Source organism: Homo sapiens, chromosome 17 (genome assembly GCF_000001405.40).
Source record: "Homo sapiens chromosome 17, GRCh38.p14 Primary Assembly".
Lineage (NCBI taxonomy): Eukaryota > Metazoa > Chordata > Mammalia > Primates > Hominidae > Homo > Homo sapiens.
The window spans coordinates 49,286,879-49,395,438 of record NC_000017.11 but is presented as its reverse complement, the minus strand read 5'-3'; the positions used below and the strand labels follow the sequence as shown (position 1 = coordinate 49,395,438).

Below are 108,560 nucleotides of genomic sequence, written 5' to 3'. Positions count from 1 at the left end.
TGGGAGGCCGAGGCAGGTAGATCACTTGAGGTCAGGAGTTCAAGACCAGCCTGGCCAACATGGCGAAACCCTACCTCTAAAAAAATAAATACATAAAATAAACTTTAAAAGAAGTAAGGGTTCCATGGCTGTGGAAGTTTGAAATCCACTCTCCTAGAAGCGTTCCTCAAAAATTCTTTTCATCTCTTCAGTCTCAGACTGAGCCAGGCAAGGCCGTGGCCCCTCTTCTCCACCAGATGGCAGCAACCTGCCTGTTACTAGCCGTGCCAGCCTGTGTCAACCAGCACAAGATGTTCAGAAAAATATCCCGGGGAAAGACTAGGAGAATGTTAGCGCCAGTACTGAAGACAAGTAAACAGGTTGAAGTGACTCTCTGCAGACGACTTCCTGATACAGAACCCCTTGGGCATCTGTGGCTGTAAATATACCAACTGTTCTGCACCAGCCACCAGCCAAACTAGTGCTACCCATCTCTCTGCCAGGTGGGAGACCCACCACCCAGTTCTGTTTTAACTCCTTCTTAAACCAAGAAGGCTCTCAGGGCGCTACATACACAGCCTTTGGTAGCCTAAGGTCAGTTTGGGCAGCTTACCCAGTTGTTAATGAATTAATATGGCACAGAGCAGGGCCAGGCGCGGTCGCTCAGGCCTATAATCACTTTGGGAGGCTGAGGCGGGTGGATCACTTGAGGTCTGGAGTTCGAGACCAGCCTGACCAACATAGTGAAACCCTGTCTCTCCTAAAGATACAAAAATTAGCCAGGCATGGTGGCGGACGCCTGTAATCCCAGCTACTCGGGAGGCTGAGGCAGGAGAATCGCTTGAACCTGGGAGGCAGAGGTTGCAGTGAGCTGAGATCGCGCCACTGCACTCCAGCCTGGGTGACACAGCGAGACTCCGTCTCAAAAAAAAAAAAAAAGAACCACAGAGGGGACATCAGATTCTCTTTCAGAGGCCCCAGGAGTTTCCTTCCAATTTCCCAAAACACTCATGAGGAGGGGCAACGTTAAATCTGTTAGGCTAAGTACTTGGGGAGGCTTGACCTTCTATCTTGTGGGTGCTTTTATCAAAGAACAGACTTGAAAAAGGACAAGTGCTGTGTACACAGTTGCTCCATTCACTCATCCAACAGGTATTATTGAGTACCTACTGTGTGCAGTCCTAGGCTACATGCTTCAGGGGATTCAAAGGTGAATTCGATTCAGGTCTTTCTTAAAGAGGTTAATATAACTTAGTCCAAATAACAGGTCATTGGGCCATGGGTATTGAAGTGCTGTACATTGAGTTTTTGTTTCTTCTTTTTCTTCCTCCAGATTTCTGTTCCTTATTGTTTGGCTCAGGCCAAAAATTAAATGATGAGGCCATGAAATGGGGAAGAAACAGGGAAAGGAAGTGGTTGGAAGGAAGCCAGAGAAGGCTCAAACGTTTGCCACAGGACTCCATGAAGTTGGTGGAGGCTCAGCCCAGAAGGGTTCTCGGCTTTGCCCAGGAAAGAATTCAAGGGTGAGCTGGTGGTGTTAGACAGCAACTTTTATTGAAGTGGCAGTGTCCAGCAGCAGCAAAGGTACTACTTTTTGCAGAGCAGGACTTCTCCATAGGCAGTGTGTCCAGAGTAGCAGCTCAGAGGCAGGGCTGCAGTCATAGTTATACCCACTCTTAATTATATGCAAAATAAGGGGCAGATTCTGTAGACATTTCTAGAAAAGGGGTATCCGGTCATTGCCATGGGAAGGGGCGGTAACTTCCAGGTGTTGCCATGGCATCAGTAAACTGACATGGCATGCTAGTGGGCATGTCTTATGGGGAGGTGTTTTCGCCCTGTCCCTGTTTTAGCTAGTCCTCAATTAGGCCCCGTGTCTGAGCTCCACCTCCAGACGTGAGCTGAGTCCTGCCTCCTACCTCAAAGAGAAGTGTAGAATCAGGGACACTGTTATTGATGTGTACAGATCTTAAAGCAAAGCATTTCTCCCATCATCTCCCATTGATTTTCCCAGAGAATTAGTGACCCTAGCTCTGACCTGTCTGATCTTGCAAATGCAGACTGCCTGATTCTTTAAATTGTCTTAAAAATAATACTTATCAGTTTAATGCATTTTGTTTTAAAAGATACAGACTGGGCCAGGTGCGGTGGCTCACGCCTGTAATCCCAGCACTTTGGGAGGCTAAGGCAGGTGGATCACCTGAGGTCAGGAGTTTGAGACCAGCCTGACCAACATGGTGAAACCCCGTCTCTACTAAAAATACAAAAAATTAGCCAGGTGTGGTGGCGGGCACCTCTAATCCCAGTTACTCGGGAGGCTGGGGCAGGAGAATCTCTTGAACCCGGGAGGCGGAGGTTGCAGTGAGCCGAGATTGCACTCCAGCCTGGGCGAGAAGAGTGAGACTCTGTCTAAAAAAAAAAAAAAAAGATACAGACCACGGCTGGGCACGGTGGCTCACACCTGTAATCCCAGCACTTTGGGAGGCCGTCTTAATAAATAAATAAATAAACAAATATATAAATAAATAAATGATACAGACCTTGAGGTCTCCTCTCTCGGCTTTGGAGCCCCCTCCCTCTGTCTCTGTACAGGGGAGCGTCTTCCTTCTTTCTTCTCCCTTCTTTCTTGCCTATTAAACTCTCCACTCCTAAAAAAAAAAAAAAAAAAAAAAGAAAAAGAAAGAAAGAAAAGAAAAAGAGAAAAAGATACAGATCTTGCCAGGTACAGTGGCTCACGTTTATAAATCCCAGCACTTTGGGAGGCTGAGATGGGCGGATCACCTGAGGTCAGGAGTTTGAGACCAGCCTGGCCAAGATGGCAAAACCCTGTCTCTACTAAAAATACAAAAATTAGCTGGGTATGGGGGTGGGCACTTGTAATCCCAGTCACTCTGGAGGCTGAGGCACGAGAATCGCTTGAACCCATGAGGCAGAGGTTGTGGTGAGCCAAGATCACACCACTGCACTCCAGCCTGGGTGACAGAGTGAGACACCATCTCAAAAAACAAGACACACACAAAAAAGATACAAACCTAGGCTGGGCACAGTGGCTCACACCTGTAATCCCAGCACTTTCGGAGGCCAAGGCAGGTAGATCACCTGAGGTCAGGGGTTTGAGACCAGCCTGGCCAACATGGTGAAACCCCATCTCTACTAAAAATACAAAAATCAGGGCCGGTTGCAGTCGCTCACGCCTGTAATCCCAGCACTTTGGGAGGCCAAAGTGGGCAGATCACAAGGTCAAGAGATCGAGACCATCCTGGCTAACCCAGTGAAACCCCGTCTCTACTAAAAATACAAAAAATTAGCTGGGCATGGTGGCACGCACCTGTAGTCCCAGCTACTCGGGAGGCTGAAGCAAGAGAATCGCTTGAACTGGGGAGGTGGAAGTTGCCTTGAGCCGAGATCGCGCCACTGCATTCCAGCCTGGGCAACAGAGCGAGACTCTGTCTCAAAAAAATAAATAAATAAATACAAAAATTAGCCGGGCATAGTGGCGGGCGCCTGTAATCCCAGCTACTCAGGAGGCTGAGGCAAGAGAATCGCTTGAACCTGGGAGACGGAGGTTGCAGTGAGTCTAAATTGCACCACTGCATTCCAGCCTGGGCAGTAGAGTAAGACTCTGTCTCAGAAAACAAAAAAACATACAGACCAGTCTGGGCAACATAGTGAGGCCTTCATCTCTACAAAAAAATTAAAAATTAGCTGGTCATGGTGGCACACGCCTGTAGTACCAGCTGCTTGGGAGGCTGAGGTGGGAGGATCGCTTGAGCCCAGCAGGTTGAGGCTGCAGTAAGCCAGGATCACGCCACTGCACTCTAGCCTGGGGGACAGAGCAAGACCCTGTCGCAAAAAAACAAAAAACAAAAAAACAAAAAATGAAATGTAAAGAATAAAACAGAATGAACCATAACTTCATTGTCCACAGGTAACATTTCCTAAATATATATACCTCACTATGCAATGTGAGAAAGATGAATAATGAAAAGAGAAAGCCCTCCCACCACTTTTCTCTCAAAATATTTCTAAAATAACCAGTTAGATTGTTTAAATTTCCTTCCAGAAAAAAAAAAAGTCATGCATTCAGCAGCTCATATATCTCTAAGCCTGTACATACTTATCCTCTGCTATTGTAATTATTTGCACAAAAGATCACACTGTACGTACTGTTCTGTTCTGCACCTTGTTTTCATTTATGGAAGTATCTTGGACATCTTGCCCTGTAGCACAGACTAATCCACCCCATTCTTTTAAATGGCTACATTGTTTTCCCTCATGTGGCTCTGGGATGTGTTGTCACCAGTCAGCTTTTGCTGTTGGAAACAAAACTGCCTGGTTCTTAAAAGGCCCAGCTATTTCTGCACACGATTTTCCCACAGGCCCCACAGTTGTGCCCAGAGTCTTAGGAAATAACCTTTGGGGTGAAGGGAAAGCCAATGCTTGGGCCCCTGGAGCTGCCCAGTGGCTTCATATTACGAATGTGTGGCTTTGACCTCTTTGGGGAAGTTGTCACTCCTCTACCTCCTGTTCCTGACAATCTGGCATGGCTGCTCCCAGGCTGGCCCTCCGGACCATGGGCTGCCCTGGGATGGAGTCCTTGCATCTCCCAGCTGGGTGAGGGCTTGCTGGGTCAGCAGACGGGCTCCCTGGGGCTCTTGGCTTGGGCTGGGATTGCTGTGCTTGGTTGGTGTTCACGGCTGCACGGTGCTGCTCTGAGATTCATAAATAAACAGGAAGCCAGTCCACTTCCTCCTTGCTGGGGTTGGTCCCCAGTCCTTATCAGCCAGTTAGCCCAAAGGGGGAGGAGCAGTCCAGGATTCAGAAGGCTACTTCCTGGTAGAGGTGATGAGGGATTCTGGCCTCACTGCCAGCATAGCCTCCCCATCTCCGTGCACCTATCTACCCAGCACGGATAGCCTTCCTGACAATCAAAGTTAGGCTCAAATTCTCCCCTTTGGGAATATTTTTCTGATAAACCCTGACCTTATTTCTTCGGTTCCGAGGTCAAGTTCTTTTGAACTTGTAGGAAGCAACTGTCTAGGTGTTTGTGTGTGTTTTCTCCCTGAAGGCAGCACTGACACATTTTCTTCTGCTTCTTCCCAGTCCCCACCCAGCATGGCTCTCTATTCATGGGGGATGCTCCACAGAGGTTTGAAGACTGAATGACCAATTATAAAAGCGGTGCCAGACAGGGCTGCAGCCTCAGCTCACAATGGGGCTGGAAAGCATTGCTTCTTGGGACCATGGGGCAGCTGAACAGGAGGGAGTGGTGAGGACAGTTACCAGAGTGTGAAGCTGAGGTGTGGCTGGGTGAGGCTGGCGATGAGAGCTGCAGATATTCTGTCTAGTCAACAAGTCCTGAAAGCCACTAGACCACATGGAAAATCAGTTCCCTAATTAAAGAGTCACTACGTACATTATACCGGGGGTGCCCATTTTAAAGGAATTAGAATTTTAAAAATACAGTCAAACATAAACACAATGCGGAACATATTTAATCTTTTGCAGTGAGACTCAAAGCGCACATCGGGATACCACTGTGCCTCAGGCAGTCATTATGACTATCAATTACTTTACAGAACATTAAACTTAGGCCTGCCGGCCTGGAGCAAGTGAGTCACTGTCAGTTGCTTTTTTTTTTCTTTTTTTTTTTTTTTTTTGAGATGGAGTCTCACTCTGTTGCCAGGCTAGAGAGCAGTGGCACGATCTTGGCTCACTGCAACCTCTGCCTCCCAAGCTCAAGTGATTCTCCTGCCTCAGCCTCCTGAGTAGCTGGGATTACAGGTACGCGCCACCACACCCAGCTAATTTTTGTAGTTTTAGTAGAGATAGGGTTTCACCATGTTGGCCAGGCTGGTCTTGAACTCCTGACCTCAAGTGATCCGCCCACCTCAGCCTCCCAAAGTTCTGGGATTACAGGCATGAGTCACTGCACTGGGCTTGTCAGTTGCTTTTTAAAAAATCTCTGAAATCACCCTGTTCAGTGGCCACCATTTTCTTTTTTTAAGAAAGCTGGTACAGAAACCAAACTAAAAAACAAACACCACAACCAAAACCCCCAATTATCTCCACTTTGCAGCTGTACGGACTTCAAATAAAAGTTTCTCTATTAAGCACCTGGAGTGCAGAGAAGCGTGGGACACATGAGGGTTGGAGACCCACAGGTGAGGACGGAGTGGAGAGTGATGGGTGGGCCTGGCTGGGGGCTTAGGTAGGAGGACATTGAAGCAGAGACCTTCAGGGATGTGCAAGAGGGGCCAGGGTGTGAGGGCAGAGCTCTCTGAGCTGCACCTCAAGGCTGAGGCAGATGAAAGAGCAGCTCTGAAGGCCCATAATCCCTCAGAAAGGCATCCATGTTTATAATGTGGATCATGAAAGTGGACTGAGGGATGATCCTGGTGGCTGTTCCAGGGACGTGTGAAATTCAAGGTGTTTTTTGTTTGTTTGTTTTGAGACAAGGTCTTCTCTGTCACCCAGACTGAAATGCAGTGGCTCAATCACGCCAGCTTTTTTTGTTTTTGTTTTTGTAGAGATAGGTGTCTCACTGTGTTGCCCAGGCTGTTCTCCAACTCCTGTGCTCAAGCGATCCTGCTACCTCAGCCTCCCAAGTGCTGGAATTACAGGGTAAGCCACTGCACCTGGCCTCAAAGTGCTCTTCATCTTCACCTAGCGGCAGCATCCTGGGAGTAGGAGTGGGCATGGGGAGTGCGTGGAGGGGAGGGTGGGAAGTTCAGCTCCTTCCATGCCCTGCACAGTTTCCAAAGCTTCAACCCAAGGCCAGTTTAAGGTTATACTCCAGAAGTAGAGGAGGGGAGCTCCATAGCTCCACAAAGATGGGTAGAGTCGGGGCAAAGTCTGGGCCTAGAGTGTCGGATGCGGACTGTAGCCTCTGAGGCTAGCAAAATACTCCTAGCCCTTCCAGCACACTGGCACCCCTGCCCAGCCCAGTCCCAATCAGACAAGAAGAGATAAGTGGAAACCTCAGGTTAAAAATACCCAGTCTTGTAAAGAGAAATAAGAACAGGAAGGAAGTGTGGGGAGGCAAGGCGGAATAGAGAAAAAGCCCCAGAGAAGGAGATGTTCTGAGTGGCCAGAAGCTGATCAGGTGAAGTAGGTGTGGACACCCTCCAGGTGCCTGCCGGGTTGGTAGGCATAGCATGGGGTCGAGATGGGCTTTGCCTTCCTGGGCATAGTTCAGGCAGGTCCTCCCAGAGAAATGGTTTCGACTCACTAATACCAGGATTCAGATCCCCTCAAAGAGTTTCAGGCCAGGAGATGAGTGGATGAGCAGAGGGCCTCCTCCAAGCATGGTGGGGCATTCGTGACAGGAGGGGAGCCTGTCATATCTGTTACTTTCTCTGAGGGGGAAGGGGCCAGCTAAGCCACCAGACCCTCAGCATTGGGCAGGGTGGAAAGAGAGTTTAGTTGGCCTTGGGAACAGCAGCCACTCTTGTCAGAGGAAGCGGGGACAGTGAGAAGGCTGAGTGAGGCGTCACAGTGTTGTCTGTATGCCCAGAGGCTAATACTAGGGCTCTGGATCTAGGGTGGCTGTGTTCGACTCCTGAGTCTGTCACCTAGCTGCATGACCTGGGACTAACACGTAATTTGCTGTGTTTCAGTTTCCTCATCTGTAAAACGGGGCTAACAATAGGTGACCTCATGGCAGTGTAGTGAGGGTAAGTGAGCTGATAAGCCCACGGCTGCTAGAACAGTATCTGGGCCCTAGTAATAGCTAACACTATTGGGGTTGGGGTTGAGGGCAGTGCAGCAGTGGATAGAAAAGTCGTACCTAACACCTTATACCAGTGGAACAGTCCTTCACAGACAGGCTGACACCACAGCAAGCCAGGAGGGGGCTGGGAACAGGAGGCTGTAGAGATCAGTAGAATACAGGCCCGAGTGCTCAGGAACTGATATCTTATGGAGGATACAAACAACTAAGCGACCACATTTGAGCATAACACAAGAGAGTTTCATACAAGTGCTAGGGTGCCGAGACACAGGGCAACTTTGTCTGCCGTCAGTGTTTGGAAGAGGCCAGGCAAGCTGGTCTTGGACGTTAAGGAGGCCGAGAAGAAAGGACATGAAAAGATAGTCTAAGAAACAGGGAATACAGTGTACAAGGTGGCAGCTCCTGGGTGGTTGGCTGGGGCTTGAAAGTGAGTGGTGTGGCTGGGGGTGACCAGTTTGCAGCGGCCAGCAGGGACTGGTCTTGCAAAGCTCTGCCAAGAGTTTGCACTTTATCCTGTGGCAGGAGGCAAATGGAAAGACTAGGAAGTGGGGAAACCAATCAGATTTGTGCACTTGAAAGATTTCTCGGCCAGGCATGATGGCTCATGCCTGTAATCCCACCACTTTGGGAAGCTGAGGTGGGTGGATCGCTTGAGGTCAGGAGTTCGAGACCAGCCTGACCAGCATGGAGAAACCCTGTCTCTACTAAAAATACAGAAATTAGCTGGGTGTGGTGGTGGGTGCCTGCAATCCCAGCTACTCGGCAGGCTGAGGCAGGAGAATCACTTGAACCCAGGAGGCGGAGGTTGCAGTGAGCCGAGAGTGTGCCACTGCACTCCAGCCTTGGTGACACAGTGAGACTCCATCTCAAAAAAAAAAAAAGAGAGATTTATCTGACAGAAGCATGGAGGGTAAATAAGAGGGGAAGGGAGCAGTGGCAGGGAGGTCCACTGGTTAAGTGGTCCCAGCAGCGGTCAGGACAAGAGACAATGAGGGAGGGGTCTTAGAAAGTGGATTTGTCTGGAAGTATGACAAAGAGGAAGGGGTGGAGATCGGCAACTGGGCATTTAGTGATGTTCTTAATGGAGATCAGGAATATAGAGAGGGGAGTGGGGATCTCAACTCCCATCGCTCAGACTGGAATGCAGTGGCGCAATCTCGGCTCACTTCGGCCTCAACTTCGCGAGCTCAGGTGATCCTCCCACCTCAACCTTCTGAGTAGCTGGGACTACAGGCGTGGACCACCACACCCACCTAATTTTTGTATGTTTAGTAGAGACGGGGTTTCACCATGTTGCCCAGGCTGGTCTCAAACTCCTGGGCTCAAGAGATCCACCCACCTCAGTCTCCCAAAGTGCTGGGATTACAGGCACAGCCACCATGCCCGGCCTACAAAGAAGGTTTTAGAAAGGTAAGCTTGAGGTGGCTGAGACTGCCAGGAGGGCACAGGAGAGGACAGAAATGATGAGTACCGCCACGAGAAGGAGGTCCAGCAGGAGATGCCCTTCACAGTGAGTAGGGCAAGCTTTACCATGATGCAAATATACGGATGGACACTGAGTCACAGGCAGAGTGTAGCATGTGGGGTCTCCTGCAGGAGGTGTGGGAAGTGTATTGCAGGGGCTGAGAGGGCTCCCTCGCTCCAGATCATGGCCAGAAAATGGCAAAGGATCACAGCTTACATTGCCTGGTTAAATTACACAGTGGAGTGTATGATCTAACATAAACTAAATTAACCTTTACAGAATGAACAAGGGGTTTAAAAAGATTCCAGCAAAAACCCTGCAGATTAAAGATCACCCTAATTTAGCAAGCACAGGCACACAAGAAAACGGAAAAGCTGGCCCTGCTCCTCACAGGAACTCTGCCAGCCCTGTTATGAGGCTAAAACAGTGACAGTCTAATCAGGGCTCACAGGAAGATGGCCAAAAGTTTTTTTTATTTTTAATTTTTATGGGTATAGAATAGTTGTACCTATGTATGGGGTATGTGTGATACTGTAACACAAGCATACGGTGTGTAATGATCAAATCTGGGTAACTGGGATAGCCATCACCTCAAGCACTGATCATTTCTTTGTGTTGGGAACATTCCAAATATTCTCTTCTAGCTATTTTAAAAAATACAATAAATGATTGTTAACTATAGTTGCCCTATTGTATTATCCAACACTAGAACTTATTCCTTCTTTTTCGTAATTTGTAGTTATCAAGGTGACTATTTGAAATGTGGGCTTCACATCTACCATTGCTAAAAAAACGAACCTCACCGCAAATATATATTGTATCTTGAGGTCCTAATGAGAGTAGGTTGTGTATACAATGTATACATAATTGAACATATATTAAGGGTACATGCTCAAATGTTATGACTATGTGATATAACACCTCAGTTTGGGGGTTTTCATCTCATACAGAATTTGATTTGGGCAAAAATTCTTAAGTCATGGGTTTTGGGTCTCGGGAAATGAACTGGTTTCCTGCTTATCAGTTCCCCACATCTGAAATCCTATGTATTGCACTTACTTCTAAGAACAAAGGATGCTTGTATTCCAGAGTGTGGCTGCAATGGCTCATTTGTCCTTCATTACCTTGGTCCTCTCTTCCTTCTGGAGATGAGGGAAAGATTAGCTGAGCTCCCTAGAGAAAAGCCTTACGTAAACACAAAGTGTTGCTGAAGTTATTGTTACTATTTTCAACAACACTAAGAGGGAGCAATGGTGTATGGTGCTCCGAGGAGTTCTAATCAGGATCCAGGAGTGGAGCGGTTCTAACCTCTTAATACCATGTGAATCCAGGGGTCCTTCTGGCATATGAGTCCTATGGGGCCTGGAGGCTGCTGGGGCTTAGAAAAGATGACCCATGTGCAACACTTGCAGGGAATTAAAAAATAAAATAAAATAAAAAATAGAAAAGATGAAGCCCCCAAAGGGTGAGATTATCATTCTCTAACAAGGGAAGAACCCACCTCGTACTAGACAGAGTCTGAGATGGAACTGGACCAGCCACTGGTCAAGGAAAGGGTTCCTAGTGTCAGCCTAGGAGCCAAAGCCAGAGAGCTGATGTCTTCATGGAGACTTGGGTACCTGCATCCTACCTACAGAGGAGGCTGGGGTGGGGGTAAGGGGCCTTCCTGGCCTTTGTACTCTTTATTTCTCTCTCAAGCCAATAATACACACTCAGGAAATGTTATATTAAATAAACATTTTGGAGCTAGGGAGACAGGGTCTTGCTCTGTCACTCAGGCTGGAGTGCAGTGGTATGATCTTGGCTCACTGCAACCTTTGCCTCCCCAGCTCAGTCAATCCTCCCACCTCAGCCTCCTGAGTAGCTGGGACAACAGGCATGTGCAACCATGCCTGGCTAATTTTATTTTTTGTAGAGATAGGGTCCCACTATGTTGCCCAAGCTGGTCTGAAACTCCTGGGCTCAAGCGATCCTCCTGCCTTGGCCTCCCAAAGTGCTGGGATTACAGATGTGAGCCATCACACCTGGCCTAAAATAATTATTTTTATTTTTTGGAGCACAATTGTGGGAGGATTTAATAGAGTGAGGATGATTATTCTCCACAATGTATGTCTGGAACTTATGTATTGATTCCTTGCCCTGTGTGCAAGGTGCTGTACTAGCCGCCATGGAGACACAGAGATGAACGAGACATCAGGATGCTGATGATTAAGATATGCACACACCCACAGCACAATGTGAGTACTGGGGCTTGAAAGGGTCTGAGGAAAAGGAAGCAGGGTTCCAAGGTGGATGAGGGTCAGGCATAATCATGGAGGAGATGGCCCCTGGCCTGGGCCTTGAAGGCTAGGAGGGTCTTGCCAGGTGGAGGTAGAGGTGGAAGGAATGACATTCCCAAAGAAGGAGCAAAATCCCCAAATGGAAAAGCATGGGATGTGCATGACCAACGGTGAGTACTTCCTTCTGGCTGGCATCCCAAAGGTGAAGGAGACGAGTGGATTTGGAAAGGTGTTTTAGAACGAGATTTCAAATGGCCACGTACTAGACCTCTAGATCCAGAGTTTATCTTCACTGAGCCATGGGGATCCTTGAAAAGCTTTTGGGCAAGAGAGCGAGTGAACCCAAAAAAGTTAAAAAATGAAACCAAACCTGTCTAGGGTCCCGTGGTGAGTTAGTTTAAGGCCAGACCAGACTTGAATCCAGATTTGGATTGACACAAGCAAGGTACCTGGCCCTCACATTGACCAGACATAGATGGGTCTATGGGAAAGCGTTCCAGGCCAGGGGTGGGCAGACTGCTTCTCCCAGAAGCCATGGAGCACGAGTTTCCAAGTAGCTGGGCGTCTTACCCTGCTGCTGGCTTAGGTCTTGGAGCTGAATATTCCCATGGAAACTGGGTGGTGGATGAGCCGGTGGCTGGACTGCAGTTCTTGGGAATCCAGATGGGTTGGGCTGGGAATGGCAGTGTGGGATCACTGCAATAAAATAAAGGGAGAGGAGCCCTTGCGATGTCCTGGGGTGTGAGGCACACAGGGCGTGGAGCCTTGCATTCCTGGATGGTTGAGACGCCGCAGCTGATTATTATCATTATTATTCCTGTTTTGGCTTCTCCGAGCTTTCATCCTGCAGGACCCTGCCTTGCTAGGCCAGCATCACCAACTAGCAAGGGGCGGGGCAGGGCAGGCGTCTCCTGGCTGCAAGAGAACACAGCATGACTATGGGTTTCTCTCCCAGGGCTGAGCTCCTTCCTAACTCTGGAAGAATTTCTCAAGGGGAAACTGAGGCACAGAGGCAAGGAATGATTTCACCAAGTTTCTGTAGCAGAGATTCCTTCTCTTCCCCATCACCTCCCACTCACTAGGTCATCCCTGTCCTCCCTCAGTTGGGGCAAATCTCGCTGGCCTGGAGGGGAGCCAGAGAAGGTGTGGATTCTAGAAGAGAGAACTGGGCTGCAGCCAGGATAGCAGAACTGGTACCCTCTGTGCCAGATGCTGCGGGCACCATGAGGTCAGGCTCCTGGTTTCGCGTCTCTCTGGAAGGTTCTGCCATATGGGTGGATCCTCCCCAGCCCCCTGAGGGAAGGCAACACTGCAGACGTGCAAAATGCCCAGCTCCCTCCCGTCAGGGGCCAGATTCAGCATCCTTGGATAGGAAAAGCCTGGATCTCTGGATCTCGTAAAGATGGGCCAGGCCCAGGGGCAGAGGTTCAGACAATGGCTCAGAGACAGGGAAAGGTGTGTATGTGTGTGCTGTGTGCACATTTGCTAATGCCAGGCTTCCAGTGGTGGCATGTCCCTGCCTGCTGAGATGAGATGAAAGGGAGAGAGACTAGAAGGGAATGTGAGTGACACTCTGAGGAGTGGGTGCGAATAAGTGGAATATTCTACAAAATGCCTGGGTCCTGCCAGACAGTGGGTTCCCAGAGGAGGAGGGAGTTGCAAGCCGCAGGTGGAGACTGTTTCCTTCCTCAGTACCTGCTGTCCATGTGGAGAGTAGCAACCTTTGGGGACATCTTCTGGCTTCAAGGAGAGGTGGGACAACACAGAAGGGTAGACTGAGGAAGTTGGAGGAGAAAGGACAATAAACACTGCTTCAGTGGCCTCCCCAAGCTCTGGCATCATCCATGCCTCCCAGAGCCAGCGAGGCAGCCAAGCATTCGTGTGTCAATTTATTAAGCAGCTTCTCTGGGCAAGGAGCTCCGCTTGGAGCTGTGGGTGTAGATGGATAAGACATGTCCTCTGCCTTTAGGAGGCTCTCTCTGAAGAAAGACAGACCTTACTTTGGCTTCACTTCTACTCTCCACACCATCCAACACCAGACTCTGGGCTGAGACCCAGGGCATCTTCTTCCTCCCTGGCCATTTTTGGCCATGACTGCACTGGCCCCCGCCTCTGCCATCAAATTGCCTATCAGCTCTCTGAGGTCACACGGGAACAGTGCTCACCAGAATTCTTAATTCTTGCTGGGTTTCTTGTTTGTTTGTTTGTTTTTTGAGACAGGGTCTCACTCTGTCGCCCAGGCTGGAGTGCAGCAGCATGATCACAGCTCAGTGAAGCCTCAACCTCCCAGGCTCGAGTGATCCTCCCCACTTCAGCCTCTGAAGGAGCTAGAAGCACAGGCACACGCCACCACACTTGGCTAATTTTGTTATGTTTTTATTTTTGTAGAGACAGGGCTTCCTTATACTGCCCAGGCTGGTCTCAAACTCCTGGGCTTAAGGGATCCTCTGTCTCGGCCTCCCTAAGTGTTGGGATTACAGGCATGAGCCACCATGCCTGGAGTCTTGCTGGTTTCTTGACACCCACCCAGCTGAAACATTCAGCCCTCAGCCATAAAATTGTCTCTTGAGCTTGCCACTGTGATCAGGCTACTCCAAGACTCACTGTTTGTCTGTGATCCTACTATCTTCCAGATCAAATACACTTTTCAGCCTGGAAAGCCACCACCTGCTTGCCTACTGGTGACCTGAAGAACCTGCAGTAGCTCCCTGTTGCTTATCAGATACAATGTGAACTTTTTGGGCTATTTTCCAGGGCCCTCCCACATGTTTCAAGCACTTATTATTACCCAACAGTGTCCCTTCCTATCCCCAGCACACAAGTGTTTGTAATGTAACTCTCTACATCTGAACAAGAATGAAGACCTTTTTAAGGGAATCATTTTGATGTTTATAGTTGATTTATTCAACAAACATTTACTGAATAACTGCTATGTGCCAGGCACCGTGACAGGTACTAAGACAGTTTTGATGGTGACTAGGGCAAACATGCCTGCTCTGGGGGAGCCCATGAGCTAGCAGGGAGGACAGGCACTAATGATGAAAACAGAATGTGTTGGCCAGGTGCAGTGTCTCATGACTGTAATCCCAGAACTTTGGGAGGCTGAGGGGCGGGGGTGGATCACCTGAGGTCAGAAGTTTGAGACCAGCCTGGGCAACATGGCGAAACCCCATCTCTACTAAAAATACAAAAATTAGCTGGGTGTGGTGGCGCATGCCTGTAGTCTCAGCTACATGGGAGGCTGAGGCAGGAGAATCGCTTGAATCTGGGAGGCGTAGGCTGCGGTGAGCCTAGATCACGCCACTACACTCCAGCCTGGGTGACACAGTGAGACTCCATCTCAAAATAAATAAATAAATAAATAAATAGAATGTGGTGAGTTGTCAGATGGGACAATTTTGGGGTACCTGAGAGTCCTGCTGAGCTGCATTTCCACTGTGGCCTCATAGATTTTTTTTTTTTTCCCACCTGGGTTCTTCACAGAGCAGAGTGTGTCTTGCTGGGACAGAATGGAGACTGTTCCAGGAGGATGTTCACATGGCAAACCCAAAAGGGCGCCAGCCCCCAATCTGTTCTTCCCATCATTGGTGAGGTCTCCCTCTTCCCAAATTCAGTGTCCCGTGGAAGTGACACGGAAAGCAGGGACAGAATTAAGTGTCTAAGAATTCCAAAAGCAAACCCTTTGGATGATGAAATTATGAAGGGCTGCAAAAAGCACTTCACAATTTCACCGTGTTAGGAAATATTAGCTCCCGCCCTCTCCAGAAAGCAGCTTTTTCTGTCTTGTTGGGTGTGATCTATTCTCTTCTGTTCTGACTAAATTGCTCATGACAGGTGGTGCTCCCATGTTTTTGAAACTTGTCCACGAATGAAGGCTCTGACCCCTCATGCCGTTGTTTGATGTTGAGTCAGTGTTTAACCACTATAATTGGCAGAAAAGTCTTCCAACTGTCTCACCAAGATGAGATGCTGCAAATTCCACCCTCTTGCTTGTCTGCTACCCTCTGCAGAATGGAGAAAACAAGGAAAAGTTATAAAGTATTCTCTACTCTGAATGCTCCATAAAAACTCCTACAAAACTGATATAAGTAAAAAGCCATTGGATTTGATGACCCTCACTCTGTCAACATCCCCTATGGACAATTTTTAGAGGATGCGATAGGTGAAAGAAGAAGACGTAGGGTTTGGGCATGCTTGGGTGCTCTCCGAGGGCCCTCTCCTGAATGGGGTTTTCTCCCCACTTGGTGCCTTTGTCACCAAGGCACATTGGGCTGAGGGTAACATTCCTGGTCGTGGAACTGGAATGGATCCCAAGAAGGCTGGGGCAGAGGGAGGATGTACATATGCAGCACAGCGGTAAAGCGTTCCTTTTTAGGTGTGCCTGGGAAAAGTGAAAGTGACTCAATTTCTAAAGGGAGAAAGGCATTGGAGAAAGAGAATTTTCTTTTTTCTTTTTCTTTTGAGACGGAATCTTGCTCTGTCACCCAGGCTGGAGTGCAGTGGTGCAATCTCAGCTCACTGAAATCTCTGCCTCCCGGGTTCAAGCGATTCTCCTGCCTCAGCCTCCCAAGTAGCTGGGACTACAGGCTCATGCCACCAAACCCAGCTAATTTTTTTGTACTTAGTAGAGATGGGGTTTCACCATGTTGGCCAGCCTGGTCTCGAACTCCTGACCTCACGTGATCTGTCCCCCTTGGCCTCCCAAAGTGCTGGGATTACAGGCGTGAGCCATGGGGCCCAGCTGAGAATAAAATTTTCAAAGGCTGCTGCACAAAGTTTGTGGAAGTTTCCTAAATGAAAGGGCAAATCCTTTCCTCTCTCCCTCCCTCCCTTTCTTATTTCCTCCATCCCTCTCTTCTTTTCCTCTCGCTTTCTTGCTTTCCCTCAGAGTCTAAAACAGTGAGTCCCCGCAGAAGCATGTCTTTGTTCTTGCTGGAGTCCACAACCTGGAACACCCTTCCCCTTTTCTCTTCCAGGCGCAATCTTACCATCCTTTCAGCTAAAGTCTAAAGTCCTTTATGTCCCCTTCCCCATCCAGATAAGCTCTGGCTGAACTCTCATTTCTCCCAATTCCCATTTAATTCCACTAAACGATGTGGCTTGATATGATTACATAATGTCTCATGTTCTCCGGCTGTGTAACGCAGTACATGAGTCTTGTCTCCCCAACAAGGTTGTAGACATCTGGAGGGCAGAGCCCAGGCCTTCCATCTGGGAGTCCCTCAGAACACTGAGCACAGGGCTGGGTGTGTAACAGGCTTTTATTGAGACCTTCACTTGCATTTTGCTTCTCATTAAACATCAGAGAATTCATACTGGAGAAAACATTTATAAGTGTAATAAGTGTGCATAAGCCTTTATTTGAGTGGAGTAATCATATTCTACAACATCAGAGAATTCCTACTGGAAAGGAATCTTGTGTCTGGCTATGTCGTGGGAGAGCCCTCGGGGAATTTGGAGGCTTGGAAGGCACACTTTACTCAATACCATGGAACTCAATTACTTGAATGTAGTAACTGTGGGGAAACCTTCACTCAAGATGATATCCAACATCAGCAAGCACCTTAGAGAGGTGAAACTATGAATCTAAAGACTGTGAGACATCCGGGCACGGTGGTGCATGCCTGTAATCCCAACACTTCGGGAGGCCAAAGTGGGCAGATTACTTGAGCTCTCAGGAGTTCAAAACCAGCCTTGGCAACATAGTGGGACCCCATCTCTACAAAGAATTAAAAAAAAAAACAAATAGCTGTGCATGGTGGTGTGTGCCTGTGGTCCCAGCTAGTTGGGAGGCTGAGGTGGGAGGATCACTTGAGCCCAGGAGGTCAAGGGTCAAGGCTGCAGTGAGCCATGATCGCACCACTGCACTCCAGCCTGGGTGACACAACAAGACCCTGTCTCAAAAAGAATGCGAGAAAGCCTCCTCTAAGATCTTCACCAACTAACACCAGAGAATCCACCTGAGAGCAAAGAACAGTGCTAGATGCTGGGGATACAGTGGGGTGCAAAGTAGACACAGTTCCTGTCTTCATGAAGCTTGTCTCTAGATCCATTTCCCAAAGGGATTGATACTTGGAGAGGAAACATTATAGACCGTGGGTACAATTGAAATATTACAGGCCAGAGATGGTGGCTTATGCCTGTAGTCCTAGCACTTTGGGAGGCTGAGATGGGAGGATCGCTTAAGGCCAGGAGTTCTAGACCAGCCCGGGCAACATGGCAAGTCCAAGAAAAAAAGGGAAGGGGAAGGGAAGGGAGGGAAAGGGAAGGGAGGGGAGGGAGGGGGAGGAAAGGGAAGGAAAGGGAATATTACAAAACTTTGGCGAGGCACGGTGGCTCACACCTATAATCCCAGCACTTTGGGAGGCCAAGGTGGGCAGACTACTTGAGGTCAAGAGTTCAAGACCAGCCTGGCCAACATGGTGAAACTCCGTCTCTACTAAAAATACAAAAATTAGCCAGGCGTGGTGTTTCGGGTGGCTGAGGCACGAGAATCACTTGAACCTGGGAGGCAGAGGTTGCAGTGAGCTGAAATTGTGCAGCTGTGCTCCAGCCTGGGCAACAGAGGGAGACCCTGTCTCAAAAAAAATTTTTTGAGAAAATACTACAAAACTTTGATAAGCACCTTTTTCTTTTTTGAACCCGAAGCACTTCCATGTCTGATTTCCTTTGTCCCTGTCTCTTAACAGAGAAGAGAAGGGATGGCTGACCTAATGCATGTTACTGATGGAGAGGTGGAGCTGGAGGGGCTGCATCTCCAGTCCAGGGCATGCTGGCAGGCAGGGTAAGAACTCTTGTCCCTGGGGACCTTTATTTGATGAGCTGAGGACCATGCCAGGTACTAAGGGAGACCAAAGGTCAAATGGGAGGTCCTATCCCCTCACGTAGCTTACAGTCCAGTGAGGAAATGAACAGCTCCTTAAAGTACAGGAGCTGCTTTAAATGGAGTGGACGTAAAACACAGCGGAGGCACAGGAAAAGGAGGCCTAAGTCCCTTTGGGGGAAGTAGGAAAGGCTTCACAGAGGAGGTATTGTTTGAGCTGAGATGTAAAGGATGAGGAGTTTGCCAGATAAACAAGTAAAGAGAGGGTGTTCCAGGTGGAAGAAACAGCACAGACAAGGGCATGGATCGAAGAAAGGGCATGGCCTATTAAGGATGCTGGAGAAGTTCCATATGCAAACCCCTGGTGAGTGAGTGGGGAGACCAGGCTAGCCAGGCAGCTAGGCAAGGGCCAGATAGCAAAAGGCCCTCGAGTGCCTTGCAAAGCAGTTCAGACTTCCCTGTAAACAATGGGGAACCAAATTTATTTCCTACAGCTGCTATAACAAACTACCACAAATGTAGTGGCTTAAAACAACCCAAATCCATTACCTTACAGCTCTGGGCTTAAGTCAACCTGTCGGCAGGTTTGTGTTCCATCTAGGGCTACTTGCATTTCTTGACTCCTGTCCTTCTCCCACCTTCAAAGCCAGCAGTCACATCACTCTAATCTCTGCTTCCACAGTGACACACTCTGAAGCTCCTGCCTCCCTCTTCTAAGGACTCTTGTGGTTACATTGGTCCATCAGATAATCCAGGATAATTTCTGCATCTCAAGATCTTTAACTTAATCACATCTGCAAAGTCCCTTTTGTCATGTAAAGTAACATATTCACAGGTTCCAGAGATTAGGATATGGACATCCTTGGGGGCTATTGTTCTGCTCACTCCGGTAATCCCAGCAGTTTGGGGGGCAGGTGAATCACCTGAGGTCAGGAGTTTGAGACCACCCTGACCAACATGGTGAAACCGTGTCTCTAGTAAAAACACAAAATTTAGCTGGGCATGGTGGTGGGTGCCTGTAATCCCAGCTACTTGGGAGGCTGAGACAGGAGAATTGCTTGAACCTGGGTGGTTGAGGTTGCAGTGAGCCGAGGTTGCACCATTGCACTCCAGCCTAGGCAACAAGAGCAAAACTGTCTCAAAAAAAAAAAAAAAAAAAAAAAAAAGATGGAGTCTCACTTTGTCATCCATGCTAGAGCGCAGTGGTGTGATCACAGCTCACTACAGCCTCCATCTCCCAGGCTCAGGTGATCTCCACCTCACCCTCCAGAGTAGCTGGGACTACAGGTGCGTACTACCATGCTGGCTATTTTTTTTTTTTTTTTGTATTTTTTGTAGGGATGGGGTCTTGCTATGTTGCCCAGGCTATTCCCAAACTCCTGGACTCAAGCAATCTTCCTGCCTCAGCCTCCCAAAGTGCTAGGATTACAGGCATGAGCACTGTGCCCAGACCCTGCTTCCTCTCTGCTGGCATAGAGAAATGAGGTCTAGAAGCTGCCCATCTGTTCCCACTTTATGGTGGGATTCTGTCTGGGTGTTGGATAACATTAAAGAGTAGATGATATTTTGTTTTAGGCTTTCTTTCCTGAGATCTCTGAAACAACTGTTTAATTTGACATGGAGGCCAGTTAAAGACTTCGCAGCATCTTACCTGTGCACCCAGTGCTTCTCAGAGTCAGTGGGCACCTGGTTCTGAATCCCTTGCTTCCCTAATACATTATACCTCCTATCTCTCCATTTCCTAGTACTAATGAATCTGAAGCTAGCAGAGTATCTTTCTCCCGCCTGTTGATTTTTTCCTCTGGAGAACTCCCAAAGAGTAGATATGGATCTCCTAGCAGTGGACCGGACCTGCAAGAAAATGTAGTAGGCTGTTCTTTTTTAATTTTTTTTTTATTATTTTATTATTATTTTTTGAGACAGAGTCTCTCTGTTACCCAAGCTGGAGTGCAGTGGCATGATCTCGGTTCACTGCAATCTCCGCCTTCCGGGTTCAAGCAATTCTCGGGCCTCAGCCTTCTGAGTAAGCTGGGATTACAGGTGTGTGCCACCATGCCTGGCTAATTTTTTGTATTTGTAGTAGAGAGGGTTTCACCATGTTGGCCAGGCTGGTCTTGAACTCCTGACCTCAGGTGATCCACCCACCTCAGCCTCCCAAAGTGCTGGGATTACAGGCATGAGTCCCTGCGCCCAGCTGTAGGCTGTTCTTTTTTTTTTTTTTTTTTTTTTTGGGTTGGTTTGGTTTTGAGACAGAGTCTCGTTCTGTCATCCAGGCTGGAGTGCAATGGCACAATATTGGCTCACTGCAACCTCCACCTCCCAGGTTCAAGGGACCCTTCCACCTCAGCCTCCCAAGTAGCTTGGACTACAGGTGCATGCCAGCAGGCCTGGCTAATTTTTTTTTTTTTTTTTTTTTTTTTTTTTTTTTTGTAGAGACGGGGTCTTGTCATGTTGCCCAGACTGGTCTTGAACTTCTGGGCTCAAGCAATCCATTTGCCTCAGCCTCCCAAAGTGCTGGGATTGCAGGCATAAGCCACTGTGCCCAGCCATTAGGCTGTTCTTACATTGCTATAAAGAAATACCTGAGACTGGATAACGTATAAAGAAAAGAGTTTAATTGGTTCACAGTTCTGCAGGCTGTACAAGAAGCATGGCAACAGCATCTGCTCCTCTTCTAGGGAGGCCTCAGGAAGCTTTTACTCATTGTAGAAGGTGAAGTGGGAGCAGGCATGTCACATGGCAAAAGTAAGAGCAAGACAGTGAGTGATGGGGGTGGGGGTGGGGGCGGGGGGTGGCGCCACAACTTTGAAACAACCGGATTGAGAGAACACACTCACTGTGGTGAGAACAGCACGAAGCCATGAGGGATCTGCTCCCATGACCCCAATACCTCCCATCAGGCTCCACTTCCAATACTGGGGATTATATCTGAACATGAGATTTGGAGAGGACATCTAAGCTGTATCAGTAAGGTCTCCAGACAAAATACAGAACACCTTGTTAAATTTGAATTTCAGATAAACAGTGAATAATTTTAGTATAGGTTGAGTATCCCTTATCCAAATGCTTGGAACCAGAAGTGCTTTGGATTTCAGATTATTTTGTCAGGGATACTCAACCTGTATAAGTATATCCCAAATATTACTATACGTTGAGTGCTACTTTGTTAACCAGATTATTTGATTAACGAGAACACTCCATTCCCTAACTTCACCAAATAATACTTTACTGTATGTTCTCTAATGCAACCTATAAGGCAGATTGTTATTCAAGCCCTGAAAGTTCCAGTACCTTCTTACAGATGACTTTGTAGTAATACAGGTAAGAGAAGAAAGGCTATGATTCTAAAGGAATAGGGGAGGGGCCTAAGGTCAGAAGAGTGGGGACTGGTCCCTCTTATTTCATGACATAGATTCTTCTGCTGCCCAGCTCTGAGATTCAGATAGGCTTAGCTCCTGCTCTAGATTTCACCTGCCCTTTCATTAATGGACAGCATCATGACCCCACCCCATGACCTAAGGACCACCAGGAGACCCATTCTGTTTAAGTACATTGAGGTTTTGTTGTTGTTGTTGTTGTTTAAAACAAGGTGTTGCCCAGGTGCAGTGGCTCATGCCTGTAATCCCAATAATTTGGGAAGCCGAGGTGGGAGAATTGCTTGAGCCCAGGAGTTCAAGACAGCCTGGGGAACATAGTGAGACTGCCATTCCTACAGAAAATTTAAAAATTCACTTGAGGTCAGGAGTTCAAGACCAGCCTGGCCAACATGTGAAACCCCGACTCTACTAAAAAAAAATACGAAAATTAGCTGGTCACCATGGTGCACGCCTGTAGTCCCAGCTACTCGGCAGGCTGAGTCAGAAGAATTGCTTGAATCCGGGAGACGGAGGTTGCAGTGAGCCAAGATCACAACACTGTACTCCAGCCTGGGTGACAGAGCAAGACTCTGTCTCAGAAAGAAAAAAGAAGAGAGAGAGAGAGAGAGAAAAGAAAATTTAAAAATTACCTGGACATGGTGGCACAGGCCTGTAGTCCCAGCTACTCAGGAGGCTGCAGCAGGGGGATCACTTGAGCCTGGGAGGTCCAGGCTGCAGTGAACCGTGATTGTGTCACTGTACTCCAGCCCGAGTGACAGAGCAAGACTCTGTCTAAAATAAAATAAAAAATAAATAAATGTACTATACAATACACACTCTATATTGCTGCCTTTGATATTTGACTGGAATAATGATGATGACTTTCCCATCTACCAGATGTGAATACAAAGTCCGTCTTTGGATTGGAGCATATATAATAATTTGTAGTAATCGCTGCTATGTTTAACTCTGCAAGGCCAGCCACTATTGGCACTAAAGTTTGCTCAAGGCTTTTGGAGCAACCGCTATCCCATGTGATTCCCCCAATCTAAGAAAACTCCTTTTTTAACTTCCCTCAAGCCTTTGCTCTAAATTTCCCTTCTTGGTCCGCCGGGGCAGATACCTGAAGTCTTGCCCCATCTCTAGCAGAGACTCAGCCAATCGGGGCCTCACCATGCAGTATTGGGGCATTTCCAGGCCGTCCTCCACTGGAGCATGTTGTTCAGGCTGGTGCTCTTAGGTGGGGCTTGAGTTTGTTTCCTTCCTTTCTTTTCTTTTTCTTTTTCTTCCTTTTTTTTTTTTTTTTTTTTTTTTTTGACAGAGTCTTGCTCTGTCACCCAGGATAGAGTGCAGTGACGCGATCTTGGCTCACTGCAACCTCTGCCTTCCAGGTTCAAGTGATTCTCATGCCTCAGCCTACTAAGTAGCTGGGACTACGGGTGTGAACCACCACATCTGGCTAATTTTTGTATTTTTAGTAGAGATGGGGGTTTCATCATTTTGGCCAGGCTGGTCTCGAACTCCTGGCCTCAAGTGATCCACCCGCCTTGGCCTCTCAAAGTGCTGAGATTATAGGCATGAGCTACCGCTCCTGGCCGAGTTTTCAACATCAAAGTTGTGTTGGCATCTTATGGTGGTGATTTCTGACCTCACTTCATTTAAGCATCGTTTCAGAGACTTTAGATAATGCAAAAAATTATAACAGTTTACGATGCCCTAATCGAACTCTGGATATTATCCCCGTGTAAATGAACTAACCCAGTCAGCCAAGGGCAGCAAGCCTAGCAGACTGGCCACAGGACACCAGTTCAGTCCTCAGGTGCACAAGGATTGTTTGTGTCTGCTTGCACCAACATTTACTTTTTAGGAAAAGGTGGCCCTCAGGGGCCAGGGGAATTAATGACTTAATGCCTACAATCTCTAGGAACAACTTTCTCCAGATAAGGTCTCATTATCGTTAATTGTTATTATTACTGTTATTAACCCAACTCCTAGGAAAAGCTGCCACAGCATTGTTAACGACCTCAGGTAAGGGGTTTAATTAACACCTCCTCTGAGTGCTGAGGCCTCAGGCACCATGTTACCGCCCCCACACCCAGGCTCCACCTCCTCTGAGCTCCGCCCATAGGCCTCTCCACCCCCGGATCCTTCCATTCCCTACCGGAGCTGCTACACCGTTCTCACACCTGCGAACCCCTCCCCCTCCCATTCCAGCCCCCTGGCTTCCCCTCCCCCAAAATCTCGCCTGCCCCTCACATACTTCCATTTGAATTTCCCACCCCTTTTTCCCAGTTACCTAGTCCCCCCGAACAGTTCTCAAGAGCTAAGCCTTTGGGGGATCATGAAAGTGAAGAGTGGGTCCCTTGAGCCCCACCGTTCCCCCTTGCAAGCCCCTCTTCCCTGCACTGCTTCCCAGCACTTCCATCCCATCTCATCTCCATGAGAGCTGCAGGGATTGTTCCTCAGGTGGTGAGGCCAGTTGGGTTGGTTGGCTGGTTTAGGGTTACAGAGCTTGGCACCAACTACCAGGCCCGTGCAGCTGCCTTCTTTAATTAATTAATTCCAATTTTTTTAAAAAACCATCTCAATTGGACCTCAGTGCATGCCTCTGGGGCATATGTCACATCAATTACAGACAACAATTAAGCTTGCTGCTTAAAAAGATTTGTGAGTCTCTTTAAAGACTCAAACACAATTTGGGCCTCGCTCCCTTAGATCCTTAGATCATTCTACTGGAGACAAGAGCCTGAGGCAGAACCCCCAAAGGATGAATTGAGGGCTGCAACAGTCTGCTCTGAGATAGGAGGATAGGGAATTCTCCGGCTGCAGGTCTTTGCCCACACTACCTAACCCCAGGGTTCCTTTCTACCTTTGCTTAGGGATCCAGGAAGCCAAGCTATTGCAGGTGGGTGGTGGCCTCACTTCTCTGGGATAAGACCAATTTCTCTCAAATTCAGAAGTCCACCTCTTCATTGTCCTACCCGACTGCCCTGCATGGATAAGGACGAATCTCAGGCCGTCTAAAAATAGGATGGGTATTGAGTTGACGTGTCTTTTTTCCCAGCAGTAGAGATGGTATATACAGGATATACATTTTCATCCCAGTGGTTTGAATTAGGCGAATGGTTAAAGATGTTGCTCGAGGGCACAGATGACTTTTTTTCTTCTCTTTTCCTTCCTTTTTTTTGGGGGGGGTGGGGATAGAGTTTTGCTTTTGTTTCTCAGGCTGGAGTGCAATGGAGCAATCTCAGCTCACTGCAACCTCTGCCTCCTGGGTTCAAGCGATTCTTCTGCCTCAGCCTCCTGAGTAGCTGGGACTACAGGTACATGCCATCATATCCAGCTATTTTTTTTTTTTTTTTTTTTTTGTATTTTTAGTAGAGACAGGGTTTCACCATATTGGCCAGGCTGGCCTTGAACTCCCGAGCTCAGGTGATCCACCCGCCTCGGCCTCCCAAAGTGCTGGGATTATAGGCTTGAGCCACCGCGCATGGCACAGAGATGATTTCTTAATGGTCCTTCATTCCCACTTTGTGTTACACTTGGTAGCTGCTCAGGGAAAGTTTACAGATTGTTGAAGACGAGGAGGGGAAAGAGTTTGCATGCAGTTACAAATATTTTTCCAGGTGCAAAGCAAGTAGGCAAAAATGGGACTGGCCCAAAACCTTAGTCTTATTAACATTGCTCTCTACTCAACTGGAATTTAAAAAATATCAGTAGACCAGGTGAACATGCCTTTCCTTATCTATTTAACTCAGTTATTTATTGCGTATGTGAGTTGACACTAAATCACTTTGTCCTTTTATGTTTGCCAGAATTGTGGCTGTCCATTTGAGTCCAAACTTTCAGAGGGCAGAGAACACATCTGCTCAATTTGCTTTGTATGGTATCCAGCAAAGGGCTGCAGTAGGGTGTCATAGAGAAGTCCTGGACTTGGACCTTGGAGACCCAGGTTTTAGTTCTTGCTGCTGTGTGGCCCTTAAAATCCAGACTGCATTTTTATTTGCTGTAAAACAAACAAACAAAAACAAAACAAAACAAAAAAACAGCAAGGGGCCAGGCACAGTGGCTCACTCCTGCCTGTAATCCTAGCACTTTGGGAGGCTGAGGCAGACAGATCCCTTGAGCTCAGGAATTCGAGAACAGCCTGGGCAACATGGCAAAACTCTGTCTCTACTAAAATACAAAAAAAACTGAAGTGAGAGGATCACCTGAGCCTGGGGAGGTCGAGGCTGCAGTGAGCTGTGATCGTGTCACGGGACTCCAGTCTGGGCAACAGCCACCCATCTCATAAAAAACAAAAACAAAAACAAAAAACAAGGGCCAGATCTCCCAGCACTTTGGGAGGCTGAGGCAGGAGGATAGCTTCAGCTCAGGAGTTGGAGACCAGCCTGGTCACATAGTGAGACCTCGTCTATACTAAAAATAAAAAAGAATTAGCCAGATGTGGTGGTGTGTGCCTGTAGTCCCAGCTACTTGGGAGGCTGAGGTGGGATCACTTGAGCCCAAGAAGTCAAGGCTACAGTGAGCTATGATCATGCCACTGCATTCCAGCTTGAGTGACAGAGCAAGAGCCTGTCTCAAAGAAAAAAAAAGAAAGGAAACAAACCAAAACCAAACAGTGGAAAACAGTGGGAACAACATTTTCTGTCCTTTGCTCTCAGGATTGAGAGAAGGATTAAATGAAGTAATGCAGAAGAAAAATGTGTAGAAATTGCCACATAAATATGTTTTCTTTAACACTATAAAATGCATTTTGGTTTTTTGTGGGTTTTTTTGTTTGTTTGATTTTGGTTTTTTGAGATGGAAACTCGCTCTGTCGCCCAGGATGGAGTGCAGTGGCACGATCTCAGCTCACTGCAACCTCTACCTCCTGGCTTCAAGCAATTCTCCTGCTGAGGCCTCCTGAATAGCTGGGACTACAGGTGCCTGCCACCACGCCGGCTAATTTTTTGTATTTTTAATAGAGACAGGGTTTCACCATGTTGGCCAGGATGGTCTCGATCCCCTGACTTCGTGATCCGCCTGCCTTGGCCTCCCAAAGTGCTGCATTACAGGCGTGAGCCACCAGGCCCGGCCCATGAAATGCATTTTGATGTTAACACCAGAGTAGTCAAAATTCAAATTCTGAGATGTTTCAAATGGAGAAGCTGATGTAGAGACCAGAGCTTCTGGCTGCAGTCCAGGATTTGCTGCAATACCCGCTGTCAGGACATGGGGGCAGTATTAGGGTAGAAGAAAGCTCTAGCTAAAACCAAACTTTAGACCTATGTGACATTGGCTATCCCAATGGCCTCCTTATCACTACAGCTGCACTCATATATCTGGCCTCTTAGTACATACTCTTTTGTTCTTCTAGGCATCCTGGCATTTATTTATTTATTTATTTATTTATTTATTTATTTATTTATTTATCATTGAGGCGGAGTTTCACTCTTGTTGCCCAGGCTGAGTGCAGTGGCACAATCTCAGCTCACTGCAAGGGCCTCCCAGGTTCAAGCAATTCTCCTGTCTCAGACTCCTGAAGTAGCTGAGATTACAGGTGCCCGCCACCATGCCTGGCTAATTTTTTTGTATTTTTAGTAGAGATGGAGTTCCTTTTCTCTTCTTTTTCCTTCCTTCCTTCCTTCCTTCCTTCCTTCCTTCCTTCCTCCCTTCCTTCCTTCCCTCTTTCTTTCGAGATGGAGTCTTGCTCTGTCGCCTAGGCTGGAGTGCAGTTGTGCGATCTTGGCTCACTGCAACATCCGTCTCTCAGGTTCAAGTGATTCTCCTGCCTCAGCCACCCAAGTAGCTGGGATTACAGTTGTGTGCCACCAAACCCGGCTAATTTTTGTATTTTTAGTAGAGATAGGGTTTCACCATGTTGGCCAGGCTGGTCTCGAACTCCTGACCTCAGGTGATCCACCCACCTCAGCCTCCAAAAATGCTGGGGTTACAGGTGTGAGCCACTGTGCCTGGTCCTGGCATTTAATTACTATTTACTAAAATTCAAGTAGGGCTGGTGGGAGGTGGGGGGCCACAGAGTGAAGGTGCCCATGGCCCATATCCCTTTAAGAATGAACATATACATACATTTGTGCATGCATGCATGTACATATACAAGCCCTATGACGAAAAGCTAAAAATCCAGCTTTCTGAGCTGTCTCCGGATACTGTCACTTAGAGATATGAGAAAAAGTGAGGAAAAAACGGGAATCTAGGACAACTTTATTCATTCTGTAAAAGGGGCAGTTTCTTGTAGGAAGGGCTTAGGGATGATCTTTGGATAGTAATTCTTAGGAAAGGAATGAAATTGCCATGTATTAATGAACATAATCAAGTCTTTAGATTACAGTCCTGGGTATCAGATCTGGAGGACCCTAACAGTCATATAATTCCCCCATTTTATTTATTTATTTATTTGAGATGGAGTTTCACTGTGTCACCCAGGCTGGAGTACAGTGGCATGATCTCGGCTCACTGCAACCTCCGCCTCCCAGGTTCAAGCGATTCTCCTGCCTCAGCTGCCTCAGAGTAGCTGGGACTACAGGCATGTGCCACTATACCTGGCTAATTTTTGTATTTTTAGTAGAGACAGGGTTTCACCATGTTGGGTGGTCTCAAACTCCTGACCTCAGGTCATCCACCTCCCTCAGCCTCTCAAAGTGCTGGGATTACAGGCATGAGCCGCCGCGCCCGGCCAGTCTCCCCTTTTTATAAAGCCTAAATGGTGAAATGATTGAGTAAAAGTCAAGTGTGAGAACCTAGGAGGCCATGACCAGGGCTCTGGCTCTAAGTCTGGTACTGTATGTAGGATGTGATCTTAGTTAATGGGTGAGCAAGGAGCCATGGCCGCTGACCCTGTATATGTACAGGTGGTAAAAACTATTATTCACTGGAGGTACATCCCTAGGAATTTAGGAAGTGAGGAAATGCAGTGAGCAGGGAGCTTGTATCAAGCCATCCTGTTCACATTACCAGGAACCAGATATCTCTGCTGCTATTTAAATTAAATGTGTGAAGGTTTTAAGAATTCTCAAAATGTACAGAACTTTTAAATAAGAATTTTAAATTAAAAAACAGGTTCTGGGCTGGGCGCGGTGGCTCACGTCTGTAATCCCAGCACTTGGGGAGGCCGAGGCGGGCAGATCACCTGAGGTTGGGAGTTCGAGACCAGCCTGACCTACATGGTGAAATCCCATCTCTACTAAAAATACAAAATTAGCTGGGCGTGGTGGCGCATGCCTGTAATCCCAGCTGGTTGGGAGGCTGAGGCAGGAGAATTGTTTGAATCCAGGAGGCAGAGGTTGCGGTGAGCCGAGATCGCGCCATTGCATTCCAGCCTGGGCAACAAGAGCAAAACTCCGCCTCAAACAAACAAAACAAAAACAAACAAACAAAAAACAGGTTCTGGCCAGGCACAGTGGCTCACACCTGTAATCTCAGTACTTTGGGAGGCTGAGGCCAGCTGATTGCTTGAGTTCTAGAGTTCAAAACCAGCATGGGCAACATGGCAAAACCCCATCTCTACAAAAAAATACAAAAATTAGTTAGGCATAGTGGCATGCACCTGTGGTCCCTAGCTACTCAGGAGGCTGAGGTGGGAAGATTGCTTGAGCCCAGGAGGTCGAGGCTATAGTGAGTTATGACAGAACCTCTGCACTCCAGCATGGGTGACAGAGGGAGACCCTGTTTCAAAAAAAAACAAAACAACAACAACAACAACAACAAAAACCCCAAAAAAAGAAAAAACAGGGTTCTGCTGCTTTCTGCCCACTGCCTTAATGAATAAAAGTTAGTGAAGAACTATCCAAGGCCAGGAAACCAGGACGACAGAAGCCTGATCTTCCAATCAGGTCAGATGTAGGAGCTAAATATTGCCTTCAATGACTGCCAAGCTGCAGTGTCAGCAGCTGAACAAGGGAGGCACTGGAACCAGCCCTCTTGTGGTCTGTCAAGTGGTAACATTGGTTGGCAGCCCTCATCCCCATCCCTCAGACAGATGTGTGAGGAGAAAGAGGTAAAGGAGGGCGGGCAGAGGAACTGGAATCTCCAGAAAGGGACCTTGCTAGCCCTGAGGCCCAAGGCCCTCCAAAGCACCAGATCACAGAGGCAAGTCCCAGGCTTCTGGGGAGAGAAAGAAAGAAAGAAGAAGGAAAAAAACATTAAATAAAGGAGATAGAGAAGTAGAACTGAATGTTAGAATTATTCTCCATCACATGCTAAGGGCACCTGTTTTCACTACATGGCAATAAATGGCGGATTCTCAGAGCAGGCCTGTCAAAGCCTCTGAAAGACCAGCAGGCTGGGAGTCAGGGAGCCTGGGGCCTGCTTTGGCTCCGTTGTTTACTGAGCTGGGTGACTTTGCCTGAGCCATTAAACATTCCTTGGCCTGAATTTCCTTCATTGGGAATAATATCTATCCTGTCTGCCTTGCAGGGTTGTTGGAAGATCTGATGAGATAATGGACATAAGTCCGGATGCGATGGCTCACGCCTGTAACCCTAGCACTTTGGGAGGCTGATGCGGGCGGATTGCCTGAGGTCAGGAGTTTGAGACCAGCCTGGCCAACATGGCAAAACCCCGTCTCTACTAAAAATACAAAAATTAGCCGGGTGTGGTGGTGCGCATCTATAATCCCAGCTACTCAGGAGGCTGAGGCAGGAGAATCGCTTGAACCCAGGAGGTGGAGGTTTCAGTGAGCCGAGATAACGCTACTGCACTCCAGCCTGGACGACAAGAGCAAGACTTCGTCTCAAAAAAAAAAAAAAAAAAAAAAAAGAAAGAAAGAAAAAGAGATAAGGGACATAACCTCCCTGCAAAAACCATACTTAGTTACTAGGAATCCTTCAGAGAGTTGGCCTGTGGGTGGAGAGTCACAGACACTGGGAAAGTCACCTCATTCATTAGCCATCATTCTGCACACCCCTCTTCTAAGCTGGATAGCTCTGACTAGCAGAGGGTGGGGAACGGATCAAATGTCTAAAAAGGCAAAGCGAGACATTGACCTCACTGAGATGTCCCAGGCTCACCAGCTCCTATGGATACCATGGTCTTTCTCACATTGAATCTGTCTCTCCTTTTATTACTTCTGCTTATTTCCTCCTGTTCTACCTGAAGATTTTCTCTCTACCTGCTGAAATATGGTATTGTTTTTAGTGTTTATTCACTGAAAAAAACTCATTATTGAAAAACATGACCCAAAGTTGCCAAAATTATCCCTAGAGTCCAGAGACCAGATGTAATAAAAGTCAAGCATCTGTTTTTGGAAGGGGACAAGGACAGAGTCAGCTCTTGGACCCCTTTGCTTAGAAAGTTTCAATCTTTTCCCTAACCTTGTCCCAGACTCAGGTCATCTTACTCCCTGCAGGATTTTGGGTCACGGGAGTGGGGTGCTTGTTGGAGTCTATTTTGTGTTGCTGTAACAGAATACCACAGACTGGGTAATTTAAAAAGAATAGAAATTTATTTCTTACAGTTCTGGAGGCTGGGAAATCCAATATCAAGGCGCCCTCATCTGGTGTGGGTCTTCTTGCTGCATCATCCCCTAGCAGAAGGCAGGAGGGCAAGAGAGTACATGAGAGAGCAACAGAGCAAAGGGGTCCAAACTTGATTTTATAACAAGCCCACTTTTGAGATAACTAACCCACTGTTTATTTTTTAATTAATTAATTAATTTATTATTATTATTTTTTGAGACAGAGCCTCACTCTGTCACCCAAGCTGGAGTGCAATGGCGCGATCTCAGCTCACTGCAACCTCCGCCTCCCAGGTTCAAGTGGTTCTCATGCCTCAGCCTCCTGAGTAGCTAGAATAATAGGTGCATGCCACCACGCCCAGCTAATTTTTTTGTATTTTTAGTAGAGACGGGTTTCACCATGTTGGCCAGGCTGGTCTCAAACTCCTGGCCTCAAGTGATCTGCCTGCCTTGGCCTCCCAAACTGCTGGGATTACAGGCATGAGCCACTGCGCCCGGCCTGGAGATAACTAACGCACTGTTTATGATATGAATCCATTCATGAAGGCAGAGCCCTCATGACCTAATAAACTCTTATTAGGCCCCAGTTTCCAACACTTTTGCATTGGGATTATTAAGTTTCCAACATGTGAACTTTGGGGGACACATTCAAACCATAGCAGTGCTATTTTAGGGAAAAGTAGCTGCATGTGTATTGAAAATGTCAGCCAGGTACAGTGGCTCATACCTGTAATCCCATTACTTTGGGAGGCTGAGGTGGGAGGACTGCTTGAGCCCAAGAGTTTGAGACCAACCTGGGGAACATAGGGAGACCTTGTCTCTACAAAAATTTAAAAATTATCCAGGTGAGGCAGCACACTCCTGTAGTCCCAGCTACTCCACAGGCTGAGGTGGGAGGCTTATGTGAGCGTGGTAGGAGGAGGCGGCAGTGAGCCGTGATCATGCTACTGCGCTCCAGCCTGAGTGACAGAGTGAGACCATGTCTCAAATAAGAAAAAAAAAAAAAGAAAAAGAAAATGTTTATGTGCTATTGGGGTCAGCCTTAGTGCAAGAACATTAGTTAAGTGTGCTTTTAATAATGGAAGGAGTTCCAATTAAGGTAGGATTTGGACAACTTCAGGGAAGTTTGGTTTATGTTGGGAAAGGGAACCCTGACCTCGGATTTGCTGTCTTGGGTCTTTTCCATCCCAGGCCTTCACCTTGCCGGGTTCATTTCCTCTCCCTGTACCCTAAACACTTTCAATTATGGACACTCTCTTGTCTCTGAACTCGGATAAATGCTACCTTGTTAACTAATAGTACCACTGAGTATATTAATGATTAATAGCTAATTAGTCATAATACTGTAATACAATGGAGGCTTCCTTTACCGCAGCTGCTGTAGGTCTCAAACACACACATCCCCTTCCCTATTCCTGGCCACAGGACAGGCGAGGCTCTAAATCTGTTTTTCTGAGCACCCTGGCAATCTCGAAACTGTTCAGTTTTTAGCGGTCCCATTCATACGGCGAATGACCACTACTGCTTGCATGCTGCCGAGCTGATTTCTGCCCCCCGTCACTCCCACTGCCCTCCAAGGAGAACAAGGAGGTCAGCAGTCGTTAAGTTTTTATTCAAAGTCTCTTTTTACTTCCAAATCTCACGTCGACCCACTTTTCTGCTTTGGCCCGTTTCTTCACTTTACCTTCCCCATCCTAACCCGCGCCTATTTTGTGGAATCCCACAGCAGCGCCTGCTACAACCCCCTGCACTCTTCACTTTGGCTTCCTTTCGGCAACCACGCCCCCCGACTCACGGAGAGCGCCGCGCATGCGCAGCTCTCGTCTTTACCTGGGCTCCCGGCAGTGGGCGGAGTGGGAGAAGGCGGGGGCGGCGCGGGGAGCCGGCGGTTATCTGGGCGGCGGAGCGCTCACAATGTGGCAGGAGACAGAAAAGGTGCGCCCGGGCCGGCCCGAGGGCTGCGCATGCGCGCCGCCGCTCCCAGCGGCCGGGATGCTGAGGGGGCGGGCGGAGGGAGGTGTCGGGATCCCCGTTGGGCGGGGGGGCCAGCGAGGGAAGGGGCCGCGGGCGCGCGCGGGCGCGCGCGTCCTCGCCGCCGCTCGCCTCCCTCCCTGCCCCCTCCGGCACACACATCCACACACGCACACCCCCTCCCCTGCCGCCCGCCCCGCGCTGCCCGCCCCGCCGGCCCCGCTCGCCCTCGCGCGCTGGGAAGGGAGTCGCGAGACGTCGGAGCGGCGGCCACGTAGCGCTGCGGCGGCAGCGGCAGCGGCCGAGGCCGGGTCTGAGGAGCGGCCCTGAGGACAGACGTTGGGCAGGGGGGGAGGGGCTGGCCCAGCCGGCGGTTGTGACTCGAGCGCCGCGGCTGCAGGCCCCCGCCGCAGGGATGGACCGCCGAGGCGGCGGCCGGGGCGGCGGAGGCGGAGGCGGCCGGCCCGGGTGAGTAAGGGCCCCTTCCCCCACGCACTCGCCACCGCCGCGGCGGCGCCCCCGGCAGCCCTTCCTCTCCGCCGCCCGCGGGGCCGGCCCGGGCTCCGGGGGCCGGCGTAACCCTTCGCCGAGGCAGCTGCGTGCGCTAGGCCGGAGCAGCCCCCATCCGGCTGGGAGGCCCCGGGCGCTGAGCTCCTCAGGCACCCAGCTTGGGCTGGGGGCGCCCCGCTCCTGCTCTTTCGCCCCCTTCCTCCTGGACCCGGGCTTGGCTGCAGTTTTGCAGCGGGTCCGCTCGCCCTGAGGCCTGAGGGGAGGCTGGGGCGGCACGGGTTAGCGGGCCGAGAGGAGGTTTGCACCGGTCCTCCTGCGAGCGTTCTCCTGCCCTGCAGCTGGTGGCTTGCACCCACTACCTCCCCCGCCTTGCGGTTGCACCCAAACCTCCAACCCCCGGGAGTATTGTGCCGCCAGTAGATAAAATGCGTCTGATGTACACCCGCCACCGGCAGCCCCACACTCACCCCAGTGGGTAATGCAGACCTTTCTCCACCCCCACCTCCTCCTCCCCTCCAATCAGGCTCTGCTGAAGATTCTTAGATCCGAGACACCAAAGGTAGTGACACCCCCGTTACATCTCCACGTAACATGTTCATTGTCGAGGGATGTCTCCAATAGAAATGATAAATGCCCCTGCCTCACCTCGAAGTCTGTCTTCAGGATTCGAGACCTTCTCTGAAAAGGTCCAGCTTTGATCACAACTAGAGCATCCCTCCCCCACAACACAGACACACTCATACACTCACTCACTTCCTGATTGCCGAGCAGCCCCTGTCACCGCGGATCCATTGTCAGAAATGGCTTTTGCCAATCAAAGGAATGTGCTTGTGCCTTTGGAGAAGGGTGCTTTCCACATCCACGTTTTCGGGGTGTTCCTGCGTGAGTCTGCCTTTGCCCCCAGATTGTTCCCGTGTTCAAGCATCATTATCATAGTGTATCCCTTACATGCATCTCCCGTGGACCCTCAGGAACACCTGAGTGATGCTTTTTTCCCAGTTGATTAGATATGGTGTGTGCAAGTTTCTCCTATTTTGTTGTAGTGTTTGGGATCTATGATCAAGGCATAATGTATTCGTAGGGTAGTATTCAGGAAAGAATGTGTATTTTTTTTTTCCAGAGGATGGCCAGGCCCGTATTGTTCTGGGAATGGCAACTAGCACATGCTTTGTTGACAACATGTGTGTGCTTAGGGATTGAGGAGCTGCTGTTGCTGGGATGTGTGGTGTCTGAGCTGAATACAGGTGATGTCGTCGAGTGGGGCTGTTTTGTGAGTGGGGCTTGACACTGTGATTGTCAGTGGTGGCAGGCAGCTTGGTTGTTTATATCAGGACCGTGCACAGTATTCAGATAGGTAATACCTTTAGTATAATTTTGTTTAAACTGTTCACTAAGTTTTAGTGATCCTGGAACTGACTTCAGTGGTTAGTAATCTTTGTTTGGGTTCATGGAAGTCTTTAGAACCGTCTTCTCCATTAAATAGACACATAATTTTGTATGCCACTAAAGTCAACTTGAAGCTGGTCCTGGGACTTCAGGTTAAGATCTCTGTTATGCAAAAGTGAAAGGAACTTGCGTTGTGTGTTTTGTTTAGTTGGTTAGTTTTTTTTTAAAAAGGATTAGAGTACATTGTCTGGCCCTGAGCAATAAACAACAAAGTAGCTTATGCATGTAACCTTGTGTTTTGTTCTTTGATTAGGATAAGTTAGGTATTTGTAAATTATCATTTCCTCGTTTTCCTGTAAAAAGGAAATGTATGTGAGAGTCTTTCAGAAAAAGTTAAAACTAGAGTCAAAATAATTTGTTTAGACTTGACCAATTGGTAATGTATGTTCCTGGCACCAGATTCTAAATGTAGCAAATTTCAACAGCAAAGTCCAAGGTCTGTTTTATAATGCCTATCCTGAATCTTTATGCGTTGGCTGAAGTTGATCTGATCTCTTAAAAGAAGGCTATATCATTCTCATAGCGGTGTACCTGCTCCATAAAAAGGATTTTTTTTTCAACTTTGTTAACTGTGATTTCATGTCTTAATGGGGATGGTGCCATCAAAATCATTCATTTTGAAATTTTGTTTTAATGGAAGGATTTTAATTGTGGTTAGGGAATTCAGCCTCCATATATAGAATCTGGAACTGAGGATGAACTTTGCACCATTCTATCAATAAGCAGGTGATAAATATCAGCTATTTTTGTTTAAATTACTCTGCACCCAGCTTTTGCCTTTCGGTCGTATTGCAATCAGGAGATATTTATTCCAGCTTGTGATAGTGTTGGAATGGGTAGTAATTTTAAGCACAGTACCGGCTCTTTAGGAGCTTACGATTCTGCCATTATTTTTCACTTAAAAAATTCTTTGAGACCTTCCTATTCTTTGCATCTGGGGGGTTCTGAGAAGCTAAGGAATTTATGATATTAACTGGCACTTTGGAAGGCAAGGGAGCCTTGGAATCTTGCCTATAGAACCTGTTCCATACACCTGAAGAATAGCATTTATTCTACTAATTATGCAGCATACCCTATAAGTTTGAAAGCATGCTGAAGTTGCAAATATTGCCTTTTTTATTATCTCATAAACATGCTGCCAGTGCTTTATATTACACATTATATTTTTTGCTCATGTCATGCCTGAAGTTTTACTGTCGGAAATCATTTGGCTATTCTAAACCCAAACCATTTCAAAGTTGCAAGTAGGTTACTTTTCTTTGTATATACTTTGTAGTATACTGACAGACCATTAAAATCTCAGAGGACAGTGTGCTTCCTTGATTTAGTATTGCAGAACCTCTTCTAAACCAGTCACTTACCTAGTTAAACACCCACACATCATAGAGCAGCTGATCATATAACATATACGGTTGTGAGAACAGCATTCTCTCCCTGCCAGATTCAGAACTTGGAAGCTGGAAAACAATTGCATAGCAGTGAAACACTTAAGGAGTAGTGGTGCCAGCAGTTCACTCTCATTAATACAAACAGCTTGCTTTAGTTTCTCCAACACTCTTCTTCAGACACCCTTCCCTTAGGAGGTTTCAGATCAGCAGCTCCTACTCAAGGGAAACAGCACCTACTTTCTGCAGCTGTGGTCTCAAGATCTGATTCGTGACACCCAGAACTGTTGCCATTTCTGTTCTAAGTATGGGAAGTAATCTCGTAGTGTGGTAAGAAAATACTTTTCAAGTCTGTAGAAAAAAAAAGTTGATTAGTAATGCTACTGATGTGATTTTGTTTTTGAATGTCTGAAGCCTAACGAAGAGGTAAACTAGAATGTGAACTTTTGAAGTCACCCTTTTCTCAGGGGTTTTAGATAATTTTACCAAAAAAATGTGACTATACTCTTGAATTTCATTTCCCTTGTTATAAAAAAGTCAGCTGAGAGACAACAACAAAAAAAAGTGGATTGTCTTGTATTTTGAACCATAGCCTTTAAAACTTGTTATTCTAAAGGGCATAACTACACCTCCTTGTTGTGAAGTCTTAGGTCTTGTGCTACCATTTTAGGTGTGATATTTTTCTCAGGTGTTGTCATCATTTCTGACAATCAGCACTTGAATTTACTTCGATAGAGGTGAACTGGTGCTGCGTTTAGTGACTTTAGCTGAAGAAGGCTCATGGAGATAGATGATGCTTTGGAGGTAGGCATAACTCGATTTAAAACCCCCGCTCCACTGTTTACTGGTCTTATGATATTGAACAAGTCACTTTGAGCTCTCTGGCCTCAGTTTCCTCAGCAGCAGAATGGAATTTGTTATGAGGATTAGAGATAATGTATGTAAACTCCTAGCAGTTCCTGGCATATGATCATATTAGAGACTCAATACATGTTAGGATATGGAGCATGTTGGAGTAAAACTACAGATCATTTTGTCTTATGACAAGATTTAGAAGTCTGGCACTGCGATCTGCATTTTTTCATTTGTGCAGATTTGGGATGAAAAAATTGCAAATATTTGACTTGGAGCATACCTAAGTCTTGCAGGTGCAATGTGCTTATTGGAACTTTGATTTGTTGCTCTATGGCTGGCGGAACTTGGTGGGGACAGTAAAATCTAGCTCCAAATTCTACAGTGCTACCCATAGGCTGTGCTTGTTTTAAGCCTATTCAGAGCTTATGTAGTGAAAGGGGTATTTTAGGACATTAACGTATCTCAATGGGTTCTGTGTCCAGAGTTGAATCACGTGCAAAGCCTTGTATAAATTTTCATGGTTAATGCAAGCCATAAAGTGCTTTGTAGAATCAGTGGCAATATCAGTTGCTTATTTTAGTTATCTGTTTGTTTATATAGTAGTTATATTTGATTTTTAAAAATACTTATGAACATTTTATCTAATACAATTTCAATTGTCTTCTGAGATTTTTATTATAAACTGCTATTGGGGCTATAGATTTGAGTGCTTTATGAATTTTTACTTTGGCAAGGGAAGGAAAGAAAAGTAGAGTGTCTTTACCTGTCAGATTTTATGAACTCTGCTTTAGGCCTGTAGATTATATATGTAGTTCCTTCTCTTGTTTTTTAGCCAGAAAGGCAGCTTTATGGTAAAGATGACATTATCTTTTTTTTTTTTTTGAGACAGAGTCTCGCTCTGTTGCCCAGGCTGGAGTGCAGTGGCATGATCTCAGCTCACTGCAACCTCCTTCTCCTGGGTTCAAGCAATTCTCCTGCCTCAGCCTCCCAAGTAGCTGGGATTACAGGCATGCACCATTATGCCCAGCTAATTTTTTTGTATTTTTAGTAAAGATGGGGTTTCACCATATTGGTCAGGCTGGTCTTGAACTCCTGATCTTGTGATCTGCCCACGTCAGCCTCCCAAAGTGCTGGGATTACAGGCGTGAGCCACTGTGCCCAGCCTCTTTTTTTTTTTTTTTTTAAAACATAGTTCAAGTGATTGATTACCTTGAAAAGTAAATGCAATTAGGGCCATGTATACAGTTTTATTCCATGCATACAGCTTGTAAAATAGGATTTCTTAGGTTACTATAGAATTAAATTATTCTGTAATTTGTTGCAGGATAGCGTTGTGATAAGTCTGTGAGCCCACAAGAGTTACCTAGAGACTTTTCAGATAAGGTAGACACATCAGTAATACAGTAGGATTTACCTCAGGAGAATCTGCTAATCCTTATTTTCTTTTATTATTGAGCCACCTACAGGCTTGCCCATCAGTGGACTCAGTCACTAGTATTGGATTGCTGATAAAGAGGGATTGAAATATGGTGGTCTTTGACTCACCTTAGATTTTGCAGTATACTTTAAAAAACTTAATTTGGCTAGAATGTATAATAGCCCTAATGCTATGTGAGCCGAGAATGACTAAACAAACAAAATTTAGGTGATTGATTTACTGTCATACGTTTTGCTAAGTGAACTTTTTCTTTGTGAGGAGGGGTTTTTTTTGTTTTTTTTTTGGTTTTGATTTTTTTTTTTTTTTTTTTTTTGCAGACAGAGTCTTGTTCTGTCCCCCAGGCTGAAGTGCAGTGGTGTGATCTCGGCTCATTGCAGCCTCCGCCTCCCGGGTTCAAGCAATTCTCATGCCTCAGCCTCCCCCAAGTAGCTGGGATTACAGGCGCCTGCCACCGTGCCTGGCTAATTTTTGTATTTTTTAGTAGAGACAGGATTTCGCCATGTTAGCCAGGCTGGTCTTGAACTCCTGTCCTTATGATCCACCTGCCTTGGCCTCCCAAAGTGCTGAGATTACAGGTGTGAGCCACTGCGCCCGGCCCTGTAATATCACATTTTAAATGAAATAACGAAGTATTTGGTGGGGGAAAATAATTTCAAACCCTTTTTTAGCACATTCTCAAAGACCTAGCTTGGATTTTCACAATATTAAGAGAATTCCCAAGTCAACCTAAGAGCAAAACCTGTATACTTTTATCCTTAAATAAAGAGGGGCTAAAATGATGGAAAATGTCTTTAAAATGATTATAACACTTGAAGGATTTGTTTTTTAGATACTATTTTTTTTTTAATTGGTGTCTCGCTATGTTGCCCAGGCTTCAGTACAAATGGTGCAATCTCGGCTCACTGCAACCTCCGCCTCCCGGGTTCAGGCAATTCTCCTGCCTTAGCCTCCCAAGTAGCTGGGATTACAGGTGCCCGCCACCATGCCCAGATAATTTTTGTATTTTTAGTAGAGACGGGGTTTCACCATATTGGCCAGGCTGGTCTTGAACTCCTGACCTCGTGATCTGCCCGCCTCGGCCTCCCAAAGTGCTGGGATTACAGGCGTGAGCCACCGCGCCCGGTCACTACTAATTATTTTTATTTTTTAACTTATTTTTTTTATTTGAGACAGGGTCTCACTCTGTCACCCAGGCTGGAGTGCAGTGGTGCCATCTTGGCTCACTGCAGCTTTCACCTCCCAGACTCAAGAGATCATCTCACCTCAGCCTCCTGAGTAGCTGGGACTGCAGGTGCGCACCACCATGCCTGGCTTCTTTTTGTATTTTTTCCCTCACTATGTTGCCTAGGCTGATCTCAAACTCCTGCTGGGCTCAAGTGATTCTCTCCTCTCGGCCTCCCAAAGTGCTGGGAATACAGGCGTGAGCCACCATGCCCAGACAAATTTTTTTCTTTTACTGTCTCATTTCATAATATTGAAATCACAATCCCTCGTGAATTAATTATTAAAAGTTTTTTATCTAATGTAACTTTTATAAGTAACATATATTTAAACTTTTTAGAACCCTGAAGTTCTAAACAAAATAGCAACATGAATAACTTACTTAAAATAGTTCATCTTGTTTTGAATATTTTGGAATTTAGAAGACCTGTCAATCAATTGGTTGATGAAATTGTATGTAATTGTATGTAGCCATGCTCTTTAATACTGCCGATGTGGCCGGGTGCAGTGGCTCATGCCTGTAATCCCAGCACTTTGGGAGGCTGAGGTGGGCAGATCACTTGAAGTCAGAAGTTCGAGACCAGCCTGGCCAACATGGAGAAACCCCATCTCTACTAAAATTACAAAAATTAGCCGGGTGTGGTGGTGCATGCCTGTAATTCCAGCTACTGGGGAGGCTGAGGCATGAGAATCGCTTGAACCTGGGAGGTGGAGGTTGCAGTGAGCCAAGATTGCACCACTGCACTCCAGCCTGGGTGACAGTTGAGACTCCATCTCAAAAAAAAGAAAAAGAAAAAGAAATAAGCTAGGTAACTTTCAGAATAGTAATGGTGTTTTATATATGAAGATTTTAGAATAAGTTTTAGTGGACAGGTTTTTTTTGTTTTTTTGTTTTTTTGTTTTTTTTTTTTGAGGCGGAGTCTTGCTTCCATGCCCAGGCTGAGGTGCAGTGGCGTGATCTCGGCTCACTGCAGCCTCTGCCTACCAGGTTCAAGTGATTCTCCTGCCTTGGCCTCCCGAGTAGCTGGGACTATAGGTGTGAATCTTTTTAAAAATAAGTTATTTATAGTCTGCTGGTGGCTAAAGCCAAATTATCTTGGAAAATAGCTTTTATCTGAAAGGTTATTCTACAAAGAGAAAAAGCCTTTTTATATATTACACAGCAGAGACTTAGCAGTATAATTTTCTTAAAAGTAGATACATTTTTACCTTTTCCCCTCTTTTTCTCTTTTATAATTTTTATTTTTGTGATCTTAATGTGTGTCTTACCCTGCTCTAATAGAATATAATTTGGTTCTTTGAGATATATTTAAAGCTTATATAATATAATAAGAAACTATTGCTAAGTGAGAAAATGTTTAAATTAAAATTTGGAAATGATATGCATAGTAGAAATTATTGAATTTCATATGGCTGATTTCTTCTTGTTAGATTATGGTAAAGAAATAAACACTTCTGCATGTATTATAATTTGTCAGGTATTATAGTTAATATCCAAAAGGTAGTTTGTTCTGCCTTCCAATCTCTCCTCAATCCTTTCATCACCTCTTATGGAAAGTTAGATTTTTTAAGATATTTTTTATTTCTTTAAAGATGATTTATGTTTGTAAGACCAGGTGGTGCACTGTGTACTAATACATGTCCACAGAAGCCAACTCTTGCAGGGCTGGACTGTTCTAAATCTAGAACTGTTGTTTATTTAATTCCCTCTAGCAGTATTTCTCAAACTTTTTGACTATGATCCACAGTAAGAAGCAGTGCATGCGTGCCCACACATATTCACATTCATACCTACACCCACAACTGAAACAAAAACTTTGAGACAGTACTTAATCTTACTGTGAGGCAATCTGTTAGAATTTTCATTCTGTTTTATTTCATTTAGAAAAATTGGGTTGGTATGGGCACTTTGAAAAAAACACTGCCCTATATAGTGCTTAACAAAATGTATTTTCCCAGGAGGTGGAGGTTGTAGTAAGCCGAAATCACATCACTCTAGCCCGGGTGACAGAGCGAGACTCTGTCTCAAAAAAAAAAAATTTTAAAGAATTTGTCTGGGTACAGTGTCTCACACCTGTAATGCCATCACTTCGGGAAGCTGAGGCGGAAGGATCACTTGAGTGTAGGAGTTTGAGACCATCCCAAGCAACATAGTCAGACCTCTCTCTACAAAAAATCAAAAAATTAGCCAGGTGTGGTGTAGTCCCAGCTACTCAGGAGGCTGAGATGGGAGGATCACCTGAGCCTAGGACGTGGAGGCTGCAGTGAGCCAGAATCATGCCACTCCATGCCAGCCTGGTGACAGGGTGAGACCCTGCCCCTCCAGAAAAAAAGAATTTGAAATTTATAGGTACTTCTGGCTTTTAGAAACCAGAGACTGAGTAAATAATTTATTTTTTAAATTAATATACAGTAAAATTGACATTTTGATATTCATACAGTTCTGTGAATATCAATTTGTATAACCACCACCACCACCACCACAGCCAGGACACGGAACAGTTCCATCACTCCAGATAACTCCCTCCCACTGTCCCATTGCACTCATACCCTCCCCTCACCCTGGGCAACTATCGATCTGTTGTCACTGTAGTTTCGTCTTTTGCAGAATGTGACATGGACTCATATAGTATGTAACCTTTAGAGACTGGCTTCTTTTAGTCATAGTAATGCTGCTGAGATTTTTCTAAGTATTTGGGTTTATCAACAGTTTGTTCCTTTTTATTGCCAGGTAATACTCCTTTGTATGGATATACCACAGATCACGTACATTCGTAACCATTTGAGGGACATTTGGCTTCCAGTTTCGGGTGATTATGAACAGAGCCACTGTAAATGTTCATGGCAGGTTTTGGGGTGAATATAAGTTTCATTTCTTGTGGGTAAATACCTAGGAGGGGGATTGCTAGGTCATATAGTATGTATCTTTAACTTATAAGAAATTACCAAATTGTTTCTACATCCCTACTGGAAAGACATAAAAATTCTACTTGTTCCACATTTTTGTCAGCAGCTGATACTGTTAATATTTTTATGTAGGAATACTTCATTTTGAGCCTTATGAGAAGAATCTGGGTACTAGGCTCAGCTCTGCCATCAGCTAGCTGCTGACTTAGAGGAGCCATTTAACTTTTCTGAACCTCTTGTTTCCTCATCTCTCATATAATAGGTTTATTTTGGATATATTATAAGTTCTTTCAGCTCCCAAATTCATTGATTTGGAAAGGTTAGTCCTTGGCAAGAAGACGAGAGATTTGTTTGCTTGTGAAAAAAAAAAAATATATTGACTGATCTTCTCAACTAAAGTACAAACACTATTAGTAGTATATATATTTACAAATGGAATTTATATGAAATAACTTGATATTTTAAATTACAGTTTGTCCATTGGAGTTAAACAGTATTGTGATGGTGTATGTTATATCTGTAAGCTAAAATTATATAGCTAATATTGCAGTTAACATTGACAACCTGTGAACTTAGGGTCTTTTGGCTGATGGCTAACTTTTTGTTTGTTTTTTTGTTTTTGAGACAGTCCTGCGCTGTCACCCAGGCTGGAGTGGTGTGATCACAGTGGTGTGATCCTAACTCACTGCAGCCTTGAACTCCTGGGCTCAAGTGATCCTCCTGCCTCAGCCCCCTGAGTAGCTGGGCTTACAGACATGTGCCATGGCACCTGGCTAATTTTTGTACTTTTTCCTGTATAGGTGGGCTCTCACTATGTTGCCCAGGCTGGCCTCAAAACTCCTGAGCTCAAGCAATCCTCCCATCTCAGCCTCCCAAAGTGCTGGGATTACAGGCATGAGTCACTACATCAGACTACATGCTTATTTTAAAACTAAGGATTCTAGAAAAATATGAAGAAAAAAAAATATGGCCTTTTCCACCTTTACTTCTATCCTGAGACATCTCTCAATATGAGCGCACATATATATATATGTATGTCCGTGGTTTTGAGTAGTGAAATTGCATGACACCATCCTCACATGTTCTTTAATCTTTTTTATATGGTCATATTTCTATGTCAGTTATTATAAATCTGCATCATAATTCAGATGGTTATACAGTATGCCTGTGTCTGTATGTACCATTATTTATGTTATAATAAATAATGCTATAATGAATGTTCTTGTATACACTTTTTTTATACTTACCATCTTCTGGTGGTGAATTCTTCAATGGCTACATCCAAAAATATGCACGTTTCACGGTTAGGAAAATAGTGCTGAATTCCCATAGTGTTATGATCTGTAATCAGCCATGCCAGTTAATGTCAGAAGTCAGTCAGGTTTTCTTGGTATTAGCCAGTTTGGGATTTGTGCCATAAAGCATACTTACACGTGTTTGTATGTGGATTCTGGTGAAAAACCCAAGTCAACTTGCTAATTGGTAGTCTTTACCGAGAATCCTGATAATGTCTTAAAACATCAAAGTTTAAAATATATATAAATATTTATATAAAAATATGTGTGTGTGTGTGTGTGTGTGTGTGTGTGTGTGTGTGTGTATATATATATATATATATATATATATATATATATATATATATATGTAGACAGAGTCTTGCTCTGTCACCCAGACTGGAATGTAGTGGTGTGATCTTGGCTCACTGCAACCTCTGCCTCTCGGGTTCAAGCAATTCTCCTACCCCAGCTTCCTGAGTAGCTGGGATTATAGGCATCTGCCAACATGCCTGGCTAATTTTTGTATTTTTAGTAGAGATGGGGTTTTGCCATGTTGACCAGGCTGGTCTTGAACTCCTGACCTCAGGTGATTCGCCTGCCTTGGCCTCCCAAAGTGCTGGGATTACAGCTGTGAGCCACTGCACCCAGCCATTTTTTAAAAGTCTCACTTTTGAGAAAAGTAAGGTGATAAAGCAGCCTGCCTTTTTGAATCAAAGAAAATCTGTTAATTGAAGTGATTATAACATAGTTTATGCTATTGCAATAAGTTCTTTTCACAATTTTTTTTTTTTTTTTTGAGGCGGAGTCTCTCATCTCTGTCACCTGAGCTGGAGTGCAGTGGCGCGATCTCGGCTCACTGCCACCTCTGCCTCCCAGGTTCAAGCGATTCTCCTGCCTCAGCCTCCCGAGTAGCTGGGATTACAGGCACGCATCACCACGTCTGGGTAATTTTTGTATTTTTAGTAGAGACAGGATTTTGCCATGTTGGCCAGGCTGGTCTCGAACTCCTGATCTCAGGTGATCTGCCCGCCTTGGCCTCCCAAAGTGCTGGGATTACAGGCATGAGCCACCTGCCCAGCTTACACTTTTTTTTTTTTATTTTTGGAATAATCTTAAATTTACAGAAAAGTTACAAGTAGAGTGCAACTCTGTACTCATAAACTCCTCATGGTTTCTTTTGTTAAAGTCATAACCATAGTGTGTTTCTCAAAACTAAGGAACTGACATTGGTATATTACTATTAACTACACTTCGTATTTAATTCAGATTTCATTAGTTTTTCAGCTAATATCCTTTTTCTATTTGGAAACATCCTAAGCTTTAAAACTCTATTCCGAAGCCTGAATATCTGTTCATGGATTCGCTTTGGTTATAACATAGATTGTACACATATATATACTATATATAATGTAGCTGGATCTCTGTGTTTGTTTAAACATATGTAAGTTATCTTTGACATTAGTATCTTTAAGAGTTATCTTGTGACATTCACAGATAGTTCTGCCCAAGGCCATTTTAAGGTAGGGCAGAATTTTCCCCACCCTTCTTGTATTCCATGCAGAAACATGATTTATCACTTCTGTGAGTATAGTTCTTGTGCAATAGTACCCTTTTCAGTATAGTTATAAGCCCCTAAGTCCATTAGTGTATGGAAAATAGCCAACTTTTGTTTACTAGGAAATTAACTGTTAACTGAGAGTAGTAGTCAAGAGTCTTCTCTGCAGGATGGTTTCATGTCTTGCTCTGAGAAAATTTAAGTATTTAGTGATTCTTGAAGGAGAAAAAGCTACTGATCTTGAGGCAGAATACCATTGTAGATAAGGTAGTACTTGGGTATCTTTCACTCTACACTTACCAATGCAAAGAATCCCTGCTATGGCAAACCATGGCATCCAAACTCACTGCATTACATTTGTTTTGTTGTTTTTTTTTCTTTTTTGAGATGGAATTTTGCACTGTTTCCCTGGTTGGAGTGCAATGGTGTGATCTCGACTCACTGCAACCTCTGCCTCCTGGATTCAAGCAATTCTGCTGTCTCAGCCTCCCGAATAGCTGGCCTGGCAAATTTTTGTATTTTTAGTAGAGACAAAGTTTCACCATATTGGCCAGGGTGGTCTTGAACTCCTGACCTCAGGTGTTCAATCCTTCCCAAAGTACTGGGATTACAGGCGTGAGCCACTGCACCTGGCCACTGCATTAAATTGAGTAATTCCTTGAAACAGTTTAGTTTATGGCAGAGGAGGACGGAATTGGCAATATGAAGTAGATATGGATTTTTAAAAAATCACTTTTTCTCCCAGCTTAAATGGAACTCTTAAGTGTTCCTTCCATTAGCAAATCACTTTTTTAATTCTTTTTTTGTTTTGTTTTCTTTTTCATTCAGTTTCATTCAGAAGCATACCACTTATTAGAAAAAAAGAAAAAATCCTCAAGCATTCTAGGAAACAAAAATGCATAGGGATAACTTGGCAGTTCCATAAGAAAAAACACACTAGGATGAGTGCAGTGTGCATATCTGTAATCCCAGAACTTTGGGAGGCCATGGCAGGAGGATTGCTACACTCACTACACTTCCCTACCTGTCCCCTCTCATTTTAAAGCAACTCCAGACATCATATTATTTATAAAAACTTCCTGAGCATCATTAAGTATTCAGTCAGTATGTGTATGTCCCAATTGACTCATAATTGTTTTTTCAGTTTGTTTGAATTAGCGTCCCAAGAAGTGATTGGGTAGGTTTGTTTTCTTTCTCTCCCCTCCCCCTTTGCCTCTCCATTCCTCTCCTTGCGGGGGTTTTTCTTTTCTTTTCTTTTCTTTTCTTTTCTTTTCTTTTCTTTTCTTTTCTTTTCTTTTCTTTTTTGAGGCAAGGTCTTGCTCTGTCACCCAGCCTGAGGCTCAGTCTTGGCTCACTGTAACCTCAATCTCCCGGGCTCAAGTGATCCTCTTGCTTCAGCCTCCCAAGTAGCTGGGAGGCACACACACACCACTGTGTCCAGCTAAATTTTTTTTGTAGAGATAGGGGTCTCACTATGTTGCCCAGGCTGGTCTTGAACTCTTGATCTCAAGAGATTCTCTCACCTCAGCCTCCCAAAGTGCTGGGGTTAGACATACGCCACCATGCGCAGCCTCCTTGCAGTTTTTTGTTGAGGAATCCAAGTTATTTGTTGTATAGTTTTCCATAGTCTGAATTTTGCTAATTATATCCACATGGTGTCATTTGATATGTTCCTCAGTCCCTTTTATTTCCTGTAGATTGGTGTTTAGATCTATAGGCTTGATAAGATTAAGGTTTGGTAGGGTGTGGTGGCTCACACCTGTAATCCCAGCACTTTGGGAGGCCAAGGCGGGTGGATTGTTTGAGGCCAGGAGTTTGAGAACAGCCTGGGCAACATAGTGAGATCCCCATCTCTACAAAAAATACAAAACTTAGCTGGGTGTGGTGGTGCACACCTCTAGTCCCAGCTATTTGGGAAGGTGAGGTGGCAGGAGTGATTGAGCCTAGGAGGTTGAGGCTCTAGTGAGCTGTGATCATGCCACTGCATTTCCAGCCTCAGTGACAGAGTGACTGTGTCTCAAAAAAAAAAAAAAAAAAAAAAACAAAACCAAGGTTCAATTTTTCTTGCAGGCATGGGGCAAGATTACTTAATAGGTAGTGGTGTATAATTCTAGGAGATATAAAAGCTGGTTGCCTCTTTTTGGGTATTGTTATGAGTCATTGATGATCTTTTTGCCTACATCCATTCATTAGGGGTTGCAAATTTTATATATATTTAAAGACAGAGTCTTGCTCTGTCACCCAGGCTGGAGTGCAGTGGCATGATCACGGCTCACTGCAGCCTCTACCTCCCAGGCTCCAGCGGTCCTCCCACCTCAGCTTCCAGAGTAGCTGGGACCACAGGCACGTGCCATCACGCCCAGCTAGTTTTTGTATTTTTAGTAGAGACCAGGTTTCACCATGTTTCCCAGGCTAGTCTGAAACTCCTGAGTTCAAGCAATCCACACATCGTGGCCTTCCAAAGTGTTGGGATTACAGGCATGAGCCACCACTCCTGGCCACAAAATAATGTTTAATTCTATAATTTGTTTTTCAGTTATTAGCTGGAATACTTATATAAAATTTCCCCTCAACTGTTTAGTTTCCTTAGGGTACAGATCTGATAGGAATGATTTTTGCCCTTCATTTATCTGTTTTCAAAAGAATGAGTTGGCTGTCTTAGCATCCTCTAAAGGTGACCAGTGGATTTAAGCATATTTGGTGTGTTTCAATCCATGACTCTTATTAATCCTTTGATACTCAGTTGTCCTATCTTTGCCAGATAGGCATTTATCAGGCTGGTTCCTCATTCTTTTTGACACATTCCTGATAGTTTTTGATAGCTTCCTTTCTTTCCCTTAGGACAAGATATTCCAAACTCATACATTCCCTGCCCTGTTTCCTTTTAGTGGGAAATATCTAGAAACCATAATATGTTCTCAGTACTAAGATAGGCACAAGCTGGAATGCTAAAGCAGTATTTTAAAAAGAGCTACCTGCCCACAAGGGACTTGGTCTTTGACATTTTGATTTTTTTAATTCATTTTATTTACTTTGTATACATTTTGATGTGATAAAATCAGAGTTGATTTCCTCTTTTTAAACTAAAACAAATATTTGCTTTCATTATATAACATATATATATCAAAATGAGAAGAATGTCTAAAATAAGTTTGAAGCTAAAGATTAAAATCTTAATATGCATTTTACAAACATGTGGCCCTATAGGAATAGTAGTTTGTTTGTTTGTTTGAGACGGAGTTTCACTCTTGTCACCCAGGCTGGAGTACAGTGGTATGATCTCAGCTCAGTGCAACCTCTGCCTCCCAGGTTCAAGTGATTCTTCTGCCTCAGTCTCCCAAGTAGCTGGGATTACATGTGCACACCACCATGCCTAGCTAATTTTTGTATTTTTAGTAGAGACAGGGTTTTGCCACATTGGCCAGGTTGGTCTCGAGGTCCTGACCTCAGGTGATCTGCCCACTGCAGCCTCCCAAAGTGCTGGGATTACAGGCATTAGCCACTGAGCCCATCCTGTTTGTTTTTTTATAAATAAAGTAACCATGTAACTTGTCCAGACTTGGAGACCTGTGAGGGGGCATCATTAGCATTATTCTAGGAGAAAACAGTGATAAACTAGGACTTTTCCCAGTAAACTAGGACAAATGCTCACAATCTATTTATAAACTAATTGTGAGACTGTAAGCCTCCTGAGACCAGGAATCCTATCTGTTGTACTACACTTGTAGTTGTGGCTGCGGCACTTGGCACATGGCAGGTGCTCAATAAATATTTTGTGAATTTAATAAAAGTCTGATATTTTGAGGCTTGATGATGTTGATTTTAAGTGTTTCTTATGCTTGTGCTTTTTTCAACATCCTTTTGTTAACACTTCGCATCTAAATGATCTTAGGCATTGAATCTGAATGGGTTTGATTACTTCATTTCTTTTTTTTTTTTTTTGAGATGGAGTCTCGCTCTTTCGCCCAGGCTGGACTGCAGTGGCACTATCTCGGCTCACTGCAAACTCTGCCTTCTGGGTTCACGCCATTCTCCTGCCTCAGCCTCCTGAGTAGCTGGGACTATAGGCACCCACCACCACGCCCGGCTAATTTTTTGTATTTTTAGTAGAGACAGGGATTCACCGTGTTAGCCAGGATGGTCTCGATCTCCTGACCTCGTGATCGGCCCACCTCAGCCTCCCAAAGTGCTGGGATTACAGGCGTGAGCCACCACGCCCGGCCTACTTCATTTCTTTTTAAAGTTTAGGATTAGTTGTTTTGTTTATTGAAGAAATAACACGGCCAGGCGCGGTGGCTTACGCCTGTAATCCCAGCACTTTGGGAGGCCGAGGTGGGCATATCACTTTAGATCAGGATTTCTCGACTAGCTGGCCAACATGGTGAAACCCCGTTTCTACTAAAAATACAAAAATTAGCTGGGCCTAGTGGAACATACCTATAATCCCAGCTACTTGGGAGGCTGAGGCAGGGGAATTGCTTGAACCCGGGAGGAGGAGGTTACAGTGAGCCGAGATTGCGCCACTGCCCTCCAGCCTGGGTGACAGAGCAACACTCTGTCTCAAAAAAAAAAAAAAAAAGAAAAATCTAGATAACTTCCTTACTACCACCCCTCACTGCCCCTTCCAAAAAGTCGCCAGTCATCTGAATGGATTTTATCTTAAGGGAGAAGAGCGCATAGCAGTTATAAATTTGGCTAATTCTTACTCTTAGGGCCCCTCTGACTCATCTTTTAGCCAGTGGGCCTTAGTTTCCTGCATTTATAAAAGAGACTAATAATTACTTGGCAAGAACTTTTTGATTCTTAGATAAATGTGCTTTTTTGAGGGGGGATTAGGTGGGAGTTGGGGAAGGAGGGAATGCTAACTTGAACAATGTTTCTGTGATCAAAACTATCTTTGGTTGTCCTAGCCACATTCCTTGAAGATGTTAGCAAAAGTAGTGATAGAAAATTTGCTTTGATGGGCCAGCGTGGTGGCTCACGCCTGTAATCCAAGCACTTTGGGAGGCTGAGGCAGGCGGATTGCCTGAGCTCAGGAGTTCGCGACCAGCCTGGGCAACACAGTGAAACTCCGTCTCCGTTAAAATACAAAACATCAGCCAGGCATGGTGGCGTGCGCCTGTAGTCCCAGCTATTCGGGAGGCTGAGGCAGGAGAATTGCTTGAACCCGGGAGGCAGAGGTTGCAGTGAGCCGAGATTGCACCACTGCACTCCAGCCTGGGTGACAGAGCAAGACTCTGTCTCAAAAAAAAAAAAAAAAAAAATTTTGCTTTGATGTGAGCTAATGTGAAAATTCTTTGATTTTGGTAAGGGAAGTATATTTGAAGAATATTATATATATTAAAAAACATTATTAATTAAAATCTTTTCTTCAACATAAATCAGTGAAGGGGAATAAATTTTTTTTTCTTGTTTTTTGAGACAGGGTCTCACTCTGTTGCCCAGGCTAGAGTGCAGTGGTGCAATCACAGCTCATTGCAACTTTGAACTCCTGGGGTTCAGTGATCCTCCTGCCTCAGTTTCTCAAGTAGCTAGGACTATAGGCATGCACCACCATACCTAGCTAATTATTTTTTTTTTTTGAAACGGAGTCTCGCTCTGTCCCCCAGGCTGGAGTGCAGTGGCACGATCTCGGCTCACTGCAAGCTCCGCCTCCCGGGTTCATGCCATTCTCCTGCCTTAGCCTCCTGAGTAGCTGGGACTACAGGCGCCCGCCACCACACCCGGCTAATTTTTTTTGTATTTTTTAGTAGAGACGGGGTTTCACTGTGTTAGCCAGGATGGTCTCGATCTCCTGACCTTGTGATCCACCCGCCTCGGCCTCCCAAAGTGCTGGGATTACAGGCTTGAGCCACCGCGCCTGGCCGGCCTAGCTAATTTTTAAGTTTTTTGTAGAGATTAAGTTTCACCATGTTGCCGAGGCTGGTCTTGAACTCTGGGCCTCAAGCAATCCTCGCACTTTGGCCTGCCAAAGTTTTGGGATTACAGGCATGAGCCACTGTGCCCAGCTGTGAATTAAACTTAGTTATGTGTACCCAGGGCTCTGGGCAGCCTGCTCGGTCACATCCTTGGTTTGGTTATCTTGACCACGCATTGGATTTGTGTTATTTAAAAAAAAAAAAAAAGTTATTTTTTTTTAAAGGCAAGCAAGCAAAAACAAAACGTTTATTAAGGTTTTCGACTGATGACATCTATTTATAGCACATACATTGTGAAGATCTGTGGTTTCCTTTAGATTAAGAAAGATATTGTATAAAATCATCTCCCCACATAAATGTTTCCACCACCTACTCATTTGTCTGCAAGCCAGGAGTCTGTTCACTTCCTCTTGGGCTCTGTCACTTTGGTGTTCGTAGGCTAATTTTTTAGACATTCCAGTGCAGTTAGAATGTAAATGTCTGTGGTGTGTAAGGTTACTAATGGATTTATCTTATATCCTAAAAGTAACTTCTCTGGAGTTTATAGGGAGATAGTGTCTTGAACAGGTTGTTCATTCAGAAATGTAGATGTTTGGGACTTTTGTTTTACTGAAATATGCAGTCATTCATTGTACATTATAGAGAACAGTATTTTGGGAAAAGATAGTTAAGAATTACATGTGGGCCGGATGCGGTGGCCCACGCCTGTAATCCCAGCACTTTGGGAGGCTGAGGCAGGTGGATCTCTTGAGGTCAGGAGCTCAAGACCAACCTGGCCAACATAGTGAAATCCCATCTCTATTAAAAATACAAAAATTAGCCGGGTGTGGTGGCATGCACCTGTAATCCCAGCTACTTGGGAGGCTGAGGCAGGAGAATCGCTTGAACCTGGTAGGCGGAGGTTGCAGTGAGCTGAGATTGTGCCACTGCACTCCAGACTGGGTGACAGAGCAAGAGTCTGCCAAAAAAAAAAAAAAAATTCTATGTGGAAAAAACCTTTGTATATTTGAACATCTTCCATCAGCTTTCCCAGCTCATGTTATTACTGACCAGTTGTTGTGCCAGTGAGCAAATAGCTAAGACTTTTATGTGATACTGAGGGGGGTTTTCTCCTCACAAGCAGATCATTAAATTGTCACATGTTCTATAGTTCAGCCTTGAGTTGAAATTTTCGTGTGGTCACCAGTAACTGAGGTTTGTCAATATGATACACATGTGTGTTCATATGGACTGTGCTTTTCTTCTTTTAAACTGAAGAGTTAAGATATGTTGTAGCATGAAAATGTATTGATTCCCCCCCCCCCCCCCCCTTTATCTGTTATCTGGCATTTAATGAAAAAAAGTCTTGCTCGAAAGTTGCAGATCCCTTGAGGGCAACAAACACTATACTCAAAATGAAACTAGGTTACTGTTTCTGCAACATGCGGTGGTTTGTGTCAAAAGCTGTTCTGGTCTTAACTTTGAAATTATCCCCTTTTCTTTGAAGTGGTCATGTTTTAATTTGGAGTGGTTTCACATTTTAGAATTTCCTGAATTTAACATAAAAATTTTTAAATATTTTCTTATGTGGTTCTTGTACACAAGTTTATAGAAAGCTTATCTCAAGACAACATACTTCTTCAGTAAGACCAAAGCGAAAAAATACTTTAGATTTGAGAAAATTCTTTTTTTTTTTTTTGAGACTGAGTCTTGCTCTTGTCATCCAGGCTGGAGTGCAGTGGCGCAATCTTGGCTCACTGCAAACTCTGCCTCCCGGGTTAAAGCGATTCTCCTGCCTCAGCCTCCTGAGTAGCTGAGATTATAGGCGCCTGCCACCATGCCCGGCTAATTTTTGTACTTTTAGTAGAGATGGGGTTTCGCCATATTGGTCAGGCTGGTCTCGAACTCCTGATCTCAGGCGATCTGCCTGCCTTGGCCTCCCAAAGTGCTGGGATTACAGGCGTGAGCTACCACGCCTGGCCAGATTTGAGAAAGTTTTGAAGACTAAAAGTGTTTTAAGGGGATATTCCAGATGGTTTCATGTAGTTGTATTGTAGATTTTCTTAGTTCTGAAAGTACCTGGGCTTTTGTGGTTTAGTACTTTGGGTTTGTGTTTTAATTACGGAATGATCTTTGTAATATAACCAAGAGAAAATTAGACGCTTTTCCTTTACTATTTTCTATTACTACTTTTTAAAAAGGTATCCTTTTTCTTTTTTTCTTTTTGAGACAGTCTTGCTGTTGCCCAGGCCAGAGTGTAGTGGTGTGGTCACAGCTCACTGGAGCCTTGACCTCCCTGGCTCAAGCGATCCTTCCTTCTCAGTCTCCTGAGTAGCTGGGACTATTGGCATGCACCACCACACCCGGCTAATTTTTTTTTTTTTTTTTTTTTTTTTGTAGAGATGAGGTCGTACTATGTTGCCTAGGCTGGTCTAAAACTCCGAGGCTCAAGTGATCTTTCCACCTCAGCCTCCCAAAGTGCTGGGATTACAGCCATGAGCCACCTTGCCCAGCCATCCATCTTTTTTCTTTTCCTTGTCAGGCCATCCATCTTTTTTTTTTTCAGTTGATGTGCTCTGAAATGAGGCAGAGTTTAAGATTTGTCATAGTTTTTCTTTGACATAGTTTTGTCATAGTTTTTCTTTTCTTTTCTTCTTTTCTTTTCTTTTTGAGACAGTCTCGCTCTGTCACCCAGTCTAGAGTACAGTGGCCTGATCTCGACTCTCAGCTCACTGCAACCTCCACCTCCTGGGTTCAAATGATTCTCCTGCTTCAGCTTCCTGAGTAGCTGGGATTACAGGAGCCTGCCACCATAGCCAGCTAATTTTTTGTATTTTTAGTAGGGTTTCACCATGCTGGTTAGACTGATCTCGAACTCCTGGCTTGAAGTGATCCACCCACCTCAGCTTTTCAAAGTACTGGGATTACAGGTATAAGCCACTGCACCTGGCCATACTTTTTCTTCTATATATAATTTTGTTGTTGTGGAGACAGGGTCTCACTCTGTGGCCCAGGCCCCAAATGTTCCACTCCACTGCAGCCCCAGCCTCCTGGGCTCAAGCTATCCTCCTGCCTCAGCTTTCCAAGTAGCTGAGACTACAGGTACACCATGCTACCTGGCTAACTTTTTGTATTTCTTGTAGAGATGGGGTTTTGCCATGTTTCTCAGGCTGAACTCCTGAGCTCAACCTATCCGCCTGCCTCAGCTTCCCAAAGTGTTGGGAGTATAGGTATGAGCCACCATGCCAACCAGTTTTTAAAAGCTTAATGAACTAACCTATAATTAATTCCAAAATATATTTTTTCTTTCTTTCTTTTTTTTTTTTTTTTTTTTTTGAGACAGAGTCTCGCTTTGTTGCCCAGGCTGGAGTGCAGTGACTCAGTTCACTGCAACCTCTGCCTCCCAATTTCAAGAGATTCTCCTGTCTCAGCCTCCGGAGTAGCTGGGATTACAGGCATTTGCTACCACACCCACCTAATTTTTGTATATTTAGTAGAGACAAGGTTTCGCCATGTTGGCCAGGCTGGTCTCAAACTCCTGACCTCCAGTGATCCACCCGCCTGGGCCTCCCAAAGTGCTGGGATTATAGGTGTGAGCCACCGTGCCCAGCTGGGATTAATTTTTCTATCTCTGGTAGAGATGGGGCTTTGCCATGTCGGCCAAGCTGGTCTCAAAATCCTGGCCTCAAGTAATCCGCCCGCCTCGGCCTCCTAAAGTGTTGGGATTACAGGCGTGATTCACTGCACCCGGCCCCAAAATGTTATTTCTGTAATAGAGTTTTGTAATCAGAGGTGATCTTTCCCTTCAGCATTTAAACATGCTGTTTCTCCCATCTTTAAAAGTCCAAACTCAAGGCTGGGAGTGGTGGCTCACGCCTGTAATCCCGGCACTTTGAGAAACAGAGGCAGGTGGATCACGAGGTCAGGAGTTCAAGACCAGCCTGGCCGATATGGTGAAACCCCGTCTCTAGTAAAAATACAAAAACTAGCTGGGCGTGGTGGCATGTGCCTGTTGTCCCAGATACTCGGGAGGCTGAGGCAGAAGAATCTCTTGGCTTTTACATCGGCCTTCGCGATCGTTTGGTCGTGTGGCAGGAACAATGGCTCTGTCTTCAGTGGCACAGCGGAGCAGCTCTGTGAAGATGCAAAAATACACAAAAAAAATTCCAGAACATCTGGGAGAATATTTAATGGAAAATCGCTTGGTTAAAACCTGACACTCTTCACAGCATTCTGAGTGTGGACGAGTAGCCAGTGAAGATAATGTCGGATGTCACTGACTAGCAGCTTCATTTTGAATGAGGGTCGCTGTCTGCCCATTGATAGAGGCCAGATTGTCTTGGAAGTTCCAAAGTTGCAACGATTTCTGGCTAGTGCCACGAGGTTTACTTGACTGTTATGTGAAAAGCTGATAAGAAAACCATCCAGAAAAAAACCTCTTCATTTTACAAACATGAAAATAAAACATGTAATTTTGGATTATGTTGCTTTTTGTTATTACTTTTAAATAGGTCCTGAAATAACATGGGGGGCATTAAATGGAAAATACACTTAAAAAAAAAAAAAAAAAAAAAAGAATCACTTGAACCTGGGAGGCAGAGGTTGCAGTGAGCCGAGATCATGCCACTGCACTCCAAGCCTAGGCGACAGAGTGAGACTACGTCTCAAAAAAAAAAAAAAAAAAAAAATTTCCTAACTCAGACCTTTTCTTTGTTTTGAGTTCTACTCTAGCTCTGTTCCTCAGCTTCCATTCCCCTCCTGATCACACTTTTAACTAGTGTGGCTGGTTAAGTATCACCCACAGCTAGTGAGTGATAGCTCCAGAAGTCCGCCCAAGTCTGAGCCCTTAACCATTATGCTAATGAAGTCTGGTGTTTTTTTCAGAGAGGAGGAGGCTGGTGGAAGGACAAGGGGACCTTCATGTTAAGGAATTATTGAGTCACTGAATTCAGTGGTCATTTTTCTCTGTCTTTTTTAATCTCTTGGCTTCTGTGCACTGTACTTTAGTGTTTTTGTTTTACCTCACTGTTAATTTCTTCTTTCTTCATTGTTATCCTTTTCTTCTCTGCCCTTGGGGTGCCCTAAGGCTTGGTGCTCAGCCCCTTCTTTTCTGTTTATCCTGTCTCCTCAGCCCCCAAATGTAAATTCTTTCTGTTTGCTGATATCTCCTAAATATGTAGCTATAGTGTTGACTTTTCCTTTGATCAGGTGCTTCTATCCAGTTGGCTATTGGACAACTCTACTTAATTGTCTAATTTGCATCTCAAACATGACTGTATGCATTATTAGGATGCTGTAGACTTCAAGTAATAGAAAATCCAATTCAAAGTAATTCAAACTAAGGAAAATATATCCTTACAAGTAACAAGACGCCTCAGTCTAGGGTTGGTTTAAATCTGTGGTTTAGTGACATCAGTCAGGACCCCTCTTCTTTTCGCCCTTCTGCTCTGCCAGCTTGAACATGTCTGCCTTGTCTTTTGGCCAGCACACATTATAGATGCAAGATGGTTACCACAGTTCCATGCATCACATCCAGACAAGGTGACATCTAGCAGAAGGTGTTGGTTCTCATTCTTATGCTTTTTAAGAGTTCAGAAACTGGTGGAGTGCAGTGGCTGACGCTGTAATCCCAGCACTTTGGGAGGCTGAGGCAGGAGGATCGCTTGAGGCAAGGAGTTTAAGACCAACATGGGCAGACCAATACAGTAAGACTCCGTCTCTACCAAAAAAAAAAAAAAAATTAGCCAGGCATGGTGGCGTGTGCCAGCTACTCAGGAAGATGAGGTGGGAGGATTACTTGAGCCTGGGAGGTCGAGGCTGAAGTGAGTCATGATCGCGCCACTGCACTCCAGCCTGAGCGTTGGAGTGAGACTCTGTCTCAAAAACAAAAAATTGTTGTATTTGGCAATCATGACTTATTTTTTGTGCATAGGTCTTGCTTCTCAACCTAATTTTAAGCTTGTGAAGGTGAGGGTCAATGCAATGATTATTTTAAAGAATAAATATTTTCTCTTTATATTAGCCTCTTGGTACTTTGCATGTAGATAATAATCAAAGCTTGTAAATGCATGAATAGAATGTAGGAATTGGACAGACAGCGCTTAGTGTATAAACCCATGAGACCTATAAACTTCACATTTTAATTAGAAAAGAAAAAGGAATTTCTGCATTCAGGGAAAAAAGAAGACATGGGCTCCTTGTTTATTATTTACCTCTAGATAAAAAATAAATAAATCCCTTGTTTGAGTAGCAGTAGTTTTAGTAACACAGAGTCCCATTACTTCTAAGACAGATATACTGGATGTCTCATGAAGATTCATAAAGCGTAACTCAGTGTATTTAGGGTAACAACTCAAACCCTAGTAATCAGTCTCTTCTCTGTGTTCAACTATACTTCCCAAAAGGGAGGAAGGATCCACTGGATCAGTTTGCCAACATCCAGTGTAGAAAACCTCTATTGAGTTAAATTTTGTTCTAAGTAAGCTACCTACAGAGTTGTTGGGCATTTTTGCCTTTAATTTTTCTTTTTTCTTTTTTTTTTTTTTTTTAAGAGAATGGGTATTGGTCTGTTGCCCATGCTGGAGGGCAGCAGCATGATCATAGCTTACTATAGCCTGGAACTCTCGGGCTCGAGTGATCCTCCCACCTCAGCCTCTTGAATAGCTAAGATTGTAGGCATGCACCACCACACCTGGCTAATTTTTAAAAAATTTTTGTAGACATGGGATCTCGCCATGTTGCCCAGGCTGATCTCAAACTCCCAGCTTCAAGTGATCCTCCTACCTTGGCTCCCAGTGCTGGGATTATAGGCATGAGCCACCATGCCTGATCACCTTTAATTTTAACAAGTTGTGTTAAAATGTAACAGTTGTGGCATTGTTACCAGATTTTATTTCACTCAACCTGTGACTTACATACTTAAAAAAAAAAAAAAAAAAAAAAACACCATTAAGAAAAGTAGGCCGGGGCCGGGTGTGGTCGCTCATGCCTATAATCCCAGCATTTTGGGAGGCTGAGGTGGGCTGTTCTCGAACTCCTGACCTCGTGATCCAACATGATGAAACTCCATCTCTACTAAAAAAAATACAAAAACTAGCTGGGTGTGGTAGCATGCGCCTGTAATCCCGGCAACTCAGGAGGCTGAAGCAGGAGAATCACTTGAACTTGGTAGGTGGAGGTTGCAGTAAGCCGAGATTGCGTCTTTGTACTCCAGCCTGGGTGACAGAGCAAGACTCTGTCTCAAAAAAAAAAAAAAGTAAAAGGCCGGGCACCGTGGCTCACGTAATCCCAGCACTTTGGGAGGCTGAGGCAGGCAGATCACTTGAGGTCAGAGGTTCAAGATCAGCCTGGCCAACATGGTGAAACCCTGTCTCTAATAAAATACAAAAGTTAGCTGGGCGTGGTGGTGCATGCCCATAATCTCAGCTACTTGTGAGGCTGAGGCAGGAGAATCACTTGAACCTGGGAGGTAGCGGTTGCAGTGAGCTGAGATCATGCCATTGCATTCCAGCCGGGGCCTAGGTGACAGAGTGAGACTCTGTCTCCAAAAAAAAAAAAAAAAAGGGCTGGGCATGGCAGCTCATGCCTGTAATCCCAGCACTCTGGGAGGCCGAGGCAGACAGATCATGAGGTCAGGGGTTCAAGACCAGCCTGGCCAACATGGTGAAACCTCATCTCTACTAAAAATACAAAAATTAACTGGGCATGGTGGCGCGTGCCTGTAATCCCAGCTACTCAGGAGGCTGAGGCAGGAGAATTGCTTGAACCCAGGAGGCGGAGGTTGCAGTGAGCCAAGACTGCACCACTGCACTCTAGCCTGAGCGATGGCGGGAGACTCTGTATCAAAACAAAAAAAAAAAAGTAAAGGTAACAATAGATATGACAGGTCTTAGGCTTCATGGATTTCTTCTACATCCTTTTTTGCATATTGCCTTAAATGCTTTCTGACTAAGGCAGAGGATTATGAATAGAATCATCCAAGGAATGGTGTTAAGTGTGCTCACATCTCTGTCTACCCTAAGAAAGTGTGGTGGACTCTGTGTTGTGTTTAGAAAAACCTACCTATTCCATGGTTAAGGTTGTGGGGTCATTTCCATCAAGCATCATATTTATTTAAAGACTGTGGACTGTTTTCTTAACCCAAGTATCTCCAAACTGAGATTCATAAGCTAATTTTTGTGTTCAAAGAGTTGAATTGAAATTATGGTAACACTTTACAGTGTAACCAAAATATCATAACTGGCTGTTATATATATATTTGATTAGTAACAAATAAAGTATGACCTCAATGCAAATTCTTAGACACAGTTTTTTTTTAATAATAAGAGAGAACATGGTGGGGTAGGGTGGGGTAAGGGGTGTGTGATAACCCTTAATATTGAAAAGTTGGGAGTTACCTGTGTGGCAATAGGTGACCAGATGAATTAGGTAACAGAATAGACACAAATAATCAGCACAAACTTGTAGAACATTAAATGTCAGTCGTGGAAGGGAATCCCGTGAGTTCGTGGCTGAAAAAACTGAGAGCTAGAAAGGTGAAATAACCTGCCCAGCAGTATGGAAGAGTTCCAAATAGAGCCTATCCAGATCTGTTGATTCTCAGCACTGTGACCAGGTTGCAGTTTATGAGCTATCCAGTAAATCAATAATATCATTTTATACAAAATATCATAATTTATTTTCACATGATCTTATTACTTCAGATCACCTTTGAACTATTTATATCCAAATAGCCTATTTGATTTTGTTATTGAAATATAATTCATTTACTATAAAATTTATCATTTTAAAGCATACAAGTCTGCAGTTTTTGGTATATTCACAAGATTGTGCAACCATCACCTATGTCTAATTCCAGAACATTTTCATTGCCCCCAAAAGAAACCTGGAGCCCATCAGCAGTCACTCCCCCCTCCTCCCTACTCCCAGCTCCTGTTAATGACGATTTACTTTCTGTCTCTATTTGCTTATTCTGGCTGTTTCATATAAATAGAGTCATACAACTAGGTAGCCTGTTATGTCTGGCTTCTTTCACTTAGCATAATGCTTTCGGGGTTTTTCCATCTTGTACCACATATCAGTACTACATTCCCTTTTTTTTTTTTTTGGAGATCGAGTCTTGCTCTGTCTCCCAAGCTGGAGTGCAGTGGCAAGATCTCAGCTCACTGCAACCTCTGCCTCCTGAGTTCAAGCAATTCTCCTGCTTCAGCCTCTCAAGTAGTTGGAACCACAGGTGCATGCCACCACTCTCAGCTAAATTTTGTATTTTTGGTAGAGATGGGGTTTCACCATGTTGCCCACGCTGGTCTCGAACTCCTGAACTCTAGCAATTCACCTGCCTTAGCCTCCCGTAGTTCTGGGATTACAGGCCTAAGTCACCATGCCCGGCCATTTCTTCTTTTTGAGACAGGGTCTCACTCTGTTGCCCAGACTGGAGTGTAGTGGAATGATCATGGCTCACTGCAGCCTCAACCTCCCAGGCTCAAGCAATATTCCCACCTTAGCCTCCTGAGTGGCTAGGACTACAAATGTGCACCGCTACACCCAGCTAATTTTTGAAAAACTTTTTGTAGAGACGAGGTCTTGCTATGTTGACCAGGCTGGTTGCAAACTCCTGGGCTCAAGTGATCATCCCACCACAGCCTCCCAAAGTGCTGGGATTACAGGCATGAGCCACTACACCTGACTTCTTCATTCCTTTTTATAGCAGATAATATTCCATTGTATGATTATATATTTTGTTTATCCACTCATCAGTTGATGTATATTTGGATTGCCTTTTGGCTATTATAAATAATGCTTCTGTGAACATTTGTTTACAAGTTTTCGTATGAACATGTTTTTGGTTCTCCTGAGTTTATGCCTGGAACTGGAATTGCTGAGTCATATGTTAACTGTTTAATTTTTTTTTTTAAGGAACTGCCAAACTGTTCTCCAGTGTACCATTTTATATTCCTACCAGTAACATATGAGGCTTCCAATATCTTCACATCCTCACCAACACTTGCTGTGTTCCAATTTTTTATTATAGCCATCCTAGTAGGTGTGAAGTGGTATCTCATTGAGATTTTGATTTGCATTTCACTAATGCTGAATAATGTTAAGCATCTTTTCCTTTACGCATTGGCCATTTGTATATCTTCTTTTTTTTTTTTTTTTTTTTTCTTGAGACAGAGTCTCACTCTGTCGCCCAGGCTGGAGTGCAGTGGCACGATCTCGGCTTACTGCAAGCTCCGCCTCCTGGGTTCACACCATTCTTCTGCCTCAGCCTCCCAAGTAGCTGGGACTACAGGCACCCGCCACCACACCTGGGTAATTTTTTTTTTTTTTTTTTTTTTTTTAGTAGAGACAGGGTTTCACTATGTTAGCCAGGATGGTCTCGATCTCCTGACCTTGTGATCCACCCACCTTGGCCTCCCAAAGTGCTGGGATTACAGGTGTGAGCCACCACGCCTGGCCCATTTGTATATCTTCTTTAGAGAAATGTCTTCATATTCTTTCCGTTTTAATTTTTTAAATTATTTCATTTTGGCCGGGTGCAGTGGCTCATGCCTGTAATCCCAGCACTTTGGGAGGCCGAGGTGGGCGGATCACGAGGTTGGGAGATCGAGACCATCCTGGCTAACAAGGTGAAACCCCGTCTCTACTAAAAATACAAAATATTAGCTGGGCATGGTGACAGGCACCTGTAGTCCCAGCTACTCGGGAGGCTGAGGCAGGAGAATGGCGTGAACCCAGGAGACGGAGCTTGCAGTGAGCTGAGATCGCGCCACTGCACTCCAGCCTGGGCGACAGAGCGAGACTCTGTCTCAAAAAAAAAAAATTATTTTATTTTATTATTTTTTTCAGACAGGGTCTTCTTGCTCTGTTGCCCAGGCCAGAGTGCAGTGGTGCAGTTATAACTCACTGTAGCCTCAACCTTCTGGGTTCATATGATCCTCCTGCCTTAGCCTCCCAAAGTGCTAAGACTATAGGCATGAGTTTTGTTAATTCATTTCTGACCATAGATATGCTGGAGAAACTGAAAGAAAAGGGGGTAGGGAGAAGAAGGAAAGAGGTAGAGAAAAATTTAATTTACAAACTTTGTCTAAGTAAATATATACTACAGGCTGGGTGCAGCAGCTCACACCTGTAATCTCAGCACTTGGGAGTCCAAGGCAGGAGGATCATTTGAGGCCAGGAGTTTGAGACCAGCCTGAGCAACATAGCAAGACCTCTGTCTTCAAAAAAAGTTAAATATATATCACAAGGAAAGGTAAAATCTGCTCTGTGATGAGAGTTTTTAGCCTGGGGTTTTGGGACCCCTAGAGAATCCTTGGATGGATTTCTGGGAATAGGTGGATCCCTTGAAATTGTTTGTAAAATTGTGTGTGTTCCTTTTGGGAGAGAGAGGATTTGTATATTTCAAAAGAATCGGAGAGGGAACATACAGGCTTATGGGAAGGAAAAGGCAGAGGTGTGTTAGCAATTTGTCTTTTTCTGTTGGCTATGTTTTGCATACATTATGTTTGGGTTAAAACTTCCTACCTGGTTTCAAATATTTTTGTTTTAGACTATTTATTCATACCTCTTGGTTTAAGACTAGTTCAGTTAAGATGTTTTCAAAATGTTATATTTATTTATTTATTTTGAGGCAATGTCCCCAGGCTGGAGTGCAGTGGTGCGATCTCAGCTCACTGCAACCTCAGTCTGCTGTGTTCAAGCAACTCTCCTGCCTCAGCCTCCCAAGTAGCTGGGATTATAGGTGACCACCACCAGCTAAATTTTTGTATTATCAGTAGAGACAGGGTTTTGCCACGCTGGCCAAGCTGGTCTTGAACTCCTGACTTCAGGTGTTGGCCTCCCAAAATGCTGGGATTACAGGTGTGAGCCACCATGCCCAGCCTTTTATTTTATATTTTATTTTATTTTATTTTTTGAGACGAAGTCTCACTGTCTCACCCAGGCTGGAGTGCAGTGCTGCGATCTCAGCTCACTGCAAGCTCCGCCTCCCTGGTTCAACCGATTCTCCTGCCTCAGCCTCCCAAATAGCTGGGACTACAGGCATGCACTACCATGCATGGCTAATTTTTATACAAAATGTTAATTTTTGAAGTGTCAAAAAATTTTTGTTAATGAGAAAACAATAACACTCCTTTGTCTTTTTGTAGGCCAAATGTATAAAATAAATTCCCAGCATTTTCTGATGTTATCCACAAATCTAAAATATTTGTGATTTTTATTTTTTTATTTTTTTATTTTTTATAAAATACAAGAGTGTAATAAAGACATATCTGAGTTATTTTCATTTTCTAAATGAGTTTTAAATTCAGGTTCACAATGATCTAGTCAATTTGACATCTCTCATAGTGGATTATATCATAGGTAGCCACAATGTGAACATCTGTACCTATACTTACACCTGATAAATATATCTCAGTTCTAATTTGTGGTGTTACCTTTAGGAGTTTAAGAAAAGGCACATTTGGCCAAGCATGGTGGCTCACGCCTGTAATCCCAGCACTTTGGGAGGCCGAGGTGGGTGGATCACGAGGTCAGGAGATCGAGACCATCCTGGCTAACACGGTGAAAGCCCGTCTCTACTAAAAATACAAAAAATTAGCCGGGCGTGGTAGCGGGCACCTGTAGTCCCAGCTACTTGGGAGGCTGAGGCAGGAGAATGGCGTGAACCTGGGAGGCAGAGCTTGCAGTGAGCTGAGATCGCGCCACTGCCCTCCAGCCTGGGTGACAGAGCGAGACTCCGTCCCAAAAAAAAAAAAAAAAAAGACACATTCATAAGCCCTTTTCTTTTCTTTCTCTTTTTTCTTTTTTTTTTTTGAGATGGAGTTTTGCTCTTACTGCCCAGGCTGGATGCAATCTTGGCTCACCACAACCTCCGCCTCCCTGGGTTCAAGCAATTCTCCTGTCTCAGCCTCTGGAGTAGCTGGGATTACAGGCATGTGTCACCACGCCCAGCTAATTTTGTTTTTTGGTTTTTGTTTGTTTGTTTGTTTGTTTTAGTAGAGACAGGGTTTCTCCATGTTGGTCAGGCTGGTCTCGAACTCCCAATCTCAGGTGATCCACCTGCCTCAGCCTCCCAAAGTGCTGGGATTACAGGTGTCAGCCACTGTGCCCGGCCTCTGATTTTTTTTAATAAAGTTAATAGGCAGGATATCAGTTAATAACGATCAAGATACTGATATAGTTGCTGTTTTAAAAATGGACTACTCCATTTATTAATTGTATTTTGGCCAGGTGTGGTGGCTCACACCTGTAAACACCTGTAAACCTAACGCTTTGGGAGGCCGAGGCGGGTGGATCACCTGAGACCAGGAGTTCAAGACCAGCCTGGGCAACATAGTGAAACCCCATCTCTATTAAAAACACAAAAAACTAGCCAGGCATGCACCTAATTAAAAATTAGTCATGCTAAAAATTAAAATTAAAATTAAACATTAGCTGTGGTGTGCACCTGTAGTCCTAGCTACTCAGGAGGCTGAGACAGGAAAATCACTTTAACCTGGTAGGTAGAGATTGCAGTGAGCTGAGATCATGCCACTGCACTCCAGCCTGGGTGGCAGAGTGAGACTCCATCTCAAAATAATAATATAGCCCACGTTTTTGCAAAAATAAAAATAATTGCATTCCATATAGTGACCTTTGGTTAAGGCTAGACTGAGACCTTCCAAGGTTATATATCTTGTAAATATGTTCTTCTGGTTGGTTTTAAGGGCACTGAATTTTATTTGAGCCAGTACTTTGTCTGATTCTGACAGAAAAGATGGCAACAGTACACACAAAACTTACCTTCTTTTTAAAAATTGCTTCAAGTTATATTCTCCTATCTGTAGATGACATTTGTGAATGGAATTGAATAATGGGAAAATATTCTGAATATACATTGTGATCATGTCGGTCCTGTGGTATAGCTTAATTAGTATTTGATTTCTTCTTTGGCCCTGGGCGTGGTGCTTATTGGTGAAAGTTAAGATTGCTTCAGCTGACTTGTGTAATGACTAATGCACATTAGTTTGTATTATCTTATATGGAAATGTAGAAACTGTTGATGCTTGAAGGTAATTAGGTAGTACCTAGGAAGAGTGCGTCTCTCCTTTGTCCTCTTTTACTAGTTGCACTTGCATATTGTTGAGGAAACACAATGGCAGTCTCATTTAAATGCGTGTGTAAAAAACTACAATGAAATTTTATTTTTATAAAAGCTTTGTCTAAAACTGAAGGTGACAAGCATTTCTCAATTCCACTTCTTACAGAGAGTGGATTAGATGGACTGCTTAAAAATTGTTTGACATATTACATTTTTATTAGATGAGACTGTAGTTCTGTTTCTTGACCATATAAAATGTATGCATCTGAGAACAGCTTGTAATGCTTATCCAAAATAAGGCCCAGTGATATATGACATTTGATGTTTTTGTTTGTTGTGAAGATGACTGTTACAAGTTGATGTTGGTAGCTTTTCTATTTACAGGTCGATATTGTGAGCACCTTTGGAAATGAAGGACATTTATAAATATGCGTTGATACTGTAATAACAAAACCCTTTTCAATGTAAATTTTGTTTCTATAACTTCTACTTTACATACAAAATTCAAAGTTGACAAATTTATTTAGGTTTTACCCATTTGAAAGCTTACCATTTTGTTGCAAGAAGATGAACTAAAAATATACTTTAAATTTTGAGTCTTTAGTTTGTTAAAAGTGGTTACTGTGAAACCCAGACTACAGGTGGATCAGTTTGAAAACTGAAATGTATCCATATGAATTAACCTAACATTCTGGACATTCTGAAGGAAGGTATGAGTTTCACCAGCTAAGGATAAAATTTACACCCTCAAACATGAGTCTGGAATTCTGTTATTTGCTTTGTATTGTAAAGGTATTTTGTTGTTCAAAAACCTAAGTACATCTTTTGAGACTGTTGTTTACCATTAACTCAGTAGGAGACAGTGTGGTAAACTTGGACTAGGAGTTAGAAAAGCAGAATTCAAACACTTGTTCCATCACTTACCAGCAATGACAACGGGAAAGTTGAGCCTCAGCTGTAAAATGGGAGCAGCATTTGTATTAGTCTGTTTGCATTGCTATAAAGGAATACCTGAGGCTGGGTAATTTGTAAAGAAAAGAGGTTTATTTGGGCTTGTGGTTCTGCAGGCTGTACAAGCCTGGCACCAACATCTGCTTGGCTTCTGTTAAGGGCCTCAGAAAGTGTACAATCATGGCAGAATGCAAAGGGGGAAGCAGGTGTATCACATGGTGAAAGAGCAAGCAAGAGATAGAGATTGGGGAAGTGCCACAGTCTTAACCAGATCTCATGTAAACTCAGAGCAAGAAATAACTCATTCCTTCGAGGACAGCACTGGGCCATTCATGAGGGATCTGCCCCCATGACCCAAACACCTCCCACCAGGCCTCACCTCCAACATTGAGGATTACATTTCAACATGAAATTTGGAGAGGACAAAACATCCAAACCATATCAGCATTCCAAGTTATTGTAGGGTAATCATGCATAAGTAGGTAAAAAAACCCACATGGTTTCATTCCTGTCATTTTCCTGTGGTGTTTTTTGTGTGCAACATTCTTACCTTCCCACTTCTCCATCTGACTTCTGCTTGTCCTTCAAGACCAGCCCCAGCTTTATCTCATCTCTGAAACTTCCCGTGGCCTGTTCACCACCTCCCTTCACATACTGCCACTGTATGTTATGTGTATAGGTGAGTGTATTTAGCAAATACTTATAATAGTGCTTACTATTGCTAAGTATTTTCATAAGCATTTATACCAGTAATCCATGAGGTAGAACTACGACTATCTCCATTGTACATATACAGAAAATGAGACATAAAGAAGTAACTTACCCAAGGTCATGACTCACCTATGAGGTTTTAGAGCCAGATTTTTAATGCAGGCAGTCTGGTTTCAGAGTTTGTGCTCTTAACTGCTATACTGTGTTTTTACTTTTTAAAAAATTACAGGTGTGATGGCTCATGCCTGTAATTCCAACTCTTTGGGAGGCCGAGGCAGGCAGATTACATGAGGCCAGGACTTCGAGACCAGCCTGGACAACATGGTGAAACCCTATCTCTACTAAAAAAAAAAAAAAAAAATATATATATATATATATATATATATATATATATATATATATATATATATTTATTTATTTAAAAGTAGACACGAGGTCTCATTATGTTGCTCAGGTTACTCTTGAACTCCCTTGCTTCAAGCGATCCTCCTGCCTCAGCCTCCCAAAGTGCTGAGATTACAGGCATGAGCCACTGTGCCTGGTCTGCTATGCTATATTTTTCATGTCTGTCTCCCCAGGTAGATCTTTGAGCACCTTGATGGTTCCAACTCCTACAATACCTAACACATAGTAGGCACTTCATAAATGTTTAACAATTATATGATAAATATGCCTTAGGTAGGCCAGGCGCAGTGGCTCACGCTTGTAATGCCAGCACTTTGGGAGGCTGAGACAGCGGCTCACGAGGTCAGGAGTTCGAGACCAGCCTGGCAAACACAGTGAAAGCCCGTCTCTACTAAAAATACAAAAATTAGCTGGGTGTGGTGACAGGCGCCTGTAATCCCAGCTACTAGGGAGGCTGAGGCAGGAGAATCGCTTGAACCCAGGAGGCAGAGGTTGCAGTGAGCTGAGATTGTGCCACTGCACTCCAACCTGGGCAACAGAGCTAGACTCCGTCTCGTGAAAAAATAAAAAAAATTATCTATATATGTGCTTTATGTAAACTGTAAAGCATCATATAAATGCAAATTATAACCACTACCAAATGCATTTTTTGTAAATCAGAGTAGAATTTACCAAGCGTTTCAGTTTTTTAGTACAGTTTCTTGGCCCCAACTTTTCAGACTAGGAGTTTACTAAGGTATAGATTGGTAAAATTTATGGACTGACAATATCAAATCATGGCATCAGGCTCAAAGTCTAGGACCTCAGTGATGCAACAGTGTGATGCTTGGTGGCATCACCAAGAGAAGGTGATGCGTAGCAGTCTCTACATTGGGTCCAGACGTTGCTCTTCTTGATCCAGAGATCCATGAAAGAAATTGACAAGTGATCTGCTGCCCCCAATACAGTATACATTACAATAGTGAATAGTGAAAAGATAATAAAAATAAGTACTCCTGTTTGAAAGGAGTATGAATAGGAGACATAGAGCAGTTGATGAGCTGCAACAAATTCTGAAATCCCTCTGTGCTGTCATTGAGAAGGCCCTCTCCAGGGGTGGGGAATATTCTTGGACAGGCCTTGATTTTGCCCCTGAGGAGTAGTTCACATGTCGGTTTTTTCTTTGGTCCCTAGGTTCATCTTCATGGACCACCTTTTTCTTTTTTGTTTCTATTACCTTTCTTGGCCATGTCCAAAATATACAATGGGGGATATACCCCCTTAGGAGGATGAATACCTTTCCTAGCCTACTTTCTGTCATTGACACTTGAGAACCCAAAGATCACTTTGGTCTTGAACAGTGACAGTCTCTCTTAGCCCAAGCTGGTTGTTCTTTTGGCAGTATAACTTTCAAAACTGAGTTGGCTTTTTGCTTGTCTCCTGTCAGCTCCAGGTTCTCTAGCCACATCCACAGTTCTTTTCTTACCATACTTCTTTTTTTTTTTTTTTTTTTTTAGAGATGGGGTCTTGCTATGTTGCCCAGGCTGGTCTCCTGGGCTCAAGCAATTCTCCCACCTTGGCCTCCCACAGTACTGAGATTACAGGCATGAGCCACTGTACCTGGCCCATACTTATGTTTGCTACATAGCTCTGCTTTATTGGTCCCATACTTCTTCCTTGACTTAATTTTGAGTACAGATGTTTCTGCTATACTGCCATATATGCTTTTCCGAAAAGCCCCCATTCTGCAAAATCGTGCACTAAAGTAAACAGGACTTATGGGAAAAATAGAGTTGAGGCAAACCACTCTAAATCTGTGGAACACCATAGTCTTTGCACTAATAAAAACAAAAATAAATGTTTCAACTCTGCTAGAATTTGTCTAGCAGGTTTTCTGGTCTTTGTGGAAAAACCCCCAAAAGTAAAAAAATTAAAGAAAATAAAATTAACCATAATAAAAACAGTAGCATGCAGTGGCACAGTCTTGGCTCACTACAGCCTCCGCCTCCTGGTTCAAGCAATTGTCGTGCCTCAACCTTCCAAGTAGCTGGGACCACGGGCATGCAGCACCATGCCTGGGTAATTTGTATTTTTTTTTTTTTGTAGAGACGAGATCTCACCATGTTGCCCAGGCTGAAGGCCTACCTTGTTTTATTGCACTTTGCTAACAAATTGAAGGTTTGTTGTAACCATCCATGGAGCAAGTCTACCAGTATCATTTTTCCAGCATGTGCTCACTTTGTGTCTCTGTGTCACATTTTGGTAATTCTCCCAATATTTCAAACACTGATATCTGTTAACAGTGATCTGTGATAAATGATCTTTGATGTTACTGTTATAATTGTTTTGGGGTGCTAGAAACCATACTCATATAAGATGGCAAACTTAATTGATAAATGTTATATGCGTTCATACTGTTCCACAGACCAGCTGTTACACCATCTCTCTCCCTCTCCTCAAGCCTTCCTATTCCCTGAGATACAACAATATTGAAATTAGGCCAATTAATAACTCTACAGTGGCCTCTCAGTGGTCAAGTGAAGGGAAGAGTCACCCCTCTCTAATTTTAAATCAAAAGCTAGAAATCATTAAGCTTAGTGAGCAAGGCCTGTCAAAAGCCAAGACAGGCCAAAACGTAGGCCTCTTGTGCCAGACTATCAAGTCGTGAATGCAAAGGAAAAGTTTTTGAAGGAAATTTAAAAGTGCTACCCCAGTGGGCCGGGTGCAGTGGCTCACACCTGTAATCCCAGCACTTTGGGAGGCCAAGGTGGGCGGACCACCTGAGGTCAGGAGTTCGAGACCAGCCTGGCCAACATGGTAAAACCTAGTCTCTATTAAAAATACAAAAATTAGCCGGGCGTGGTGGTGCATGTCTGTAATCCCAGCTACTCGGTAGGCTGAGGCAGGAGAAATGCTTGAACCCAGGAGGTGGAGGTTGCAGTGAGCTGAGGTCGCACCACTGCACTCCAGCTTGGGTGACAAGAGTGAAACTCCATCTCAAAAAAAAAAAAAAAAAAAAAAAGTGCTACCCCAGTGAACACATGAATGATAAGAAAGTGAAACAGCTGGCTGGGTGTGGTGGCTCATGCCTGTAATCCCAGCACTTTGGGAGTCCAAAGTGGGCAGATCACCTGAGGTCAGGAGTTCGAGACCAGCCTGGCCAACATAGTGAAACATCATCTGTACTAAAAATACACAATTAGCAAGATGTGATGGTACACACCTGTAATCCCAGCTACTTGGGAGGCTGAGGCAGGAGAATCGCTTGAACCCAGGAGGTGGAGGTTGCAGTGAGCTGAGATCACGCCACTGCACTCCAGCCTGGGTGACAGGTGAGACTCCGTCTCAAAAAAAAAATAAAATAAAAAAGGCGAAACAGCCTTATTGCTGAGATGGAGAAGGTTTAGTGGTCTGGATGGAAGATCAAGCCAAACACAACATTCCTTTAGGCCAAAGCTAGAACAAGGTCCTAACTCTGTTCACTTCTTTGAAGGCCGAGAAGTGAGGAAGCTACAGAAGAAAAGTTGGAAGCCAGCAGAGAGGTTGGTTCATGAGGTTTAAGGAAAGAAGCTATCTCCATAACGTAAAAGTGCACGGTGAAGCAGCAAGTGCTGATGTAGAAGCTCCAGCAAGTTATCCAGATCTAGCTAAGATCATTTTCTGGTGTAGACAAAATGCCTTATATCGAAAGAAGATGCCATCTAGGACTGTCATTGACAGAAGTGAATGCCTGGCTTCAAAAGATAGGCTGACTCTCTTGCTAGGGGCTAATGTAGCTGGTGACTCGAAGGTGAAGCCACCTTGTTCACTTACTATTCCAAAAATCCAGAGGCCCTTAAGAGTGATGCTAAATCTACTCAGCCTATGTGCTAGAAATGAAACAACAAAGCCTGAATAACAGCACATCTGTTTATAGCGTGGTTTACTGAATATTTTAAGCCCACTGTTATAACCTACTGCTCAGAAAAAAAGATTCCTTTCAAAATGTTACTGCTCATTGACAGTGCACCTAGTTACCCAAGAGCTCTGATGGAGATGTACAAGGGGATGAATGTTGTTTTCATGCATGATAATTTAACATTCATTCTGTGGCCCATGGATCAATGAGTAATTTTTACCTCCTAGTCTTATTATTTAAGAAATTGATTTTGTACTATAGCTGCCATAGATAGTGATTCCTCTGATGGGTCTGGGCAAAGTAATTTGAAAATCTTCTAGAAAGGATTCACCACTCTAGATGCCATTAAGAACATTTGTGATTCATAGGAAGAGGTCAAAATATCAACATAAACAGGAGTTTAGAGGAGTTGATTCCAAGCCTCATGGATGACTTTGAGGGTTTCAACACTTCAGTGGAGGAAGTCACTGCAGATGTGGTGGAAATAGCAACAGAACTAGAATTAGAAGTGGAGCCTGAAGGTGACTGAGTTGCTGCCATCTCTTGATAAAACCCAAACAGATGGAATCTACTTCTTGAGATGGAATCTACTCCTGGTGGAGATGTTGTGAACATTATTGGAATGACAAAGGATTTAGAATATTCATTCCATAAACTTAGTTGATAAAGCAGTGGCTGGGTTTGAGAGGATTGACTCCAATTTTGAAAGAAGTTCTACTGTGGGTAAAGTGTTATCAAACAGCATCACATCCTACAGAGAAATCTTTTATGAAAGGAAGAATAAGTTAATGCAGCAAATTTCATTGTTGTCTTATTTTAAGAAATTGCCACAGCCACCCCAGCCTTCAGCAACCACCACCCTGATCATGCAGAAGCCATCAACATTGAAGCAAGACCCCCCATCGGCAAAATGATTGATTCACTGAAGGATCAGATAATCGCTAACATTTTTAACATTTATTTATTTATTTATTGAGACGGAGTCTTGCTCTGTCACCCAGGCTGGAGTGCAGTGGCACGATCTTGGCTCACTGCCAACTCCGCCTCCCAGGTTCACGCCATTCTCCTGCCTCAGCCTCCCGAGTAGCTCGGACTACAGGTGCCTGCCTCCACACCCAGCTAATTTTTTGTATTTTTAGTAGAGACGGGGTTTCACCATGTTAGCCAGGATGGTCTTGATCTCCTGACCTCGTGATCTGCCTGCCTCAGCCTCCCAAAGTGCTGGGATTTTAAGATATAAAGTTATTGCATACTTAATAGACTATAGTGTAATGTAAACATAACTTATATGCACAATGAAACCAAAAAATTTGTGTGACTTGCTTTATTGAGGTATTTGCTTTATTGCAGTGGTCTGGAGCCGAACCGGCAATATCTCTGAGGTGTGACTGTTCTCTCAGCTTCATCAAATATAAAGTGGAAAGAGTTTTGTTCATGAAGCCACTGAATGAACCATTGCTTGCCTTAAAGGAAGGTATAGAAGTAGAGTGTTTAGCTTTTTTCTTGAGGTCTTCGTGTATTGCTAAGGCTTGCTTTCTTTGTAATTTTGAGAAAGCTTGCTCCTGATCACTTCAGACATTAAACTTGGGAAAATCTTGTATAAACTAACATTATTTCTGAGTTATTCTGCTATCATTTCCCTATTTACTAATAGCATTTGAATTAATTCACATTAGAGAAATATGCATTGTAGCAGAACTCATCTTTAGTCTCTTTAGAAAAGCTATTTTATTGAGTACCATCTTAATCAGTGATTGTGAAAGCCAAATATTTGATTTGAACCTTGCCTCAAGACTGAATTATATTCAGGCTTTGTAAATCAAAGACTTCAGTTTTACATTAAGCACTTGCCTGTTCTTACTCTGCAAATCCCTGACTTTCTGGATTTCTTTTATTCTTGATTATAAACTGATCATTATTTTCTGAATTCATCCTTTTCATGTAATAATTTGTTAAATATAACTAACAGTGTTACAATACAACACACTTGTAATAGTCCATTTTCCCACTAGAGCTGCTAGCTCTTATGGTATAATATCTACCTTCTGCGATAGCTGATAGTTTCACTGATCATTTGATCACTGCATAATATAAGTTGCTAATCTTTTAGCCTCCAATAACTTTCCTTGCCTCCTTCCACCCAGCTCCTAAGGCTTCATCATATATTTTAGGCTTTTTGGTAAGGCAGCACCCCACTTCTGGTTTCTACTCGTAGCAGCTTGGATAAGCCAAATTATGCTGTGGTAATAAACAATGCAAGGTCTCAGTGGCTTTGAAAACACACTGTGTGGCTGGGCACGGTGGCTCACGCCTGTAATTCCAGCACTTTGGGAGGTCAAGGCGGGTGGATCACCTGTGGTCAGGAGACCAGCCTGACCAACATGGTGAAACCCTGCCTCTCCTAAAAATACAAAAAAAAAAAAAAAAAAAAAAAAAGCGTGGTGGTGGGCGCCGGTAGTCCCAGCCATTCAGGAGTCTGAGACAGGAGAATCACTTGAACCCGGGAGGCAGAGGTTGCAGTGAGCCAAGATCATGCCACAGCACTCCAGCCTGGGTGACAGAGTGAGATTCTGTCTCAAAACAAAACAAAACAAAAAACACCAAGAAAATACATATGTCTATCCAGTAGGTCATCTTAGGGGACCAAGCTGAGAGCAACCATCACCTGGAAGATTGCTAGCCACTGTGCCAGAAGGAAAAGAGGTCTTAAGGATTTTATATTGGTTAGTAAATGCCCTGCCTCTCTCTGTCACTTCTCATAATATGCTGACCAGAAGTAGTCACAGGGCCCCATCTAACTACAGGGAATAGAAGTTGTGGGCGTGGTTTTAAAAGTGTAGCCTAGGCTGGGTGCAGTGGCTCACGCCTGTAATCCCAGCACTTTGGGAGGCTGAGGCAGGAGAATTGCTTGAACCCAAGAGGCGTGGTTGCAGTGAGACGAGATCGCACCACTGCACTCCAGTGTGGGTGACAGCGAGACTCCGTCTCCAAAAAAAAATAGCCTACCATGTGCCCAGAAAGCCGAGAGCCAGAAATATTTGGAAAATGAATTAATGATTACTCTTTATTCTTTTCTTTGACTTTCTGATTTTTGTTTAACTCCTAGCTTTTGCTAGTTAATTGAATTTTACCATCATTCCTCCCTTACTTAATTTGAGATAATATGAGTTTATTTAAATGATACTCATAGTAGTTCACATTGTTTCCATGGGTTAGAAGTTTTGGCACAAGTAGAATAAGGTTGCTAGGATTTTCCTACTTAAAATATGAGGCATGAAACTGGTACAAAAAGATAAGCAGTTAAAAGAATAATTGAGTTTAAATTATTTCAAGGTGTCATTTGTCATAGTAGAAATAGACAATGAGCTTTGGAGTCAGGCAGGCCTGGAGTCAAATACTACCTCTGTCGTTTGAGCGACTTGTGATCTTAGACAAATTATGTTGCCTCTCTGAGCCGTAATTTTACCATTTATAAATACAAGAAAGTAGGAATATATCTATTCAAATGTCAAGTAAAACATGGTAGCATTTATTACCACTCCTTCCTGAAATTCCATGAAAGCAAAAGTAATTTTTTTGAAAAAGAATAAACTCACAAGGAAAAAGGAAATGGAAGAGAAAATGGAAGAGAAGACAAAGGATTAGCATAGGAGTGATAGAAATAATTGTGAACTACTCATAGTAATAATAAATACTGATTTTTTTCAAAGTTGTGATATAACTATTGGGAGCATGAGGGAAGAGTTGGGAACAATAAGGTAAGAAAACTATAGAGAAAGACAAGGTAATATCTGAAATTGAAATAAAAAGTCCAGAAACAGAAACATAATCAAATTATGTAGAAATATAGAATTAAATGGAGAGGGGGGCAGCTAAAACAGCATTATTGCCTCCAGGAAATGGGACTGAGATAAATTGGAGTACGGCCAATACATTTGAATTGTAAGACTATGAATTTTTAAAATGATTATTTTGATAAAAAATTTAAAAATCAGTCCCACCAGCCTGGGTAACATAGGGAGACCCCATCTCTAAAAATTTTTTTGAAAATTAGCCAGGTGTGGTGGTGCATGCCTCTGGTCCTAGCTGTTCAGGAGGCTGAGGTGGGAGGATCACTTGAGACCAGAAGGTTGAGGCTGCAGTGAGCCATGATTGCACCACTGCATTCCAGCCTAGGCAATGGAGTGAGACCCTGTCTTTTTTTTTTTTTTTTTTTTTTTTTTGAGACAGAGTCTAGCTAGCTCTGTCGCCAGGCTGGAGTGCAGTGGCGCGATCTCAGCTCATTACAATCTCCGCCTCCTGGGTTCAAGCGATTCTCCTGCCTCCGTCTCCTGAGTAGCTGGAATTACAGGCATGAGCCGCTATGCTCAGCTAATTTTTGTATTTTCAGTAGAGATGGGGTTTCACCACGTTGGCCAGGATGGTCTCGATCTCCTGACCTCGTGATCCGACTACGTTGGCCTCCCAAAGTGCTGGGATTACAGGCGTGAGCCACTGCGCCTGGCCCGACACTGTCTTAAAAAAAAAAAAATTCAACCCCACAGTTTTGTGGTGGGTATTAAACATAAATAATGAACAATAAAAACTATTATAGTGCCTATGTCCATAGCAGGCATTTAATAAATACTCATTTCCTTCCTTTTGTCAACTAGACAGGGTATGTGTTTACGGTAATATTCATATGACTCAAGAGGATAGGTGGGTTGGCTAAACAGCAATGTGAGGTATGTCACAAAGCAAATTATATGCCCTTCTAAGCTTTTTAAAAATTAATATTGGATGGTTTTATTTTTCTTGGAACCATATCAACCTCATGGTTATGGTTTCTTAGAATTTAGACTCCTGTGCAACTGACATATAAAAAATCACCGACTTACTGAGTGAATGTAGTGAGCTATGCACAGAACAAATGTTAAAATATTTGGCAACTTTGAAATTACTCCAATAAACCTGAAAACAATTATATTTAAACCTAGATTATAAATGATTTAAGGCCAAGGACATTTTTCTTCTCTTCTATAGTTATGTCAATTAGCTGTTTTATTTCCGGGGACCACAATGCCTGCCCCACTACCCCCTTTGTTCTGCGAGCTCTCACTGTGATGGACATGGTGATTGATGTTGAAAGAAAGTCAGCCAATATAAAGCTCTTGCGTGTTTCATGCCCAACACGTTGTAAACTAGACTGTAAAGATCTTGTGGATAGAGACCGTATATTTTGCCATATCAGCATATTGCGTAGTATCTAGGAAAATGAATGCTGTGCAATATTATTTTATTCATCAAATATATACTGTATGCTAGACACTGTGCTAAGCTCTGAGGATATCTCAGTGAACTGGACAGATGTGGCTTTTGCTGTTGTAAAATTTATAGTCTAACAGAAAATGTTTATGAATTCCTGTAATCCAGTAAAATAATGGCTCATACTGAAACATTTAAGCAGTTAAAAGCATTGTATATGTAAAGAGTTTAATAATTTTGGCCAGGCGTGGTGGCTCATGCTTGTAATCCCAGCACTTTGGGAGCCCCAGACAGGTGGATCACAAGGTCAATAGTTCAAGACCAGCCTGGCCAAGATGGCAAAACCCCGTCTCTACTAAAAATACAAAAATTAGCCAGGTGTGGTGGCGGGCGCCTGTAATCCCAGCTACTCGGGAGGCTTAGGCAGGGGAATCACTTGAACCCAGGCAGCAGAGGTTGCAGTGAGCCAAGATTGCGTACTGCACTCCAGCCTGGGTGACAGAGTGAGACTCCATCTCAAAATAATAATAATTATTATTATTTAAGCCCTGTTTCTTGTGATTTAAATGCATGCTCTAAAAAGGAAATAGTGGTATTACCTGATTTTTTTCCTCTTTGCTTTTCTTTGTAGATAAGATGCTCCCAAGTCCCTTGCAGCTCTCTTCAGAAGAAAAATCACTAGTGCTCTGCTCTTGCCATAATACCAAACCTTTTTGACTCATGCTTTGGTGCTGCAACACTGGAAGAATTGCACACAGTTTCCAGGAATATCTTTTTTTCATTTGAGTGATTCTTTGTGGATGAGAAAAGATTTGAGTCTTAATAATTACCTTGTTTTAAAGCTATTTCTTTATAGTCTGAACTGTTTAATAAATTGGGCCACTTACCAATGAGCCACACAGCCAGTTCTTGTCAGGAGCTGGTTGAAAACTGTGCTGTGCATGTAGCAGGAATGGCACAAGAAGATAGCCGTCGTGGTCAAGTGCCATCTTCCTTTTATCATGGTGCCAACCAAGAACTTGACCTGTCCACCAAAGTGTACAAAAGGGAATCAGGAAGTCCTTATTCTGTGTTAGTGGACACCAAGATGAGCAAACCGCATCTCCATGAAACAGAAGAACAGCCATATTTCAGGGAGACAAGAGCAGTGTCTGACGTGCATGCTGTTAAGGAAGACCGGGAGAATTCTGATGACACAGAGGAGGAAGAGGAAGAAGTCTCTTACAAAAGGGAGCAGATCATAGTGGAGGTAAACCTTAATAATCAAACATTAAATGTATCTAAAGGGGAAAAGGGTGTCTCTTCTCAGTCCAAAGAGACTCCTGTTCTTAAGACAAGCAGTGAGGAGGAAGAGGAAGAGAGTGAGGAAGAGGCCACAGATGACAGCAATGACTATGGAGAGAATGAAAAGCAGAAGAAAAAGGAGAAGATAGTAGAGAAAGTCAGCGTTACACAAAGGAGAACCAGGAGAGCTGCCTCTGTTGCCGCAGCTACCACTTCCCCTACTCCCAGAACTACAAGAGGTCGTAGGAAGAGTGTAGAGCCACCTAAGCGTAAGAAGCGGGCCACAAAGGAGCCCAAAGCACCAGTCCAGAAAGCTAAGTGTGAAGAGAAAGAGACTCTGACCTGTGAGAAGTGCCCCAGGGTATTTAACACTCGCTGGTACCTGGAGAAGCACATGAACGTTACTCATAGGCGCATGCAGATTTGTGATAAATGTGGCAAGAAGTTTGTCCTGGAAAGTGAGCTGTCCCTTCACCAGCAAACAGACTGTGAAAAAAACATTCAGGTAGGTTTCATCACCGAGAGGGAAAACTTTTCAGGATAGAACCTGGCTGTTCAGATTCATCTGGTATCCGCCCAAGAGAATAAATGCAATAGAGGCTGAAGGGACAGTTTTCACCAATTTATCATTTGAAAAGCTCCTGCTTTGGTCTTTTCTAAACCAAGGCTTTTATTTCAAAAGCATTAAATTTGACGCTGGACTAGTGGGAACCCAGGCACACTGGAAGGGGGATCTGTTATAGTTGATTGACCAGGAGGTTAAAATCAACACCAACTTTGCACTGAGATTCACTGTTGTAGGACGTGTAATAGAATTCATTCTGGCATCTTCTCTGTGGAGGTAGGAGTTACTGATTAAAGGTTAGGAGTAGAGAAAGGTCCCTTTCTGGGTTTACAAGGATGCCAGATTCTAGTACAGCTGATGGGGACAAAAACCATAATGACTCAGACCGGTGGAAATGGAAGATCTTCAGCAGTGAGTTTGCTTTTACCATTGGAGAGATGACAACACTAAATTTGCCAAGAGGCTGAGCCCATGGGAATATGCAAACTTTAAGCAGAGGCTGAGCTGGTCGAAAATGTTGCCCACCTGGCAGTAGGGTTACATAATGCCACTGTACAGTATTGTTAAGGTAACAAAATAACGGTATTCAAACCAGGCTGTTGTCGTGAAAGGACTATATTGTGATAGGTTAAAGAGGTATGCTAATTATATTATGTCAAGTGGATTGCAGTTATATTGGTTTGCACGTGTGAATGCATATTAATGAATATTCGTAAGAGGTAAGTCTATTCATGTCTCCATAAGATATGTAACAGAAATATTTTGTACCATATTTAAGCTAAACTTATAAAGGATAAATTGTGTTGGTTTGGTTTGTTTTTTGGTGTGCTTCTAATATTGGTAGTCACTTTTTAAGTTTCACTTTTCTTCTGTTGCTTTTAATCAACATCTGAGATCATTGCTCTACTTTAAAGAGTTTTAAAAAATGGAAATTGCATTTGCTAAAAATTCACCGCTTTTGATTCACCAATTGTGACTTGATCTCCAACACGCTGGGTAAATAAAAGAAGACTGAGTCATGGAGCCCATATCCTCCGGTAACTGCCAGTGCCCTGGCTTGGGTATGAATTGTTTGCAGCACTTCAGGCCAAAGGGAGTGTGGTGCACTGCTGCACTCTAGGGGTCAAACTTGGATTCTGTAATGATCCATTACTGAAAGCGTTCTTGATCTTTATATATAGGTTTTGTGGGTTTTTTTTTTTTTTTAACTTAAGTCTGTTTAAGTTACAGAAAACATTTAATAAATACTTTTTGTGTGTGACTTTCCTCACGATTCTTCATCATACTACTTTTAAATTTGTGTTTAAGTTTTGTGGATTCTGCTAAATGAACTTTATTCACATTCATAAAGAACACTGTACTTTGTTCTTATGTATAGCTCCTAATAATCCTGATGACTTGGTAACAAGTAAAAACTAAAACCCAGACCGGGCGCAGTGGCTCACACCTGTAATCCTAGCACTTTGGGAGGCCAAGGCAGGTGGATCACGTGAGGTCAGGAGTTCGAGACCAGCCTGACGAACATGGAGAAACCCCATCTCTATTAAAAATACAAAATTAGCCAGGTGTGGTGGCACATGCCTGTAATCCCAGCTACTCAGGAGGCTGAGGCAGGAGAATCGCTTGAACCTGGGAGGCGGAGGTTGCAGTGAGCCGAGATTGTGCCATTGCACTCCAGCCTGGGCAAGAAGAGTGAAGCTCCGTCTCAAAAAAAAAAAAAAAACAAACTAAAACCCTCCCCTAAGGCCGGGTGCAGTGGCTCACACCTGTAATCTCAGCACTTTGGGAGGGTTGCCTGAGCCCAGGAGATTGATCCTGCAGTAAGCCATGATAGCACCACTGCATTCCAGCTTGAGCAACAGAGTGAGACTGTCTAAAAACAAAACAAAAAACCTGCCCTACAAAATGGCTGATAGTAGTAGTCTGTCCTTTTCTAGAGCATTTTCCAACCAGAGGTTTATCTTTTAACTCTTCTCAGAGTTCTTGTTACCTGAAGTGACAATGATGTTTAGAGATCTTTATTTATAGTGAATATTAACATGTTCCCTTAAGTATCCAAGGGTCTAATGATTACCAAGAGCTTTCTAGTATTGTTTTGCTTTAACCAGAAATACTCTGATACACATTATGCCTAATATTCCAGGCTATTAATGATTCATGATACAAGGAACTAGGCAGTGTGGTGTGTTTTCTACAGATTCTTACAAGAGAGCTCTGGAACTGATCTGTAAGGGAAAAGGTATAGGCTTTAGTTAATTAAAGTTTAGACTAAAAAAATTTTCTTTAATTTTTTAAAGAAACAGTAAGGCTGGGTGCAGTAGCTCACACCTGTAATCCCAGCACTTTGGGAGGCTGAGGCGGGCAGATCACAAGGTCAGGAGTTCAAGACCAGCCTGGCCAACATAGTGAAACCTCATCTCTGCTAAAAATACAAAAATTAGCCAGGCATGGTGGCACGCACCTGTAGTCCCAGCTACTTGGGAGGCTGAGGCAGGAGAATTGCTTGAACCCAGGCGGTGGAGGTTGTGGTGAGCCGAGATCACACCACTGCACTCCAGCCTGGGCGACAGAGTGAGACTCCATCTCAAAAAAAATAATAATGATTTTAAAAAGGAGAGAGAGTAATACTAAGAGTTCAGAGGGTATATTCTGCCCGAGGGACGTGTTTGAAAGTATAAATTAGATTTGAGGAAATATAACATTTCAATTATTCGTATTAATAAATGCTCCAAATGCATTTTCTTTTCTTTTCTTTTTTTTTTTTTTTTTTTTTTTTTTTTTTTTTTTTTTTTGAGATGGAGTTTCGCTCTTTGTTGCCCAGGCTGGAGTGCAATGGCACGATCTCGGCTCACTGCAACCTCCACCTCCCGGTTCAAGAGATTCTCCTGCCTCAGCCTCCTGAGTAGCTGGGATTACAGGCATGCGCCACCACGCCCGGCTAATTTTTTTATTTTTAGTAGAGATGGGGTTTCTCCATGTTGGTCAGGCTGGTCTCGAACTCCTGACCTCAGGTGATCCTCCTGTCTTGGCCTCCCGAAATGCTGGGATTATAGGCGTGAGCCACTGCACCTGGCTCCAAATGCATTTTCTAAGGCATAAAAACATTTTTATATTTCTACATACCTATAATACCTATACCACTAATATGTATTTTGTTTAATCTTGTTTTTATTACACTAATTTAAAATTAGTTTATATTCTCTGGTAAAACCTTACTAACTGATGTGGAGGAGGCAGCCACACTTGCTTAATACATATATTTTTAAAACTCGAATGTCTTGCAACTTCTGTTTAAAAATTAAAAAACTTGGCTGGGCTTGGTGACTCATGCCTGTAATCGCAGTACTTTGGGAGGCTGAGGCGGGTGGATCACGAGGCCAGAAGATCGAGATCACCCTGGCCAACACGGTGAAACCCTGTCTCTACTAAAAATACAAAAAAAATTAGCCGGGAATGGTGACGCCCACCTGTAATCCCAGCTACTTGGGAGGCTGAGGCAGGAGAATCGCTTGAACCCGGGAGGTGGAGGTTGCAGTGAGCCTAGATCGCGCCACTGCACTCCGGCCTGGGCGACAGAGCAAGGCTCTGTCTCAAATAAATAAACAAACTTGAAGTTTCTTTTCATAGGTACAATACTAACTTCATAATAGCAGTGAATTCTTTGATGTTAGTGGAACTTTCCACTTTTTGTCTTAGTTTTTGCCATTGTTTTCATACTCCCAAAGAGTGTCTAAAAGATGCATCTTAGAAAAGAGAACATACAGATGTTGGTGTTGGAATCTGGGCTCTGTGGAAGAATAGCACTTATCTGGATTCTGGCCTTGTGCCATGAACCTAAAGCACATCCGTTTGGTCTGCCAGTAGGCTGGTATGGCATGCTGTAAGCCCCTATAAATATTATTTCTATTTATCCTGCTCAGTGTGTTTCCTGTAACAAATCGTTCAAGAAACTCTGGTCCCTTCATGAACATATCAAGATCGTCCATGGATATGCAGAAAAGAAATTTTCCTGTGAAATTTGTGAGAAGAAATTCTATACCATGGCTCATGTGCGGAAACACATGGTTGGTAAGTTTTTCTGCTTTTCTCTTATACCTATAATTTTCCCTTGTTCTTCTGTGTGCTTTATGCCCTGGATTGGGCAGGATATGAGGAATTGCCCTAATCAGTTTTGACATGTTGAAACTGAATGCATTATGTCTTCAGTAAGTATCACCAAATTGGATGGTATAGTCTTCCACACCCAGCTTTCTTTTCAACATTATTTTCTCTTCAGACATTACTGTTAGAGCCTCACAAAGGCCAGGTGTGGTGGCTCACACCTGTAATCCCAGCACTTTGGGAGGCTGAGGCAGGCAAATCACTTTAAGTCAGGAGTTCGGAACCAGCCTGGCAAACGTGGCGAAACCCTGTCTCTACTAAAAATACAAAAATTAGCTGGGCGTGGTGGCGCATGCCTGTAATCCCAACTACTCGGGAGGCTGAGGCAGGATAATCACTTGAACCCAGGGGGCAGAGGTTGCAGTGAGCCAAGATTGCGCCACTGCACTCCGGCCTGTGCGACAGAGCAAGACTCCATCTCAAAAAAAAAAAAAAAAAAAAAAAAGCCTCACAAATCAGTGTAGAAAATTAGGATGGCCTAATTGCTTTACAGTAGGATGCCTTTTTAGTTTGAGCTTTTTGGTGGATTTTGTTTTGACACTAAGTACATTCTGTGTTGCAGCACACACAAAAGACATGCCATTTACATGCGAAACCTGTGGAAAATCATTCAAACGCAGTATGTCACTCAAGGTGCACTCCTTGCAGCATTCTGGAGAGAAGCCCTTTAGATGCGAGGTAAGGAATGTGCTACCTACAGGCCCAGGCCTAGGGGCTAGTGTTTGCATAGATGGCGGACCAGTGAGAGAGAGGTGTGCTGGAGCAGGAGGCACAAGGCTGCCTTCCACAGAACTTTCAGACATGTGTTCTGAGCTCTGTGTGCGCTGTCACTGCAAGGTAGAAAAATGTCACTTTTAACACACTGTTAACTCTCTTAGATTAGGTTAACTTGGAAATAACACATAATGACTTATTTTTCTTTTCTCAGTGATTCTGAGAAGTCGAGTATACTTCAATGATAATTTTGTGAGGAAATTTCCCTTTTATTAGTAACTCACCTGCAGAAATATAGCAAAGCCAAATAGCTGACACAAGCAGGTTCTATTTTGAATATGAAAAATAAGCCTAGTATCAGAGACTGTGTTAGGGTGGGCTCAGGTAAAGCTACTATGCTTGGCATTCAAAAATCTCCACTGTATCCAATGCAGAACTGTGACGAAAGGTTTCAGTACAAGTACCAGCTACGCTCCCACATGAGCATTCATATTGGGCACAAACAGTTCATGTGCCAGTGGTGTGGCAAGGATTTCAACATGAAGCAGTACTTCGACGAACACATGAAAACACACACTGGTAAGAATTTCTTGGGAAAGGTACAGATAATGTCTCAAGCACTTGTTGATGATCATCTGTGGGTCTGTTTTTTAAAAAAATCAAAACCACAAATTTGCATTCAAAGCAAAAATCCCACTTTAAATAAACCTAATATGTAAAAATATAGATTAGTGATACTGAAAAATTTAACTTTAATAACTGATTGTTTAAAAAAGAATTATTTGTGAGTGCCTTTTTACTTTGAGCTCTTTTAAGACAATGGGGTCTTTACGTGGGGTTCAGAAACTCCTGAAATTGTATGAAACTTCTTTTGTGTATGTGCATGTTATTTTCCTAAGGAAAGGGTTCTGGGCCTTAAAAGGATGGAGGACACTGACTGCTTTAATAGAATACCCCTCTCTCTCTGTTTTTTGTTTTGTTTCATTTTAAGACAGGGTCTCTTTTCCATTATCCAGGCTGGAGGGCAGTGGCGCGATCTCAGCTCACTGCAGCCTCCGCCTCCCAGGCTCAAGCCATCCTCCCACCTTAGCCTACCAAGTAGCTGGGACCACAGGTGTGCGCCACCATACCTGGCTAATTTTTGTATTTTTTGTAGAGACAGGGTTTCACCATGTTGCCCAGGCTGGTCTCGATCTCCTGGGCTCAAGCGATCTGCCTGCCTCAGTCTCCCAAAGTGCTGGGATTACAGGTGTGAGCCACCAAGCCCAGCCCCTCTCATTGTTCTTTAAGTTTGATTTGATATGATTTACCAAGATTCACTACTTTTCAGGAACACATCCGTTCCAAGAGGTTAATTAATATTTTAACCACTTTGTGGTTTTAGGAGCATATGTTCCATAGCATGGATTTGAGTTTTACAAGCATCTGATTATCCTGCTTCCAGGGAACTGGCTAAAATAATAGCTCCCCCATAAACACTATCATTGTATCTCAGTCTAAACTTGATATTCTGGGATTAGCCATCTTTGCATAAATTGAACAGGATGAAACATTTTTCAGGTTTCTAAATAAAATCTAATCACAGGATTCCAGGTTCCATTAGTCTACAGAGTGGTGGAGCTAGAAAGAACAACAGAGGGCCGGGCGCGGTGGCTCACGCCTGTAATCCCAGCACTTTGGGAGGCCAAGGCGGGTGGGTCACAAGGTCAGGAGATCGAGACCATCCTGGCTAACACGGTGAAACCCCATCTCTACTAAAAATACAAAAAATTAGCCGGGCATGGTGGTGGGCGCCTGTGGTCCCAGCTACTCAGTAGGCTGAGGCAGGAGAATGGCGTGAACCCAGGAGGCGGAGCTTGCAGTGAGCCAAGATCGCACCACTGCACTCCAGCCTGGGTGACAGAGCAAGACTCCGTCTCAAAAAAAAAAGAACAACAGAGATTATCTTGCTTAGCCTGCTGTTCTTTTTACTTAACTAGTGGTGAGGAAATTCTGCCCATGGCTGGATCTCTTTAGTTCCCAGTTCTCTGTTGAAGCCCAAAGAAAAATGCCTACCTAATGGGCTTCTTTCTCATTCAGAACAGAGCACCCTCAGATTTTAAGGATTTTTAGTCTAGATGAAGAGTCATGAGAGCAGTTTTATTAGTTAAATTAGACCTGAAAAGAAAATGATAACTTTGAAGATATAGCCAAGTGGATAGCAGGATACATCAGAATAGTTAACAGATTCTCCTTATAATTTGGTGGCTTTTGGATAGGCTCTTAGTTCTAGTGTCATTTTTAGGGTTCAGGTTTTTTTGTGTGTGATACGGCAAGAAAACATGGAACTAAACAGCATAAGTTTTGGGGGGTTTTTTGGTTTTCTTTCTTTTTTTTTTTTTCCGAGATGGAGTCTTGCTCCGTCACCCAGACTGAGTGCAGTGGCACAATCTTGGCTCACTGCAGCCTCCACCTCCCGGGGTTCAAGTGATTCTCCTGCCCCAGCCTCCCTAGTAGTTGAGATTACGCGAGTTCACCACCATGCCTGGCTAATTTTTTTTTTTTTTTTTTTTTTTTTTTTTAGTAGAGACAGGGTTTCACCATATTGATGAGGTTGGTCTAGAACTCCTGACCTCAAATGATCCACCTGCCTCAGCCTCCCAAAGTGCTGGGATTACAGGCGTGAGCCAGCACCCCTGGCCAGAACATAAGTTTTTTGTGAAGGCGGAAGTTGTGTCATATTCACACACACTGCTTGGCACATAGATGCTTGGTAACTGTCACAGAATTGAAAGGAACCTCTAGCACTTAAGTCTCTGCCTCTGCATCCCCCTTATCTTCTCTGCCTGTCTCCCTGTGTGTTTTTCTCCCCATTCCTTCCTCCCTCTTTCTCTTGTATTTCTTTGTTTCTTCTTCTTTGTCATTTTTTTAGACCCTTAAATGTTCATAATGTGAAACAAGTGTTTCTTTCATGATTATTTTAGTTATTGTATAAATTTATGTTGAGTATTCGTCTTTGACCAAATAGGCAAACTGAATACTTCTTGTTTCTTCTAAAGGAATACAACTACCTAAATTCCCATCCCCCACAAAACTTTTTTTTTTTTTTTGAGACGGACTATTGCTCTGTCACCCAGGCTGGAGTGCAGTGGTATGACCTCCACTCATTGCAACCTCCACCTCCCAGGTTCAAGCAATTTTCCTGCCTCAACCTCCCAAGTAGTTGGGACTACAGGTGCGCACCACCGTGCCTGGCTAATTTTTGTATTTTTAATAGAGATGGGGTTTCACTGTGTTGGCCAGGCTGGTCTTGAACTCCTGACCTCAGGTGATCCACCTACCTCAGCTTCCCAAAGTGCTAGGATTACAGGCATGAGCCACCATGCCCAGTCCCCCAAATTTTTATCTTTCTCATTAAAAGTGTAATTCATATGCACCTGGACATGGTGGCTCATGCCTATAATCCCAGCACTTTGGGAGGCCAAGGCAGGTGGATATCTTGAGCCCAGAGGTTCGAGACCAGCCTGGGCAACATGGCAAAACCCCATCTCTGCAAAAATACAAAAGTTAGGCAGGGGTGGTGACATGTGCTTGTGGTCCCAGCTACTTGGGAGGCTGAGGCAGGGAGGATTGTTTGAACCCAAGAGATCGAGGCTGCAGTGAGCTGTGATTGTGTCACTCCAGCCTGGGCAACAGAGCAAGACCTGGTCTCAAAAAACAAAACAAACCAAAAAAAGAGTAACACATACTTATTAAAATATATGGGAAACTATGAAAATTGCAAACAAAGTAAAATCATACCACCAAGAGATCACCACTCTTAACATTTTGGCATATACACATTAAAAAAAATTCTTCAGTTTCTTAACACACATATAGACCAATACTTTGCATAAGTGTTTATGTGTTCATGTATATAGTAAAAACAAATGTTGGGTCTTTATACTCTGTTGTAACCTGCTTTTAATTTTACTGTATTATGTCATCAGCAATATAACTTTAATGGCTATATATTTCTTATAAATTTGCTATAATATTAGCTATAATTTATTACATACATATATGTCAGGCATTATCTTAAGTGCTTTTTCTCAATTAATGTAACCTTTGCAACAATCCTATAAAGTGAAGGATTTTTGTTGTTGTCGTTTGTTTGTTTTGAGATGGAGTCTCGCTCTGTTGCCCAGGCTGGAGTGCAGTGGTGCGATCTCAGCTCACTGCGACCTCTGCCTCCCATGTTCAAGCGATTCTCCTGCTTCAACCTCCTGAGTAGCTGGGATTACAGGCTCATGCTGCCACGCCCAGCCTATTTTTTTTTTTTTTTTGTATTTTTAGTAGAGATGGGGGTTTCACTGTGTTGGCCAGGCTGGTCTTGAACTCCTGACCTCATGATCTGCCCGCCTTGACCTCCCAAAGTGCTGGGATTACAAGCTTGAGCCACTGTGCCTGGCCTTTTTTTTTTTTTTTTTTTTTTTTCTTTTGAGACAGAGTCTCACTCTGTTGCCCAGGCCAGAGTGCAATGGCCCGATCTCGGTTCACTGCAACCTCCACCTCCCAGGTTCAAGTGATTCTCCTGCCTCAGCCTCTCAAGTAGCTGGGATTACAGGCATGTGCCACCACGCCTAGCTAAATTTTTATTTTTAGTAGAAACGGGGTTTCACCGTGTTGGCCAGGCTCTAAAACTCCTGACCTCAGGTGATCCACCCGCCTCAGCCTCCCAAACTGCTGGGATTACAGACATGAGCCCCACCCCTGAGCCCGGCCAGTGAAGGATGTTTTCTCCATTTATTTAGCCAGTTCCCTGCTAGACATTTATGTTATTTCTGTTTCCAGTTTTTCTACTGTTATAGATAGCCACAGGCCAGGCACAGTGGCTCACACCTGTAATCTCAGCACTTCGGGAGGCCAAGGTGGGTGGATCACTTGAGGTCAGGAGTTCGAGACCAGCCTGGCCAACACAGCAGAACCTGTCTCTACTAAAAATACAAAAAATTAGCCAAGTGTGGTGGCGCATGCCTGTAATCCCAGCTACTCAAGAGGCTGAGGCAGGAGAATCGCTTGAGCCCACGACAGGGAGGTTGCAGTGAGCTGAGATCGCGCCACTGCATTCCAGCCTGGGGGACAGAGCAAAACTCCGTCTCAAAAAAATAGCTACAATATCGTTTATCACAGTGTTATCACAGCCATAATTATTTACTTAGGATAAATTTTTGGAAGTAGGATTATTATAGCAAAGAGATATATACATTTTTAAGACTTAGTGTCATGTATTATGAAATGCCCTCCACATATACTCCCACCAGCTGTATGAAAATACTTATTTGCGACCAGGTGCAGTGACTCACGTCTGTAATCCCAGCACTTTGGGAGGCTGAGGTGAGAGGATCACTTGAGTTCAAGACCAACCTAGGCAATATAGCGAGACACCATCTCTATTAAAAACCAAAAAAAATTGAAAAAACCCAGAGGGAAAATACTCATTTGTCCAGCCCTTTATAATTGTAAATAAAATCCTTGCTGATTTGATAGGTGAGAAATGATTTCTTATATTAATTTGCATTTAATTACTAAGTAAGAGTGAACATGTTTATTTGCTTGTAGTTATCAACGTATTTTCTTTTCTGAATTGCTTGTGCCTTTTCTGTGTTCATCTTTCCATTACAGTGTTTGACTTTTTTAATTTCATTAATGTTGAAATACTTTCCCCTGGTTTGTCTATCTGCCTTTTAATATTATTCAGAGTGTCCAAACTGGAAAAGCAGCTAGATGGTGAAGTTGGACAAACCTGGCTCTGCCAGTCACTAGCAGAATTGTGTAACCTCTCTAGACCTCTGTTTTCTTGATATTAAATAAGAATGACAGTAATACCTAAAGGGTGCAGGAGAAATGCTGGTTTTAGAGAAGGATTAGCTTTAGAGAAGGAAGGGGATGCGGATAGGTCTCTAAGGCTGAATGAAACTACATTTAGAGACAGCAGTGTGTTTTGGTGGGGATTAAGGACATTGTATGAACTGACAGTATTGGACTGTTTCTTTGCAGTTAAAGAGAAATGAGGCAGACCTTATCTAGGAAGGGTGACCAGCCATCAGTCAGGGTTTACTAGGATGATGTGGACATAGGGTGAGTTCAAAATAGAATACCTACTGATTCTTCTTATACCAGGCACAGTGCTATGTGCCTAGAGACACAAGGATGAATTAAGACCTGGTTTCTGCTCTTCAGGAGCTTATAGTCTGGTGAATGGTAATGATGGTGTTGATGATGATGATAATAGCAGGTAAAATGCATTGAGTACTATGTGCCAGATACTGTTGTAAGCACTTTACCAGATACTGTTGTAAGCACTTTACCAGATACTGTTGTAAGCACTTTACCAGATACTGTTGTAAGCACTTTACTTGCGTTTTGTATCATAATAATCTATTAAGGAGATTATTATCTTTATTTTATTTATTTATTTATTTTGAAACAGAGTCTCGCTGTGTCACCCAGGCTGGAGTGCAGTGGTGTGATCTCAGCTCACTGCAACCTCCGCCTCCCAGGTTCAAGCGATTCTCCATCTCAAAAAATAATAAGATAAAATAAAATAGAATTTATGGTAATGGCAACGAATGAGATTAAAGTGATAGACAAAGTAGAACTTGGTGAATTGACTGGATATCAGTACTATCAAAATAGTATTCAATCACCAAGTTTGAATGAACTTTTTAAAATTTATTTGTTTGAATGAACTTGGTGATTGATTGGATATCAGTAGTATCAAAGGGTAGCATAGAAGGGAAGAATCAAGGGTTAGTCCCAGATGTGGGGTATAAAACTATTTGTCAAGGTAGAGAATAGTAGAGGGAAGAGCAGGTTTGCTAGATGGGATAATGAATTTAATTTTGTACTTGTTTTGAGATATCTCTGGGGCATTCACGTAAGCAGTTTGAAAAATGGGTTTAAAGTTCAAGAAAGATTTCAGTTAGATGTATATATGTAGGTATGTGTGTGTGTATATATGTATGTGTGTGTGTATATATATATATATATACACATATATATACATATATGTATATTCTGCCCAAGGATATTCACCCTAAGCAGACTGGAATGCTTGTGTTTATTGGACAGATCACATACAAAAGACAACTAGCCAAATTTTTGCTCTTTTCTATCTTCTCTGTAGGTTCTCTGTCTTCATTTATACTGTTCTTTCTTCAGACTCATTACATTGCTGTACAATTAGGTTAGCTTTATCTACATGTAACAGTTAGGTGATATAGTTAGATATATTAATATACATGCTTTTCCAGTTACCTTAATGAACTTAACTGTTACTATATCTTCTTGCCACCCATTTACCAGCTCTTCCTTAAAGTGGGACATTGTACAGGTAGTTGATTTTAAATGTTACATTTGTATTTATCCTTGTTTCACCCTCATTGTAATCTTAAACTTGAGGTTTCAGAGAAACCTTAATATCAACCATTAAACACATTTAGGAGATGCGGCCTAATGAATAATGAGATTTAGAGGCAGATGGGATTGTGGGTTAATGTCAAGTGAAGGTCTGGAACAACAAATGTGGACATTAAGAAGTGAGTAAAAGATTACTAAGCAGTAAAAAAAACCAATTTTAATTTGAATCCAGGCATTTGTAGTAGGCTAGTTCTAGTAGTTTTTGGTCTTTCTGTGGCAAATCACTTATAGTATAGAAGACTACAAATGAGGGCCAGGTGTGGTGGCTCACACCTGTAATCCCAGCACTTTGGGAGGCTGAGGTGGGCGAATCATGAGGTCAGGAGATTGAGACCATCCTGGCTAATACAGTGAAACCCTGCCTCTACTAAAAATACAAAAAAAAAAAAAAAAAATTAGCCAGGCATGGTGGCGGGCGCCTGTAGTCCCAGCTACTCGGGAGGCTGAGGCAGGAGAATGGCATGAACCTGAGAGGTGGAGCTTGCAGTGAGCTGAGATCACACCACTGCACTCCGGCCTGGGTGACTGAGCGAGACTGTGTCTCAGGAAAAAACAAAAAAAAAGAAGACTGCAAATGAGAGATGATTAGAGAGGTCCAGGAAGGGGATTTGAGCACATAAAAAACCTAAACATCCATACATTCAGTAACTGCTCAGGGAATCCATTCTGTCTGTGAGTAGTGTCTAGTGTGCCTAAGAAGTGATTAGTAAATAATGTGGAGAGGATTTGCTCATACTAGACTAAAATTCAAAGATTAGGGCCTTTGGCTGTGTTTCCATATGGCTGCTAGGTGTGAAGAATACTAACTCTGAAGTCACAGAGCAGGGGAGCTTAGAGGTTAATCAAACATGTGCTTTTAAAGTATTTTATTGTACAAGTAAATCATATTTAATTTAGAAAACAAACTACATGGCCAGGCGCAGTGGCTCACACCTGTAATCTCAGCACTTTGGGAGGCTAAGGTGGATGGATCAGTTGAAGTCAGGAGTGTGAGACCAGCCTGACCAATGTGGTAAAACCTGTCTCTACTAAAAATACAAAAACTAGCCAGGTATGGTGGTGCATGCCTGTAGTCCCAGCTACTTGGGAGGCTGAGGCAGGAGAATTGCTCAAACCCAGAAGGCGGAGGTTGCAGTGAGCCGAGATCACACCACTGCACTCCAGCCTGGGTGACAGAATGAGACCCTGTCTCAAAAAAAAAAAGATAAGCGTAAAGAATAAAACATCACCCATGATCTTATTACCTAGAGATAATCACTGGTAACATTTGTTGTATTTTTTTCTTTTAATAAATTTGGGGTCTCACTATGTTGGCCAGGCTGGTCTTGAACTCCTGGCTCAAGCAATCTGCCCTGCCTCAGCCTCCCAAAGTGCTGGGATTATAGGTGTGAGCCACTGTGGCTGGCCTGTTGTATTTCTTTCCATGTATATATATTTTTAAAAGGTAGATAATACCATGCATGCTTTTTTGTTTGTTTGTTTGTTTTTTGAGATGGAGTCTTGCTCTATCACCCAGGCTGGAGTGCAATGGCACGATCTCGGCTCACTGCAACCCCTGCCTCCTGGGTTCAAGCGATTCTCCTGCCTCAGCCTCCCCAGCAGCTGGGACTACAGGTGCGTGCCACCACACCCGGCTAATTTTTGTATTTTTAGTAGAGATGGAGTTTCACCATGTTGGCCAAGCCTGTCTCGAACTCCTGACCTCAAATGATCCGCGTGCCTCAGCCTCCTAAAGTGCTGGGATTACAGGCATGAGCCACCACACCCGTCCTCATGTATACATTTTCATAACTTGCTTTTATTTAATAGATCATAGATAAACTTAATAGATTATACATTTTGATGTTAATAATTACATTTCTGGGCCAGGCGCAGTGGCTCATGCCTGTAATCCCAATACTTTGGGAGGCCGAGGCGGGCAGATTACAAGGTCAGGAGATCAAAACCATCCTGGCTAACATGGTGAAACCCTGTCTCTGCTAAAAATACAAAAAATTAGCCGGGTGTGGTGGTACGTGCCTGTAGTCCCAGCTACTTGGGAGGCTGAGGTGGGAGAATCACTTGAACCCAGGAGGCAGAGGTTGCAGTGAGCCGAGATTGCACCACTGCACTCCAGCCTGGGTGACAGGGTGAGTCTCCACCTCAAAAAAAAAAAAAATTACATTTCTATACTTTATAACGTTGTTGTTGTTGTTCTGACACAGCATCTCTCTCTGTGGTTCAGGCTTGAGCGCAGTGGTGCAATCTCAGCTCACTGCAACCTCTGCCTCCCAGGCTGAAGTGATTCTCCCACCTCAGCTTGTTCAGTAGCTGGGACTGCAGGTGCACACCACCATGCCTGGCTAATTGTTTGTATGTTTTTGTAAAGACAGGGTCTTACCATGTTGCCCAGGCTGGTCTCAAACTCCTAGGTTTAAGCAATCCTCCTGCTTCGGCCTCCCAAAGTGCTGGGATTCCAGGTGTGAGCCACCTCACCTAGCCTGTAACATTGTTTTCAGTGGTATTTTCCATCAAACAAATATACTATAATTGATTTGCTTAATTCCATTTAACACAGAAGTTGAAGGGCTTTTGTTTGTTTTTTACTATATAGACAGGGTGCCACTGTGTTGCCCAGGCTGGTCTCGAACTCCTGGCCTGAAGTGATCCTCCTGCCTTGGCCTCCCAAAGTGCTGGGATTACAGGCTTGAAACAACACACCCTGCCAGAAGTTGAAGTTTTTAAGACGGTTAGAGGAAATCGATTAAAAAGAAGGAAAACAATCTGGGCTCAGAATTCATCCAGAAAGATGAATATGAGTCACAGTAAGGAGCCTAGCTGTGGCAGTAATTGAAGAATGAAAAGTGTAAAGAGGGCCGGGTGTGGTGGCTCACACCTGTAATCCCAGCACTTTGGGAGGCCGAGGTGGGCGGATCACCTGAGGTCAGGAGTTTGAGACTAGCATGGCCAACATGGTGAAACCCCATCTCTACTAAAAATACAAAACTTAGCTGGGTGTGGTGGCACATGCCTGTAATCCCAGCTACTCTGAAGGCTGAGGCGGGAGGATCACTTGAGTCCAGGAGGCAGAGGCTGCAGTGAGCTGAGATCGTGCCACTCATTACACTTCAGCCTGGGCGACAGAGCAAGACTCCGACTCAAAAAAAAAGCGTAAAGACAAGGGAAATATGATAGTCTTCAAATAATACTGATAGTTATGGAGAAAATTGACTCTTCAGTCTCTCAGGAAAGTGAGGAAAATTCTGGCTTCCATGGAAGAGGCCATAGGGGATGTCAGTTTTCTACTATAATGAAAAGCTGGAGACAAGAAATTTGGACTATGCTATGGGTAAAGAGGTGTTTTCTCTTAGGTATAAGAAGGGGTCCTGGAGGGTGGGAAAAAAGGAGTCCCAAAGTAGATGAGAAAGTAAGAAAATACATCCCTTCATGTGTGCAGAAATGCATGTTGAGTGATTTGTGAAATACTGTGGTTTATATGTCAAAAACATAAACTCTAGAACCAGGCTGCAGATTTTAAATCCTAACTCTCCATTAGCATATAAACTTGAGCAAGTTTATTAATTCCATTATGAGTAAAATAAGGGGTAATAATATACCTGCCTCATACAGTCACTGTGAAGATCACCAAGGTTAATAGATGTAAAGCAGTTAGCAGTGTCTGGTACACAGTAAGACCCAATACACATGAGTAGAATAAACACATTCGTTGAGAGAAGAGGGAGCAGCAAGGGAAGTGACAGCAACGCTCTTATAGCAGGAGTTAATGTGAAGAGACGAGCTATAGATATGGAGGACTGATGCAGGAATTGATCAGTACAAGCGTATGGTTCACCGAAGTGCATATACAGAAGTACTCCCCGCCTCACCTCAGCATCCCATACAAAATGATTGATGGACATATAGAATCATAAAGGATTTTATTTTCTATAGCCTGGGTAGAGAAGCAGGCAGACACAGCATGGAACTAAGCAATAAGTTCAAAAGAAAGTTAGGGAAGCTTAAAAATTAAGCCCTCAGAACCCAAACGTAATTTCCTTTCTAAATGCTCTAAGAACTATGGGATTCTGTCTCCTGTTTTGACTCGCTGGCCCACTGGTCCTCAACTAGGAGCAGTAGCCCCCAACACCCTCCCTACACCCACGGACATTGGGAAATGGCATAGCGGCATTTTTTTATTGTTGAAATCTCTTGTGGGTATTCAGTAGGCTGGCACCAGGAATGCTGGGTGCCAGATAGTCCCACATAATGAGGAATTGTCTGCAGAAATGCCATAGCACTCATTGAGAAACACTGTGGTGTGAAATTCATGTTGTAGGTTTGTTAAGCCAGTATTTTCTAAGTTCAGTGCCAAAAAGCAAGCTGTATGCTAAGGATTGTGTATGAATAGACAGGAAGAGACTTCTTTGTTCCACAGGACATTTTCAGAAAATTCTTACTTTTGTTTGGAGTATCAGAAATTGCTTACAGGGCAGGGCCTTAGCTCATACCTGTAATCTCAGCACTTTGGGAGTCTGAGGCGGGAGGATCACTTGAGCCCATGGGTTCAAGACCAGCCTGGGCAAAATTCCGAGGCCCTGCCTCTACAGAAAAAAAAAAAAAAAAAGATAGCCAGGCGTGGTAGCTGGCACCTGTAGTAGTCCCAGCTATTTGGGAGGCTGAGCTGGGAGGATTGCTTGAGCCCAGGAGGTTGAAACTGCAGCGAGCTGTGATCACACCACTGCACCCCAGCCCTGGGTGACAGAGCAAGATCCTGTTTAAAAAAGAAATTGCAGCCAGGCGCAGTGGCTCACACCTGTAATCCCAGCACTTTGAGAGGCCGAGGTGGGTAGATCACCTGAGGTCAGGAGTTCGAGACCAGCCTGGCCAAAATGGCGAAACCCCGTTTCTACTAAAAATACAAAAATTAGCCAGGCGTGGTGGTGCACACCTGTAGTCTCAGCTGCTCAGGAGGCTGAGGCAAGAGAATCATTAGAACCCGGGAGGTGGAGGTTGCAGTGAGCCAAGATTGCACCATCGCACTGTAGCCTGCGTGACAGGAGCAAAACTCTGTCTCAAAAAACTAAAAAAGAAAAAAAATTTCTTACAGATTAACTTGCCTAAATTTAAAGGCAAAGAGTCATCTAGGATATTTCCTTGAGCACAGAAAGCCATTTGAACTGTTCTTTGTGTAGGATGTAGAGGATCACTAATGTAGATGCCTTCTCCCCCATCTTTATCTTCTTCTTTTATCTAAGCCCAGATGGTAGGGTGTATGTAAGTTTTAGTTGTATCTACTGTGATCTGTTAAGTCCAAATTTGAGAGGATTTTTAAATGACTCTAGAATACAGTCTCATAGGCCAGGCGCAGTGGCTCACACCTGTAATCGCAGCACTTTGGGAGGCCAAGATGGGAGGATCACTTGAGGCCAGGAGTTCGAGACCAGCCTGATCAACATAGTGAGACCCCATTTCTATTAAAAAAAAAAAGCTTGAGCACACAATTACCACCTAATATGTTAATCATTTTTATGTCTGTGTTCATCTCAGGAGAGAAACCCTTTATCTGTGAAATCTGTGGCAAAAGCTTCACCAGCCGCCCCAACATGAAGAGACACCGCAGAACTCACACAGGCGAGAAGCCCTATCCATGTGATGTGTGTGGCCAGCGGTTCCGCTTCTCGAACATGCTTAAGGCCCACAAGGAGAAGTGCTTTCGGGTGACCAGCCCCGTGAATGTGCCACCTGCTGTCCAGATCCCACTTACAACTTCCCCAGCCACCCCAGTTCCTTCTGTGGTGAACACAGCCACAACCCCAACCCCTCCAATCAATATGAATCCTGTAAGCACTCTTCCCCCTCGGCCCATCCCCCACCCCTTCTCACACCTGCACATCCACCCACACCCTCACCACCCACACCACCTTCCCATCCCTCCAGTCCCTCACCTCCCGCCACCTCCAGCTCTCTTTAAGAGTGAGCCTTTAAATCATAGAGGCCAGAGTGAGGACAACTTTCTGCGGCACCTGGCAGAGAAGAACAGTTCAGCACAGCATCATTAACATCCGTCTCCTTAGTGTGTTCTCCAGGAGACACGTCCCCATGTGTGAGCGTGCACAGAGGGAGTCGGTGAGCATTTCCTTAGTTCTCAGACTCTCCTCCGCCTCTACCAAGAGCTTCGCCAGTGTCACTGAATCAACAGATCCAAGGGAATGAACAAGAAGACTACCTTGAGCTCACAGAGGGACTGTCATCTAAACCAGGGGAACCACTGAACTAAAGCCCAATTTGCTTGCATTTTCTGATGACTTTTATAAGTTTCAAATACTCAGACTTGTGGAATTTTATAATTTCATATCAGCTGATGAGGTATGCTTGCTTTTATATCCCAGACTTCTCCTCAAAGAGGGGATAGGCCTGGTTTCCTTTGTACTAATCGGGAAGGCTGTGAGATTAATCCAGAGCATTAATTGTATCACTGTGTATGGTAAGGAATTCTTTTCAGCTTTTGGTGCCAGCTACAGAGTTGAGCTGGCCATGTTTCACAGTATATCAAGCATTATAGAGAAAGACAGAAATTTTCTTCTTTGTGTAGCTCTCCTAACGCACTCTTTATTTTACTACAGAAATTATTTTAGAGTTTTTGTATAGACTTCTTTGGTAGTCTGTTTCTAAAATGAAATGTATTTCAATAAGCAGTGTAATTTTTTCAGTGTAGCTGAACCTATGTTGTAAAATAGAAAAAAATTTTTATAATCATCAAAATGTGATTCTTAAAGATGCATATAACTTCTATAATTCAAAGCTATTCTTACATCCGTACAACTCAAAAGGTGCTTCAGAGACTAGATGTATCTGAGAGGGTCTCCAGACCAGGTTACTGCAAAAATGAGGTTTTGCTTTCAGGATTTGGCGTAAATACTTGGTAGTTTTGACATCTCTGCTTAACACTCAAGAGAGGCTCCCTAATGTGCTCCTGTCCTCCATGTTCTGCTTGGCTTCGTTAGTGCATTACATGAAATGATTTGCAGGGGATGGGGCCTTTTCCAGGGAAGTCACCTAAAGCTTGCATGTTTTGAAAATTTGAATAAGGCTGTTTGCTGACAGGAGGAGGAAGTAGTGGAGATCATTTCATCTCAGTCACGTCTGTTTCTCACTTCCCTTAGGAATTGTGTTGATGTTTAACTTTTATGGGATGACAAATTGAAATCGCTCATTTTGAGGTTGCTTTATTTTTCTAGAATTGTTATAAGAAGCTAAAATAGTAAACTTAAAATCACAAACATGACATTGCTGATAGTGGCTGAGAAATTCAGATGAGAAGACAAATTGGTTATGAATTTTGAAATATCTATTATATGTAAAATGTGGATATGTTCACAACCTTGAGCTATTTTAACACAGTTTAAATATAGTGAGGGAAAACTCCTAAGTTTTACTGCCCTGTCCTCTGCAAATTATGTAATACCAGCATTCTTAGGCGATAAAGAGAGCAGCACCTCTAGTACCTTTAGGCAGATTACTTTTTCAAGTTTGGGGAACTTCAAAAGACCATAATCAACCAGGAGCTTATTATAGGAAAGGCTGAACAGAAGGGCTAGTGTATTGATTACACTTAACAGATCATATTTATCCAGACTCAGTATAGCTTAAAATTTTGTATTTCTTTATCTGAGAGAACTGAGTTCCCAGGCTAAATCACTTACCTCCCACCCCCTCTCCAATTTTTTTTTTAAGAGACAAGGTCTTGCTATGTTGCCCAGGCTAGAGTGCAGTGGCTATTCACAGGTGCAGTTATAGCACACTACAGCCTCCAACTCTTGGGTTCAAGCAACCCTGCCTCAGCTAACCAAGTAGCTGGGACTACAGGTGCATGCTACCATGCCCAGTCCATTTTTTAATCTTGAAATTTCTTCATTTTTCTTTCTTCGGTTTCTTAAAATCTTTGCCTGAATCAGAACGCTGGCTTTTATTTATTTTTTTATTTTTAATATTAAATGTGCAGATATGCTTCGAGCACTTTTCTAACTAATGAGCTCTGTGGTAAGAAAAAATGAACTCTTTCAATTGAGATTAAGTCCATATTTTTCAAACATCACGTTCTCTATTGGCTTTTTGGTTTAGTGTTTCTAAATTTTCTCCTTCTGATTTTGCCTGTCTTATATAATGAGCATAGGAAAATTTTGGAATGAGGCAGAAAAGTATATCAAGACATACTTCCTGGTTTTGGATGTAAGTTTTAAAGAATGGTATTTTTAATATTTGTACACATTCTTTGAGCACCCAGGTACCCAAGCCAATAAGGAAAGTTAATTCCTTGCATATGACTGTTATATCTTTAGTGGTTGTCTCCCTCTCCCTCCACAGTCTCCTTGGCATTCCATGACAAGTTTGTCAACCTACACTTTTATATAGACATATCATTATTTCATGGTCAAGCCTGTAGTATTAAAATGATTTTTTTAAAAGATGTAAACTGTGCTTAGTTAATTGGTTATATTTTGTTCTGTTTTTTTTTTTTTTTTTTTTTTTTTTTTGAGGCAGAGTCTTGTTCTGTTGCCTGGGCTGGAGTGCAGTGGCGTGATCTTGGCTCACTGCAACCCCCGCCCCCCGGGTTCAAGTGATTCTCCTGCCTCAGCCTCCCGAGTAGCTGGAATTACAGGCATGCGCCAGCACGCCCGGCTAAGTTTTGTATTTTTGGCAGAGATGGGGTTTCACCATATTGGCCAGGCTGGTCTCAAACTCCTGACCTTGTGATCCGCCCACCTCAGCCTCCGAAAGTGCTGGGATTACAGGCGTGAGCCACCACGTCCAACTGCCTTATTTTGTTCTGAATAAATTTACAGTATTGGGCAGCAATTCTGGATTCTAGACTTGAGACCACAGAATCAACCATTTCATGAGGTTGTACTGTAATTATACACTGGAATATTCAGGTAGTCATCTTTGATTTTTCATTCAAGTAAATATAGCCATAAGAAAATATCTGCTATACAGGAAAACCAGTATTAAGCAAATACCACCATCCTTAACAGAAACAAAAATATATATATATATTATTTTTAAAAATTAGCATTGTCATACAGTACAATTCTTAGTGAAGTGTATTGTGGAACAATTTAGAAACTTCCTTTTTTTCCCCTAGATTAAGGATACTTTCCTTGACTTGAGACTTGTGGTCTTCAGGAAAACTACTCAGAATATAATGACTCCTCATCAGTATCATATTGTATATAAATAATGAAATGCATTAAGAATATTCACAACATTGAACCCAGGAGGCGGAGCTTGCAGTGAGCCGAGATTGCGCCACTGCGCTCCAGCCTGGGCAACAGAGCGAGACTCCATCTCAAAAAAAAAAAAAAAAAGAATATTCACAACATTAATGCTTCTGAATAGAAGAACTGCAGGATTAAGCCTTAAACATATATGTGCAACACGTTTAACATGCTTAAGACTCAAACTCAGGGTTGAAAATTTGGTTGGGGTCCTCTTTGTAAGATAAAAGTTGCATTATGTGGTATGTTCTCTTCCATATATGCTACAGCACCCCATGAATTCTTCAAAACTTTTTACCTACTTGTTATCTGTTTATGAAAAAAAGAATTATGGAGAAGTTTGAGTTCTCAGCCCTTATCTGTACATGTCTGTTAAAGACAACAAAGGCTGCATTTAAGCATTATATAGATAACAAATTGAGGCTGTCTCTCGTTACTTAGTTTTACTGTCTTCAAAGGCTTGTATCATTGCTAGGGTTAAGACTTATTTGAGGATGAGTTGGCATTGTATTTTTTGTGTGTGTGGGTTGGTTTGTATTTGTTTCGTTTTTATTTTTCTATTTTCTCTCATAGATTTATCAGTAAAATATAAACTCTTCCTTAGCCTTAATAAAGGCTGCTGCTTTCTCAAATTGAGTCAGATAGGCTCATTCGGAGTTAGATTTTTAAATTTGAATGAAGAAAAGACAACAATTTAAAGGCATGTGGCTTCATTTCCACATATATTTGTGACTGGATTCTTATTTTTAGCAAGAGGGGAGATCGCCACAAAAAAAACTTTAGTTCAAAGAAGACTGTGCAAATCAGTTACCTGTACTTTCATAGTCTACCATTTACATTAACTGTTCTAGATTAATGACTAAGCATGGCCATTACCATAATTACATCATTTTTTTAAAACCACATTTGTTCGAAGTATCCTTTTCTAGTGGTTAGAACTGTCCCTATAATTTGATTGTCCCTCATATACTAACCGAAAGCAAAATGCTCTGATGAGATGCTTATAAACTATGAATTTTTTAATTCTTGAAATTTTTTTCAGTTTTTATGATTGTTGAATAGATATGTATGTTTAGTTCCATTATTATTTCACTGGAAGTTTTAAATTTTGAGAAGATGAAGCAGAGATAGAAATCCATTGCAGATATATGTATATTTACCCCATCTTGCAGGTTTCAGTTAGTAAAACACAGAATGATAGGTCGGTTTTAATGTTTTAAAAAAAAACTAAAAAACTAAAGTTAGAGAAACCTTTCTGTTTGAGCTACTGTATAGAAAAGACAACTTTTATTGCATTGCTGGTCCACATGATAAATATTTCAATGCTGTTCTAGACTGTATGAGAAGTACTTAATGAAAAAAGGGATACATTACATTTAAGAATTGTATCAGCTAATTACTGTTTTAAAAAAATCAACTCATTTGGAATTCTTCGGACTATAAAATTGAGCAAGTAAAGTTTGGGTTTTAATTTTCCTTTGCCTGAACCAAGATAGGAAATTACTTAAGAGTTTTTTTTTTTTTTTTTTTTTTTTTTTTTTAGGAATGAAAGGTCATAAGCCATTAGAAATAGTGGCATTATTATGCAATAACAACACCCTAGCTAACCTGCTTTTGTCATCTGTAGCACTTACAATAAAGAATGATGACCTTCCAACCCTGGACACTACCTCGATAAAGCAAACCAGAGATCCTCTCTACACTTTCTATGGAAGCCATAAAAGTTGCCATCAATATATCCACTTTCATAGTTCTATACTTTTATACTTTCTAGACTTTTTTATAGACTTTATGATCAGATCTTTTTGTCTCAGAGGATAGGTTTTGCAAGATTCAAAGGAAAATCAAACTCCTTGGTTGTTCCAGCTTTGAAGCTTTTGCTTCAGTAAATTTGTTTAAAGAACCAGATCACATACCATTTATCAAATTCTTTACTTAAGTCAGAATACTTTGCAGACATACATATTTGGAAAACAAACTGTTTCTTGTTCACTAGATAGAATCTGTATTGTAGTAAGAAACTACTTACAAGGTGGCTTTCTTTCTGCTTTGTTACTCTATGTATTACTCAATAATATATGTATGGTCACAGGTTCCTGGAGTTGTTTTATTTCTTTATGACAGACACATGAGTATGCACCTCTCTCTAATCCTCTGATGTCACTGCAGCTTCAGTCTCTCTCACTCTGTTTTTGAGTGCCTTCAAAATGCCAGCATCCTGGAACATTCTTTTCCTGATCTAAATCCTACCTCTGACTATTTCATTATCCATGAATATTGGAATTCACCCATATTCCAATGGGCTTAACTCTACAAACTAGCTAAAACCTTGGACAAGAATTTTGACCGTATTTCTGTTTTGTTCCTCCATGTCATTTTTAGGTTATATTTTTAACTTTTATTTATATCTTATTTCTTCACATATTTCGTCTCTCTGTTGAAAGATTTTATCCTTATTTGACTCTTCACTTTTTTTACTTTCACCAGAAATTTGACGTTCCTTTAAAATTAAAGGTCATTGAATGTCTTTTGAACACCTTTTTCTCAACTGAAGTCTTCCTGAATGCCTCCCCTTTCTGATGAAAGGATCCTGAGTGCTGCTGTTGCTCTGCCCTGTTCCCATGTGCCCACTCCCTTCCGTACACATTTTGCAAGACTATACTCTTTATTTTAGTCAAATTAATTTAAAATTGCTCCCTGGGTTTCTGCTCTCTCATGGCCCTGTCCCTCAAAAACTTCTGTTTACTTTTTCTAGCTGTTTTCATCTAATTTGTTTAAAATGTATGATGGATCCATAATATATGAAGGATGTAATGAAAAGGAGGTTGCAGTGTTTTATATAATATGATCGAGCACCTCCGTGATGAAACATTTAGCAATTGGCTAGTCCTTCACAGCCAGAGTGGAAGTTTGTGCTGTGGACAGGTCTTTTTACTCCCTTCCAGTTCTCCTCCAAAACTGGAGAAAAAGGAAAAAAAAAAAGAACTCTTTCAAATGAGGAGATTTGATTGCATTTTTTTAGGTGAATGAAAGCTTGGAGTTGAGCATTTGGGCCTTAGTCAGCATTTTTCCTTTCTGACTTAAAATCTCATGTCCTTTTCCTTAAAGTTAATAGTACTCAGGTTTTTAAGACTAATAACCACACAAGGTGGGTATCTAAGAAGGCAGCTGTTAATACATTCTCCATCTTTCCTGTCTGGCAACAGGAAAGATATTATTGGTGAGATAGTGCAAAATTGTGAGAATTGGTTATGTTTGATGATGAATAAATTCAAGATTTTTGAAGGCTTCACTGCTATTTGGGATGGGAAGGTGAGTTTACAAAATGAAAAAGGTAGATTTTTATGTTACAGAAATCAGTAACGGGTTTCTTGTTGTGTTAATTACCTTTCACTTGATTTGCCATGATGTTTCTTCCTCATTATTGATCTAGAAGTTTGCCTCTTGGATAGTAACTAGTAACTTAGTATCTACTTTAAAATTTGTGGCTTTTCTCTTCAGGGTCCCAGGCCATAAAACAACGGAGAGCTGTACTTGCTTGTCACTTGGAGGAACCACATCCTTGAGACAGCCTGCTGTCTTGTATGTCTTCAGTAGGAAACTTCTGACACACACATTCAAGGGAGTTCCTGCCCCTGAGAAGTGTTCCCATAGCTTTCCAGTCGCAGGTTACTTTCACACTACGTCAGCTTCTCTGGTGAGATCAGGGATGTTACATATTACTTGAAAATGATTTCATAGGAAGTGAGGATGGGGCAAGAAAGGAGGTAGAAGCTGAATTTTGCTTAACTTCAGAAGGAAATCTGATACTTGCCTTGGCTAGTTCTGATCAACTAAAGAGCCTGTGTCTGTACTGGATGTGCCAAAGAGTCAAGTTGTTTCTGGAATATCCAGCTCCTCTGAATGAACACAGCTTCCTCCCTACCTGTCTTTTATGGGTGAAAAGGGACCGTCTGATGAGCATGATAGACATCCTGTACAGGACTCAAGACTGTTTCATTGCATTTGAAAGTTGGTGGGAAGTATTTTATTCTGCTAGAGCTCCTAACCCTCCTAGAAATATCTTTTCATGCTCTATTAATTCAATTCATTAGTTTAAAAAGAAACAGTGTGACATAATTTTGGTGTTTACTTCTTAAGTTGTCTCCCCAAGGGCATATATGTAGCCTCTGAAAATGGGATGATTTCTTCTCAATCTTCCATAAATTTGAATATGCATTTTATTCATTTCTTGACATGGGCTGTGTGACTGTTTTCCATCAGCAGTTCTGGCTTTGTCCACAAGGGAGCAATAAAGTACGTTAGCTTTATTCTCAACCTTCTAAAGAAAGATCCCACTTTTAAATCTCTTCTGGAATAGCCTCTTAGCTCAAAGCTTATTCATGTATTTTGATTATTTAAGAAATTTTCCCTTATTACAAAGTCCAGTCGTCGTTCATCCCTCATGATGCCAAGCAATGATTGATGTGTGGGTGTGGAGTCCTTGTGGGTCAGGCATCTTAATTAATTAGACTTTTTACATATTGATGATCCCCAGATTGAAAGCCAGGACCTTCCCATAGGGGCGCCTTTGTGTGCTAAAGGCAGAGCAGGCAGGCTTCTCCACTCCTATCTCCTCCGCAGGCCACCACCATCACATCTATAGGAGGAACAAGAGCACTGGGGGAACTCTGGAGTATGAGTAAGGAAATGCTTCTCACCTTCTCTGCTCCAAAGAGATATCTGTTACATCAGGGAACAAGTCCTCTAGGTCAGGCACTTCCTCCTGACCAGTGCAACGGGCACTCCAGGTTAGAAACTGTGTGTGCTCCCTCTCTGTCAGTTACTTGTCTAAGGGCTCCTATCCGTGGTCATCAGCTCTCTGGCCATGAGTTCTGTTTGTGCTTATTGCAGCAGCATCTTCACAACAAACAGGTCAGTAATCAACCTGGGAAGGGAAAAGACGACAGTAAATATTACCCCCTGTAGAGCCGGGAGGCATTTACACCTGGAATGGCCTTCTTAACTGATTTCTGCCTGGCCACCTCACCCCCAGCCAAGTCTGAACCTGAGCAATACCAGGCACAGAGAGGTGTCTACTTGTAACTCCAACACTTGACAAAAAACAAAACTGAAGCTGTGATTGGTTTAGGCAGCAAGTGGCCAGGTGCAACTTGTTTGTTTTTATTTTTGTTTTCCCCAACAGTACTGAGATCACTTGCACTTTTCCTCATTTCTTAAGAAAATCCAGTTTGCTTGCCATGACTTGTTTAGCGTTAGGTTTACAAAGCTTGTTGTTGAATGTTGAATATTTGTCCAAAGGAGTTTGACAAAATAGAAGCTGCTTGGTCCCTGTTCTGCCTGCTAGGTCATAAGGATGAAGGCCATGTGGCTGGGGTACTTATGTCAAGTCCAGAATGGGGCAGTGTCCCTCTCCTACCTCTCTGCGGAGACGCAATTGAAGGTCAAGTAGACTCAGTGTAGGGCAGGCAGCTGTCATGCTGCAAAGAAGTTTAGAGGAGTCTTTGGGTTGGGGAGGTGACAGGTAGGTAGGACAGGATCTCTTAAGATGGGAAAGATACTGGGGAGAGGAGGGCTGCTTGGCCCCAGGGAACTGCAGTGAGGTGGAACTGAGCTCCGCTCCTGAATCTCCAAAGGAGCCCATGCTGCCCGGCTTCCCTGAGTCATTTTTTCCAGCATCCTGTCAGATCCCTCAATGTACTGATTTCCCCCTTGTGTTAACTATACCGATATTATTTTTTTAGCAATTGAAATGCACTTTTTTATTTCAACTCAATCATGATTTTAAGTATAAAAAATTTATAGATTGTTAAAACTACTTTTTTGTGTATTTTTAACCACTCAATGTAGCATTGTATATTTTATTCTTGTGAGACTCTGGTACAGGTGTGCCGCCTAATGATTTTTCTGAGATGCTGGGCCTTTGGATGTGTACGGTAACCAACTTAATGCTAATGTTCAAAGTAAAAAAAAAAAAAAAAAGCAGCCATATCCCCTGTGTGTCTTTCTTCATTTCTTCCTTACCCTCAGGTGACAACATTTTGAGGTCCCCCTGGCTAACAAATTGCCCTTTTTGAGAAAAATGAACAATCCTGCAGTCCTCTTCTGCTGTTATTTGTTGTTTCTAGTGATGGTAATAGGCTGACCTACCTCAAACCCTGCCTGATCTCTTCATGAATAACATGTTTTCAAGGCTGTTAACCAAAGGCAGAGTGATTAGTTCTCTCTTTGCAGCGCTGTTTGGTTTCAGTAACACTAGTTTGTTCAGCCGAGCAATAATCTGAAAGTATCCTTGAGAACAGTGTTTGGAAAAAGGATCAGGATTGGGTTCTGAACCAATTTGAAGAAAAATCAACACAGATGGAAACAGCTTACAAAGTACAGTCAGTGAAAAGCAATAATTATAAAATATGGTACTTGGGATGAGGCATCTTTCCCTACCTCTACCCCCTTCATTCAGTCATTCATTTATTCCACAAATGTTTATTAGATGCCTAATACGTGCTGGACATTGATCTGGCCACTGGGGATTCAGCAATGAGAAAGACAGGCTCTACTCTCACAGACCCTGCTTTCTAGTGGAGAAACCCTGACAATAAACAAATGATGATCTTATATAATGTCAGGTGGTGTGGGCCCTTATACTGTGAAGCTTGCCCTCAGAGCTGTGACTGTAGTCAGCTGGAAGATCAACTAGCTTCTGTCATAATAAGCCTTCCCAGCCCATAAGCCACCTGATTTTGTTCCTTCTAAGGATTCCAGTGAGGGAGTTGGGTGTATAGGAAGGAAATCTTATTGTCCAAGTTTCCCTTTGAAACCTCTTAGAATGGAATAAAACTGCCCAAATCATAGAATTGCTATTCTTTATCATCTTGTATCTCTAACTAGATGTAGATGTTAACACAGTTTCTTCATAGATACAGGGTAGGTAATCACTCCCACCTGAGTATATACTAAATAAGTGCTTTCAAACTTTCACCATGACCCCATAGCAAGAAATATTTTTACCACTACTTTGCTACTCAATACATATATATATGAGTTTATTTATATAAGTGAATAAAAGGTTCAAGAAAAATATATGTGCTGCACTTTGATATTTTCTATTTTTCTTTTTTCTTTTTTTTTTTTTTTTTTTTTTGAGATGGAGTCTTGCTCTGTTGCCCAAGCTGGAGGGCAGTGGTGTGATCTCAGCTCACTGCAACCTCTGCCTCCTGGGTTCAAGCGATTCTCCTGCCTCAGCCTCCCGAGTAGCTGGGACTATAGGCGCACGCCATCATGCCCAGCTAATTTTTGTATTTTTAGTAGAGACGGGGTTTCACCATGTTGGCCAGGATGTTCTCGATCTCCACCTCGTGATCCACCTGCCTTGGCCTCTCAAAGTGCTGGGATTACAGGCATGAGACACCGCGCCCAGCCTCTGCCTTTATTTTCCTTTCTTGAAACATGCCTGCCAAGTAAAAAGCTCAGGCTAGACCAGAGCGATGAGAGCTGTATCGAGACAAGAGTTCCCAGCTGTCCCTGCCCAGCTCCAGACGTGGGTGAGGACATCTTGGACCCACCAGCTCAGCTGACCCACAGGTAAATGCATGCTTAAGAGTCTAGGCGAGGCCGGGTGCGGTGGCTCACACCTGTAATCCCAACACTTTGGTAGGTTGAAGTGGGTGGATCACTTGAAGTTAGGGGTTCAAGACCAGCCTGGGCAACATGGCGAAACCCCATCTCTACTAAAAATACAAAATTAGCCAGGCCTGGTGGTGGGCACCTGTAATCCCGCTACTCAGGAGACTGGGGTAGGAGAATCACTTGAACCCAGGAGCCAAGATTGCACCACTGCCCTCCAGCCTGGGCAACAGAACGAGACTCCATTTCAAAAAAAAAAGTTCAGGTGAGACCAGCAGAATAACCTCTCAGCCAACCCATAGGATCATGAGATATAAACTATTATTATAGTATTATTATAAATCACTAAGATTTGGGGTGGTTTGTTACACAGCAATAGATAACTTGAAACAGCCCCCAGATTTAGGTATAAGTTACTGAAAGTTTATATCTTTGTACCAGTTCCTTGTGCAAGAAGCTTGACTTTTTTGGCCATAACTGAGTACAGGTTGAGCATCCCTAATCCAAAATTTAAAATGCTCCAAAATCCAAAACTTTTTTTTTTTTTTGAGACGGAGTTTCGCTCTTGTTGCCCAGGCTGGAGTGCAATGGTGCGATCTCGGCTCACCGCAACCTCCGCCTCCCAGATTCAAGCGATTCTCCTGCCTCAGCCTCCTGAGCCACCGCACCCGGCCGACTTTTGTTTGTTTGTTTGT

At 43.4% G+C, this 108,560-nt stretch overlaps 1 protein-coding gene, 1 long non-coding RNA gene and 2 other non-coding genes across 16 annotated transcripts, besides 7 other annotated features; 3 read left to right on the top strand and 1 right to left on the bottom strand.

The window, feature by feature from the left end:
• Positions 1–15,344: 15,344 nt before the first annotated feature.
• On the bottom strand, positions 15,345–34,274 carry ZNF652-AS1 (ZNF652 antisense RNA 1). 3 transcript variants are annotated; one of them, NR_110883.1, is made up of 5 exons: positions 34,040–34,069; positions 31,090–31,160; positions 22,285–22,426; positions 19,930–20,129; positions 15,345–15,459 (listed from the first exon to the last, which is right to left on the bottom strand). It is a non-coding gene; the product is annotated as a ZNF652 antisense RNA 1 (long non-coding RNA). The 3 variants fall into 3 exon arrangements; NR_110884.1 differs by lacking the exons at positions 15,345–15,459; positions 19,930–20,129; positions 22,285–22,426; positions 34,040–34,069 and adding exons at positions 29,324–29,740; positions 34,218–34,274; NR_110882.1 differs by lacking the exons at positions 15,345–15,459; positions 19,930–20,129; positions 22,285–22,426; positions 34,040–34,069 and adding exons at positions 29,324–29,740; positions 32,922–33,057.
• Positions 32,821–33,690: a silencer, noted in NCBI's record as "silent region_8668". NCBI's record gives its function as "represses an Ori minimal core promoter by ATAC-STARR-seq in GM12878 lymphoblastoid cells {active_cell/tissue: GM12878}" and the evidence as "EXISTENCE:reporter gene assay evidence [ECO:0000049][PMID:35858748]".
• ZNF652 (zinc finger protein 652) lies at positions 32,966–107,322 on the top strand. Of its 11 annotated transcripts, NR_135579.2 has the most exons (8): positions 33,189–33,530; positions 72,931–73,054; positions 77,456–78,073; positions 82,594–82,741; positions 83,397–83,512; positions 83,983–84,127; positions 96,515–97,333; positions 103,744–106,224. NR_135579.2 is itself a non-coding variant. In XM_047435626.1 (7 exons), exons 3-7 carry the CDS (start codon positions 77,714–77,716, stop codon positions 97,024–97,026), a joined length of 1,821 nt encoding a protein of 606 aa, XP_047291582.1. In that variant the 5' UTR covers positions 33,189–33,530; positions 42,649–42,773; positions 77,456–77,713; the 3' UTR covers positions 97,027–106,233. The 11 variants fall into 11 exon arrangements, 9 of the variants coding, with proteins under 9 accessions (XP_047291585.1, NP_055712.1, XP_047291582.1 ...); XM_047435626.1 differs by lacking the exon at positions 72,931–73,054 and adding an exon at positions 42,649–42,773 and having other exon boundaries at positions 77,456–78,613; positions 96,515–106,233; XR_934423.3 differs by lacking the exon at positions 33,189–33,530 and having other exon boundaries at positions 77,456–78,613; positions 103,744–107,322.
• Positions 34,231–34,290: an enhancer, noted in NCBI's record as "active region_12360". NCBI's record gives its function as "activates an Ori minimal core promoter by ATAC-STARR-seq in GM12878 lymphoblastoid cells {active_cell/tissue: GM12878}" and the evidence as "EXISTENCE:reporter gene assay evidence [ECO:0000049][PMID:35858748]".
• Positions 36,556–36,635: an enhancer, noted in NCBI's record as "active region_12359". NCBI's record gives its function as "activates an Ori minimal core promoter by ATAC-STARR-seq in GM12878 lymphoblastoid cells {active_cell/tissue: GM12878}" and the evidence as "EXISTENCE:reporter gene assay evidence [ECO:0000049][PMID:35858748]".
• Positions 50,205–50,405: a silencer, noted in NCBI's record as "peak2886 fragment used in MPRA reporter construct". NCBI's record gives its function as "represses an SCP1 promoter by STARR-seq MPRAs in K562 erythroleukemia cells {active_cell/tissue: K562}" and the evidence as "EXISTENCE:reporter gene assay evidence [ECO:0000049][PMID:32103011]".
• Positions 51,895–52,095: a silencer, noted in NCBI's record as "peak2885 fragment used in MPRA reporter construct". NCBI's record gives its function as "represses an SCP1 promoter by STARR-seq MPRAs in K562 erythroleukemia cells {active_cell/tissue: K562}" and the evidence as "EXISTENCE:reporter gene assay evidence [ECO:0000049][PMID:32103011]".
• Positions 52,656–52,705: a silencer, noted in NCBI's record as "silent region_8667". NCBI's record gives its function as "represses an Ori minimal core promoter by ATAC-STARR-seq in GM12878 lymphoblastoid cells {active_cell/tissue: GM12878}" and the evidence as "EXISTENCE:reporter gene assay evidence [ECO:0000049][PMID:35858748]".
• LOC124904111 (U7 small nuclear RNA) lies at positions 69,538–69,599 on the top strand. Its single transcript, XR_007065985.1, has one exon. It is a non-coding gene; the product is annotated as a U7 small nuclear RNA (small nuclear RNA).
• Positions 70,665–70,865: a silencer, noted in NCBI's record as "peak2884 fragment used in MPRA reporter construct". NCBI's record gives its function as "represses an SCP1 promoter by STARR-seq MPRAs in K562 erythroleukemia cells {active_cell/tissue: K562}" and the evidence as "EXISTENCE:reporter gene assay evidence [ECO:0000049][PMID:32103011]".
• Positions 106,985–107,093, top strand: MIR6129 (microRNA 6129). Its single transcript, NR_106745.1, has one exon. It is a non-coding gene; the product is annotated as a microRNA 6129 (primary transcript).
• Positions 107,323–108,560: the final 1,238 nt, after the last annotated feature.

What these genes read in the sequence shown, in the direction of transcription:
- ZNF652 (NM_014897.2), top strand. Translation starts at nt 77,714, where the DNA reads ATGAGCCACACAGCCAGTTCTTGTCAGGAGCTGGTTGAAAACTGTGCT. An exon ending in ACTGTGAAAAAAACATTCAG is followed by an intron (nt 78,614 to 82,593) that starts GTAGGTTTCATC and finishes TATCCTGCTCAG; the next exon opens with TGTGTTTCCTGTAACAAATC. An exon ending in AGAAGCCCTTTAGATGCGAG is followed by an intron (nt 83,513 to 83,982) that starts GTAAGGAATGTG and finishes TATCCAATGCAG; the next exon opens with AACTGTGACGAAAGGTTTCA.